At 41.1% G+C, this 144,179-nt stretch overlaps 3 protein-coding genes and 1 pseudogene across 4 annotated transcripts; 3 read left to right on the top strand and 1 right to left on the bottom strand.

Annotated features, from left to right (window-relative positions):
• Positions 1 to 655: 655 nt before the first annotated feature.
• Ccnb3 (cyclin B3) lies at positions 656 to 55,054 on the bottom strand. Its single transcript, XM_042695266.1, has 12 exons — positions 55,031 to 55,054; positions 37,347 to 37,479; positions 34,112 to 34,195; positions 31,864 to 31,982; positions 20,688 to 23,298; positions 18,370 to 18,465; positions 14,069 to 14,161; positions 8,288 to 8,425; positions 6,438 to 6,593; positions 5,364 to 5,513; positions 1,119 to 1,249; positions 656 to 901 (listed from the first exon to the last, which is right to left on the bottom strand). The coding sequence occupies exons 2-12, from the start codon at positions 37,440 to 37,442 to the stop codon at positions 829 to 831; spliced, it is 3,747 nt and encodes a 1,248-aa protein (XP_042551200.1). The 5' UTR covers positions 37,443 to 37,479; positions 55,031 to 55,054; the 3' UTR covers positions 656 to 828.
• A 17,846-nt stretch (positions 55,055 to 72,900) lies between these two features.
• Akap4 (A-kinase anchoring protein 4) lies at positions 72,901 to 86,984 on the top strand. The gene is made up of 6 exons (XM_042695271.1): positions 72,901 to 72,927; positions 75,648 to 75,743; positions 80,098 to 80,148; positions 81,194 to 81,295; positions 84,253 to 86,340; positions 86,829 to 86,984. The coding sequence occupies exons 1-6, from the start codon at positions 72,901 to 72,903 to the stop codon at positions 86,982 to 86,984; spliced, it is 2,520 nt and encodes an 839-aa protein (XP_042551205.1).
• A 19,664-nt stretch (positions 86,985 to 106,648) lies between these two features.
• Positions 106,649 to 107,851, top strand: LOC122121053 (annotated as a pseudogene).
• A 9,331-nt stretch (positions 107,852 to 117,182) lies between these two features.
• LOC122121043 (casein kinase I-like) lies at positions 117,183 to 138,292 on the top strand. Of its 2 annotated transcripts, XM_042695268.1 has the most exons (3): positions 117,183 to 118,147; positions 137,058 to 137,065; positions 138,282 to 138,292. In XM_042695268.1, exons 1-2 carry the CDS (start codon positions 117,183 to 117,185, stop codon positions 137,062 to 137,064), a joined length of 972 nt encoding a protein of 323 aa, XP_042551202.1. In that variant the 3' UTR covers position 137,065; positions 138,282 to 138,292. The 2 variants fall into 2 exon arrangements, with proteins under 2 accessions (XP_042551202.1, XP_042551201.1); XM_042695267.1 differs by lacking the exons at positions 137,058 to 137,065; positions 138,282 to 138,292 and having other exon boundaries at positions 117,183 to 117,646; positions 117,722 to 118,253.
• Positions 138,293 to 144,179: the final 5,887 nt, after the last annotated feature.

Consider the following 144,179-nt stretch of genomic DNA (forward strand, 5'->3'; position numbering starts at 1 on the left):
CAAGAGATTCCTTAGGTTTTATGAATGAAATATTGGACAAGTAGTTGATACTTGCATTTGTGGGACATCTTGCTCATTTCACAGCTAGATATTCCTTGTCTTAGCAGAAGAGCAAAAAAAAAATTTTTAACTCTAGAGCTTCAGACTTTAAAAAAGCTGCCTAATTATGAATGTGGGGCTACATGTGGATTCAAATCCTTACCCTACTTTTCATTATCAAAGAATTAAAGAAATTTAGCAACTAGAGATTAGGACCAACTAGTATTTGCCCTATAACACTATCAGCCACTTTAGCTCTGAACACTGAGGACTACTTTGTGCATGGGGGACAGCGAGGTAGAGAGGGAGATGCTTTCTTTTCAAACTGAGCACCATTCATAGGATCTTCCTTCTATAGACCCATCTAGCAATTTGTACTTAGTGTGATTTCTCTTCCCACGGCAGGAAAACTTTCAAAGAACTGAGAAAACTAGTTAAGCTAGTCCTTGAAACATAGCCTTTACAGGGCAGGAAAATTAAGTGCTTTAGTTATACATGTTATTAATTGCTTTAGTTATACATGTTATTCCTGAGCAATAAGAGGGGGAGTGAGATACTTTAATAAACAGTGTTTTTATTGAATTTCTAGACAAATATGACAGCAATGTCTTCTTTTCATAAAACATTTAGATACAACATTGGAAATTTGGGAAAATATAAAACAAACTAGGAAAACGAGGAAAGGTAAACAAATGACAAATTCAAGCACAGAATAAATCCAATATATTTGCTTTTTTTTTTTTTTTTCTGGTAACAGGCTACTGCCAGAGTGCCAAGACCTCATTCTTATCAGTCAGTGTGTAAAATTTCCTCCAGGTCCGCCATTTCCAAGGGGCCTATTTTAGCAACTTCATAATATACCCTGCAAAAAGAAAGGGGGCTTGGTTCAGTGTATAACAGGCCAAACAGACTTCACTGACAAAACATAGTGCACTTGGTTTCCTATCTTGTTTTATCTCTAGAGTTGAAAGAAGGTTGAAAAGTGTCTGGATCCTCAAGTGAGATACCTCTTACCCTAAAGTTTTAAAGCTTTCCCATAAATGAGCACAAATACAACGTGGATAGAGCTTGGTACTTACTGGCTACAGTACTTGTTATACACAGTCTTGAACTCGCTGTACGGTTGTAAAGTCACCAGTACATTCAATTTCCTGACCAGACAGCGAAGGTCAGAGACCTTATAGCCACTGTGATGTTCCAGAGAACGAATCTAGAAGAAGCAAAAACAGTTACTTCTACTATAGTAAGTATACCTTACCTCTATCTATGCTGTTTCAAGTTCAAACTCCCCACCTGTGGTTTAGGCAGGGATGATATTCAAAATATTGCAAAAATTTATACAGTATAGACACTAACCCATAATTTAGGGTAAAGGGAAAGGAAGCCTTTTTCTGCCAAGTGTCATTTGGATATTTATAATACTATTTGCAGACCATACCAAAGTTATCAATACAGGCTCCAGGAAGACAAGCCATAAAAAGCGTACATGTTAGGCTGGGAATGTGGCTTAGTGGCAGTGTGCTTGCCTAGCATGCATGAAGCCCTGGGTTCGATTCCTCAGTACCACATACATAGAAAAAGCTCTGGCGCTGTTGCTCAAGTGGTAGAGTGCTAGCCTTGAGCAAAAAAGAAGTTTAGAGACAGTGCTCAGGCCCTGAGGAGTTCAAGCCCCAGAACTAGCCAAAAACAAAAGGCGTACATGTCTATCCCATACTTGTGCCCAATAATTTCTGAGGCTGTACATAGCTGCAGGACAGATATTCTCCACCCTTCAATTCTAGGGAATTTCTGGGATGACTATATGCACACATACCATTTATAGGATAGCCCTGGTTGCAAATGTTCATAATGAACTAAAATCCACTAAAGTCATAAAGAAATAAACTGATCTTATTTCATTTCATTTCATTTTTGTGGGTCCTGAGGGTGGGGGTAATCCCTGACCACTTTTGCACAAGGCTAGCATTCTGTCATTTGATCCACAGCTCCATTTCTGGCTTTTTGGTGGTTACTTGGAGATAAGAGTCTCCTTGACTTTCCTGCCCAGGCTGGCTTCAGACCATGATACTCAGATCTCAGCCTCCTGAATAGCTAGGATTACATATGTGAGCCATTGGCACCTGGCTCTGGTATTATTTAGTCACTCTTAGACCTAAAGCCAATGACCAAGCAAACTGCAGAACAAATTCAGAGTCCCAACTTAATTGGAGACTATTCCTCATCTCTAATTCTGACATCCATCATTCCATACATTCACTTTCTTACTTAACCATAAGACTGACTTATATGAGATTGACAATTTAATTAAAGATTCCTAAGTAGGGCATTAAAAGCCTGGTACTGATCCAAGCATTGTATGTTTTCTAGTTAATGTAATTGCCACAACAACTCTAGAGATATATACCATTTATACTCCCTATTTTACAGATGAGGGAACTAGAACAGGATAGTTTAAGAACCTTAAAAATAATAAAATAAAATAAAAAAAGAAAAAGAATGTCTTATATGGCAATGCTTAAGAGGAAAGGTTCTAGAGGCAATCTGCTTCAGTTTAAATTCAAACTCTAACAGCATGGACTGGAGCCAGTTATTTAACCTCATAGTGCTTCAGGTTGCAAATCTGCCAAATGAGGATCATTATAGTAATTATACCATGATTAAACAAATATGTATTAAATTTATTCAATCCTATCATATAATATGCTTGATGGGCAGAGATAGGAAGAGGCTTTATCTATAAGCCAGTGATTTTTTTCCCCTAAACTGTCTTATTTTTCCTTAACTCTTTTTTCTCTAAGTATCTTATGTAGAAGTAGTGATGAGGATTAAGAAGCCCATCAATTTGGAACCCTTTACCTTTTGTCTGAGACACTGCTATAAAAAACAAAAAATAAGGTTCTCCTAAATACAATTTTAAAAATACTACCATCTACAAAGGGAAGTCACTAGCATGCTGATCAGATGACTAACACAGTATGGTGGGCATGTTAATTATATAGCTCCCTTCCATGGTCACTTAGGCCCACAATGCTTCATCTTGCCTATAATAGCCTAATCCCTAGTGTTTCCACTTTAGTCTCCCTCATCCCTTCTATTCTGCCATAGCAGTACTGTTTTCAAATCCCAAAACATGAACATGTTACTTCCTTTCCTAAAAGAATGCCTTAATATAGAGTGGGTGTCTTGATGTTGGAGTATATATAATTCAGTGGTAAAATGCTTGCTTAGTATGCATGAGGCTCAGGGTTTGATCCCTACCACCATTTTTTAAGTTAAAATGAGTACTCTTAGCATAACATACAAGATCCCATCAAATTCCATACCCTCACATTCTGGTGTCATCATTCATCCTTATTAATGGACCCTTTGTTCTAATAATAGAAAAAGTGCTATTCTGCCACAAACATCACAGTCCTTCTTCAGTGCCTTCTGTCTTTTTAATTATTACTCCCTCCACCTCAGTTGTCTTATCTCATAAGTTCCTACTCATCTTTCAAGATCCTGCTCACAGTCACCTTATTTGTTTAGTCTTTCTTATCTGGAAAAGAGAGTGTAATAATACAAAGGGCTGTGTATGTGAACTATCTGAGTTCAGATTAGGGCCAGCATTCAGCTGATACTCTCAGGTTTATCCAGAAATTATGAGAAAATTGGATTGGGGTAGAGGAAAAATCACAGAAGACAGGAGTCTGATCAAGATGCATTGTACACATAAATGGATATGTTAAATTGAAATGCCCTTGTAACAACTATTTAATGATACTAAAAATTATTTTTGAAACACTGAGATATTTCTATCTTAGTTGGCACAGTGGCTGCCCTAAGCCACACATCCATCCCCTTTAGAGCCCACTAAGAGTCCAAGGGTCAAAACTTGGTTCAACATGGGACCTCTAAGACCAAAACTTCAGAGTTAGGGACACACAATTTTCATTATATAGATTTTTGAGTTCTAAATTTAGTTCCATCTCTCATTAGTTGTATAAACATAGAAGTTATTTCTTATCTATAGATTAATTGTAATAGTACTAATCTTGTGGGGCCGATGCAAGGAGTTTAATATATAATGTGCTTAGATCATTCTCAAATACTCCATAAGTGCTAATAACCGTTATGACTTTACTTTTCAACAAAATCATTGCCATTTATTAAATGCTCCCTCTGTTCTCAAAAATTTCAATATGACTTGTTCAGGCTCACACAACTTTTTTCATGGTTCTTTTTCAGCATGCAGAGGTTTTTCCCATCAGCCATGGCTCAGGGCTTCTAGACAAGATGGATTTAACAATGGTTGGATAGGAGCTGCTAAATTTGTGAGCATAATCTTTTTACTCAAATTGCATGTTGTGTAGCCATAAGAATTTAAGGTTCTTTAAAATTTCTTTAACTTTTTTTATAAAATTACAAAAGCAGCAAATATGAGTTTCACTTGTAGGTGGCTACAGGGTTTTCAAGGAATTCCTCTTCAGAAAACAACAATAATAGGTATGCCTCTGAGCACATTGCTATATACATGGACAGTTACTTTCACTATTTTATATTCTTTGGGCCAATTCTTTCCAAATCTGGCTCCACCAAAGTCTACTTTCCATCATACAGGATAAATTATACATGACTTTAGGCATTCATACACAGTGAGATCAAAGGAGGATATTCTTAGAGGAGGAACACAAAGATGCCTGTGTATCTCTGATCATATAAAGTATTTAGCGAAACAAGAGGTTTTTTATTGTTGTTTCTGTTTATTTTCTTTTTGTCTTGTTTGTTCATTTATTTGTCTTGTCGAGAGGAGGAGAGGGCACAGAAGTGGAGAGACAAAGGCTGTACAAATGCAACAGTGGTACTCATTAGACACTATATTGGAAATGAACCATACAAATTGCAGGTAGAGACAGGAGAGAAAAACTAGGATATATCAAGGGAAGGGGTGATATTTTCCAAAAAGAAATGTATTCATTACCTGACCTATGTAATTGTAAATAAAAATGAAAGAGGCCTATTTTTCTCAGAGACCTGCAAGGGACAGGGGTAAAAGGGCTCACCTCAACCTCATGAAAAACACATTAACTTCACATTAGTCTGTTTTACAATATTAGGTTTTCAGAGAGGGACATTTTTCAGAGAAGGATATTTCTTCTGAAACGAAGAATACTGTGACTTAGAAAAATATAATAAAATATTTCAATACCACTGCTGCAGAAACTTATGTCCATAAGTTGTCCAGGTGTTAAAGAATTCCTGAGAATACATGGCAGATTTGTCACTATGAACTTCCCCATAGCCTTAATTTACACCCTACCCTTCTTCCTATCAAACCTATTTACCAAGTGTCCAAGATTCTTCATGCAGAGGGCCAGGAGGAAAGATCCAGCTGCTAGCTTGGAAGCCCTCTCAGGGATGTAGTGACTTTCTTGCAGGGTTATCTCACAGATGTAGCGGGACAGTGTCAGTGTTGTCATGCTGGACTGGAGACACTAAAGGCAGAAATAAGACTGGTTCAACAATCTATTTAGAAGAACAGCATCAGGCAAAAGACCTCTTCTCCAATTATCCTACCTCAGGCTCTCTGCTCAAGCAATATATCTCTCCTGCCAGAGCCAAAGCACAGATTCTGAAATTGGCATTGGGATTTGCAAACTTTTAGGGGATTTTGTTTGGGAAGGAAGGCTATTACTGGGTTTTGAACTCAGGACCTTGTACTTGCTTAGCTTGCTGGGTCAGCTGGTGCTTCATCACTTGATCCACTCTTTCAGCCTTGCTTTTTGCTTGTTATTTTGGAGTTGCAATTGCATGGACTTTTCTGCCTAGGCAGGATTCAAACCACAATCCTCTAGATCTTGGCCTCCTGAGCAGCTAGGATTATAGGAATGAACCACCAGCACCTTGCCAATTTTAAGGTTTTTAACCAAATTGTCACATGTATACCCTCTCTTCTGTAGGAGTTATCTACTGAATAATCAAAGTCTCCTAACTTTGATTTTGCCACTGATTCCTTGTTCCCTGCTCCAGAACAGCTCTTTCCCCTTTTCTTGTTTGAAAAAAAATTAATCTATAACACAAACAGATACAAGTACACAACATATACTTGTAGGATACAATGAGTAATTATGAAGTGATAGTCCTTGTAACCAATAATCAAGTAAGGAAAGAGAATATTGCCCATATTCCCCTAAAACTTTTCATGTGTCCTTTTCTGATCAAAGGCTGTTTTCTTCTTTCCTTACTCTGCCCTTATCTCAAAACTTCACAGACACACCATACTAATGCTGCATAAAGATTGCTAACACCATACCAATGCTTTCATAAAGACTACTAACTTTTAACCAAAAGGGTTGGCAGCTATTCTGGATATAAAGAAAACCTAGAAGTAGAATAACAATGTGTTTTTGTCCTCTTACCATAGCATATCTTCGCAGAAAATGATAGGCAACGGGAATATTGATGTCATAGTCAAGGTTTGTTAGAATGCTGGCTTCCATAGCAAGCATATCTTCTCGTTGATAAAGGTCTTCACAGATGTACAGGAATTCCTTCAAAGAAGGTGGATAGGGTTCCTATAGATGGAGAGGAAAGGCAGTTACAACCAAGAAGACAGTTTTAGATAAAAGGCCAAGGAGGACAAAGGTAAAGTATATGAGGTAACCATTATTTTGGATCTTTGGAGCATCTCTGAGGGCTGACTTCTGGTTGCTCTGGGTTGCCTTACAGAAATAGAAAGCCAGAGAAATGAGAGGAAGGCCTGTCCAAAGACTGAACTACCACCAGAGGAATGACAAGTCCTGTTGGGGTGGTCTCTTACAGTGTGAGAGTAATATAAGAGGTCTTGAAGTAGTGATCTGTCATCCTGGTCAGAACAAGGAATGAAATAACTAAGGACTGTTGGAGGAGAAGAAAGTAAGAAAGACATAGAAAACTGAGGTAGTGATGGAGAGATTGCTTGGGGTGGAACAGGTAGGGGCTAAGTATTGGAAGAACCACTGTTCTGGGAGCCCTGGCCTATGCCTTGTTCTCTGAAGGTTAAATATTGGTTTGGGAGAGATCAGGAGGAGGCAAGAAGACCACTGACCCTTTTCCTTATTTGGAGCTCACTGACAAACTCAGTTTTCTTTCCCCATCTCTGTTTCTTCTCCTCCCCTGCCCTCTTGGAAATGACTTGATCAGGTTCATAACTACTTCTTCCTTTCTTCTCTTTCCATCTCCACACCTCCACTTGTGAAAGTCTTTCAGTATTTCTCAGCCCTATAAGAGGAAGTCATCCTTTTGACATAGAACTTAGTAGGTGCCCTCTGTCATGGCTACCAGAGGAAGGGTGATCCTGGTGCCAAGATTTGCCTAAAAAGGGCTCCTCTTTCTCTTCCTCCTACTCCCTTCCTTTTTCTGTTGAACAGGGCTGAACTCAGAGGCTGAAGTATAGGATATATCTTCAAGTGAAAATAGGGCAGCAGCATAAAGAGGGAAAGAATAAAGAGGAAAGAGGGGGAGGGAACAAGTAGAGCAGGAGGAGTCAGCAAAGGAGAGAGTAAAGGTGCCAGAATAAAAATAAAGAAATCTGGCTGTAAAGTTCTTCAAACTCAACAGAAATTGCTCCCTTCCTGCTCCTAAACCTTAAAGTTTCATACAATTTCATAGTATAAGTGAAGGAAAAAATGAGAGTTAAACAAGATTACTAGCACCCAGGGAAGAGGAAGAATCAGACAGGTTAGGAGGATAGACTATGGTCATGAATAAAAGGCCAGCTGCCCACTTTTATAATACTACTTCAAAAATAATTATTGCACATGAACCGTTTAGACTCACTACCATCTACACCAAACCATTTACCATTAAATATCTCCTGCATTCTGATTTGGAAATGTTTTGTTATATATGTAGATGAAGATTCTACTAGTTGAGAAATAGAGTTGGTGAAGCAAGAAAGTCAAGGGCAGAGAATCATGGACCAAAGGAAAATTTTAAATACTCATTTAATTAGGCTCATCCATATAAGACACCTTTGAAGATGAAATAAAAAAACTTTGCTGATGCCTGGAAACAAATAAACCACTATTAACAGCCAGCATCAACTTTTCTGCTTTGAGGAAATAGAAAAAATACAGAAAAATATTTGTATAATTGAATACTCAGGTAGATACAAGTATATACAAATACATGCACATATGTGTATGTATACATAAATACATGTATTCATTCTCTGTTTTAAATAGACATACGATGAGTTCTTTCCAGAGCCTTAGGGACTGAGGCTTACCTCAAATTTTGTTGCAATAAAAAAGGCAGTAGAACCAAGAAGTTGTAAATTCTCCTTCTTGCACAATGACGTTGTTAAGTAGTGATCCACCAGCTTTATTGCCAAATACAAGGTCTCATGACTCATCTCAAAGTTCATCTGGAAGCATATACAAACAGGACACAAATCTGCACATTGTCTAGCTCCCTGTCTATGGTATCAAGGACAGTCTTAAGCAGCTGTGATTCTGTCAAGAATGTAAAAGCCTCCCCAGCTAATTATCTGCATGTATCCCTAATACTTTTGAGGACCATGACACTATCTGTCTTTACACATTTGGGCAGGTGATCACTCACAAACCAGAGAGATTCTCTGCCTTCTCTGTGAGTAATCTGAGTGAACATGCCCTCTCTTCTTCATCTCTTATACTCAGATTTCTGCTTTCTCCATTTGTTAGTAATTTATATAGTAAACTCTCCCCTGAGAAATGTATTTCTTTAGTTCTGAAATCCAGAGGCTTGTTTGCTTGCTTTTGTCCAATCTAGATATACTACTAGAATCGCTCAATTGGGTACAAGTACTGATAGTACAGCTTGGAAGATAAGTATAGGATAGGAGAAGTCAGAGTGGGGTTAAAGCATTAACAATATACTCTCTTCTTTCCTTTTCTTATTGTCTTGTCTTCCTTGTCTTGCCTCTAGCAACTATAAGAGCCCTTTTCCTGTAACCATAGTTCCAGGCTTTATGCTGGCTCCAACGCCTTTGTGTGAATCAGAAAAATAAAACTGTCTAAATTGGGTGAATGAAGCTTTTCAAGCTCATATCTGATTAAATAGATAATATCTTTATAGAAATTAGTAAAAGGTGTCTCAGGGTACACAGCCATTACAATGGGAATATACAGGTGGGGAAAAACAAAGCCATTAAATTTGTTTCTACTCAATCACACTGGCTATTTTTGTCTGTGTACACAGGAGTCACATCAGTCCTTAGTGATACTTCTCACTTATAACCAATCAAATTCTTAGGCTTCAAGAACTTATAAAAGCTGTCTTCATCTAACATCTCAATTGACGTGTTAATGCTCTTAACATTTCCACAAAATATGTAAATTACTAGCCCCTGCCTTAAAAACCTCCAGATACAGCCTACTCGCTCTTTCAATGGCTTTAATGGAAAATTCTTCCATATGTTGAGTGAATTCACTCTCCTTGCAATCTCTGCTTCACTGGACCTTCATTTGTATACCATACCGTGAGTGCCAGTACTGGGGCTTGATCTCAGGGCCAGGGAATTATCTATTAGCTTTATTCATTCAAGGCTGCCACTTGAGCCACAACTCCACCTCTGATTTTTGATGGTTAGTTGGAGATAAGAATCTAATGGACTTTCTTGCTAGGCTGCCTTTGAACTGCAATCCTCAGATCTCAGCCTACTGAGTAGCTAGAATTACAGGTGTGAGCCACTGGCTTCTGGCTTAAGCCCTTCTTATTCACTATCACCTAGATGACCCCAAAAAAAGGGTTATTGAGAAGCACTAGAGAAACAGATGTATGTTTGCATAAGCAAATGAGAAGAGAAGATGGCTGGATAAAATTTAATAATATACATATTAAATTTCTGATCAAATATTAAAAAGGAATTCTGTCATGGGATATGGTTTTAGATTTTTTCAGAAATTTGTATGCTTCTTATTACTACTTTAGTAAATTAGCATGCATCCAATGGCATAAAGCAACACAAATTCATTACACTATAGCTCTGAAAATCAGAAGTCCAAAATGGGTCTCCCTGTGATGAAAATCAAAATGTCAAACAGATCTGTATTAACAACTTTCTAGAAGTTGTAGTAGAGAACCTATTGTTCTCTAGCTTCTGAAGGCAGCCTACATTCCTTAATTTGTGGGCTCCTTCCATTTTCAAAACAGTCATAGCCAGATTTCTTAAATAACACCATGTTCTCTCTCCCTTTTCTATAGTTAAGGACCATTATGATTATATTGAGCCTATTCAAATGATCTAGGATAACTATTCTATCTCAATTTCAGCTGATTAGTGACTTTAAGTCCCCTTTCTTATGTAAAGAAAAAGTTTCACAGGTTCTGAGAATTAGGACATAGACACTTTATTTTCCATACTATCCAAAGGAATGTCTTAAGAAAAGGACAAGAAAGGGGGAACCAATTCAACAGCAATACTCATAAGACAATATGTTGGAAATGATCTGTACAACTTGGGGTAGACCAGGGGAAAGGAAAGAGGGAGAAAAATGAGGGAAGGGGTAACAAGTTAGACAAGAAATATACTTACTACCTTACACATGTAACTGTAACCCTTCTGTACATCACCTTGACAATAAAATTAAAATAAAAAAGAAAGGGATAGACATTGTTCAAGAAGGCAGTAAAAGCTACTATCTTAAGTACCAAAAAATGATGTTGGGTAATTACAAAAACTGGAAATTAAAGATAGTAGGAAAGGAAAATAGAGGGTCATGACTCTGCAAATAAATGGCACAGTCAGTATTTATATAGCTTCCTTCTAGTATCCCCACATAAGAACATGGCCACTCATAACACTATTTTCAGTATTAACATCAAAATATGTGGGTAATATCTGAATGTGCTTATAATATATTGACTTTTTTAAGGGTACTGGGGCTCGAATTCAAGGCTTCATACTTGCTAGGCAGGAACTCTACTATTTGAGCCATGTCCCTAGTCCTTTTTGATCTAGTTATTATTCAGCTTAGGTCTTACATTTTTGCTTGAGCCATCCTCAGATTGTGATCCTTCTACATATACCTCCTGCTTAGCTGGGACCACAGACAAAATCCACAACATCTAGCCTAATTGTTGAAATAGTGTCTCACTAACTTTTTGCCTGAGATTGCCTTGACCCTCCTTCCTCCCAATTTCTATCTCCTAAGTAGTTGAAATTTTTCCAATAGTTACAGTAATTTTCCCTCCTTGAATGTAAAATAATACCCTTCTAAAATAATTATACAAATTGGAATTACCTGAGAGTAGTGTAATCCTTCTGGTGGCAGCTCTTCAGTTATGAAGATAGTTACTATAGCTCCTATAAATCTTCCTCACCTCAGACCACATAACTTGACTTTCACTGTGTATTATATAATATGGTTTCCATTGTTCTCAGCACTAGCCTTCACATTAGAATCTTTGTGCCAATTTGAAAAAAGAAGTAGTGATCCAGGTAATTACAAGCATCCAAAGGACAAACAGTATTATAGCAATATTCTCTCCCTCTCTTACAACTGCTTCTACCAAAAGCATTCTTCCCAGTCCTTCATTAATAACTGTTTCCCTATCTGGAGAAAGATCTGAAGAAACAAAGGGGAAGTCATAAAACTATAGAACATATAAAAAAGTGCTCAGTCTTGGACTGACTTTAAAAATCTGATTAAAACATCTAATCTAACTCAAAGAGCATCTTCTATGAAGATGAATAAAATGGGTAAATCAACCAGCTATATGAAAAATGTTAATTTTTATGGAGAAAAATTTTTAGAAATCAGCAAGTATCTATACCTATATAACCTTTCCATTCTCAAGAACTGGAATAAACTTCTCAAATTGTATATTTTCAAGATCTAAAAAAACATAAATCTATGAAAACAGAATCCTTTGGAATAAAGGAAGACTAGTTCTGATAAAAATTAGTCATTTAATTTTTTTTTAATGTGAGATAAATGGGCAATGATGGCTCATGCCTATAAACCTAACTACTCTAAGGATACTGAGATCTGAGAATCAAGGTTCAAAGCCAGCCTTGTCAGTAAAGTCCATAAGACTCTTATCTCTAATTAACTACAAAAAAGCAGAGTGGCAGAACACCAGCCTTGAACAAAAAAGCTAAGGTACATTGCTCAGAAACCAAGTTCAAGCCCCAGTATAAGCACCAAAAAAAGTGTAATACAGTGGACTTCATATTAGATAATGCCACAAACCAAATAAATAATGCCACAAACCAAATAAATAATCCCAAAAGCTACCTCTAGAAATTCTCCCAAAACAGAAATTTAAGATGGTGAATAAAAACTTGAGAGATGCCTGGAGCCAGTGGCTCATGTCTGTACTCCTAGCTACTCAGGAAGCTGAGATCTGAGGATCACGTTTGAAGCCACCCTGGGCAAGAAAGTTCATGAGACCCTTAACTGCAATTAACCACCAGAAAACCAGAAGTGATGTTGTGGCTGTGATAGAGCACTAGTCTTGAGCAAAAAATCTCAGGGACAACACCTGATTTAAAGCCCCAGTACTAATAACAAAGTAAACATTTTTTTAAAAACCTAGAGAGACAGTGCACAGAATATGAAGACATGTTCTCCTCCTTTTCTGAAGTAGAAAATGGTCAAGATTCTACCCAGGCAAATTTCAGCAGCCCTGAAGGAGCCTTGGAACAGTCAGACCCTGCCTTGCTGATGGCTACATATCTGCATGTGGCAAACTCATCACCTGATGGTACCTGGGACCAGTGTAGAGAGCCCTTTACCTGGGAAAATGGGGTATGGCCAGAAAGGGCTTTGTCGTGAACCATTTGTAAAAAATCTGTTTGGAGTTAGGGAGGAATTTATAGCACAGAGAGGAGATCAGATCCCTCTCTGAAATCTACTGAAAGTTAGCCATAGTCACAGTATTTGTAGGAAAAATTAACAGAAAAGAATAACAGAGAAAAGATAGAGGGGTAATAGTATCAGAGAAATAACTGATAAAATTCCACAAAGATCGAGCCTTTAGATTAAAGGAACTCACACTACACCAGTCAAAATTAAAGAAAACAGATCCACATGTGGGAATGTCACACGTGATAAAATAGACTACTTATAATCACATATAATAAAATACATGAAACTACATATTAATGTAAATTAACATAGCATACAGAACTTTATTAAATATGTGTGCCTGGCTAAAGATACCAGCAAACCATGTTCACTGCAGCTTGTTTACCATAGCCAAGATATGCAATCAACCCGGATGCCCTCCAGTGGAAGAATGGATTAAAAAAAATGTGTTATGTATACACAATGGAATTCTATGCTTCCATCATGAAGAATGACATTGTCCCATTTGTAAGGAAATGTAAAGACTTAGGATAATTATATTAAGCGAAGCCAGACCCAAAGAAATATAGGGTGCATGGTTTCCCTCACTTATAGTAATTAGACTGTACCTATAAATCAACAAGTAAACACAATGGATAATAAAAGACAAAAAATTACACTTGGACATATTAAATTAAACAGGACTCTAAACATTCACACAGTGAGACCAAAGGAGGATACAGGACAGGATCACAAAGGATCAATAGTTATTTGCATATGATCATATAAAATGTTGTTTATCAAAATGAACTTCAAGAAATGGAAACAAGAGGTTTTTCCCTTTACTTTTTGTGTTTTTTTTCCTCTTCTGTCATTGTTGTTGACTTCTATATTTTTTGTCTTGTATGTAAGTTTAACTGTTTGGAGGAGAGTATGGGGAAACACAGAAATGTGGGACAAAGGGTGAACTAATTCAGCAGTGAGACTGAATAGATACTATGCTGAAAATGAACTATACAACTTGGGGGAGAGGGAGTTTAGGAGGAAAACATTGGGATAAAATGAGGGAAGTGGTGACACTGTTCAAAAAGAAATGTACTTATTACCAGATCTATGTAACTGCAATCCCTCTGTACATCACCATTACAAAAAATAAATTTAAAAAATATGTGTGCCTGGGCCACATCCCATGAAAGAGAACAAAAGTTCCTTATTGCAGCTATTGTCAGGCTTACCTGTACCTCCACTAACCAGTCCACAAGAAGGGCCCTCATATCACTGGTGAGATCCGTCTGTTTGTCCATGTAATTTGTAAGTATGAAATTTTCCTGGTGTCAATGAGAAAGAAATGTTGCAGTTCAAATAGTTTAAATTTAACAATAAACTTCTCTTTCACAGTTCTAACCCATTATTTTCAACTGATAACAGATATGAACAGCTCCAAGTATCTATTTCTAGATAATTTCTAGTTATGCTTGAGAAATGAACACACAAAATATTCATGTGTCCAGTCAAGCACTAGTGGTTCATGCCCGTAGTCCTAGTTACTCAATAGCCTAAATATGAGGATCTTGGTTTGAAGCCAGCCCAGTCAAGAAGTTTGTGAGGCTTTTATTTCCAATTAACCACCAAAAAGTTGAAAGTGGAGGTGGACTCAAGTGGTGGATTTCCAGTCTCGAATGAAAAAAGCTAAGAGATAGTGCCTAGTCAGTCCCTGAGTTTAAGTCCCTCTACTAGCCCCCAAAAGAAATCTTGCTTTCAAGTGTCAGAATGGAAAGTGACAAATCCAGGAGGAATGAGAGCAAGAATAAACTGTGTTTAAAGACAAACACCATACAAGTTCTGGGCCTTACATGCAATTTAGTTTAAAGCACAATGCCATACTGTGCTCAGACTGCCTATTATAAAGCAATTCCTCTCAAACTTTAACATACCTATACACTATTTGGAAATCTTGTAATACCAGATTTTGATGTAGAAGGTGTGAAGTGGGGTTATGTTTCTGCATTGCTAACAAGATCCCAAGTGAAACTGATATTTCTGAGCCAAGGCTTACATGTTTAGAAAAATAGAATTATCTCTAAGATACAGGTAGTTCCAATTTACCATATTTAAACATTTTTAAAATTTTATGATTGGAAAGGAAATGCAAATCAAAACAACTATGAGATTCCATCTCATCCCAGTTAGAATGGCCAACATTGTGAATTTGGGCAACAACAAATGTTGGCAGAGATGTGGGGAGAAAAGGAACCCTATTGCACTTGTGGTGGGAATGTAAACTAGTACAACCACTCTGGACAGCAGTTTGGAGGTTCCTCAAAAAACTAAACATAAACCATCTTATGACCCAGTCATACTATTCCTGAGCATCTACCTAGAATATCACAAGCCAGAACACCATAAAAACACTTGCACATGCATGTTTATTGCTGCACTATTCACAACAGCCAAGTTGTGGGAACAGCCCAGATGCCCTACAATAGATGAATGGATGCAAAAAATGTGGTACCTATACACAATGGAATTTTATACAGCCACTAGAAAGAATATTATGTCATTTGCAGGAAAAAGGGTAGAACTAAAACAAATGTTAAGTGATATAAGCCAAGCTCAGAGAGACAAACAGTCCATGTTTTCTCTCATATGCAGAAGCTAGATGTAAAATATCAAGACATAATAAATTATACATGTCTTTAGGCATTCACACACAGTGAGACCAAAGGAGGATACTCGTAGAAGATGAAAAGAAAGGCACAATGTCTATGTGCATCTGACCATACAAAATAATATTTATCAAAATGAACGCCAGAAAGAAAAACAAGAGGTTTTCTTTTTTCCTGTTTTTGTTTTCTTTCCTTTTTGTTCTGTTTGTTCACTCTCATCTTTGAGAGTGTAAGGGGAGACACAGAAATACAGGGTGAACAAATTCAACAATGGTACTCACTGGACTCTATGTTGAAAATGAACTCTACAACTTGTAGGTGAGGATAGGAGGAAAAAAACTGGGAGAGAATGAGGGAAGGGGTAACATTGTCCAAAAAGTAATGTACTCCTTACCTGACTTGTATAACTGTAACCCCTCTGTACATCACCTTTATAATAACAATAAAAACAAATACATAAAATTTTATGATGGGGCAAAAGTAAGGCATATTCAATAGAAACTGTACCTCAGGATTTTAAATGACATTTGGTACAATCCTTTCTCTCAGTGCTGGATACGAGCAGCAGTCAGCCATGCATCATAAAGAGAAACCAGCCTATATTCTACTGTGAACTGTGTAGCTCAGCTATGATATTTCAACCTATGATATAAGTTTAGCTGCTTATAACTTCCTTCATAAATTGAGAAATATCTGTATATCAGGAGAAACATGGACTCTAAAGTCAATTGTCTATACAGGATGAGATACTCATACATCATTTTATACATGGCTAAAAAAAAATAGTTGGTAAATATCTAGCTCTTATCTGTTTCACTAACAAAGAAGAAAATGTGAAGTTGATAAATACAATTGGTAAAAGCAACTGGCAGATTTCAAAGGAAAAAGAAATCTCCAGGTTGGAGGACTGAAACAAAGAATGTGATTTTACATATGATGCCAGAAACACACACAAAGGAGAAACATAGCTATTTAGAAAAATACTGCTGGGTGCTGGTGGCTCACGCCTGTAATCCTACCTACTCAGGAGGCTGAGATCTGAGGATCGCTGTTCAAAGCCAACTCAGACAGGAAAGTTCATGAGACTCTTATCTCCAATTAACCACCAGAAAGCCGGAAGTGGTGTTGAGGCTCAAGTGATAGAGCACTAGCCTTGAGCTGAAGAGCTCAGGGACAGCATCCAGGCCCACAGTTCAAGCTCCATGACCAACCAAAAATAAAAGAAGAAGAAAAGAAAACATACTACTTGATGACTAATCTGTCTAAGACTTTGTTATTGTTGTTATTATTGTTTTGTTTGGGGCAGTACTAGGGAAGAACTCAGGGTTTCCTGCTTGTTAAGCAGGTGCTCTGTCACTGAGTCATGCCTCCATCATTTTTGAGAATAGTTGTTTTCTAAGATAGAGTCTTACAGCTCCAGATTGCAACATATTTTGGGCCTTCCATCATAGCTGGGATTATAGGTTCAAACATCACATTCAACTCCTTCTGTTAAGATGGAATCATGCAGATATTTCTGCCTGTGGCTAGCCAGATATAATCCATCTGATCTAATCCTTAATGAAGCTGACTACTGTGTGCCATTGCACTCAGCTATGGATTGAGAAGGACGTCTCACTAACTTTTTGTCCTTGAATCACAATCCTTCAATGCTTAGCTTCCCAAGTAGTTAGGATTACAGGCTTGAGTCACCAGTAACCAGCTGTCTGAAACTATTTTTTTTATTTTTTAAAAAGTTTTTTTATTGTGAAAATACTGTACAGAGGGGTTACAATTACATGAGCAAGGTAATAAATACATTTCTTATCAAGCATTGTTGCCTCCTCTTTTTTTCCTCTACCATTCCTGCCTTCCCATCTCCACGACTACACTCCCCCCACCCCCGCCAAAGTTGTAAAGTTCATTTTTCAACATAGCATTTCATACATCTCATTGTTGCAATGGGTCCAATTGTATCCCTATTTAAACAATTTGTTTTTTTTCCTTCCCCTCCCCAAATTATACCAACATCAAATACAGTAAAAACAGGGGTTATACCGTGGGGGAGGGACATACAAAGCAACAAAATAGTCACCTTATAAATATATTAGAAACAATAGCAAGAAAGAAAAAAACCACTTGTGTCCTTATCTTGCGGTTCATTTCGCCTAACATCATCTTATCAGAGCTTTTCCACTTGTCTCAGACATATACTAGTTATTGCAAATAAGGAAAACCATGGAACCTGTGTTTCTTTGGGCCTGGCTTACTTCACTTAATATAATTTTATTAAGCAACTCTACATGTTGATATATAGTCCTTAAGATAATCAGACTTCAATCCTACTAGGTCGACCACATATACTAGTTGTGTTATTCTGGGAAGTTTCCACCATTATGTAAAAGAGAGGTAATAAACACTTATCATCATGAAATTATTGGAGAATTAGGTAAGATAATGTCTGTATATCCCTTAATACAATATCTCACTCATAGTAAGCTATAAGTGCTAGTTGTCGCTATTATTATGATTTTTCTGTATCATCATTACTTCCCCCCTTTTTTGTTTTTTGGTCAGCCATGGGCCTTGAACTCTGGGCATGGGTGCTATCCCTCATCTCTTCAGTCAAGGCGAGCCCTCTACCACTTGAGCCACAGCGCCACTTCTGGTTTTTTAGTGGTTTATTGAAGATAAGAGTCTCATGAACTTTCCTGCCCAAGCTGGTTTTGAACAGTGATCCTCAGATCTCAGCCTCCGAGGAGTAGCTAGAATTACGGGCATGAGTCACTAGTGCCTGGCTAACCTCCCTTTGAAATTTCATGTATAAAGGTAGAATGGTGAGAAAATAGAAGCAGAAATCATTGTCCACGCCGAGCTACCTACATACATACCTCTCTTTCCTTCAAGTAAGCAAAGATATCCTTAGCATATTCTAAGTTGAAAAATAAATCATTATTATCATTTTCAATAGCTTCCAGTTCACTTTTCTGCCAAAAAATGTCAACAAAAAGACATATTAGGAGGAGGCCAAGGAAAGCTTAGCTTATACATATGAAGAATGACTCTTTTCTCCCCAGTCTTATTCTACTAAGACTCCTTAAGCCTCATGTATCAGAGAGCACCCCATGACCCTCCATTCATTATATTGCTGAGTGATCAAGAAATACCTAGTATTTGAGCACCAGTGGCTCAGACCTATAATATACTAGCTATATTCAGGAGGCTAAGATCTGAGGATCATGGTTCAAATTCACCCCAATCAGGAAAGCCCATGAGACTCTTATCTTGAATTAGCCAGCAAAAAGCCAGAAGTTGAGCTATGGCTCAAGTAGTTGGGTTCTAGACTTGAACAAAAAAGCTAGGGGACACTGATCAGGCTCTGAGTTCAAGCCCCAGTACTGGCATGCACAAAAATGCCTAATATATGACTGTTCTTCCCCAAGAATGAGGCACCCTATTTATATGCAGGCTCAAGCCTAAAAAAAGACATTTTATTATTTCAGATATACTGTACTACCTGGCTGCTTGTGTTTCTTGTTATATTTCATTCAATTCTTTGATTTTAGTAGCCCTTTCTTCTATTCTACAATTTGACCCAGGCTGTTTTGCCTGTAAGAAGAGTATTTATCCTCCTGTTGTTAATTTTCAACCCTTCTTTTTTGTAATTTACAACCTGGAGACCACTTTCTTTAGGAGTTGCCACTGTGACCTTTGCTCATCTTTATTTGGGGTGCAACACTACTGGGGTTTGAACTCAAAGACTCATGCTTGCTATGTAGGGACACCCTCACTTAAGCCACTCTGCTAGTCCCTTTATGTGTTCGTTATTTTCAACATTAAGTTGTCTCTGTATGCACAGGCTAGCCCAGACTGCAATCCTGCTTATGTTTCACCTTGTCACTGAAATGACAGTTGAATGCCACTGTGCCAAGCTACTGGTTGAAAAAGGAGTCTCAATAACTTTTATGTTTGGGGTAGCCTCAAACCATGATCCTCCAATCTCTAAGTGGCTAGGATTACTTGTTTGAGCCACCATGTCCAACAACTTTGCCCATCTTTGACAGAATCCCACTCCAATTCTGATGAAATAACAAAGATATAATATCCCAAATGAAACTAATAACTGATGCAAAATCCAAGTAAACAGCACAATATTCTAGATCATTATAGGTATAAATACTTCATGATTGCTTTAGGTCTATGACTATGCTAATCAAAAAGTCAAAATATTCTCTAAGGCCAGCTTGATATAAGAGAAAAATGCCAAAGAGCCTGGTAAAGTATCCGATATTGTAGGTTAACCTCAGGCTATGAAAGATGAGAAGAGATGATTCTGTATTATCACCACTTACTAAATAAAACTAGAAGTAAACCCCTTAAATAATTATCTTCTCATTATATGGCGGGATCTCTCTTAACTTAATATACACAGCTCAATTGCATAAACAAAACAGCTCAGTAATAGAGCATGTATTTTGCATGTATAAGGCCCTGAGTTCAACACTCAGCACCAAAAACACTATCTCTACTAATGGATATCACCAAGAACACAATTACATTTATATAATTTTGTGGGGGAAGGGGAATAACAAAATGCTGAAACAAGGACACAGGATGACTCATTGCAACAATAATACTCACTTGACACTATGTTGGAAATGAACTTTACAACTTCTGGGGGTAGGGGAGGAGTGAGGGAGGTGGGAGAGGGAAGGGATAGTAGGAGAAAAACAAAGGAGGGTATAACAATGTTCGACAAGAAATGTACTCATTACCTTATTCATGTAACCCCTCTGTACAGCATCTTTACAATAAAATAAAATTTAAAAAATTAAGTTAAAAAATAATAAGTTGATGTTTAACAACAAGTAATAAACAGTACTTTAAAAGAAACTCAAACCATGTGCTGGTGGCTCACGCCTATAATCCTAGCTACTCAGGAGGCTAAATTCTGAGGATCGCAGTTCAAAGCCAGCCTGGGCAGGAAAGTCCACGAGACTCTTATCTCCAACAAACCACCAGAAAACTGGAAGTGGTGCTGTGGCTCAAGTGGTAGAGCACTCGCCTTGAGCTGTAGAGCTGAGGGACAGAGCCCAGCCCAGAGTTCAAGCCCCGCAACCAACAAAAAAAAAAAAAGAAGAAGATGCTCAAGTAGTACCTGTGGCAGAAAATATATATATTAGGATAAAAAAAGAAGACAGATAATTACCTTTTGTGATATTTTCTTGTTCTGAAACGAGAAAGGTTGTTTTGAATTCAATTCACAGGCACTAGTGTTGCTAGTGGTGCTTGGCTTGGCTGCATTGTCCAGCATGCTTGCTTTAGATGAGAAGTCATTGCTCAATGTACATGAGCTATTCTCAACTTCAGGGATCAATTTTTTTAAAAAAGTGTTCTCTTTATGTGTAGAATCATTTTCCAAAGCCAATGGTTGCCTAAGGAATGACTGTTTCTGAGTGACCAATTTTTTACTCATGGCTAATGCCTTTTGAAATAAAACTCTTTTATCACTGATGGCCTTCTGAAAGATTAAGGGCCTTTTGAGGATGTCTTTGTTCTCAAGAATGGGATTCTTATCTAAGGCCAAGGGCTCTTTTAGGGGAGCCCCCTTTTCATTGTTGGATTTGACTTCCAAGGTCAAAGGTTTCTTGAGCTGAGCCTCTGTGTCAGTAATGTGTTCCACAACATCATGCTTCGTAATAGCAAAATGCTTCCTCAGAATCAATGGTTTCTGGAAGGAAAGCTTCTTCTTAGCGCTGGGCTTCTGTAAGGAACAGGGCTTCATCTGGGTAGCCAGCTTGTCAATGCTACCAGAGATACTCAAGTCCAGTGGTTCATTAGGGTACTCATCATTGGTGTTCTCACAGAAAGCTAGCTGCTTCTTTAAGATCTCCTGTTCTTGGTAAGTGGGCTTCTTTAAAGATAATTGCCCCTCTAAGTTTGTTGCTGTTTCAGCAGAGGGCACTTTTTTCCAAAGTAAAAGCTTATTTAAAGGTAAATCATCTTTGATGGTAGAGTTCTCATGAAAAGCCAGCTGCTTTTTCAGGAAGTCATTTTTTGTATCAGTCTTCTCTTGAAAGTTGAATGCCTTCAGAAAACAAGACTCTTCTTTATCAAGATTATGATCGAAAGAAAATGGTTCCTGAACAAAAAGTTTTTCAATTATAGGATTCTCCAGAAAAACCATGGGTTTCTTACTATATGATTCTTCTTCAGTGGTGGTGGTCTGTAACACTGATGGCTTCTTTGAGTGGGACATGCCCTGTAGAGTAGTATTCTCTTTAAATGCAACTGAATCCTGGAAGAGGACTTCCTCTTCAGTTTTAGGCTTCTTCCTAAGTGGTGGCTTCATAAAAAAGGAATGAATTTCTTCAGTAATCATCTCTTTGCAATCTGATGGTCCTTGACAGAAATGCATGTTCTGAGTGGTATACATTTTTGTCTTTGAAGGCATGGTTTCTTTTTGAAAGGAAAATGGTTCCTGAGTATGTGAATTCTCTACAAAGGTGGTAGTCGGCAAAAATAATGGTTTCATGTAGGACACTATCTTTTGAGTGGAGGGTTGTGGTTTCTTAAAAGGTACAGGCTTCTTGATAGGGGCGGCCTCCTCCAGCACACATTTCTTGGTCAGATCCAAAGCCTCCTGTTGATATGAGTTCTCAGTGGGAAACTTCTGTGGACATAAAGTTTTCTCAGAGGTGACTTTATCTTCCTGGTTGGTGTAATTCCCTGGGAATACAAATGACTTTTGGAAAAGGGCATTCTTCTCAGTGTTAGGCCTCCAGAACATTGGCTCCTTAGTGGGTAACTCATCTTCATGGGTGACTTCCCGCATTTCTAGTGGCCTATAGTAGCGCATCTTCCTCCAAGTGTTACGTTTCTTCCTTTTTACAAGTGGTAATGTCTTCATGTGAGTTGTCCTCATGGTAGTATGCTTTTTTTTATAGGTAGTTTGTTTCAGACAAGTGTTGGATTTGTCACTCAAATCTGTTTCTAATGACCATGGCCTCTTAAAGATGCCCACCTGCCCTTGAATGGGTTGTTTCTTCTGCATGAGAGGTGGCTTCTGGAACTCCTCAGTGGTAAGAGGACTTCCTATCTCCTGACATACTAATGATGTATTCGAACAGGATCTCTCCCTCTCAATAGTGTTCTTCTTTTCAGGAGTATAGTTCGTCTTTAAAAATGGCTCTGAGATGAGGGCTGTCTCCTTAATTGTAGATTTCATCTCAAAAGCTGATGATACTGTACAGATGGGATCCTCTTCTAGGCTTATCTTCTGCAAAGCCAGTGATTTCTGCAAGATGGATCCCTGTTGCTCAGTGCTGTGCTCCTCTTGCAATGAAGGTGGTTTCCCAGGAAGGTATTGCTCAATAGGATCCATACTGGAGGCCTTCTCCTTAGAAATGGTATTCTGTAACATCAGTGGAGTCGTTGAATGGACATTTTTATCAGTGGTATTCGTCTTCTTATTTAAAGATAATGACTTCTTAGTGGAAAGTGACTCTTCAATTTTAGCCTCCTTCCCAAAAGTCATTGTTTTTGTCCCAAACTCATTGTCAGTCTCCTCCTTCAAGGATAGTAATTTCTCTAATAGGGACATCTCTGCATCATTTGTGCACTTCTCCACTGCCTTCTTGATAAGGGTTGGTTCCTTGATAGCACATTCCTCTTTAGAAAGGAATGCGTTTTTAATGAGAAATGCTTCTTCAGTGGGTGGTGTTTCAGACTTGCTGGGTATATCCAGACTAAGTGGTTTCTCCATTATGCTTGACATCAAGGTACTAGAATGTACCACTGGTACAGCTTCCAACTTACACCTGTGAATGCAACAATGCCTTTATAAGAAGAATAGAGTTTCTAAGTTCTTACCTACCATACATTATGCTATTATATTAAGTAAAATCATGGAAGGGAAAAGAGACAGAATAGAGTGGAAGAAGGGGAAGGGGTGGGGGAAGGAACCATAACACATCAAGTAAGAAGTGTGCTGCATAGTTTCTATGTCTAAGTTCCAAAAATTTTCTACAATATTTCTCCTGAAATCTATATTATGATTTCTCACATGTGATTATCATCTACATACAAGGGCTTCTATTATAATACTTATCACAATATATGAGCATCTACTTAAGTATCAGTCTTCCTCACTAGTTGCATTTACTCATCTTTATCAGTATCAAGTATATGGTAAAATGTAGATTGAAATTGAATATTGTTTAAAGAGTAATCAGAGAGGCAGCCTGGTAACTAACTTTGGTGACATCTAATCACATTCTCTATAGACTGGACTCTTCAAGACATGTTTCCCAAAGAAGGAAATAAAAATACCAAAATAAAAATCTGTCATATAAGTCAAATACCAGGCTTCATCCTGAAGAGAATTCTATAGCCAATCAAGATTGCCTGCCTAACACATCTGAGGCCCTGAGTTCAAATACTAGTACCATCAAATATTTGATATATATATACATATATACATACACATACATATACACATAATAATTAAATGTGGCCAAATCATTGGAAGACTCTAAGTCAGCATGAGAAGAGAATGAAAGGCAAACAAAATCATAAGTTTGAGCAGCAGCAGCCACAAACAGCATTGAATCATGTGGTTCAGTTTACCCAAATCATCCCAAATTGGTGACAGTACACAGGAGGACTGAGAAGGCAAAGCATTCATTATAAATATATAAATGTGTCTTATAAATACATAAATATGAGTTTTCTTTTTTTTGAAAGTGTCTTGTTATAACACAAAATAAACTTGCAAAGGGAAGGGGTGACATTTTCCAGAAAGAAATTTACTCATTACCTGACTTATTGTAACACCTCTATACAAAAAAGAGTAACAAAGAAACAAAGAAAAAAAATAAAGTTGCACTCATTTTATAACTCAGGCTGTCCTTGAATTTGTGATCCTCCTGCCTCACAACCTCCTAAATGCTAGAATTATAGGCATGTGCTACTGGGCCCAGTAATACACAGTTGCTGTTGAGGATGTTTAAAACATTCTGAAATTAATCACAATATGTGAATGAAATTGTTTTGCAGGAACCAGGTCTTGAACTGTCCAGGTACACTTCCACCTACCAGTCATGCATGACTATATTAGCTGGAGGTAAAAGTCTGCTCTCAGCCCTAGATGGCTGCTTCTCCATCCTTGCTGGGCTTGCAATCTTTCACAAGTTACTGGTGAAGTTTTTTGCTTTGTTGCAAATGTATTATTTTGATTTTTGTTTGTTTTGTTTTGGTTTTTGGTCTTGTTTTTTGTTTTTGTTTTTTTGTTTTTTTTTTGGTCTGGTCATGGGGCCTGAACTCTGGGCCTGGGCGCTGTCCCTCAGCTCTTCAGCTCAAGGCTAGCACTCTACCACTTGAGCCATATCACCACTTCCAGCTTTTTTTTCTGCTTATGTTGTGCTGAGGAATCGAACCCAGGGCCTCATGCATGCAAGGCAAGCGCTCTACCACTGAGCCAACTTCCCAGCCCCGCCAATGTACTATTTTGTAGGTTTTATTTTTTCTCCTGCTGACAGGCCTTCATAGGAATGATTCTATTATTAAATACTCAGTGCAAAGCAAGTATTAATGTGAAATACTTGGACTTGCACTTTCTTGCTCCTCCCTGCATGCACACATGCATAAAGTGTGCTCTCAGTCCAGTCATTTAACTTGCCCTGCTAACTCTCATCCACCTTCTAGAGTGTAAGATAATCTCTTTCAATAAATGGTGCTGAGAAAGCTGATTATCCACTTGCAGGAGGCTGAAACTTGACTCCTATCTCTCACCTTATACAAAAATCACCTGTAAGCCCTGCATTGGTGGTTTACACCTATAATCCTGGCTGATTGGGAGGCTGAAATATGAGGATCATTGTTCAAAGTCAACCAGAGAAGGAAAGTGAATAAGACTTGTATCTCCAATTAACCACCAAAAAGCCAGAGGTGGCTCAAGTGGTAGAGTACTAACCTTAACCGAAAAAGCTAAGGTTCCGCTCCAAGTGAATCAAAGAACTCAAAACTGTAAATGTTTTTTCCCCTAAATTTTATTTATTTATTTTTTTTTTTTTTTGGGTCCGGTCGTGGGGCCTGAACTCTGGGCCTGGGCGCTGTCCCTCAGCTCTTCAGCTCAAGGCTAGCGCTCTACCACTTGAGCCACAGCTCCACTTCCGGCTTTTCTCTTTCTGCTTATGTGGTGCTGAGGAATCGAACCCAGGGCCTCAGGTATGCAAGGCAAGCGCTCTACCACTGAGCCACCTTCCCAGCCCTCCCCTAAATTTTAATCTAAAGGTTTTTTTTTTTAAATTTAAAGTATTTAAAGTCACAGGCAAAGGAAATTAGTTACTAAACAGAGCCCCAATTGCCTCAAAATATGAATAAGAATAGAGAAATGAAAGTACATAAAATTAAAAAGATTCTTTACTGAAAGAGAAACAATTATCAAAACTATGAGACAACCCACAGAATGAGATTCAATAGATAAGGGATTAAGAAAGAAAGTAAATAAACAGCAAAAAGCAGGACTGTAGTGTGGCTCAAATGGTAAATTATCAGCCTAGCAAGTGCAATGTCTTAAGGTCAAACTCTAGTACTAAAAAAAAATGGTGCTCAGTAGTAGTGTTTGCCTAAGATATGCAAGACCTGAGATTCCCTCCCTACCACCAAAAAGAAAAGAAAAATAAGTCTTTTTAATTTGGAATGGCTTTGGTATTACAGAAAACTTGCAAAGATAATAGAATTTCTGTCTACCTGAATAAAGGACCATCTTCATTTTTACAAAATGCTTTAATAGACTCTCATCTGTCACAGAAATCTAGAATTTTGACTGGCTTCTGTTAGAGTGGCATACGGAATATGTAGTATGACACTAAAACTCTTCAAAAAGAGCAATTTCTTGAGACAAATTAAAGAGTGGAGGTGGCAAAAGAGGGGAGAAGCTTGTGGAGCTAATCAGAAATGACCAAGAGAATGCTCTGAGAATAAACAATTAGGCAGAAATGTGGGAGGCAGGTATTAGTGCCCAGCATATTGACAAACTTGGGATTTCTAGGAGGTTGGCATTTGTGTAATGAAGGAAAATATATATAAAATAAAGAAGTGAAATAGCTATTACATGAATGGAAAGTGACTTAGGATTTCAAATGGAATTCATATTTATTGATTTATTGCATGATAACAAATTAGATAATTTAGATTTCTAGGAAGATTCAAATTACTGACACTTATTCAAGAGCAATATAAGCCAGGTGCTACCATGTCTGTCAGCTACATAGGAGGCTAAGATCATGGTTTGAAGTCATCCCCAGTCAGAAAAGTCCATAGGACTCCATCTCCAATTAACCAGCATAAAAAGAAAAGGCTGGACTTGAGGTGTGGCTCAAGTGATAAAGTATCAGCTGTGACTAAAACGGCTAAGTAAACCCCAATACAGGTGGAAGATAAGAAGAGGAGGGAGGAGGAAGATGTAAAATAGGCTAAGGGGGGAAGAGAATGAAGAGGAGGAAGAGAAGGAAGAGAGAAGGAAGAGGAGGCGGAACAAGAGGAGGAGAAAGAAGAGGAAAAGGAGATGGAGAAGGGGAGAGGAGGAAGGAGAAAGGAGAGGGGAAAAGGAGGGAAGAGGTGAAGGGGGAGGGGGAGAAGGAGAAAGAGGAGAGAAGGAGGGGGAGAGGAGAGAGAGGAGAGAAGGAAAAGGGGGAAGAAGCAGAAGGAAGAAAGAGAGAAAGGAAAGAAGGAAGGAAGGATGGAAGGAAGGAAGGAAGGAAGGAAGGAAGGAAGGAAGGAAGCAAGGAAGGAAGGAAGGAAGGGAGGGAGGGAGGGAGAGAGGGAGGGAGGGAGGGAGGGAGGGAAAAGAAAGAAATCCAAACAGACTTATAACATATAGAGGAATTCAGTAAACTATCCACAACGAGCCAGATGAGGTGGCTAAAGCCTGTAATCTTAGCTACAAAGTGATCAAGAGATTGTTGTTTTAGGCCAAGTGAAAGGACATTCTTGATACTTTATCTCAACCAATGGCTAGATACCAGGTACAGTAGTGTGCCTGTGTTTTCAGATATAGGAGAGGCACAAAGACTGGGCACAGTGATACACCCCTGTCAGCTCCAGTGACATAGGAAACCAAGAAAAATGATCATGACCTAGGCTGGCATGGGCATAAAGCATAACTCTACCTCAAAAAGAGACCAATGCAAAAAGGGACTAGAGGCTTGGCTCAAGGGGTAGAGTACCTACCTAGCAAGTGCAAGACCCTTAGTTCAATCCCCAGTACTGCAAAATAAAACTCCAAAAACTATCCACAAAGAAAACTACAGGCTCCTCTGGCTTTGCTATTGAATTTTAACAACATTTAAAGAAGAATTAATTTGAGTTCTTCATGAACTCTCTCAAGAAATAGAAAAGGTGGGAACACTTTCCAATTCATTTTTTGTATTATTCTGGTATCAAAACAACACTGATATTGCAAGATAACAAAAAACAGAGCAATACCTCTTGTATAGATGCAAACATTCTCAACAAAATAGTAGCAAACCAAATCCAGAAACATATATAAAGGATTAACCATCATAACCAACTGGGATTTATCCAGAAATGCAACTTACTTTAACATCCAAAACAATTCGTATTCTATACTATACTATATTAAAAGAATAATTTTAAGATCATTATCAATAGATCCAGAAAAGTAATTTGACAAAATTGAATGTGCCCCAGGTGCTGATAGCTCATGCCTGTAATCCTAGCTATTCAGGAGGCTGAAATCTGAAGATCATCAGTTCAAAGCCAGCCCAGGCAGGAATGTCTGTGAGACCCTTATCTCTACTTAACTACCAGAAAAGCAGAAGTGGTGCTGTGGCTTAAAGCAGTAGAGTGCTTTGAGTTTTGCCTTGAGCAAAAAGAGCTCAGAGACAGCACCCAAGCCCCGAGTTCAAGCCCCATGACTGACAAAAAAAATAAAAATAAATCTAATGCTCTTTCATGATAGAAATCACTCAGAAGTGAGGAATTGAAATAGATGCCCATTATCCTCAACCTGATAAGGGGCATCTCAAAACAAAAACCCAGAAGCTAATATCATACTGTGACAGAATGATGTCTTCTCCTGAAGATCATGGGGAAAAAAAAGTACAGCCAACTCTAGGTATTTCTAACTGAACATAAGGTTCTAGCTAGGGCAATTAGGCAAAAAAAAACATCTCTATGAAAAGTGACAAAATTGTATTAGCAGACAACATCTTATATAGAAAGTTCTACACAAAACTGTTAGGACTAATAGATAACAACAGAATCAGCATGATTCTAAGATACAAGATCAATTTACAAAAATCAAATTTGTTTCTACATACCTGTAACAGACAATCTGCAAATGAAATCGAGAAAACAATTCTATTACCAATAGCATCAAAACAAAATGTTAGAAAAAATTAGATGAAACACATGTAAAATTTATACTCTGCAAAGTACAAAATTTTAAAAGAAATTGAAGATTTTAAGCAACAGAAAGGCATTATATGTTCATAGATTGGAAGATGTAGTATAGTTAGAATGGAAATGCTTCCTAAGTTGACTTACAGATTCAAGATAATTTCTACAAAAACCTAAACTGGTTTATTAGTAAAATTTGACAAGCTGGTTCCAAAATTCATTTCTAAAGTGAAATTGCAAGGAACTCAAAATAGCCAAAACAATCTTGAAAAAGAACTAGAACCAGTTTGTCAGGTCTTTCCCTATTTCAAAACATACTACATACCAGTGCCAGTGGCTCATACCTACAATCCTAGCTACTCAGGAGGCTAAGATCTGAGGATTTCAGTTCAAAGCCAGCTGGAGTGGGAAAGTCCACACGTAGCTTATCTCCAATAAACTACCAAAAAGCTAGAAGTGATGCTGTGTCTCAAAAGACAGAGAACTAGCCATGAGCCAATAAAAGCTCCTGGACAACACCCAGACCCTAAGTTCAGTCCCTAGCACCACACACACACACACACACACACACACACACACACACACACACACACACACACACACACACACACACACACACACACACACACTATAAAACTACAATAGCCAAGACAGAATGGTCCTGCCTTAATGATTATAACTTTTTTTTTTTTGCGGTAGGGGAGTTTGAACTCAAAGTCACATGCATGCTACTGCTCAAGTGGTACAGCAGGCACCCTGTAACTTAAGTCAGACCCCTAGTCCTATAGGCAAAATGATAATGACCTAGAGATAGAAAGAAGAAAAATGAGTCCAGATATAAACTCTTACATTTACAGTGAATTGATTTTTGACATGAATGCCAAGACATTTAATTAATGAGAGAAAAATTAAGCTTCTCTTGAACCATGCCTTTTGTAGGGTGTAGAGGAGAGGCAGACAGACAAATGTAGAAGGAAGAAAGGAGAATATAGTCAAAATATTTTATAAATATGTGTGACAATGGAACAAGGAAGCTTGGTGAGACTGGTTTGAGATTGGGGGTGAGGAAGAGGGAGAATGATAGAAGGAATGATTATGATCATGACATACTATATATATAAATGAACATATTAAAATGAAAACTCTTTAAAATATGTAAAATAAACTCCCTCGTATGACTAATTGACATTAACTTTTAAAAATTGGCAAAAAGAAAAGGAAAAAAACTGAAAGAGAAAAGAAAAAGGAAAAGATCTGAGGACCAAGGTTCCAAGCCAGCTTAGGCAGGAAAGTACATAAGACTCTTATCTCCAATTAACCACTGAAAAGGTAGAAATGGAAATATGGCTCAAATAGTAAAGCACCAACTTTGGGTAAAAAAGCTAAGGAACAGTGCCCTGGCCCTGAGTTCAAGACCCTAATACCTGTGTGGGTATGTGCGCAAACACACACATACACATACACACACACACACACACACACACACACACACACACACACACACATGAGAATAATAATATAAACTGTGATTTCAGCATAATTATGAACAAATTTAAATCTGTGTGTTGTACATTTTATACATTTAAAATGTACATTTTTGAAATGTTTTAAAATTTTAGAGCTGTGAATTGTATGGCATATGAATTATATATCGGTAAACAAGATATAGAACGATTCATGATTATAGCGAGTTCTCAAATGGATAATTTACTAGTTCTAGTACTATCATTACTATCCCCACTAAACCCTAAGTAAAAGGAAGAATGTAACATTAGTGATGGTTTCTCTGGTAAAACTGGAGTAGTAAAATAAATTCAAAGGAAAATAATGTAGAGAATTAAGATCATATATGTATGCAAACCTCAGGCATTCCATTTCAGGAGGAAATCACTTAAGGATACATGCTAACCTTCTGTTTGTTTTCTTTCTGTTGGGTAATTAGTAGGGTATCCTATGGACCTTGCAGCTTTCTTTTCTGGAGTTTCCAACATTGTACTTGACTCTTTGGAAGTCATACTTACCCTGCTATAACCATGTATTTAATCAATTCAAATGCAGATTGCTTAGTCCCTGAAAAATAATTCCTATTAGAATAAGGAAAGAATATATAAAGGTCTCATTCCATTTTCGAATTATTCTTCCAGTAAAAGTTTTCCTAGGGGTAAATTATTTTTCCAATTCTAGATGAAAATACTCAACTCTACTTGCAGAACTTGTGACATTACCTGTAAAGAAGACACATGTTTCTGGCTCATGGAAACAGTAAATTCTCTCCAGTATCAAGAGGCTAAGCTCCCCCAAAGCTTCTAATGGTATAAATAGATTCATACTATCAGTTAGATGCCGAGTTTGTGAAAAGTTAAGCTGCTTCCACACTCCCATGCACAGGCCAACTCAAACAGGGACTGAATTATTAAACAAGAAAAAAAGCTGTTCTTGATGACAACAGTTCTTCCAATATGCACACATATAATAGAATAAGAGAGGACAAGAGAGAGAGCCCTGTAACTACACTTTAACCACACATGTAGGCCCATCCCAGCACCCAGAGTTAATGAAATAGTTACAACTAAGGCTAAGAATACGTAGGAGGAATCCAATGGTGGAAATCCTCTGAACTGCTAATAACTGTTTAACAAAATGAATACCAGGAAGCTGAAACATGTTCTGTCTGGGAAAGGTGGCCAGTGAAATGGGAGGCACACAATGGAGGGAGGAAGAGTAGACAAATACAGTCATTATGTTCAATATACATTATGTAAACATTGAACTTGTAATAAGGGGACAGGGAAAATGGGAGAGAACAGTAGAAGGGGTGATATTGATCAAGTTGCATTATATTTATAAATTACCTTGTAAAACTGAAACTCCTTTGTTCAACTATTTAACAAAATAATAACAAAGAATAAATATATTCTTAATGGGGACCAAATGGTGCCATCTGAGAACTTCTTACTCACCATTTTCTTTTTTTCTTCTTGTCTTTTGCTACCCCAAGAGCCTGTGTGTTCTTAGAACAGTATTTTACAAACTCCTTATTGGCTTTTTTCTTTGACTGAACAGATTGATCTTGAAAAGCCTAGAAAAGAGGGAGGAGATTTGAGGCAAGAAAATGAAGAGAAGCATATAACCCCAATAAGTGGTTCTTACAAGAAAGCTCTAACCCACATCTCCATGCTGGACAGCTTATTTCAGTTTTCCTATGAGTGAAAATCCAAACATCTCATAACCAATGAACAATCAGTACATATTAGATAAACAGCAGCTCTATGTGTTTTCAAGGAATGTAGTTCTGATATCCATGCCAGGCAACTGGCTGGCAAATTCAAAATATGTTCTGATAACTATACATTCTACTTTGACTTTAGAATATATGCAGGGGAGGGGTGCAGAAGGTAATTGCTATCTGAATATACTAAATCAACAAGCTTTTCAAGGCAGAACTCTAGTACAATTCTACCTATGATAAAACCATTCTGTCTCAGGAGCATTTAAACATGAGACTTTAGGGAATTCTACCACAGACTCTAATCATAACTCATTAAATAGTAGGAAAAATCATGGAACTGTGAATAATGTTACTAAAAATAAATTTAAGTTATGCCTTTAAATGAAACAAATGGACCTAACTACATTCCAAATAAATATTATAATCACACTAAATAAAGAAAAGGAAAACAAGGTAAAGGCAAGAAACAACAAATCCAAGTAACTTTTAAACATAGTATTTTACCATATTGCTTCACTCAGGATAGATTTGTAAGAGAGTGGACATAAAATTAAACCTAGAACTACTTTTGTTAGGTTTGTTTAGGATACAAGTATGGATATGGCAATTTTCAAACTCTTAGTTATATGATAGCACCAAGTTAATGTGTTGATATTCTTGGGAATCCAAGTTCTTTCTTGCTGGAATTGAATGAATATACTAATATGAAGTAGGAAATGCAAGAAATATTCTTTAGAACTAACTAGAGCTGTGGAATTCACAAATTCTTCAATAGGGCTGTGTGTGTGTGTGTGTGTGTGTGTGTGTGTGTGTGTGTGTATGTGTGTGTGTGTGTACATATGTGTTATCTCTGTATATAGGTAGAGAGATAAATGATAGACATAAATTTGGACTTAAGTACAAATGTGTATATCTCTATACTTGGTAGTGATATTTAATGTCTGGGAAACAGAGGTACTGACTGAGATCAATCCTACACAATCAAAAAATCTGCCTTGCCCATATTAAGCAACAGCTTGAACTGATAAACATAGTCCTAGACTACAATGATTCCACCAAAGTACTTACCTCCAAAGCAGAGCCACATCTGGAATTTAGCTAAATACAATGTTTCATAGTTTTCATAGTGATCTACAATTTCTTATCTGTTGATCAATCTGCCATCCCAAGAAAACTCCACCAATTGATTCAAATGATAAAGGCAAGAGGAAGAGCACCTCTAGTTTCTGAAATCAGGTCACTGAATGCAAATAAATTCTGCTCTCCACAATCCAGAGAGGGTAAGAGTACAGAAAACTAGGAAGATTCCTCAAGGAAAAGACTGTCAACTTATCTGACCGTTCCTGCTTGTCTCAGATATATACTAGTAATTGCAAATAAGGGAAACCATGGGACCTATGTTTCTTTGGACCTGGCTTACTTCACTTAATATAATCTTTTCCAAGTCTTTCCATTTCCTAACAAATGGGGCAATGTCATTCTTTCTGATGGAGGCATAGAATTCCATTGTGTATATATACCAGATGTTAGGTGAAATGAACCCCAAGATAAGGACTCAAATGTTTTTTCTTTCTTATGATTGTTTCTAATATATTTATAACATGATTTCTTTGTTGCTTTGTATGTCCCTACCCCACAGTATAACCCTTGTTTTCACTGTATTTGATGTTGGTATAATTTGTGGAGGGGAAGGGAAAAAAACAAAATTTTTAAAGAGGGATACAGGTGGACCCATTGCAACAATGAGATGTACAAGATGTTATGTCGAAAAACGAACTTTACAACTTTGGCAGGGCAGGGTCGGAGATGGGAAGGGATGGGAAGGGGAAACAAAGGAGGAGGCAAAAATGCTTGATAAGAAAAGTACTCAGTACCTTGCCCATGTAATTGTAACCTCTCTGTACAATATTTTCACAATAAAAAAAGACTGTCAAAAGCTTGTGCAAAACCATAGTAAATAATTAACCTAGCATACTCACGTTAGTGAGATCCTCAAAAGCTGATCTCTTTTTGATTGTCCTCTGAGGTGAAGAAGATATTTTTGCTTGGCAATTCTCTTCCCTCTGAAAAAGTAAAAGCTATAAATGAATATATTCAATTGTGAACAGCCTTTTTAGGAATTTCTGGTCATCTTCAGAGCTTGGAGAAATGACACAAATCCCAAGTAAGAGGATATATATCATAAACTCCATAAGTTACAACAAAATGATAGTTTAGCACTCAGGGTTCTTATAGATCCCCAGAGGAGACAAAGACTGATGATGGAGATAAGATAATAGCAGAGAATGGAGAGAGAAAGGTCAGCAAATACAGTCATAATATTCAATGTACATATGTGAAATTGGAACTAAGTAACTTAAAGGGATGCACTGGGTTGAGATCAATAGGGGGAAGAATGATGAGAGGAGTGACACTGATCAAGATGCATTGTACTCATAAACTGACAAGCTGAATTGAATCTCCTTTGTACAACTACTTTAAAATGACCTTAAAAGTGAAAAGGCAAGATAAACTTCAGTATAATTCTCAGAAACAAATTCCAAAGATATGGAAACAAAGGACTTTTTTAAGTGTTTCTTACATTAAAGTAGCTTATTTGAGGCATTTCCAATAAAACAATAGTGTCAAGCCTAGATAGGGCTTCAGAATCAGCTATTTACTAGTTGTTGATTATGAACAAGTCACTTAAACTCTGAGCCACAATTTTCTCATCAGTAAAATTGAAACAATAACCTACTTTCCAGTGTACTTAAGGATGAACAAGCAATACTGTTTTTACTGGCACCAGGGGTTTGAACTCAGAGGCCTTAAGGTCATTTGACCTTTTTGTTCATCGTTGGTACTATACCACTTTCTGATAGTTAATCGTAGATGCCTCTCACCCAGCCCAGACTGGCTTCAAAAAGTGGTAGAAAGGCTGCTTAGTAAGCCCAGGGCCTGGAGTTCAAACCCCGTTACTACCAAAAAATGAGTCTGTATAATCTGTAACTGGAGCTGGGTGCCGGTGGTTCATGCCTGTAATCCTAGCTATTCAGGAGGATCCCAGCTTAAAGCCAACTTAGGCAGGAAAGTCAGCGAGACACTTATCTCCAATTAACCACCAGAAAACTGGAAGAGAGCACTAGACTTGAGCGAAAAAGCTCATTGACATTTATCAGGCCATGAGTTCAAGCTTCACAACCGGAAAAGAAAAAAAAAACTATAAATGGGAAGAAATAGGGTTGGGTTTGTTTTTGGCAGTACTGGGGTTTGAATTCAGGGCCTCACCTTTGCTAGGCAAATGATTTATCATTTGAGCCATATCCCTAAGCCTCAGAAATAATTATTTTTAAAAGTATACAATCTGATACGATTATAAACCTCACAGGAAAAAAAATCTGACCCTTCCATGAAGATCATTTTAGTACAACTAAAGTCAAAGTCATTAAAATGTTTATCTTCACTGAGAGAAAACTGACAAGCATTTTTTTTTCTGAGGAGGATGTTGCTAGGTATTGAAGTAGGTAAGTTATAGTGTTAGGCAGTTCTTACATATTCAGTCCAACCAAAGAAATTAGACTGGCCTAATGAAGTTTGCTCTAGGAAATACTGTCTTGATGCTAATTCATCAGTGTTAGCCTAATTCTTATTTTAAAACATATGATGACAAACAGAACATACTGTGAGCTGGGCACCAGTGTCTCATGCTGATAATCCTAGCTACTCAAGAGGCTGAGATCTGAGGATCACGGTTCAAAGCCAGCCCAGGCAAGAAAGTCCATGAGCCTCTTATCTCCAGTGAACCATAGAAAAAGCCAGAAGTGGCGCTGTGGCTTCAGTAATGGAGTGCTAGCCTTGAGCAAAAGGACCTCAGGGACAGCACCCAGGCCCAGAGTTGAAGCCTCAGCACTGGCAAAACAAAAAACAAACAAAACAAGTAAAGCAAACAAATTAAAACAATACTATGGACAGAATGGCAGTGCCAAACTATACTCAAGGTGAAATCAGAAGAGTTAATATGTACTCATGGTATCACTTTATCACCCATCCAGATGCTGATATTTTCAGATTCTTTCACAGTTTGAGTATACTTATAATGAGACAGTTATCTTTGGGTTGAGACCAAAGTTTTAATACTAAATTTATTATTTACATCTCAAATATTCCTTATGAACATATCCTGAAAGTATTTTATGCAGTATCTTTAGTGTGTCTACGTTTTGACTACACTCCATCATAGATCAGATGTAGTATTTTCTACTTATAGAGTAATATTGGCACTCAAAAAGTTCCAGACTAAAGCATTTCAGATTTGGGATTTTTCAAATTAGGGATGTACAACAACCTGCTTTTCAAAAATAATATATTTGCTGATATAATCTTTACATTCCCCCTCAAAATGTACTACAGCCTCCTGTAGTACAGCTTCTCAGAGAAACTGTATAGACGTGATCATCAATGAGAATGAGTTCTGTTTCATTTTAAAAGATGTGGAAGGTGGGGCTGGGAAGGTGGCTCAGTGGTAGAGTGCTTGCCTTGCATGCCTGAGGCCCTGGGTTCGATTCCTCAGCACCACATAAGCAAAAAGAAAAAAGCCGGAAGTGGTGCTGTGGCTCCAGTGGTAGAGCGCTAGCCTTGAGCTGAAGAGCTGAGGGACAGCGCCCAGGCCCAGAGTTCAGGCCCCACCACTGGACCCAAAAAAAAAAAAAAAAAAAAAGAGAAAAAAAAAGAAGAAAAAAAAGAAAAGATGTGGAAGGTAACCTTCATTTGAGGCATATATTTATGGGAAGAATTCATTTCCCTTTTTATTTTCATGGTGCTAGAGATAGAACCCAGGGCTTTATACATGCTAGCTCTCTGGGAGGCTGAGATTGGGAAAGTCACAATTCATGGTGAAACTGAGAGAAAAGTTCTTAAAATATCATCTTAATTAATAAAGTTGGGCACGGTAGTACATATCTGTCATCCTAGCTATACAGGAAGCCTAAATAGGAAGATTACAATCCTGGCCAGCCTGGGCAAAATGTGACACCCTATCTGAAAAATAACAGAAGCATAAAGGGCTGGGGTTTAGCTCAAGTAGTACAGAACCTGCCTAGCAAGTGTTGGGTCCTGACTTCAAACTCTGGTATTTAAAAAGAAAAAAAAGGATTCAGTGATGAGAATAGGTATTAGTAGGTAGTCCAACACAGGAGACTACACAAGACATGGATGTGGAAGACAGCTTTCTCTAACCTTGTTAAATTGGTCATGGTCACTGGGCATAATTTTGCTGGACTGAATGTTCTCAGCTTCTGGTTTGGAAGTTTGGGGTGATAATGGCAGTGGCATCTCCTAGAGATTCAGTTGTGTCTTGTCCAAGGCAGGGCTGCAATCAGAAAGGAATGCTTTCAAAAACCATTTACCGCAAACAAGACAGAAACACTTGACCAAACTCAATCTCTCTGCAGCATTCCTAGGAAATTTATATATAGAGAGGGGGGGGGGGGAGGTTGAGTAGATCTGGGTTCAAATCTTGATTCTATCACAATTAACTTTAAGCAAATGATTTCAATTTCCTAGGCTTCAACTAGCTGGCAGAGTTAATGATTTTTAAAAGAAATTTCATCCTGGCCACTGAAATTATAATGACACTATACACAATACAAGAGAATGTCTGCACACATATATATGCATAATATGACAAGCAATTAGAAGATACTGTCACATAATTCTGGACACCTAGTAGGGGAAACATTCAAAAGACATCAACAAAAGAAATTAAATCATTGAAAATCATCTGTCATAAGAATTTAACAGTTATTATAAATCTTAGGAGAGTTCTACCTTTAGTCATCTCAGTGTGGGACTTCAGTTTACATTCCTGAAAGTTTCATTAGTTGGTGAGTCTTCAATAATCACCATATATATATATATATATATATATATATATATATATATATATCAAGCAAAAACATTATTATGAAAAGTAGTTATTACAAGATACACAAGAGAGCCTTTTCAATCCTACCTATATTCAATCTGACAAACAAGACTCTAAGGGTAATACAACAAACTTACCATTATGTAATGGTTATTTTAGGAAAAAGACACAAACATGAATCCTATCACAGAAGTGTTTACATGTACAGTTACAACATTACCATAAAAACGTGATAAATTATTTATTAAAGGTAGAATACTTGTTGTGGATGCAGTTGTTAGTATCTCCCCACCATCAAATTCACCTGTTGACATTCTAACCTCCAATGTGATGGTATTAGTAGAAGTGGCATTTGGGGGGTGATTAAGTGATAAGGTAGAGCTCTCATGCATTAGTGCCCTTGTAAATAACCTCAGATAGGGCTGGGATATGGTTCAAATAGTAGGTGTTCTCCGGTCCCTTTCTACCACTTGAAGCTACAAGAAAATGACAGCCATCTATGAACCAAGAGGTAGAGTCTCACCAGTTATAAAATGTATTGGTATCTTGATCTTGGACTTTCCAGACTGCAAAACTGAAAAATAAATATTTATTGTTTAATCCATCCAGTCTGTAGCCACTTTATCATAGTAGCCTGAACTAAAACAGTACTATAGATAGATAATGAAAAGTCAGGGTTGGATGACAGCTTCACAGAAGAAGTAATATTCAATCTGGATTTAAATGACAAAGAAGTTCCCAAATAGACTAAAGGTAAAGAAAGGCCCAAACTGGGAGAGAGAAAGGGAAGGGGTGACATTGCCCATAAAGAAATGCACTCATTACCTGACTTAAGAAACAGTAATCCTTCTACATATCACCTTTGTAATGACAATAAAAAATAATTTGTTACTTTGCCAAATCTTTGTAAAATAGAAGAATGCATACATATGTCCATTTCTACTACCATCAGCACTTCGATTGTATATGTTACAACACTGTGTTTGTATTAATTTTAAGATGAAAACATTACAAAAGAATACAATGTTAACAAGTTTACTGAAAGCAAATAAGAACAATATTTAATTTTGAGGTAAAAAGGCCAGGTCCAGAAAAGAGAAGAGGTATGAACATACAGAGATTAGGAACATCCCAGATGTCTAGAATATGGACCATAAGGAATAGTTCTGAAAGCAGTTAAAATAGAGCTGAAAGGTTAGACTGATGCTAGGCTGATTAGAAAGGGAAGCAGAGGAGATTGTAGCTTGAGAATAAATCTTACAAAAGGAAAAGCATAATTTGGTATTGTTTTGGATGAAGATGTCTGAAACATGTTATAGAGTGAGGAAAGGCCAATATACATATGCGCCAGAACACTTATCATTTGCTGAATCTCATTACACAATTGTGAGGGTAAGGAGGCCAAGTATAATACTGTCCATTTTATAGTCCCAGATAAGTTAAGTGACTTACTATCTAAAACAAACTATTAAGTATCATGAATAACTTAGCTCTTTGTAAGCATTCTGAGTGTCTCAGATCACATTGAACACTTCAAAAAAAGTCCATTAGGTTCTTATCTCCTATCAATCACCAAAAAAGCTGCACGTGGAGCTATAGCTCAAGTGGCAGAGTGCTCGCATTGAGCAAAAGAGTCAGAGACAGACCTGAATTCAAGCCCTAGGACCAGCACACACAAAAAAAAGCAAAACGAAGAGAAAGGCTATCGTGTTGATAGGTAAAATGGGCACACATTTTAGAATCTGAGGAATTACACTTCTAAATCATCTTAATTTTTGATCCTCACTTTCCTCATTTGCAAAATAGTTATCCCACTACCTACACATGAGTCATACAGCTCAAGTATAAATCTATGCACCAAGCACACATAGTAGGCACTCAGTAAATGATACACACTATCACTTCCCTCAAGTCTAAATCTATTTTCCATCTCATTCTTTAAAACTCATCTAAGCAACAATAAAGCTACATTAGGTGCACCTGCCCTTAATTACACTGTATGGAAACTACTTACACCACTATTATTGGTCATGCCTCTTACAAGGTTTTAATTGCTGAGCAGGTTCATGCTTAGAAATTTTTACTGTAGAATCAACAGCCTTCCAGCAAATGACATTATGTACTAACTAAACTTCAGAGAAAATCAAGTTATTCCAATGATTACAATATACCATATTTATCATCCAGAATACTAACTACTTGCTTGGAGAGGGGCATATGCTAACTTGGGTAAGCTAATTTCCCTGTCACTAGATTGGGGAGTAGAGGACTGACACTGTCAAACACATTCTTTCCTAAAAGGACACTTTTTTACCACCTACACATTGATAATTGTCAGAGGCTTACACTTAGCATCCTAGGATTAGTGCTCAAACTCACATATGGATAACAGAATGAAACTGGCCAAAACAGTCTATCAAAGTGTAGCAACTTCATTTTAAGCATAAAGATAGGTTATATACATAGTAAGGCACTGGAGAGAGAACATAATATAGTGTCAACAAACACATGAAACACATAATGTGAACTTAACACTGGACAATCTGGGCTTACATTTCCCTATAAAATGAAGCAATTGGACCACAGGCCCCTCCATACTCAAAATGTGGCAAATGTATTTGCAATATTAGCATCACCTGGGAGCTTGTTAGCAATTTAAAATCGCAGGCCTACCAAATCCAGATATGCAAATTATCAATATCAGGTGATCTGTATGCACCTTAAAGTGTATCTTAGACTCTGGAATCCTTTTGATCCATGAACTTCTACAAGTCTAAATGGATCTTAGCAGAAGCCAGTGGGAAAACCAGAGCTGAAGAGGGTTGAACAGTATAGATGAAAGGGAATCAAAGGAGAATGGAAGATTCCATTTTCCAATTTGTAATTTAAAATATGCCCTTTGAAAACATTCTCTAATGTAAAGATACATCAGATCCCACACTACTTGTGAATTAAATCGATCCTGCACATTTTCACTTGTAAAAGACATTTGTAAACATACCCACATTCAGGCACCTGTACTGGTAGCACCATTAAAGCTAGGATAGACGTTACTTTTCCATCTCACCTCCTACTGCACTCCTCCTTCCCAATCTTGTGCAGGTTTAGCTCTGTACACAGTACTGAATGACAGAAGGAAGTGAGAAATATGTTGTTGCAAGGACATTGTGCATCCCATCAAGTGGAGAGAGGATGTAATAAGGGGCTGCTGTATTGGTCACGAATCAATTAACTGTTTTGTGACAGAGCCAGAAACTAGAGTCTACAGGACAAGGCCAAAGGCACTTACCTCACACCGATATTAAGGACTGGGAAGACTGAGGACTTGCCCCGAGACTAGGGGAGATCAGGAAATAAAATGTAGAGGTATTTCATATGGGCCTGTTCTGTATTTTCCCGAACAGGTCCAGCAGATTTTGAAAACAACAGCCCCACTAGGAAGTAAAATCGTGATTGGCCAGCAAGGGGCCAATCAGCTTGCACTGATACTATACTACCTAACAAGGAGATGGAGCATAACGAGTGGAGAAGCTTGGGTCTTAAGAGGGAGAGCAAGAAGGAAGTAGCTGGAAAGTGCTGTCCCAATGGGAGATTAGTACTTTTTAAATTGATATCTTTTGCTAATTGACTTTGTGTTAGAGAAGAATTTTGAGTATACGCCTTCGAAGCAGATTTGAGTGATAGGAGAAAAATATAAGTCTCTCAAAAGAGTCTATTTCAGTTAAATAATCCTGCTAGAAGATGGGGAGGAAACACAGGTGAATGATGTAATGTCATAGCAATTAAAACATTAATATATCCCTTCAAAAATCAAAAACTAATTCCTGTAAGATTTCATAAATGTTCTCATGAAGGAAACAGGGCAGAAGTTATCCTTATTTTATGAATGAGCACTCAGGTGCCGGAGAGCTAATAGAAGTTAAAATTGGGTCAACACACTATATTTTCTTGGCGGGGGGGTGGGGGGGGGACGGTCGTGGGGCTTGAACTCTAGGCCTGGATGCTCATCCCTCAGCTCTTCAGCTCAAGGCTAGCGCTCTACCACTGGAGCCACAGGGCCACTTCCAGCTTTTTCTGCTTATGTGGTGTTGAGGAATGGAACCCAGGGCCTCATGCATGTGAGGCAAGCACTCTATCACTGAGCCACCTTCCTAGCCCCCACACGATTTTTTTTAAAGTGCATTAAATCCTGCAGATTCCAATTCCAAGAGAGCCCAGGCAAAACCAGAGACAAAGTCAACCAATAAAACTTGGGCATAGTGAAGCCCAGATATTGAGGAAATGTGACCCCAGATATTAAGGAAATATAAAGAGGATGATGCTGGTCCAGGGCAGTCCAGGCATAAACGGTAGACCCTATTCATAGAAATAAGCCATAAAGGTCTGGGGGAATGGCTTAAGTGGTAGAGCACCTGCCTAGCAAACTCAAAATATTGAGTTGAAATCCCAGTACTCCTCAAAAAACGGATATGGCCACACAATGATGGCTCAAGACTGTAATCCTAGCTACTCAGGAGTCTGAGTTCAGAGGATCAAGATTCTAAGGCAGCTTCTTATGTTCAAGTAAATAGCAAAGATCCAGAAGTGGAGGTGTAGCTCCAGTAGTAGAGTGCTAGCCTTGAGAAAAAAAGTCATGTGATAGTGCAAAAGACCTAGTTCAAGCCAAGTCCCCAGTATAAGGGTGGGGGAGAAGGGGAGAAGAAAAGGAGGGGGAAGGAGGAGGGGGAAGGAGGAGGGGGAGGAGGGGGGAGGAGGAGGGGAGGGAGGAGGAGGAGGAGGGGGAATAGGAGGGGGAAGAAGAAGAAGACGACGACCACGACGAAGACAATGACAGTGAAATTCCCATCAAGGGGAAATCATGACATTTTCAGATAAAGGAAAATTAAGAGAATTAAGGAAACCTAGCCCAAGAGAATAGGATAGGTTTGCTTAATTCAGAAAATATGGGGAAAACCTTGGAAAGTGGAGAGGGCAAAATTATAGCTAAATACAATATACTTTCCTTCTGATCCTGAGTTTGATCAATGTCCTAAGACATTGATTTCTGTTGGACAGAAATCAATAGAAAAAAACATAGAAGCCAATATTGAAAATTCAATGCAAATAAGAAGTACTTTTTTAAAGAAATCACCTGAGAAACCTCTAGGAAGCATGATGAAGAAAACTAAACACACAAACAAACAATATACACAGATGATTAACTTATAGAGATTTGATGTTCAACACAGGAATGGTTAACACTATGATATTGTGAGTCTCAAATTTAAGATGGCAAATTTCATGTTAAATGTTCTTACAAAAACTAAAAAGTATAACAACAATCCTATCTTTATATAGTAGCAGTTAACTGTAATCCTAGCACTCAGGAGGTTGAGGTAAGAGGTTGAGGTCACCCTGGATGCACACCACACACAAACACACACACACACACACACACACACACACACACACACACACACACACACACACCTGTCCCCCAAAGAAAAAAGGTGAGTGAGGAAAAGGGTACCATTGTTCAAAAAGAAATGTACTCATTACCTAACTACATAACTAAAACCCCTCTGTACATCAACTTTATAATAACAATTAAAAATTTAAAGACCTTGGGCTGGGAAGGTGGCTCAGTGGTAGAGCGCTTGCCTTGCATGCCTGAGGCCCTGGGTTCGATTCCTCAGCACCACATAAACAAAAAGAAAAAAGCCAGAAGTGGCACTGGCTCAAGTGGTAGAGCACTAGCCTTGAGCTGAAGAGCTGAGGGACAGCACCCAGGCCCAGAGTTCAGGCCCCATGACCGGACCGCCCCCCCCAAAAAAAAATTTAAAGACCACTTTGGAAGGCAGTATGGAGGTTCCTCAAATTACTCCACATAGAGCTCCCTTATAACCCAGCAATCCCACTTTTAAGCATTTACCCAAACAATCACAAACAAGGCTATACTAAAGCTACCAGCACAACTATGTTTATCACAGCATTATTTACCATAGCTAAGATATGGAACCAACCCAGATGCCCCTCAGTAAATAAATGGATCAAGAAAATGTGATATATATATATATACATATATATATATGTATATATATATATATCTTAGAATTCGATGCCTCCATCAGAAAGAATGACACTACCCCATTTGTTAGGAAATGGAAAGATGTGGAAAAAATTATATTAAGTGGAGTAAGCCAGGCCCAAAAAACATAGGTCCCATGGTTTCCCTTACTTGCAATAACTAGTATATGTCTAGGACAAGCAGAAAAGGTCAAAAGCTATGTACATATGACCATATAAGATGAGGTTAAAGTGAAATAAACCCCAAAATAGGGACACAAGTGGTTACTTTCTTGCTATTGTTTTGAATGTATTTATAATGTACTATTTGGGTTTTTTTGTTTCTTTGGTATGTTCTTACCCCTGTTTTCACTGTATTTGATTCCAGTGCCCTGTATCTTGTATATACAATTTTCTAAATTGGGGAGGAGAAGGGAAATAACAAAATGCTGAAATAAGGATACAGGTTGACCCATTGTAACAATGAGATGTACAAGACACTATGTTGAAAATGAACTTTACCACTTGGTGGGGGGAGGGAGGAGTTGGGGAGGTGTGGAGGGAAGGGATGGTAAGGGAAAAACAAAGGAGGAAGTAACAATGCTCAATAGGAAATGTATTCATTACCTTACTCATGTAACTGTAACCCCTCTGTACAGTATTTGTACAATAAAAACATATTAAAAAAGAAAAAATAAAGAAAAGAATAAGAAAAAAATCCAGGTGAGAAGCTTAAGTGGTAAAGAGCCTCCTGCCTTAGCCTGAGGCATTAACTTCAAACTCCAGTACCAACAAAGGAAAAGGAATATGAATCCTTGATTTAAAAAAATACAGGCAATTTTATTATTCCCATTTTACAGGAACAAAAGTATAGCTTGCTAACTAACCCATATCATAAAGTTAACCTGCATAAGAAAAGCACTACAATCCAAACATCCTCATTAATTATATTTATGCATTAATCCATTTATTTAGCAAATACTAGCCAGGAACCTATATAGGTCACACTATAATCCTTGATACTCAGGAAGCCAACCAAGGTAAAAAAGGATTCTAGACTTCATCTCTAAAATAACCAGCAAAAAGCAGAGCTGGAGGTGTGGCTCAAGTAGTAGGCCAGCTGCAAAGCAGACAATCAGACTGAGTACTGCCTAGTACTGCCAAAAACATAGGCAAAATTTTTCAGAGAAATCATAGATCTCTCTCTGTGTGTCTTGCTCTCGCTCTCACTCTCTGCTTCCATCCCTCCCTTACAGCCAAAATGATAGAATACATACAAGGCCTTGAGTTCAAACTAGTGAACTGTCAAAAACAAAAGGATTGTTAAAATATGCCAAGCACTGGGAGCTCACATACCTGTGCTCCTAGCTACTCAGATGGCTGAGAATCACACTGAAGCAAGCCAAGGCATAAATGCCTGTGAGACTACAATGCACGACAAGAAGTGCACTTATTACCTTACTGGTGTAACTGTAACCACTCTGTGCCTCATCTTTACAAGAAAATTTAAAAAAAGGAAGAAAAAGCAAGGCTGGAAGCATAACTCAAGGGGTAGAGCACCAACAAAATGAGCAAGCCTAGAATGTGTGGAAAGCTCTGAGTTCCCATTTCAGTACTACAAAAAAAAAGAAAAAAAATCTCTTTCTGTTTCTGTCTGCCTTCCTTCCTTCCTCCCTCCCTCCATCCATCCCAAGAGGCATAGTTCAAGGGGAAGAACATCAGCCAGTAAGAAAGCCTAGTAAGTTCCAAGCCTTGAGTTCAAACACTAGTATCAATAGAGAGACATCAAAAAAGAGAAAAACATGGCACATAGATTTCATTAATTCTTTCCCTGCCGCATACACCCTCCCTCCCTACTTTTTTCCCTCCCTCTCATGGTATGGTAAATGTAAGGCCCTGAGTTCAAACTCCAGTAAAAACAAATATATATATTTTTAAATTTGCATGTGTGTGTGTGTGCTTGTCCTGGGGCTTAAACTCATGTCCACTGTCCCTGAGCTCTTTTGTTCAAGGCTTCCTGTCTTCCACTTAAGCCATAGCTCTATTTCCAGCTATTTTTGGAAGTTAACTGGAGATAAGATTCTCACAGGCTTGTCTGCCTGTGATGGCTTTTGAACTGTGATCTTCAGATCTCGGCTTCCAGCTTCCCGAGTATGGAGGATTACAGGCATGAGCTCCTTGTATCTGGTATATATATATATATATATATGTATATATATATATATATATATGTATATATATATACATATATATATATATATGTATATATATACATATATATATATATATATATATATAGCTGGGCACAGGTGGTGCATGCCTATAATCCTATCTACTCAGGAGTGTGAGATCACAGTTCCAAGCCAGACCACACAGACATGTAAGTGAGAATAAGTGAGAATCTGAGTGCAAGGTAAGCAGCATAAAGCAGGGCTGGAGGCCTGAATCTACTCATAGAGCATCAGCCTAATTGGCAAGCAGTTGTATGTGGTATTAATTCAAACTCTACAAACTCCAGAACTAACAAGAGAAACAACAGAAATTTCATTTTCATTGTTGATCTGCCTACCTGCTCCTTCCCTCACTTCCCTCTCTCACTCCCTTCAAATAGCTGCCTCGCTATAGGTATGGCTCAAGTTGTAGAATGTCAAGAATTGAGGAAGCGCATAGTGAGATGACCAAAGTTCAAAAACAGTAACACCATTTTTTTTTAAAAAAGGAAAAATAGCACAGAGTTCCTTTTCTCTTTGTTGCCATTCCTTCCTGCCTTCCACCCTCTCTCCATCCCTGGAGGCATTTCTCAAGTGAAAGAGCACATACATGGTAAATGCAACACTCTAATTCAAATTCCAGTACTGCCAAAAATGAAGGGAATTTAATAACTGCCAGGTGTTGGGGTTCATGCCATTAATTCTAGCTACTGAGGTGGCAGAGACCTAGAGAATACCAGTTCAAAGCCAAAACAGGAAGGAAAGTCAGTGGGACTCTCTTCAAAAGAAACAAAAAAATCAGTTCTGGAGGCACAGCTCAAGTAGTACAATACCAGATTCTCAGGCAAGCATGTGAGACATGAAGTCCAAAGTTCTAACAAGTATCACCAAAAGTAGAAAAATAAAGAGAAACCAGAAAATTTTCATTCTCTCTCTCTCTCTCTCTCCTTTCCTCTCTCCTTCCATACCTCTCTCCCTCTTTCCTTTTCCCTCTGTGTCTCCCTCTCCCTGTCCTCATTCCTTCTTCAATTGTGATATGAGTCAAATGATTACAATACCTAAATGGCTAATGCAGGACCCTGAGTGCAGACTAAGTAACATCAAATAAAATATTTTTTTGAAAAATGATAGGCACTAGGGTTGATGCCTATAATCATAGTTACTCAGAGGGCTGAGAACCAGAGAATCACATTGGAAACCAAATCAGGCAGAATATTTTTTGGGAACTCTGTGTCCAAAAGAACCAAAAAAAAAAAAAAGTAAAACTGGAGAAAAGACTGAAATGGTAGAAATAAGCCTAGGTGGAAAGCCTAGAGATTGCAAAACCTGAGTTCACATCCCTGTGTGACCAAAAAAGAAAAAAGAAATACCACATAGATTTTCAATCTCTTTCTGTCTCCCTCTGTCTCTCTGTCTCTATCTATCTCTTTCCTGGTAATTATGACTCAAGTTTTACAACAGTCAAGTTCCATGCCCTGAGTTCAAATTCCAGTATCACAAAAAAAGAATATAAAGAAAAATTCCACAGAGATTTCATTACATTTTTCTATCTCTCCTGCCCCTTATTTTCTGCTTCCCTTTCTCCCTTCCTCTCTCACACACTCCTATCCTATGATCTTCCTTTTCTCCCTTCCTAGAGAGCTCAAATGGTAAAACACCTGCAAATCATATGGAAGGCCTTATATTCAAACCTTAGCACAGCCAAAAGTAAATTACTTTTTTGTGTATGTGCTGGTCCTAGGGCTTAAACTCAGGGCCTGCCACTGTCCCTGAGTGTCTTCTTTTTTATGCATTAATATTTTATTATTATTAAAAAGGGGTTACAGTTACATAAGTCAGGTAAAGAGTACATTTCTTTTTGGACAATGTCACCCATTCCCTTGATCTTTCCCAGTATTTCCCTCCTGTTTCTACCCACAAGTTGTACAGTTTATGTCAACATAATGAACAATTTTTGCTCAAATCTAGTGCTCTATCACTTGAGCCACAGCTCCACTTCTGGCCTTTTTTGTAGTTTATTGGAGATCAGAGTCTCACAGATTTTCCTACTCCAGCTGGCTTTGAACTGCAATCCTTAGATCTTAACCTCCTGAGTAGCTAGGATTGCAGGCATGAGCCACCAGCACCCGGCTAAAGAGTTTTTTTCATTATATGTACTGGGGACTCATGCCTCTATTCCAGACTATTCAGAAGGGTGAGAACTGGGGGATTCTAGTTCAAAACTAGCAGAGTCCAAAAAAAGTCTTTAAGACTGTCTACAGAATAACCAGCCAAAAAGCTAGGCTGGAGCACTAAGAAAACAATGGCTCAGAGATTTAATTAATACTCCCTCCTTCTCTCTTTCCATTCTGCCCAGGAAGCATGTCTCAAGTTGTACATCAGACAAGTGAGCAAGCTTAACCAAGTTCCATGCCCTGAATTCAAACCCCTTCATCACCAAACAAAAAATATTTTAAAATGCCAAAAAGATTTTCATTAATTATTTTTGCTTCTTCCCCCTCCTTCCTGCTTTCTCTTTGTCCCTTTCTTCCTCTCTAGCCCCATCACTTTCTGGAAGGTTAGTCCAAATATTAAAACTCTTGGGGCTGGAAATGTGGCTTAGTGGTAGTGTGCTTGTCTAGCATGCATGAAGCCCTGGGTACTCAATTCCTGAGTACCACATAAATAGAAAAAGCAAGAAGTGACGCTGTGGCTCAAGTGATAGAGTGCCAGCCTTGAGCAAAAGATGCTCAGGGAGGGGCTGGGAAGGTGGCTCAGTGGTAGAGTGCTTGTCTTGCATGCGTGAGGCCCTGGTTTTGATTCCTCAGCAATACATATGCAGAAAAAGCCAGCGCTAGCATTCAGCTGAAGAGCTGAGGGACAGTGCCCAGGCCCAGAGTTCAGGCCCCACAACCAACACACACAAAAAAAGAAGCAGAAACTCAGGGAGAGTACCCAGACCCTGAGTTCAAGATCCAGGGCTGGCAAAAAAAAAAAAAAACCAGCCTCCTATAAAGCAGACATTGTGATACTGGGCCCTAAATTCTCTCTCTCCTCTCTCCCCCTCTCCTTTCTTCCTTTCCTCTCTCTCTTCCAGGAGGTTCAAGTAGAACAACATCACCAAGTGAGCAAACCTAGCAAGTTCTAAGTCCTGAATTCAAACTCTAATGTCCATTTTAAAATGTAAACAGTAACAAGAAGATGTTATTAATTCTTTCTCCCTCTCTCTACTTCTCTACATCCTTTGAAGCATAGCTCTAATGAGATAGTACCTATATTTCAAAGGCAAAGAAAGACCTGATTCAAAATCTAGTACTATCAAAACTAAATTGTAAAAATGCCAGGTGCTGTGGCTCTTGCCTCTAATACTAGCTACTATGTGGGGTATGCCAGTTCAATGCCAGAGCAGCCAGAAAGACAGTAGAACTTGCTTCAAAAGTAGCAGCAAAAATCAGTGCTGGAGGCATGGCTCAAGTGGTAGAGCACCAGCCTATCAAGAATGCAAATGAGATATTACATCCTGATTATACCAACAGCATTGCCAGATAATACAAAAAGGCTAGGTGACTGTTACTCATAGCTATATACCTAGCTACTCAGGAAGCTTAGATCTGAGGATCTTAGTTCAAAGAAAACCCTTGTAGGAAAGACCTAGGAATGTCATCTCCAGATAACCACCAAAACTTGAAGTGGAGCTGTGGTTCTGGGTTCAGTGGTAAAGCACTAGCCTTCAGGGAAAAAAAAAACACTAAATATCAGCACCCAGGCCCTGAGTTCAAGCCCCAGGACCAGTACAGAAAAAAGATAAAAACTTAAGAGAAACCAGAGATTTCTTTCCTCTTCCTCCCTCCCTCTCCTAGCTACCTTCAAGTAATACTGACTCAAGCAGTAAAATATAAGCCAAGTGAAAAAGCCTAGCAATTGCCAGTCTCTGAGTTTAAACCCCAGTGTCACAAAAAAGAAAACAATGCCACAAAGAACCCATTATATCTTTCTGTCTCTCCATCATTTTCTCCCTCCCTTTCTGCCTCCACCACTCTTGATTGCCTTGTTTCCTCCATCTCTTCCTGGAAGAAAAACTACAAGGCAAATGCTAGGCTCTAAGTTCACACACTAGTACTGCCAAAATTAAAGATTGGTTTTATATTAAAGTGTGGGGACTCATGTCTATATTCCTGGATATTCAGATGGGTGTGAAATGTAGGACAACACTTCTAAACCAATACAGGCAGAAATGTCAGTGAGACTCTATCTCCAAAATAACCAGGAAAAATCTAGGCTTGAGCATCAAAGAAACAAAACCAAACCAAAACTATAAAAAAAAAATCAGAGAATTAATTTTCTCCCCCCCCCCCCACTTCCTTCCTCTCTTTTTCTCTTCCTCTTTTCTCCCTGCAGGTGAAGCTCAAATGATTAAACTCTTTCAGGGTACATGCAAAGTTCCGATTCAAACTAAGTAACTGCAGTCCAAAAAGAAAATTCTTTTTAAACAAAGCTAGGCACTTAGGTTCTTGTCTGTAACCCTAATTACTCAAAATGTGGAGATCCAGGGGAATCACAGTTCTAAGTCATCCCAGGCAAAAAAGACTTTCAGAGTCTGTCTCCAAAATAGCCAGAAGAAAGCAGGGCTGGGGCCAGGTCTACATTGGTAAAGCCCTGGATAAATACAATTTTCAGCCTCTTTCAGTCTCACTCTTCCTTTCTCCCTCACTCCCTTTCTCTTTCTTTTTGTGCAGGAAGCATGCCTCAAGTAGTACAATATCTGCTAATTGAGCAAACTAGCTAGCAAGTGCTGTGCCCTCACTTCAAATCCCTGTATCACAAAACAAAGAATATAAACCAGAAAAGCCAGAGATTTCACTAGTTTCCTTGTCTCTTCCAATTTTCTCCCTTTTCTTTGTCCCTTCTTCACTCATTAGTCTCTCCTTCTACTCATTTTTTGCAAGTTTAGTTCAAATATTAAAACTCCTTCAGGGAAGTTGCTTGGCTCTAAGTTGAAACTTTACTACAGCCAAAAATAAAGGAATGCAGGTCTGTTATCCTGGCTGCTTTGGATGTGATCTGGAGGATCCTAGTTCAAAGCCAGCACAAGCATAAAAGTTTGTGTGACTCTGTCTCCAAATCAGCTGGAAAAAGCCACATTGAAGGTATAAGATATACCATAGAAACTTATTTTCTCTCTCTCCCTCTTCTCTCTGTCTCTGTCTTACTCTACATCTTTCTGTTGTTTCTATATCTCTCTGCATGACTCTGCCTTGCTTTGTCTCTCTCTGTTTCACTCTTCATCTCTCCATTTGTCTGTGTCTATTTCTCTCTCCATCAATCCCTTTCTCTCTTCCTGGAGTGGAACAATACCAGCCAAGTTAGCAAGCCTAGAAAATTCTAAATCCTGAGCCTTGAGTTCAAACCTCTGTATCACTAAAGAAACAAAAAAGTGGCAAGAAGATTTCATTAATGCTCTCTCTTTCCCTCTCCCTCTCCCTCCCTCCTTCATTAGAGGACTGGCTCTAGTGGCATAGCACCTACATGGCAAATGCAGATTACTGATTCAAATTCTGGTAGTTCCAAAAATAAAGAAAATTCTAAAAATGCCAGGTGCTAGGGGCCCACACCTCTAATCCTAGTTACTGAGGTGTCTGAAACCTAGAGTATCCCAGTTCAGAGCTAGCCCAGATAGAAAAGAGTTGCTTCAAAATTAGTAGCAAAAATCAGTGCTAGGCCCATGGCTCAGATGGTAGAGTACTGGTTTATCAGGCAAGCACATGAGACATGAGGCCCTGAGTTTTGCAACCAGGATTGCAAAAAAAGTAAAACAAAAAATGTTCATTCTCTACTCCTTGTCTCTCCTTCATATTCTCCTCTGCCCCTACTCTTTTCTTCCTTTGAGGTGTGGATCAAATTGTGTAATACTAGAATGGTTAATGCAAGGCCCTGCGTTCAAATGATATATTTCTCACCAAATAAAACTCTTTTATCTGAAAAATGATATGCACTAGGATTGATGCCTATAATCATAGTTACTCAAAGGGCTGAGAACTGGAGAATCATAGTTGGAAGACAACTCTGGCAGAAAAAGTTCTGGGGATTCTGCCTCTAAAATAAACAGGAAAAAGCAAAGCAAAATTGTAGGAAAGGCTCACATGGTAGAAACCAGCCCAGTGAGAAAACCTGGATATTGTGAGGCCCTCAGTTCACACCTCAGTACCACCAAAAAAAAAGAAAGAAAAAGAAATACCATTTATAGGTTGTTTTGGGGTTTTTTTTTGGTCATCTGTGGGGCTTGAACTCTGGGCCTGGGCACTGTCCCTGAGCTCTTCAGCTCAAGGCCAGTGCTCTAACACTTGAGCAAGAGTGCTACTTCCAGTTTTCTGGTGGTTAATTGAACATGAGTCTCATGGACTTTCCTGTCTGGGCTGGCTTTGAACCGCGATCCTCAGATCACAGCCTCCTGAGTAGCTAGAATTACAGGCATGAGCCACCATTGCCTAGTTACCATATAGATTTTCAATAACTTTCTGTCTCTCCCTGTCTCTCTTTCTCCTTCCTTCCCCTTCCCCTTCCCCTCCCCTTCTTCCCCCCCCAGGAATCGGGACTCAAGTGTTATAAAACAAACCATATTAGTCAGCTTAACAAGTTTCATGTCCTGAGTTCAAATCCCAGTATCACAAATAAAGAAAATAAATGTACAGAGATTTAATTATATCTTTCTATCTATCACCTCCCTCATTCCATCTCTCATTTTCTGCCTCCCTTCCATCCTGCCTTCTTCCCTACCTCCATCCCTTCTTCTCTCCCTCTCCTCTCCTTTTTTCCCCAACCTCTCTCACCCTGCTCCTTTCTGGAAATCAAGGCTCAAGCAGTAAAATATTAGTCAAGTTAAAAAAAAGAAAACTAACAACTTAGGGGAATTGAAGACCTAAGGAATACCAGAGATTTTCTTCTGTGTCTCTCTGGAGTGTGCTTTCTTTCTCTGTCTTACTCTCCTACTCTTCATCTGTCTGTGTCTCTGTCTATCTCTCTGTATTTCTCTCTCTCTTTCTCTCTTCCTTCAAACTTTCCTCTTTTCAAGGAGGCATAGGTAAAGTAGAACAGCAGCAGCCAAGTGAGCATTTCTAGCAACTTCTAAGCCCTGATTTCAAATCCCAGTATCACTTTGTTTTTCTTGTCAGTCGTGGGGCTTGAATGCTGGGCCGAGGCACTGTCCTTCAGCTCTTCAGCTCACAGCAAGCACTCTACCACTTGAGCCACAGAACCACTTCTAGTTTTCTGGTGGTTTATTGAAAGTCTCACAGATTTCCCTGCCCAGGCTGGCTTTTAACCATGATCCTCAGATCTCAGCCTCCCTCATAGGTAGCATTACAGGTGTGAGCCACCAGTACCCGGCCCGGTATCATTTTTTTAAAAAGGCAAAAAAGGTACAATTTCATTCATTTATTCTCCCCCCCCCCCCCCATTCCTTCTCTCCCTCTTTGGAAACCTGGATGTAGTGATATGGCACCTACATGGCAAATACAAACTCCTGATTCAAATTCTGGTACTGTCAAAAATAAAGAAATTACTGGGCACCAATGGCTCACTTCTGTAATCTTAGCTACTCAAGAGACTGAGATCTGAGGATTGTGGTTCAAAACCAGCCCAAACAGGAATGTCCATGAGACTCTTATCTCCAATTAATTACCAGAAAACCCGAAGTGGCCCTGTGGCTCAAGTGGTAGAGTGCTAGCCTTGAGCTGAAAAGCACAGGGACAGCATCCAGGTCCAGAGTTCAAGACCTAAGACAGATAAAAAAAAACTTTTTTTAAAATGCCAAATATTCAGGGCTCATGCTTCTAATCCTAGCTACTGAGATATCTGAGATCTGGAGTATCCCAGTTCAAAGCCAAACCAGGTAGAAAAGTACGTTTTTCTTCAAAATTAGCAGAAAAAAATCAATACTAGAGGCAGTTCAAATGATAGTGTACAAGCTTATCAGGCAAGCACAATAAATATGAGGCCCTGAGTTGTACCACCAATACTACCATAAAATACAAAAATTATGGGAAACTAGATAAATTATATTCTTTCTCTGCCTCTCCATCTGTCTCTCCCTTTCACGGACTTCCTCCTTTCTCCTTTTAGTGAGACAAATGATACAACACTACAATGGCTAATGCAACACCCTGAGTTCAAATTAAGCAACTGGCACCAAATAAAACTTTTTTCTGAAAAATGATATGCACTAGGTTTGATATCTGAAATTATAGTTACTCAGTGGGCTAAGAACCAAAAAATCACAGTTGGAAGCCAACTCAGGCTGAGAAGTTTTCTAGAACTCTGTCTTCAAAATTGCCAGGAAAAAGCAAAACTGGAAAGAAGATTCTAATAGCAGAACCCAGCCCAGTAGGAAAGCCTAGAGATTCTGAGGCCCTGAGCTCACACTCTAGTACCATCTAAAAGAAAATTAAGGCCAGGTCCCAGTAGCTCATTCCTGTAATCTTAGCTACTCAGGAGACTGAGATCTGAGAATCATGGTTTGAAACCAGCAGACATGAAGAGTCCTTGAGAATCTTATCTCCAATCAACTAATAAAAAGCTGGAAGTGAAGCTGTGGTTCAATTGGTAAAGTGTGAGCCTTGAGCAAAAAAGCTCAGGGACAGTGCCCAGGCCCAGAGTTCAAGCCTTAGGACTAGCAAAAAAAAAAAAAAAGAAAGAAAGAAAAGAAAACTAGGAAATAACATTGCTGGGCACTGGAGGCGCTCATACCTGTGATCCTAGCTACTCACAGGATGAGATCTGAGGATGACAGTTCAAAGTCAGCCTGGGCAGGAAAGTCTGTGGAGACTCTTATCTCCAATTAACCACAAAAGAAGCCAGAAGTGGTGCTGTGCTTAAGTGGGTAGAGTGCCACCCTTGAGCAAAAGGAGCTTGTGGACAGCACCCAGGCTCAGAGTTGAAGGCCCAGGACCCACAGAAAGAAGGGAAGGAGGGAGGGAGGGAAGGAGGGAGGGGAGGGGAGGAGGGAAGGAGGGAAGGAGAGAGGGAATAAAACAGAGATTTTCAATCTTTTTGTCTCTCCCTCTCCTTCTCTTTGTCCACGCCCCCTCCCAGAAATCATGACTCAATAGTTACTTCACCAGCCAAGTGAGCAAGCCTAACAAATTCCATGCCCTGAGTTCAAACTCCAGGATCACAAAAAAGAAAATAAAAATTGCCAGAGATTTTATTATAGTTTTCTATCTCTCATTCCCTCCTTCCCTTCCTTCTTCTTCCCTCCCTCCCTCCCTCCATCCCTACCAGGTTACTTCCTTCTCTCTACTTTCCTGGAAGTTTAGCTCACAGTAGAACTACTGCAAGGCAAATGTGAGGACCTACATTCAAACTCTACTACAGCAAAAAATAAAAACTTTAAAAAAATGACATGTTGAGGGACTCACGTTTGAACTATTCTAGTTCAAAAGTAGCACAAGCAGAAAAGTTTTTGGGACTCTGTCTCCAAAATAACCAGCAAAAATAGGCTGGAAAACTAAAGAAATAAAAAAACCAGAAAAATGAAAAAAATGACAGGTTTGACTCTCTCTGTCTCTCTCTGTCGCTCTGTCTCTGTCTCTCTGTCTCTCTCTCTCTCTCCCCCTCTTCTCTTACTAGTACTGAGGCTTGGACTTACATCTAGGCATTTCCCCTGAGCTTATTTGCTTAAGGATAGCACTCTACCACTTGAGCCACAGCTCCACTTCTGACTTTTGGGGTACTTAATTGGAGATAAGAATCTTAAGGAGTTTCCTGCCTGGGCTGGCTTCAAACCAGGATCCTCAGATCTCAGCATACTAAGTAGCTAGGACTACAAAGCATGAGCCACTAGTGCCTGGCTTCCCTTCTTCTTTATCCCTTCCTACCTCCCATTCCCTCCTTATATCACTTACTGGAAGCTTAGTTCAACTATTAAACTCCTGCAAGGCAAATGATGGGCTCTAAGTTTTAACTACTACAGCCAAAAAACTTTTTAATAAAATAAGAGAAAAAATGGGAGAAAAATGTAAATGCAGAATGTGCTGGAGGCACATGTCTGTTATCCTAGCTACTCTGGATGTGAACTAGAGGATTCAAGGTCAAAGCCAGAAAAGGTATAAAAGTCTGTGAGACTATTCCATCAAAATAACCAACACAAAGCTGGATTGGACACTTAAGAAATACCACAGAGATTTTTTTCCATTCTCATTCATTCATTCATTCATTCTCTCTCTCTCTCTCTCTCTCTCTCTCTCTCTCTCTCTCTCTCTCATGATGACTAAATTGTTATACCAGCGAAGTAATCAAGTCAGTTTCCCAGCCCCAAGTTCAAATCCCAATATCACAAAAAAGAAACTAAAGATATTTCATTATATCTTTCTGTCTCTACCCAATTGCCTTCCTCCTTGTCTACCTCTTTCCCTCCCATCCTGCCTTCTTCCTTCTCTTCCTTCTTGGAAACTTAGCTCAAATAGTAGAATACCTGCAAGGCAAATGCTAGGCCCAAAGTTCAAACTCTAATAGAAACAAAAGTAGTTTTTTAAAAGATGACATGTACTGGAGAACTCATGCTACTCAGGAAGATGTGAGGTGGATGCTAGTCAGGAGGATGTGAGCTGGAAGATCCTAGCTCAAAGCCAGCACAGGTAGAATGTTTTTGGGATAGTACCTCCAAAGTAACCAGCAAAAAGCCGAGCTGGCCAAGTGTCGGTGCCTCACATTTTTAATTCTAGCTACTCAGCCTGAGTAAATAGAAGGCTGAGATGGAAGGAATGCAGTTCAAAGTTAGCCAGGGCAGGAAAGTCCATGAGACTCTTATCTCCAATTAACTATTAAAAAGTCAGAAATGGTGCTATGGTTCAAAGTAGTACAGCCTTGAACACAAAGCTTAGGGACAGAGCCCAAGACTAGCACACATAAAAGCTGGGCTAGAGCTCTAAAAAACATAATAATAATAATAGTCTAAAATGATGCCAAGATTTAATTCTCTTCCTCTCATCCTTTTTTCTTCCCTCTCTGAAGGGGAAGCTCAAATAATTGAACTCCTACAGAGCAAATGCAAGGCCCTGAGCTCAAATTAATGGCTGCCACCAAAAAAAGAATGTTTTTGAAGATACCAAGTGCTGTGGTTGTGGTCTATAATCTTAACTGTTAAGGAAGCTGAGATCCAGAGGATCACAGTTCCAAACCAGCCCAGGCAGAAAAATCTTTGGGATTCTATCTTCAAAACAATCATGAAAAGGTCAGGATGGAGCCATTTCTCAATTGGTAGTTATCAGTTCAGCTGGCAAGAGTAGAAAGTGTAAGGCACTGAGTTAAAACTCCAGAAAAAAGTGAAATATCAAAGATTTTCTCATTCTCTCTTTCCTCTCCTCCTTTGGTCCCTCTCTTCTCTTTCTTCCTCCCCCTCTTCCAGCAGCATGGCTCAAGTGGAACAAAACCAGCCAAGTAAGCCTAGCATTCTAAGCCCATAGTTCAAACCCCAGTGTCACTAAAGAAGTTTTTAATGGCCAGGAAATTCTAGTGCTAACAAAAATAAAGAAAAAAAATAAATGCCAAAGTGCTGAAGGCTCATACCTAATCCTGATGCTCGGGTTATAAGGTGGCTGAGATCTGGAGGATCCTAGTTCAACATCACACCAGGCAGAAAACTCAGTAAAATTCTTTTCAAAAGTAGCAGCTAAAATCAGTACTGGAGGCATGGCTCAACTGGTAGATTTACAGCTTATCAGGCAATCACATGAGACCAGTACTGCCATTAAAAATAAAAAGTCCAGATGAGAGTGGTTTATTCCTGTATTCCTAGTTACTCAGGAGACTGAGATCTTAGGATGGTTGGTTGGAAGCCAACCTGGGTAGAAAAGACTCTTATCTCCAATTATCCACAAAAAACTGAATGTGGATCTGTGGCTCAAGTGGTAGAATTCCAGCCCTTTGTACAAAAGCTAAGGCTCTGAATACACATCTGAGTACAAGCACACACACACACATACACAGACACAAGGAAAAAAGCTTGAGAAACCAAATCTCAATCTCTCTCTCTCCTCCCCAGTCCTCCTTCCTTCCTTCCTTCCTTTACTTTCCTTCTCTTCCTGGAGGTTTGGCTTAAATGGTTGAGGACAGGGTCAGGGCTAGAAATGTGGCTTAGGAGTAGGGTGCTTGCCTAGCATGCATAAAGCCCTGGATTCAACTCCTCAGTACCACATAAACAGAAAAAGCTGGAAGTGATGCTGTGGCTCAAGTGGTAGAGTGCCCAGGCCCTGAGTCCAAGCCCCAGAACTGGCAAAAAAATTGTTGAGCACCATCAGTGAGCAAGTCTAGCAAGTTCCAGGCTCTGAGGTCAGACCAAATACCACCGAAAAAAGACAAAACAAAGAAATGCCACAGAGATTTCTTATTTCCTTTTCTTTCTCTCCATCTTGCCATCTCTTCTTTCCTCCCTTTCTCTCTGAAGGTATTTCTTAAGTAGTAAAATGCCTACAAGGCCTATATGATAGGTCCTGAGTTCAAACTCTAGTACTGGCAAAAATTCATGTATTTCTTTATTTATTTCTTTATGCATGCCAGTCCTGGAGCCTAAACTCAGTGTCTGGACATTGTTCTTCAATATTTTTGCTAAAGGTTAGGATTCCAGCACTTGAGCCACAGCTCCACTTCCTGATTTGGGGTAGTTAATTTGAGATTAAGAGTCTCACAGACTGACTTTGAACCATGATGCTTAGCTCTCAGCCTCCTGTGTAGCTAGGATTACAGGCATGAGCCACCAGTGCACAGCTAATATTTTTAAACATGTTAGGCAATAAGGGCTCACACCTGTAACCCTATCTACACAGGACTGGGAGATTTAGAGGATTATAATGAGTTGGGGTAAGATAGCTAAAGGGCATGTGGTTTTACTTTTTTTTTTTTTTTTTTTTGCCAGTCCTGGGCACTGTCCCTAAACGTCTTTTGCTCAAGGCTAGCACTCTACCACTTGAGCCACAACGCCACTTTCAGCTTTTTCTGTTTATGTGAAGGAATTGAACCCAGGGCTTCATGCATGCTAGGCAAGCACTCTACCACTAAGCCACATCCTTAGCCCCTCTTGAGGGAGGATACTTTTTGAGTAATAAAAAGTTATAAATTGGTTGTGATTATGATTTCAGTTAATTGTACACTCTTAAATAAGCAACTTAACCTGGGTTGTTAATTACTTGTAATAAGGCTATTATAAAAGTAATAGCAGTTAATAAATACATAAATTATGTTTTAAAATATTATGCTGGACATTGGCAAGAAAAGCCTCACTGGTTCCAGTTGAGAAGATATTACAAGGTACTACCTACCTTACCAAGCTACTCAGGAGGCTGAGATCAAAATGATCACAGTTTGAAGCAAGCCCAGGCCAAGAGAAATCTGCAAGACTCTGTCTTGAAAATAACCAAGAAAAACAGGGCTGGAAGTATGGATCAAATGATAATGTGCCAGTAGAACAAACAAGCCCAAAGGAGCTCAAGGCCCTGAGTTCAAACCCCAATACCTCAAAAGAAAAGACAAAAAATTGAGAGAAATCACATGATTTCATTCTCTTTCCCTTCATCCTTTTCCTACCTCCCTTCCTCCTTTCTTCCCTTCCTCTCTCCTCCTCTCTCCCTTCCTCTCTCTCCTTCTCCTCTTTTCCTCCCCATCCCTGCCTCTCTCCTTTCCTCTCTCCCCCCTCCTCCATTTCTTGGAGGTAAGGCTCAAGTAGAAGAAAACTACCCTACCCAGCAAGTGGAGGGAATGCAGATTAGTTACAAAAAACTGCAGTTTTTTAGAATGGGTTATGCTTCTTTCAGGAAGGAATCACTAATTTGCACTTTGAGGAATGACTTCTCATATGGGCTTTTTCCTCACTCCTTTTTATTTAGTTAGTTATTTTGGTCAGTCATGGGGCTTGAACTCAGGGCCTTGGCACTCTCCCTGAGCTGTTTTTGTTGTTGTTGTTTTGGTTTGGTTTGGTTTGGGTTTTGGGGTTTTTGTTTTTGTTATTTTTGCTTAAGTCTAGTGCTCTACCACTTTGAACCACAACTTCACACTTTTTTTCCCTTTTTTGGGGGGGGGGGTAACTGGAGATAAGAGTCTCATGGACTTTCCTGCCCAAGCTGGCTTTGAACTACAATCCTCCAATTTCAACTTCTCAAGCAGCTAAGACTATAGGCATGAGCCACAAGTGCCCTGCACCTCCTTTTTCTTAATTAGCATATATTAATTGTATACAGGTGTTTCACTGTGATATTTTCATGTGTGTATAGAGAGCACTTTAATCAAACTCACCTTATAATTTATTCCCTTTCTCTTTTTATTTTCATATATGGACATGAAATACTCCACATTCACACACACACCACCCCCTTCACCTTCTACTTTAGTCTTCCCCTTTTTACTTGATCCTCTAGCCCCACATTCTGCCAACAGTGCAAGCTTTTTCTTATTTTTTTGTGGGGGGGTTTGTCAGCCATGAGACCTGAACTTAAGGCCTGGGCAGTGTCTCTAAGCTCTTTTGATCAAGGCTAGCACTCAACCACTTTGAGCCACAGCTCCACTTCTGGCTTTTCTAGTTGGTAATTGGACATAAGAATCTCATGGTCTTAGAGGTTCCTCAAAAGACTCCACATAGAGCTCCCCTATGACCCAGCAATCCCACTTTTGGGCATTTACCGCAATGACCACAAACAAGGCTATACTAAAGCTACTAGCACAACTATGTTTATCTCAGCATTATTTACCATAGCTAAGATATGGAACCAACCTAGATGTCCCTCAGTAGATGAATGGATCAGGAAAATGTGGTGTGTGTGTGTGTGTGTGTGTGTGTGTGTACATATATATATATAATGGAATTGTATGTCTCCATCAGAATGAATGACATTATCCCATTTGTTAGGAAATGGAAAGATTTGGAAAAAGTATATTAAGTAAGCCAGGCCCAAAGAAACATAGGTCCCATGGTTTCCCTTATTTGCAATAACTAGTATATGTCTAAGACAAGCAGAAAAGGTCAAAAGCTACATACACATGACCATATAAGATGAGGTTAAAGTGAAATGAACTCCAAGATAGGGACACAAATGTGTTTTTTTTCTTTCTGGATATTGTTTTTAATGTGCTTATAATGTACTATGTGATTTTTTTTTGTTTCTTTGGTATGTTCTTCCCCCACGGTATGACCCCTGTTTTCACTGTATTTGATTCCGGTGCCCTGTATCTTGTATATACACTTTTCTAATTTGGGGAGGGGAAGGGAAAAAATAAAATGCTTAAATGGGGATACAAGTTTACCCATTGTAACAATGAGGGGTATAAAACACTATGTTTAAAACGAACTTTACAACTTGGGGGGGGGGGGTGGAGTCGTTGGGGAGATGGGGAAGGAAGGGATGGTAGGGGAAAAACAAAGGAGGAGACAACAGTGCTTGGTAGGAAATGTACTCATTACCTTACTCATGTAACTGTAACCACTCTGTAAAGTATTTTTACAATAAAAAACGTAAAAAAAAAAACATGAGGGAAGGGGTGACACTGTTCAAAAAGAGATGTCCTCATTTACCTAATTTATGTAACTGTAACTCCTGTGTACATCACCTTTACAATAACAATATTTAAAAAAGACTTCTTGAATTATCTATTAAATATCTATGGGCATTGTCTTATCCAAAAAAAAAAAAAGAAAAGAAAAGAAAGAATCTATTGGCAACCTCAATCCCCAGATCTCAGCTTCCTGAGTAGCTAGGATTTACAGGCCTGAGCCATCAGCGTCCAGCCAGAGCAGGTTTGTTTTTAACAGTTAGGACTTTGTGGTACCTGATCGCCCCCTAGTGGCCAAAGTCTTTACTTGCTTCGTCAGCGAGCGAACTGTCGCCGGCCTTCCAGAGCCCCGCGCGAATCCCCGCAGCTCCACAGGGCGATTTCGGAACAGAGCTGGAATAGGCTACTCTTCCCGGTGTTTTAAAGTTCGGCTTCGCTCGAATCTCCACGGCTCTATAGAGCGACTTCGCGCCCAAATACTAACTGGCTATACTTTTCCCCCTGTTAAAGTTCGGCCCCAAGAGAATCTCCACAGTTCTACAGTGCGACTTTGCGCAAGAGCCGGGATAGACTACTCTTCACCTTATTTTAAAGTTCCTAAAACCAGGGAAATGCCCAAGAATATATTTTGTGAAAAAGATTCCTTACAAATGACAAATGCTATGAGGGAACCCGAAAGCTTCAAGGCTTCCAAATCCCCTTCACGCTTTCCCGTAACTCTTCATTCACTGTTATCTTATCCCCCAAGAACGGCTAAGCCCCCTCAGCCCACCCAACCACCCCCCCCCAAAAAAAACCTTTCTTACCAATTACTACCATACCTCGGTACTTTTTTAGTCAGAAGTTCCCGGTTGTCTGACAGAAAAAAAAATTCTGATTAAACGGCTTTTCCCCTCAACCACTTCTCCCCCGTCCCTAGCCCTCTCGCAAAATGCATTTATATATTTATAAAATCCTAAACATGTGAGGAAAAGCCCTTGTAATGGCTAGTAAAACAAGCTGCGCCTTTACCAAGCCACTGATTAAAACAAAAATTCCACGCTGGATAAAAAGCCGAGACAGGAAAAGGGCAAAAATTAATGAGAAATAACGGTGAGGAATCGAGAAGCAGAGACAAACCACCTCAGCGACACGTTCCCGCCGGCAAAGCTTCTCCAAATGGAAACACACATACACACACACATACACACACACATACACACACATACACACCACACACGCGCGCTCGCGCATGCACAACCGCCTCAAACTGACGACTCAGCCCACGGGCCGACGCTACCACTTTTACCAGTAAGGGGAGGGGGGATAACAAATCAGTGCTCTCTTCAGTCAGACTTAAAGCCACCAGGTGGGGTTAGAAGATTGCAAGAGATGTTCTTCATTTTTCTTATTCTCAGACAATTTCTTTCTGGATTCTCAGGCTCTGCAGGCAAAAAACAAAGGTGTAATCTCTGTAAGCACATACTCGTACACGCCCCCCCCTTATCACCAAGACAATGGATGTGACCAATGCTTGAGCTACCCTGCCGCCAGGGGGCAAGCTGGAGGATTATGGGGGATGGGGGAATTCTTTAAGGTGGTACCTCTTTCGAAAAACTTTAGTGTTCTATTTCCAAGTACTGTGACTATAGTTAACAATGCTATATTTCTCAAAAACGTTAGATTTAATTTTTTAAAAATATTTTTAAAATTTTATTTTGAAGATAGATTTTTTTTAAATACTCCCTTTAGCTGCACACAGTGGCTTGCACTGGTGGCTCCATGCCTGTAATCCTAGCTATTCACGGAGCTGAGATCTGAGGATGGCAGTTTGAAGCCAGCCGGGGCAAGAAAATCCGTGAGACTCTTATTTCCAAGTAACCACCAGAAAACCGGACATAGAGCTGTGAGTCAAAGTGGGAGACTGCTACCCTTGAGTGAAAAAGCTCAGAGACAACGTCCAGTTCCCAAGTTCAAGCTACATACATGACAGACAAAAAAAATACTTCCTTTATAAGTAAATAACAAGTGTTTGAAGAGATAGGTATTATTTACCTATATTTGATCACTATATTATATATATATATGTAAGCATTAATTGTACCCATTAAGTTATTACAATTACATGTAAATAAAAAATTAAAAAGTTCCCTTTTCATAAGGCTATATAAGGAATAAAATAATGCATGTAATACAGTACCAAGAAAATTCTCAGGCCCAGCTCCAGGCCTAAAATATTAAAAACTCTGGGGTTGGGCCCAAATATCTTGTTCTAACAGAGCCTTCTGGGTGATTCTGATGCTCTTTAAAGAATGAAATTTATCACTGTGGGGAAAAATCCTACCCTCTCATAAATAAGTTCTCCTTTATCATTATTACAGGATTCCTTGACTCCATAGCTTCTGAATTATGTTTACTGCCTGGAATGTCAAAACTATTGATTTTTATAGTTTCTTATTTTGATTTTTTGTTTGTTTTATGAAGTATCACGGGTTTGAACTCGGGGCCTGGCCCTTTTTGAGTGTGGCGGTCTACCACTTGAGTCACACCTCTAGCCTAGTTTTGCTGGATTATTTTAGGGATGGAGTCTAGTGTGCCCTTTTCTGCCCAGGCAGGCCTCTAACCACAGATTCTCCAGATCTCTGCCTCCTGGATAGCTAGAGTTAAAAATTATGAGCCACTGTTGCTAGCTTATAAGCCCAACTCTGTGCCCAGTATTCTGGCAGATACATTGAAAAAGGAGACAGAAAACCCACCCCCTTGGCTTACAATGTAGGTGATCCAGGAATGGGAAAACTTACTTAACTCTACAAGGCCAGATCTACTAACTGTCAGATGAATTATCCTGACAAGAAACAAATGTTCTAGGAAACCAAAGGAGGAAAGTTTCACAATTATAAGGAGAATCCTGAGTAGAAATAGCCATGGCTAGATCAAGTCTGCCTCTCAAAATTAGCTGTAAGTCATTTTCTAAAAGTTAATAGAGCAGTCCTTACCTACCTAATTAAGCCTCTGCCTATAAAGGAACTGCCATTTACCTTTAACAGCTGCTCCCTGAAGTTTAAACAATGAGAATATTTATAGTTTTTAAAAGCCCTTTATTTCCCCCCCTTACTCCTCAATCCTTCATAGGAAAAGACAGATATACACAAAACAGACATAACATAAATACCTGACACAAATAATTATGCAGCACAATTACAGATCTGTTTTGAATCGTCATCTATTTTTTTTTTCACTTTAGCTTGGCTACAGGAAACTGCTCTAAATGACACTGTGCATCCACACAACTGGAAAGACAAGAGAAAAAGAAGTAGTATTCCCAAATGTTATTGGTTTACAATGAGCCATGTCGGATAATCATTGGCATCATTACCTGACTTCCAGATAGTCACACAGTGTCATCACATAAACCAAATTAGGTAGGCTATATCTGAGGCTGAAAGATACCCGAAGGAATAAGGCAGACAGTGATTTCATGAAGTCTGATGGCTCATTTTATTTCATTTCCTTTTGCATTATTCAGAATAACTGTATTACAGACACAGGTCCCATTTATATTATCTTATTAGAGTTTTCAAACCAAATGCAAACTGAAAGTATATTTCAGGTGTTGATATGTACTATTATGTACTATTATTCACAACAGAAAAGAAGAGAAGATGGATGGGTAAAGTTAGAAACTGATGGTGGTTTGGGAAAAAAAATGATGGTCATGGATTGGGGGGAGGGGGTTGTTACTGTTTTAGGGATAGACCTCAAACCTGCTACATAGCCCAATCTGGCTTCTAATTCATGATATCTTGCCTTAGCCTCCTGAGTGCTGGGATTACAGGCAGGTGCTACCATGCCTAGTTAAGCTAGCATTTGTGTTTAGCATCTCTCTCTCTCTCTCTCTCTCTCTCTCTCTCTCTCTCTCTCTCTCTCTCTCTCTCACACACACACATGTATTCTCTCTCTCACACATATACACATGTACACACACCTATATGATATATAGATATAGATATGGATATATTGCCAGTCCTAGGGCTTGAACTCAAGGCCTGGACACTGTCCCTGAGCTTCTTTTGTTCAAGGCTAGCACTCTACCACTGAGCCACATCACCACTTACAGCTTTTTCTGTTTATGTGGTACTGAGGAATTGAACCCAGGGATTCGTGCATGCTAAGCAAGCACTCCACTGCTAAGCCATATTCCAAGCCCCATTTATAATTTTATTGTTATTAAGGTGTTGTTCAGAGGGGCTACCATTTCATAAATCAGTTAATGAGTACATTTTTTCAGACAATGTCACCCTTTACTTTCCCCCTCCCATCTCTGCCCATGAGTTATAAAGGTCATTTTCCACATAGTATATACTGAATAGCATGATTACATTTGTTCACCCTCCCCTTTTATATATCCTTCTTTAAAATATAAAATTTAAAATTCAGTATATTTGTCTCTTAAACACTAACCCAAGTGCAAACCATCCACATAGATTTCTTTATTCACACAGCATTTTGACTCTAGGAACATCCCTTTTCTCTCCTTTGTCTCCCATACTCTGTATAGGCTAGCCTGACAGTCTCAACACCTTAAGAGGACAAAGGGACAGTAGATATACTGTGTGACCTATGACTGAGCCATATCTGCCTTGATCCTTTCCTTACACTTTCCTCCATGGTTTTACATCCAAATGCTGCTCTGGTTTCTTCCTGACTAGCCTCCAGCATGACAGGATTGGGGTGCCATGGGACAGCACTCTAATCACCCACAATTCTCTCTCTTATCACTTCTGGATTTTGTAAGATATTTTCCAGGCATGGATCACAGCTATTCTATTCTGTCCTGGGAAACTGAGTTGGCCTTTAAAAAATCTCTTAGGGACATGTGTTCTGTGCCTGGAGAATATATAAACATTTTCTTTCTCTGCATCTTATTCCACAGAGAAGAGCCAGACATAAGAACTCCAACTTTGTAATCATCAAATTTCTCCATTTGGAGTCTGTTATATATTTGGATATTAACCTCTTGTTAGATGACTAGTTCTGCAAATATTTTCTTCTATTATGTAGATTGCCTCTTCACTTTTGATTATTTCCTGGTGGTGCTATAGCTTTAAAGCCCCAGTATTGGGACTTTAACTCAAGGCCTGAGTGCTGTCCCTGAGCTACTTTTGCTTAATTCTAATGCTGTACCACTTGAGCCACAGATCTGCTTTGGCTTTTTTTTGGGGGGGAGGGGTCCGGGCCTGAACTCTGGGCCAGGGCACTGTCCCTCAGCTCTTCAGCTCAAGGCTAGCACTCTACCACTTGAGCCACAGAGTCACTTCCGGCTTTTTTCTTTTTGCTTATGTGGTGCTGAGGAATCGAACCCAAGGCCTCATGCATGCAAGGCAAGCACTCTACCACTGAGCCAGCTTCCCAGCCCCTGCTTTGGCTTTTTTAGTAGTTTTTATTAGAGGTAAGAGTCTCATGGACTTTCCCACCCTGGCTAGCTTTGAACTGTGATCTTCACATCTCAGCCTCTGAATAGCTAGGATTACAGGAATAAGCCACCAGCATCCAGCTGTGCTGTATAGCTTCTAAGTTTGACACAATCCAGTTGTGTGGGTTCTTTTTTTGTTTGTTTCCAAGTGTTTAAGGTCGTGTTCAAAACATCCTTGCCCATTCCAAATATCCTGAAAGTTTCATTATTTTAGGTCTGAGATTTAATTCTTTGTATGTGTATGTATGTGTGTGACTCTGTGTGTGAATGTGAGTACTGGGGCTTGAACTTGGGCATAGGTGCCCTCCCTTAACTTTTCCACTCGAAGCTGCACTATACAACTTAAGCCACATTTTCACCTCTGAATTTCTGCTTATTAATTGGAGATCAGCGTCTCAGCCTTCTGAGTAGCTAGAATTGAAGGTGTGAGACACTGATGCCTGGTCTTTAATTCATTTTAATTGATTTTTATAACTGGAAAATGGGTAGTATTATATTTCATTTTTTACCTGAATAGCCATTTTTTTCCCAGCATCATTTAATGAAACAAACATTTCTCAAAAGAAGACATATAAATGGCCATTTTTAATACTCAGTATCACTAATTATCAAATACAAATCAAAACCACAAAATGTAACTTCACACCTGTTAGGATAGCTATTATAAAAAAACTGATAAAAATTGTTTATAAGGATGTGAAGAAAAGGGAGTCCTTGCACGTTCTTTGTGGCAATATAAATTAATAATTCAATATGGAAAACCATATAAAGATTCACATTAGCTAGGCACTGGTAGCTCAAACCTGTAATCCTAGCAACTGAGAAGGCTGAGATCTGAGGATCACTGTTCAAAGCCAGCCCAAGAAGGAAAGCTCATAAGACTCTTATCTCTAAATCATACAAACAAAAATAAAGTCCAGAAATGGAGCTGTGAATCGAGTGGTAAACCACTAGCCTTGAGCACAAAAGCTCAGGGACAGTGCCCATGATCTAAGTTTAAGTTGCAGGTCCAGCACACACACAGAAAAAGATTCAAGCTAAGCCAGGCATCAGGGCTCATATTTGTTATCCTAGCTACTCCAGGAGCACTGCAGTTCACAGTGAGCCTAGGCAAATAATTAACAAGACCCTATCTCAACTAATAAAAAGGGGGGTATTCCAGGCACCAGTGGCTGACACCTGTAATCCTAGCTATTCAGGAGCCTGAGATCTGAGGATTGAGGTTTGAAGCCAGCCTGGGCTGGAAAGTCTGTGAGACTGTTATTTCCAATAAAGTACTAAGAAAAAGCCAGAAGTGACACTGTGGTTCAAGTGGTAGAGCACTAGCCTCAAGTAAACAATAAGTTCAAAGACAGTGCCTGGCCCAGAGCAAAGCCCCCAGATGGGCAAAAAAAGGAAAAGAAAAATCTGGGTACAATGATGTCTACCTTTTATCTAAGAAACATGAGAAGTATAAATAGGAGGACCACACTCTAGGCAAGCCCAGAAAAAAATATGAAAACCCTATTTGAAAAATAATGAAAGCAAAGAGGATAAGGGGTATGGATCAAGCAGCAGAACATCTGTCTAGCAAATGGAAGGCCCTAAGTTCAAAACTGTGCCACAAAAAAATTAAAGCTAGAAGCCAGATGCCAGTGGCTCACATCTATAATCCTAGCTACTCAAGAGGTTGATTATGAGAATTAAAGTTCAAAGCCAGCTTAGGTAGACATATCTGAGAGATTCCCAGCTCCAATTAATAAGAAAAATGCTGAAACTAGAGGTGTGGCTCAAGTGGTAGAAGTGCCAGTCATGAGTGAAAAAATAGAACCAGAGCATGAGGCCCTGAGTTCAAGCCCCAGTAGCAGCACAAAATAAATAAAAAGAAAGATGGCTGGGAATGTAGCTTATTGGTAAAGTGCTTGCCTAGCATGCATGAAGTCCTGGGTTCGATTCCTCAGTACCACATAAACAGAAAAAGCTGGAAGTGGCACTGTGACTTAAATTGTAGATTGCTAGCCTTGAGCAAAAGAAGCTCAGGGACAGTGCCCAGGCCTTGAGTTTGAGTCCCAGGATTGGCAAAAAGAAAGAGAAAGAAGGAAAGAAAGAAGGAAAGAAAGAAAGAAAGAAAGAAAGAAAGAAGAAGAAAGAAAGAAAGAAAGAAAGAAAGAAAGAAAGAAAGAAAGAAAGAAAGAAAGAAAGAAAGAAAGAAAGGAAGGAAGGAAGGAAGGAAGGAAGGAAGGAAGGAAAGAAAGAAAGAAAGATAGATTACCTTTATTACCTTTATCCAAAGGTAATAAAATCAGTATGTCAAAGAGATACGCTAACTCGCATGTTCACCACAGCACTATTTACAATAGCCCCCAAATGGAAACAACCTGAGAGGCTATCAGCTGATGGATGGATGGATTATAAAATGTGGTACACTTGCAGAATAGAATACTATTCAGGTATAAGGAGAATGAAATCTTGTCATCTGGATAATATAGGTAGACCTAGAGATCATTATAATAAGTGAAGTAAGCCAAGCACAGAAAAACAAGTACCATATGATTTCACTCATGTATAGAATTTCAAACAGTTGATCACACAGAAAAAAAAAACTATCACAGAATGATAGTTACCAGAAACAGGGGAATCTAGGGGAAGTTAAGAGTGTGAAAGACTGGTGAATGGGTACTGTTCCAGTTAGAGAGGGACAAGAACTTCTGATGTGCTATTGAACAGTAAGATAACTAGAGATAACAATATTGTGCTTGCTCATTTAAAAAAAAAACTAGAAGATGCCTGGTGCCAGTGGCTTGTGTCTATAATTCTAGCTACTCAGGGGGCTAGGATCTGAGGATCGGGGTTCAAAGCCAGCCCAACTGGGAAGCCTTGAGTGAATAAAACTAAGGGGCAGTACTCTTCTCAGGCTTTGAGTTCAAGCCACAGTACCGGGGGAAAAAAACCTAGAATAAATGATTTTTTGTGTTTCACTATGAAAATGATAAATCTAGCCTGGTGCTAGTGATTCACACCTCAGAAGGCTGAGATCTGAAGACCAGATTCAAAGGCAGCCCCAGAAGAAGTTTATAGACTCTCATCTCCAATTAACCACTGAAAAGCCGAAAATAGATCTGTGGTTCAAGTGGTAGAGCTCTAGCCTTGAGCAAAAAACCAAGAGTGTGAAGACCTGAGTTTAAGCCCCAGTATCAACACATACAAAAAAGGTAAGCTTGAGGAAATAGTTATGTTTAACTTGATTTAAAATTATGTAATATATAAACATAATTAAACTCCACATGATACCCTATAAATATGTATGATTTTCATGTTTTATATATCAACTACTGTATATGTGTATTTTTAAATCTTTGGGGGAAAAGGGTGACAAAGAGAAAAATTAGGTCTTGTACTGAGGATTAGCTATCACCATTTGTAAATATGTGTCAAACCTTAGACTCCGTTGAGCCTTTCTTTCAACTAGGCCTCAAAATTAGCCTGTAAGACCTTTGATATCCAGCATAAATGATTTCATCTACCACCTCTCATACATATACAAGCACTCAGAGACTTGAACAAATACTAGCACAAGTTTTATAAGCTTATGGCCATGTCCTCACTATGACAAACATACCAACCTCTTTAGGATGCTTGCCTAAGCCAGGTATCAGTAGCGCACACATATAATCCTAGTTACTCAGTAAGTTAAGATCTAAGGATTGTAGTTCAAAGCCAGCCTAGGCAAGAAAGTCCATTAGACTCTTATTTCCAATTAACCACCAAAAATCTGGAAGTGGAGCTAAGGTTCAAATGGTAGGGCACTACCGTTGAGCAAGACAGCTCAAGGCCAGTGCTCAGGCCCTGAGTTCAAGCCCCAGGACTGGCACACACACACACACACACACACACACACACACACACACACAAACTATGCCTAGAGGCTGGGAAGGTGGCTCAGTGGTAGAGCGCTTGCCTTGCATGCATGAGGCCCTGGGTTTGATTCCTCAGCACCACATAAGCAGAAAAAGCCAGAAGTGGCGCTGTGGCTCAAGTGGTAGAGCACTAGCCTTGAGCTGAAGAGCTGAGGGACAGCACCCAGGTCCAGAGTTCAAGCCCCACAAACAGAAAAAAAGAAAACAAACCTTGCCTAAGAAAGTTCAACATTGACAAAAACAATTTACTGTCTGTTCCAGCCAAGATCTGACTACAAGCACTGAGTCCTTTTCCCCAGATCATATACTTTAGAAAACTCAAAATTATAAATCCTTTCTCTGTCTCTTTGAGATATTATCATCTATAACCTGGGAATATATTTTTCAAGGACCTGGAAACCATCCCTTTGAAGGGTAATCATTAAGAAAGATTAGGTCCATGTGTCCTAAACCTAACCTCTATTGGAGAGTAAGAATACAATAGCAAACACACAGATACCGTAATCACTTTGACTGAATACCCTAATCACTTTCTCCCAAATGCCTTGATATTTTTCTATCAGCACATCCTGCCTTTTATTTCAATGGTGTTAAGCTCTGGTTATATGAAGAGTCTCTCTGTTTCTCTCTGTCTCTCTGTGTGTCTGTCTGTCTCTGTGTGTCTCTGTGTGTGTCTGTGTGTGTCTGTGTCTGTGTGTGTGTGTCTGTGTCTGTGTGTCTGTGTGTGTCTGTGTGCGTGTGTGTGTGTGTGTGTCTGTCTGTCTGTCTGTCTGCCTATCTGTCTGTCTGCCTATCTGTCTGTCTGTCTGTCTGTCTCTCTCTCTCTCTCTCTCGTTTATCTGGTAGCCTGAACAGAATCTATCTTACTACCTTTAACAAATGTTCAGCTATGTTTCTCTCTGACAACATGAACTAGCAGTATTAAAAGATGAAATCTCGGGCTGGGAAGGTGGCTCAGTGGTAGAGCACTTGCATTGCATGCATGAGGCCCTGGGTTTGATTCCTCAGCACCACATAAGAAAAAAGAAAAAAGCCAGAAGTGGCTCTGTGACTCAAGTGGTAGAGAGCTAGCCTTGAGCTGAAGAGCTGAGGGACAGCACCCAGGCCCAGAGTTCAGGCCCCATGACCGGACCCCCCCCCAAAAAAAAAAACCGATGAAATCTCAAGAGCAGTAGGGAATTAAAGATAGAACCAAGAATATGAATCTCTTGTTATTTAGGGGATCATCTTGATTTTGAGTACAGATGTATTCATTCACATACATAGATGAAAGTGGAAACGTAGAGAAAGGATGAGGAGAGAAAAGGTGTGACCTAACACAGAGAAGAACCATTTGATGTGGAATAATATTTTTAATATTAAATAGAGGACATCTCAAAGTGAATGGATAATTCTCCAAAAAATACTGTAACCAACCATCAGCATTAACGAGAGTGGAAAACAGTAAAAGGGGCTTAAGTTTTCTCATGACCTTGGCCCAACAGGATTAGCCTTTTTCTGGGATACATAAATCTGGTGAAGGTCAGAGCTTGCTAGACCACTTAAATCAACTAGAAGATTAAAGCCCATGACTTTATGCTGTCACTATCCTCTATGGAGACAGTGATGTCATGAAGCTGAAAATCTAGTACCAGCTTGCAGTTAAGCCTTTAGGAGAATATGGAGAGTTGAAGAAAGATCTAACTAACATCTTGAGGCAAACTGGAAGGGTCATCGCAGCATCCAAATCATCAGAAAATACCATCTAAAGATCATGATTTCTCTCTGTGATACTACAAAGGTAGGGACATCTCATGACTTCTTTTTACCAGTTAAAGGGGTATCATGGGCTGGGAAGGTGGCTCAGTGGTAGAGCGCTTGCCTTGCATGCTTGAGGCCCTGGGTTCTATTCCTCAGCACCACATAAGCAAAAAGAAAAAAGCCACAAGTGGTGCTGTGGCTTAAGTGGTAGAGTGCTAGCCTTGAGCTGAAGAGCTGAGGGACAGCACCCAGGCCCACAGTTCAGGCCCCACGACCAGACCCAAAAAAAAATAAAATAAAAATAAAGGGGTATCTTTTGGGGGAATAGATACTGGGAAATGAATTCTAGGCCTCATACTCTTCTGTACCACTTGGACCATGCCCCAGCCCTTTTATTTTTCGTTTGTTTTTCAGGTAAGTTCTCACACTTTTGCCTAGGCCATCATCAGGCTATGATCATCCACCTCCCGAGTAGCTAAATCCTAGGCAAGCACCACCACACTCAACTTGTTTTTGAGATATTCTCTCACTAACCTTTTCCCAGGCTGGCCTTGAGCCATGATCCTCTTGTGTCTGCCTCCAGAAAAACAGATTACAGGCATGTGGCATCATGCCTGGTCAAAGCAGGTATCTTAATGATGAGGTGAAATCACAAAAGTTGCTAAGGCAGCTTCCAACTTTCAGTTTTCATTTGATTTGTGATATCTAGACTAGACTTGGATCAACATTTCTATTCCAATATAAAAGTAAAATCTCTTTTGTCAACTCTGAGAAATTAAAAGAGAAATAATCTAAACTGTAAAAATACTTTCATTGATAAAGGACTGGTAGAAAGTATGTGAAAAATATATAATTGATGCAATTAGATTTTCCTTGAGGCTAGAAATAAAGGAAAGGGATGAGTGATCTTATAACATTCTGAACTGTAGAATGTTTGTACTCTTCTAGACATGGTGGGAAAAAGTGTGTCCTAAGCAGGCAGCCTGGTGTGATTTAGATTTGAAAAGGTTACTGAATTTGCCAGCATGCCACACCTTGGCTCAGGTTGCTATAGCATCAACATTGTGACCCAACAAACCTCATGACATACCCCAGGGTTAAAGCCAGCAGAGATCAGGCTGGGCCCTCAGTCTGGCCCAACAGCTGACGGGGGTGGAAGCCAGCTACAGGTGCCCAAGAACTTGGCACAGCCCAGTTCCATCTAAAGGGGCTCATCTCCCTTCTGGGTGGCACAATTTCAGCCAAAAGTCCTAAAGAACTTCATTATCAAGGTAATGAGTTGATACATTTTACATTTTATAGGGTTTTTTTTTAAGATTTGAAATTGACTTCAAATCACATGAGGGACCTCTTTGCTCCCTCTTTCTCTAGTCCAGTGTTCACTTGCTCTTTAAAAAATAACACTAGATAATTCCTTCACCGGAAGGAATGGGAAGCCTTTTTGTATAACTTTCTCAAGATTGATTTCGTAGAATTTCTAGAAGGGAAATCCCAAAACATCTTGGGGTTAGCCAAGTAGTAAGGGCATGTAGCATTTTCATGAGAAAAAAAAAAAGGTCATTAGGGGATAACTGTTATAAAAGTGTAACAGAAGTGAGAAAATAAGGAAAAGGATGAGTGAAGGAAAAGGAAAAGAAGAGAAGGGAGAGAGGACTAGAAAAAGAACAGAGGCAGGGGGAGGAAAGAAGGGAGGGAGGGAAAGGCAACTGAGGGAGAGAAGAGGAAAGGAAGAAGAAAACATGAGACCATTTTGAAAACTAAAAGAAAATGAAATTTAAATTTTGAGGGAAGTTAGGGGGAATGGAATATATAGGGGATGGGATTCAACAGCTCTGATACTTGGGGGGAAGGGTTTTTCTTGTTAATTTCTACAAAGAAATTCAAGCCCCAGATACTAAAACTTGTTTTAGTATCTGGGGATTGAATTTCTTTGTAGAATTTCTTTGTTGAATTTCTTTGTTGAATTTCTTAATTGGTCTTGCATAATAAAATTCTATTTCTGGCTTCTTTTTACTTTTAGCTCCAGACCAAGTTAGGAGGAAGCGGAAGGAAGTTGGCAGATATTTTTTTTTCTTTCTACAATTTAACTTGATTCTTGGGAATCAAGGTTTGATCTTCCTTAAGCTAATTATTTCTTGGTGGTACACTTATGACTATTAGATTAAATTTTCTTGGTATTCAGAACCTCATTCTGTGCTGGGAAAGAATTCATTAATTAACCTTAGTCTTTCCAATGGTCCTGATTGATTTCTTATAGATATTTGCCCTAATTTCACTTACTGTAATGAGACTGGTTGAGCGGCAATTAACCACAATTAAAGGGGTAAAATGAGCTCTTTACCCTTTGAAGGTACTCAAATGAGTGAAGAAAGGTAGGCTGTTGAGATTTCATTATAGAATTGGGTAGAAGTGAATTACTAAATATAATCTCCAAAGTCTTTTTAATTTCTTCCCAGTCTACCACTTTTCCTAACTGGTGTTCTCTCAAGTCAGTGAGATACCCTCATGGCTCAAAATGCTTGGTGTGGTAAGTCTACACAAAAAGAAGCCACAAATTTTGGTAAAAGTTTTAATGATTAGGTGCCTCAACTTCAAATGTTTGTGTCTTTCCCTACTGCTCACACCCTTCCCTATAGTTCTTAGATCAAGCCTATATAAAACAGAGGTGGAACTTAGGAGCCTTTTCAAAGAGCTTTATCCACACTGACCCCATTTCCATAAACCATATATAACTATTTCAATTTTTTTTCCTCTTTGCAGATGTCTGATGATATCGATTGGTTACATAGCCGCAGGGGCGTTTGCAAGGTAGATCTTTACAGCCCAAAAGGACAACAAGATCAGGAACGAAAAGTGGTAAGTACTATACAAACCAATGCCTACCAAGGAGTAGAAAAAATTGGTTTATTGATACAGCAATACTGGAGTTCAAGAAATTCATAGAGGCCAATACAGTGATTTCTTCAAGCAACTAAGCTCAGTAAAATCTTCCAGGGACCAGCATGCATATACATCACACAGGGATGAATCAGGGGAGGGGCAGAATGAGGAGTGATGTAATGGAGTTGGGGAGGGGACTCTCAGGAGGGGCCTGAAGGGGAGGGGTCAAGGGGGGAAGGGGAGATGGCAGGGAGGGTGCATTAGGAGGGTGGAGGCTGAAGGGAGGGGCAAGAGAGGAGAGAGGAGGGGCCTGAGGGAGGGGGGGCCTGAGGGGAGAGGGGCTTGAGAGGAAGGAGGGACCATAGGGATGGGAGGGGCCTGAGGAGAAAGGAGCGTTCGGAGGGAAAGGAGGGGCCTGAGGGAAGGGACCTGAGGGGGCGGGGCTTAAAAGGAGGGAGGAGCCTAAGGGAAGAGAGGGACCAGAGGAAAGGGAGGGGCCTGAGGATAAAAGAGGGGTATGAGGGAAAGGGAGGGGCTTGAAGGGAGGGAGGAGCTTAAGAGATGGAAGAGGCCTGAGGAAATGGAGGGGCCTGAAGGAAGGGGGCTTGAGGGAAGGAAGGAGGGGCTGAATGGAGGGAGGAGCCTAAGGGAAGGGAGGAGTCTAAGGAGTGGGAGGGGCTTGAAGGGAGGGAGGACCCTAAGGGAAGGGATGGGCCTGAGGAAAAGGGGTATGAGTGAAAGGGAGGGGCTTGAAGGGAGGGAGGAGCCTAAGGGAAGGGATGGGCCTGAGGAAAAGGAGGGGTATGAGTGAAAGGGAGGGGCTTGAAGGGAGGGAGGAGCCTAAAAGGTGGGAGGGGCTTGAAGGGAGGGAAGGAACCTAAGGGAAGGGAGGGGCCTGAGGAAAAGGAGGAGTATGAGTGAAAGGGAGGGGCTTGAAAGGAGGGAGGAGCCTAAGGGAAGGGAGGAGCCTGAGTCTAAGGGGTGGAGGGGCTTGAAGGGAAGGAGGAACCTAAGGGAAGGGAGGGGCCTGAGGATAAAGGAGAGGTATGAGGGAAAGGGAGGGGCTTGAAGGGAGGGAGGAGCTTATGAGATGGAAGGGGCCTGAGGAAATGGAGGGGCCTGAAGGAAGAGGGCCTGAGGGAAGAAAGGAGGGGCTGAATGGAGGGAGGAGCCTAAGGGAAGGGAGGAGCCTAAGGAGTGGGAGGGGCTTGAAGGGAAGGAGGAACCTAAGGGAAGGGATGGGCCTGAGGAAAAGGGGTATGAGTGAAAGGGAGGGGCTGAAGGGAGGGAGGAGCCTAAGGGAAGGGATGGGCCTGAGGAAAAGGAAGGGGTATGAGTGAAAGGGAGGGGCTTGAAGGGAGGGAGGAGCCTAAGAGGTGGGAGGGGCTTGAAGGGAGGGAAGGAACCTAAGGGAAGGGAGGGGCCTGAGGAAAAGGAGTATGAGTGAAAGGGAGGGGCTTGAAGGGAGGGAAGGAACCTAAGGGAAGGGAGGGGCCTGAGGAAAAGGAGGAGTATGAGTGAAAGGGAGGGGCTTGAAGGGAGGGAGGAACCTAAGGGAAGGGAGGAGCCTAAGCCTAAGGGGTGGAGGGGCTTGAAGGGAAGGAGGAACCTAAGGGAAGGGAGGGGCCTGAGGATAAAGGAGAGGTATGAGGGAAAGGGAGGGGCTTGAAGGGAAGGAGGAGCCTAAAGAAAGGGGAGGAGCCTAAGGGGTGGGAGGGACTTGAGGAAAGGGAAGACCCTGAGGAAAGGGAGCCTGAGGAAGGGAAGGAGCCTAAGCGAAGTAGAGGTCTGAGGGAAGGGAAGGGCCTAAGGAAGGGAGGGGCCTAAAAGGAGGGAGGGGCAGGGGTGGGAGGGGCAGGGGTGGGAGGGACTTGAGAAAAGGGAAGGCCCTGAGGGAAGGGAGCCTGAAGAAGGGAGGAGCCTAAGGAAAGTAAAGGTCTGAGGGAAGGGCCTAAGGAATAGAGGAGCCTGAGGGAAGGGAGGGGCCTGATGAGAGTTGCCTAAGGTAAGAGGGGCCTGGGGAGAGGGAGGGGCCTGAGTGAAGGGGGCCTGGGGGAAAGGGCTCCTGAGGGAAGGGGCATGAGGGGAGGGAGGGTCCTAATACAAGGAGGGGCCTGAAGAGAGGGAGGGGCCGAGGAAGGGAAGGGGCTTAAGGTAAGGAGGGGCCTGAGGAGAAGGGAGGGTTCTGAGGGAAGGGAGGGGTCTGAGGGAGGCAAGAGCCAGAGGGATGGAGGGTCCTAAAGAAAAGGAACTCAAGGGGAGGGAAGGGGCCTAAGGTAAGAAGGGGCCTGAGGAGAGGGAGGGGCCTGAAGGGAGGCAGCAGTTTGAGATAAGGAAGAGCTTAGAAGGTTGGGGCCTGAGGAAAGAGAGGCACCAGAGGGAAGGGAAGGGCTTGAGAAAGGATTTGTCTGAGGGAAGAAAGGGTCCTGAGTGAAGGAAGCAGCTTGAGATAAGGAGGGGGGGGCTAAGGAAAATGGAGGAGGGGTCTAGGGGAGGTAGGGGCCTGAAGGAAAGAAGGAACTTGAGGGGAGTGGGGGTTAAGAGAAGGGAAGGAGAAGCTTGAGAAAGGTGGGCCTGAGGAGAAAGGAGAGTCTGAAGGGAGGTCCTAAGGTGGAAGGGATGGGAGGGGCTTAAGGATGAGGGAAGGAAGTGCTTAAGGGGAACCAAGGGACTTGAGGGAAAAGGAAGGGCTGAGTAAAGGGAGGGGCTTGAGAAAGAGGAGGGGTCTGAAAGAAGGGAGGGGCCTGAAGGGGAGGTAACAGTTTGAGGCCAGAGGAGAAGGCAGGACCTGAGGGGAGGAAGGGGACAGAGGGGAAAGTGCTGAAGAGGGGGAGAGAGGCCTGAAAAGGGGAGCTTGAAGAGAAAGGAAGGGGAGGTCTAAGTGAAGGCTGGAGCCTTGAGGGGAGGGGGGGCGGCCTGAGAAGAGGGAAAGGCCTGAGAAGGAGAGGCCTGCGAGGTGGGCCTGGGGAGAAAGGAAGGGGTCTAAGGGGAAAGAGGGGCCTAAGGGGAGGGAGGGGAGGGAGTGAGAGAAGGGAAGGGACCTGAGGGGTGAAGAAGGCCTGATGGAATTGAGAGTCCTGAGGAAAAGGAGAGGTTTTAGGGGAGAGGGAGCTGAGCCAAGTGGAGGTTGCCTAGTAATTGGCTTAAACAGTATGTCATAATGCCTAGCTACCAGTAAGTTATACTAGGACCCCTGAGGATGGCAAAGTACTTCACAAGCTTCATACTTCTAGTTCCCAAAGTTCATGATTTACTTAGTGCTTCACAATTTTAGCATGTTAAAGAACCATCCATACTACTAATTCATGGATGTTTTTTCAATGTTTTTAAAATTGATTTACATCTTAAAAATAGCCATCACCCTTAGCAATATTATCCATAATACCAGTCTTGATATTCTAGGAAAATGTACCTATTAAGCACAGATATTAATATAGTACCAAAAAAAAACATTTTTTGGTAGTACTGGGATTAGAACTTAGGGCTTCACATTTATTAGGCAGGCACTCTACCACTTGAGCCACACCCCTATGGCCAGAAATCCTCTCTATTTTCATATTACATATTATTGGGGTACTGGTGGCTACTCAGGAACCTGACATCTGAGGATCATGGTTTGAAGCTAATCCAGGCAGAAAAACCTCTTATCTCCAGTATACTACTCAGAAAAAGCCAGAAGTGGCATTGTGGCTCAAGTGGTAGAGTGCTAGCCTTGATAAAAGAATCTCAGGGATAACGCCCAGGTCCTGGGTTCAAGCCCCAAGACTGGCACAAGAAAAATAAAAGTCCTGGGGGCTGGAAGGTGGCTCAGTAGTAGAGCGCTTGCCTTGCATGCCTGAGGCCCTGAGTTCGATTCCACAGCACCACATAAGCAAAAAGAAAAAAGCCGGAAGTGGCGCTGTGGCTCAAGTGGTAGAGCGCTAGCCTTGAGCTCAAGAGCTGAGGGACAGTGCCCAGGCCCAGAGTTCAGGCCCCACAACCAGACCAAAAAAAAAAAAAAAGAAAAGTACTACATATTGTTTCTCAGTAAGTCAAGCTCTAATACAAGCTGGGTTTGTTTCTTAGGCAAGGCACTTCACTTCTCAGGGTTCACAACATGTGGATATTGTGTTTTGGACCTTTCTACATCAAGTTGGTGTTCACATTTAGGAAATGCTAGGATTCTGTTTGTCTATTAATACTCCCAATATTAATGTTCATTAAGTACTTGCATTTGTCATATTCTGCGAAAAGAATTCCAAGAGGTAAGCAGCATTATCACCTCCAAAACGGAGAAATTATGGACTTTCTCTAGAGTTTAATATAAATTGATCCTCCTAATTTGATGCAGATATGCTTCGTGGATGTGTCCACCTTGAATGTGGAAGATAAAGACTCCAAGGTGGGTATTTTCTGCTCAATGTTGAAGGGGAGTGGGAAACTTCTGAGGAAGTATGAGGAAAGGGGAAAGTTGTATCAGAGGACAGAAGGATGGTGGAAACTCAGGAAGAAGGCCACTTTTTTCTATGAGTTTAGAGTCCCTGGTTCTGTGTGTGTGTGTGTGTGTGTGTGTGTGTGTGTATGTGTATGTGTGTGTGTGTGTGAATTCAGGGCCTGGGCAATGTCCCTTGGCTTTTTCACTCAGGGCTGGTGCACTACTACTGGAGCCACAACTCTATGTCTGGCTTTTTGGTGGTTAATTGGAGATAAAAGTCTCATGTACTTTCCTGCCTGGGCTGCCCTGGAACCATAATCCTCAGATCTCAGCCTCCTGAGTAGCTAGGATTATAGGCATGAGCCAACAGTACCCAGACTTTTGTCACTCTTGATACCAAATCTCATTTCAGAATCGACTTAAATAGCTGGTAAGGTATTTTGTAAAGGCATGGAAGATAGCATGTGAGAAAAAACATTTAAAAATACAACCTAGCCAAGAATGGTTGACTAAGGGAATATGGGTCTTGGGGGAGTGATGATTTTGTTTTGTAGAAGGAATTTCTCATTTTTCAAAGACTAGCTAGCATTTAGAAGCCTACCACCTTGTGCAGAAAAAAATGGTAATAGGCATGACATTCATGATCTAAAGTCTCAAAGAGCAACTAAAAATCTCACCATTAACTGGGCATCACACCTGTAATCCTAGCTACTTAGGAGGCTGAGATCTGAAGATAGAGGTTCAAAGTCAGCCCAAGCAGTAAAGTCCATGAGACACACTTATCTCCAATTCATCACCAAAAAATAAAGCCAGAAGCAGAGCTGTGGCTAGAGCACTAGCCTGAGCTGGAAAAGGTCAGGGACAATGCCTAGGATCAGAAAACAAAAAACAAAAACCTCACCTTTAACATAAGTGCTTAGAATGTCAAAAGTGCTTGTCTTGCTAGTGCAAGGACCCTCCTTCGATCCCCAGTACAACCAAAGAGTAACAAATTAACTCTTTAATCTCATAGGGTGCTGCTGGTTCCAGGTCAGAAGGTGACTTAAATTTAGAAAACCTAGAGGAAAAAGAAATTATCGTGATCAAGGATACTGACAAACAAGATCGATCTAAGGTAGATTTAGCTTCTGCAATTCTACAACTCCTAATTCCTAGGATCCAATATTGAGTCTGAGAACTCTGGTTCAGAGATAGTAAGAAAGCTACTGTTCAATAGACCATCCATTTGTATATTATGACATTCTAGACAACGTAGGACTAAGTTCAACATTCAGGTACCTAAATGTATACAGTAAGTTAAACGCCTAGGTACTTAAAATATGGCATGTATCAATCACAGGGTCTCACTGCCCTCTCCTCATCTCTAGGTACTTACTCCAAACATAATCTTGCCACTCTTTATCCTAACAAGGATATAATCTTATAAGAGAGCTGTGTGTCCTACATTGCCCAAAATCCAGAAAAGGAAGAGGAACATAGAGCACAGTGGACCCATAACAATGAAAAAATGTAATGCCTAGTTTCCAGAGAACCCATAACAATGAAAAATTTAAGGATCTAGTTCCCATCCTCTTGTCCAAGGGATCACTCAGGCTGTAAAGCAGCTTTGAGTTAGAAGCAAACAGATTTGCCTGCCACGGACACGCCAAATACATTAGTTTCTATATAAGTTTCAAATTGTCTTTTAGCCTTTTGGTTTAAGGATGGCACTAGTACACACAAGAAAGAAGACTTACATTCCCACAAGCCTAGAGTGGCTGGCATTGGCACATATTCAGCTTCAGTGCAAAGGAGTCAATTTTTTCCTGTTCTCTGTCTAAATGTCCATATGCTATAACTGAAACATTTCTGGTCCCAAACACCTTTAAAGTGAGGATAGTAGCCCTTCCCAAGGAAGAAAACAAGTTATACAACATTAATTCAAAAAGAGTTTGGTTCAGGGCTGGGAAGGTGGCTCAGTGGTAGAGCGCTTGCCTTGCATGCATGAGCCCCTGGGTTTGATTCCTCAGCACCACATAAGCAAAAAGAAAAAAGCCAGAAGTGGCACTGTGGCTCAAGTGGTAGAGCACTAGCCTTGAGCTGAAGAGCTGAGGGACAGCACCCAGGCCCAGAGTTCAGGCCCCACAACCGGACCCCCCCCCAAAAAAAAAAAAAAAAAGTTTGGTTCAGATCTCCATTTTAGTACTGCTGCCCTTGGTAATGTTTTGAAGATATGTACATAATACATCTATCCGACATGAATATACAGTCACAAAGCACAGAAATAAATGTAATATAAATGTACATAAAGTTAAAACACATAATACATTTACACTATTTAAAAATGATCTAGTGCCACGACGCCGGTGGCTCACACTTAATATTCCCACCCACTAAAAAAGGCTGAAATCTGAGGATCATGGTTGGAAACCAGCCTGAGCAGGAAAGCCTGTGAGATTTTATCACACATGAGACTCTTATCTCCAATTAACCACCAAGAAGCCAGAAGTAGAGCTGTGGCTCAAGTGGTAAAGTGCTAGCTTTAAGCCAAAAAAGCTCAGGAACAGTACTCAGGCCCTGAGTTCAAGTCCTCAATGAAAAATAGTGATCCAGCTAAGTGTAGTGGCACAAGAAGGTCATGAGTGAGAGGCCAGCCTGGGCTGCCTAGCCAGTTTCAGGCTAGCCTGGGCTACATAGTGGGACTTTTCTTAATTAAAAAAACACACAAAAATGCTTGACTACATGTGACATTTACAAACACACATATGCACGGACAAAATAAATCTAAATACAATGACCATTCATACACAAAGACATACAGAGTGACATGCTCACATATGACACACATAAATACTCAGTCATATTCATGCACACAATGCATAAATCTACACACATATTAACACATATAAGCCTTAATGAAAACACTGTAACCATACAAATTCAGGTATATATCAGCAAGTTCGTATGGTCATACACAATAATGCTGAAATGCATATACACAAGCTTACCTAAAGTCATAGACTCACTAACACACCTGCATACTTGTTTGATAGATTGATGCACATTGACACAAAATAACATTCATTTATTCATATACACATTTAAAGGCCCTGGAACATTCAACAGTGACATACAAATCATTAACCCCTGACATAATCTGTAGCATAAACTGACATACAATTTAATGATACACATATTCATTATACAATCACCAATTTCCATATACCCACAACACATTCATGAAGACATTGTCATGATGGATAATCCACACTTCCTTATTTACATACTCAGACACATACATAATCAAATTTTGACGTTCACAGACATGTACAAAGGTACACATTAACATAAACATGTTAGCCTATACAGTAGACATGAACAAAGTATAATGATATCACCACATTATTCCACCTGATTAGACATGGTCAAACATATGCACATGCATACACAGAATGGCTCTCTTTCACACACCAGCAATACAGATGGACTCATTTACAAATCTATTATGTTCACACACAAATTGCTATATTGATATGCACATGTACACACAACTGACACTTTTTTATATAGGAACTTGGGCTTGAACTTAAGGCCTGGGCACTATCCTTTAGCTCTACAATTTAGCCACACCTCCATTTGTAGTTTTTTGGTAGTTCAATGGAAGTTATGAGTCTTACAGACTTTGCTGCCTGTGCTGGCTTTAAACCTCAAGTTTTAGATCTCAGCTTCCTGAGTAGTCAAGATTATAGTCATGAGCTACCAGCATGTAGCTAATTTAGTGCATTTTTGCCACATAGTGACAAACACATACATGAACTCAACCCACTGATAACACTTGTATACAGTTAAGTAAACAACCATATATACTCCTTTTTTTGTTGGTAGTAGGGCTTGAACTCAGGGCCGGGTGCTGAGTTCATTTTGAGCCATTTTGAGTCACAGCTCCACTTCCAACAACTGTACATTCATGTATAAAATTGGATGTTATATCCCATGCAAATTCCCTAAAGTCAAATCTGTCTTTTAAATAAAATAAGGGAAAGAAGGAACCTACCCAAACCCTTATGTATAGGTATTCTTCTCATTTTTTAGACGGAGGGTTCAGTATGCCTATTCAAACAAGCTCCCTCTGATCCACTCTGTGTCCTGAATTGGCTTCTCAATGATCTCCAGAAGTATGCCTTGGGTTTTCAACATGCTCTAAGTCCCTCAGCCTCTAGCTGTAAACATAAAATAGGAGACACAGAAGGAGAATATTCTCATATAAACCCTGAGAACTGCTACAGTGTATATGCTGATCAACTGAATATGGATTATATAGGCAATGGACCTCAAAACCTACGTCTAGAAATGACAGCAGCCAAAAACACGAATAATAACCAAAGTCCCTCTAATCCTGCAAATAAATCTCCTAGCAGCCAGAGGACAGGTAATGCCTCTGAAGGGGAATGCTCTATGGATGACCTTTCCTTTTATGTCAACCGGTTGTCTTCTCTGGTGATCCAGATGGCCCGTAAAGAAATCAAGGACAAATTAGAAGGTGGGAATAAATGCCTTCATCATTCAGTATTTCCACCCCCTGGAGATAAAGGGAAAATCAGTCCTAGAAGTGCTGTTAGCAAGATTGCTTCTGAAATGGCCCACGAGGCTGTAGAATTGACATCCGCAGAAATGCGAGGACCTGGAGAGGAGGGACGGGATTGTGGCCGTAAAACCTTTCTGTACAGCGAATTATCCAACAAGAATAAAAGTGGAGAAAAGCAGATGTGCCCGAGAGATAGTAAAGAATTTGCAGATTCCATCAGTAAAGGGCTTATGGTTTATGCAAATCAAGTGGCATCAGACATGATGGTCTCTGTTATGAAAACTCTGAAGGTACACAGCTGTGGAAAACCAATTCCAGCTTGTGTAGTCCTAAAGAGGGTATTGTTAAAGCACACCAAGGACATTGTGTCTGATCTGATTGATTCTTGCATGAAGAACCTGCATAACATAACTGGTGTCCTCATGACTGATTCAGACTTTGTTTCTGCTGTCAAGAGGAATCTTTTCAATCATGGCAAACAGAATGCTGCTGATATCATGGAAGCAATGCTGAAGCGTCTCGTCAGCGCCCTGCTTGGTGAGAAAAAAGAGACAAAATCTCAGAGTCTGGCATACGCAACTTTAAAAGCTGGGACAAATGATCCGAAGTGCAAGAATCAGAGCCTTGAATTCTCAGCTATGAAAGCTGAGATGAAAGGGAAAGATAAATGTAGAACAAAACCAGACCCATGCAAGTCGTTGACCAGTGCTGAGAGAGTCAGCGAACATATCCTCAAGGAAAGCCTGAATATGTGGAATCAGAAACAAGGATGCCCCATCAAGATGCCTCCCAAAATATGCCCTAGTAAAGAGGACAAAAGAGAGAAGATCAGCCCTTCCACGGATTCACTGGCTAAAGACCTGATTGTATCTGCCCTTATGCTGATTCAGTACCATCTGACCCATCAGGCTAAGGGAAAAGATCCATGTGAGGAAGATTGCCCTAGCTCCTCATACATGGCCCAGAGTGCCCAGTATGAAAAGTGTGGAAGTAACCAAAGTGCAAAAGCACTCTCAATGAAACATCTTGAAACTCGTGGCAATTGTGGACCATCTACATCTGCAAAAGAGAATCAACAGTTAGATTCGCAGAAGATGGACATGTCAAACATCGTTCTGTCACTGATTCAGAAACTTCTTAACGAGAGCACCTTAAACTGTGATGAACTATGTGAAGGTGAGAGTAAGCGTTGTGAACCCAAACCAAGCAAAGCTTGTACCTCCAAGAAACCAGAGAAAGAGGAATGCCCGGACAATCTAGATATAGATTTCGCCAGTGGGATGAAACAAATGAACCGCCAATTTATAGATCAACTGGTAGAATCAGTGATGAAACTTTGCTTGATCATGGCTAAGTATAGCAACAATGGGGCTCTCGCTGAGCTAGAAGAACAAGCCTGCAGTTCCAGATGTCAAGAAGGTGGGGTGCCACAGAACTGTCAAAATGCTTGTGGGCCAGAAGTCATCGTCAATAATCAGTGTTCAACAAGCAACTTGCAGAAACAACTCCAAGCTGTACTGCAATGGATTGCAGCTTCTCAGTTTAATGTGCCCATGCTCTACTTCATGGGAGATGAAGATGGACAACTGGAGAAGGTAAGCAATGGATCAAGGCACAAGAAAGAACAAAAGAATAGAATGAGAGGGGTAGGAGGGGTAGGAAGGTCAGCGCAGCACACACACATCCCACAGCTGCCTTCTGCATTAGATGGACTCCATAAAAATCACTTTGCCACATTATTTTCAGTCCAGGAGCCAAATCCTCCCTACCATCAATCTCATGCTTTGTTAAGGGAAGCAGAATAACAGTAACCCCTAAACCTTGACATGGCAATCAGCACAGACTAAAGGACATAACGCCTGGTAAACACAAGAATTAATGACACATGTCACTAGAGAAGGCTCAAGGGAAAAGAACAGGGATGCCATCCATTCTTGGATCTGTGACACACTTTAATCCTTTAGAATCATGGGTGACTATGGGGGAACTGAGACAAGGGTAACTAGAAAGGGGGACAGGCAAGGGATAGGTTCTTCTTCCAAAAAGCTTGAAGACTCAAGCTATAACTCTGCTCTCTCCACAGCTGCCTGAAGTTTCAGCCAAAGCTGCAGAGAAAGGTTATAGTGTAGGAGATCTTCTTCAAGAGGTCATGAAATTTGCTAAGGAACGCCAACTAGATGAAGCCGTGGGCAACATGGCTAGAAAACAACTCCTAGATTGGCTGCTGGCCAACCTGTAAGCTGAGAACTCCAACTCCTCTCCATCTTACTCCTCCCCACCCCACACCCTTAGCAGCATTTCACCCCAGCTGGAGCCACTGCTACCATCAAGCAAACTGCAATTGTATTGCCCAATACATCTGAGCAGTTGCACTGCTCGAATATCGGGTGCCCTGCTGGGCAAGATAGTGAATAAAAAAAGAAAAAGAATTCTGTCATCTCTCTCTCTCTCTCTCTCTCTCTCTCTCTCTCTCTCTCACACACACACACACACACACACACACACACACACACACACGGCTTCTCTCTCACATGGGGCTTGAACTCTATGCCTGAGCCATGTCCTTGAGCACTTTTTGCTCAAGGCTAGTGCTCTACCATTTGAGCCACAGCACCACTTGCAACTTTTTCTGAGTAGTTTATTGGAGATACGAGTCTCATGGACTTTCCTGCCTGTGTTGGCTTTGAACCATGATCCTCCTATCAGCTTCCTGAGTAGCTGGGATTACAGGTAAGCCACCAGCATCCAGCCTGTCATTTTCTTGAACAAACATCTATCTGAGGCAAGAGAGGGAGATAACTTCACTTTCCATGCCTGGTGGTGATGGACTTTTTTTGCCAGTCCTGGGGCTTGTACTCAAGGCCTGGGTACTGTCCTTGAGCTTTTACTCAAGGCTAGCACTCTACCACTTAAGCCATGGTGCCACTTCTGGATTTTTCTGTTTGTGTGGTACTGAGGAATCAAACCCAGGGCTTCATGCATGCTAGGCAAGCACTCTACCACTGAGCCACATTCCCAACCCAATGTTGGACTTAAATTAAGGGTTCAAGACACAGGTTATAACACAGGTACAGGGGCCGGGAAGGTGGCTCAGTGGTAGAGTGCTTGCATTGTATGAATGAAGCCCTGGGTTCAATTCCTCAGCACCACATGAGCAGATAAAGCCAGAAGTGGTGCTGTGGCTCAAGTGATAGAGTGCTAGCCTTGATCTGAAGAGCTGAGGGACAGCACCCAGGCCCAGAGTTCAGGCCCCACAACTCACAAAAAACAACAACACAGGTACAAGTCCCTAAGTAATCAGGTTTGTAGAGATAATCTCAATTCTTAATCAATTTAGGGTTTTTGCCATCTGTGGCAGAAGGACACACTCAACCTGATAATTCTCTTTCCAACTACATGAATATCAAAACTTAGTATGGATTACAGACTCACACCTATAATCCTAACTATGCAGAAAGGAGGCTGAGATCTGAGGATCACAGTTTGAAGCCAGCCTGAGCAGGAAAGTCCATGAAACTCCTTTCTCCAATTAAACATCAAAAAAGCCAGAAGTGAAGCTGTGAATCAAGTAGGGATAGGGACCAAAAATGCAACAAAGATCAGGGACAGTGGATAGGCCCTGAGTTCAAGCCCCAGGACTAGCACAAAAAGAAACAAAAATGGGGTTGGAAGTGTGGCTCAGTTGGCAGACCACTAGCCAGTGAGTGAAAGCATCAGGTACCAAGTCTGAGACAAGAATGTATGGATGACCTATCTTACACTACAAACAAGTTGAAGTGTGTTACCCATAGACATTTCCTGCCTTACCATGTCACACACACACACACACACACACACACACACACGCATGCACGCACACGCACGCACACGCACACACACACGCGCACGCACACGTGTTCCTGGCACATGGCTAAATGCTACCCATTGCCACTGTGGAATCTGTCCTACCCCAAAGTGTGAATAAAGCCACCTTAAAGTACTTCAAGCCATATCAAGTCATTTCCTTCAATTAATAAAATTCCCTTTTCTAATCCCCTTTGGAACTAGTACTAAGTTACTAACTCTGGGATGGGAAGGTGGCTCAGTGGTAGAGTACTTGCCTTGAATGCATGAGGCCCTGGGTTCAATTCCTCAGCACCACATAAGCAGAAAAAGCCAGAAGTGGCTCTGTGGCTCAAGTGGTAGAGTGCTAGTCTTGAGCTGAAAAGCTGAGGGACAGTGCCCAGGTCCGGAATTCAGGCCCCACCACCCACAAATAATTAGATTTGTTCTAGGCTTTTAGTTTCCTTCTTACTAGTCACAAGGACTTGGCAGACTTAGATACTGTTTTTTGTTGTTTGTAAAATCTAGTTTAAAATTATACTGTTTTAGCCAAGCACTGATGGCTCATACCTGTAATCCTAGCTACTCAGGAGGCTAAGAATCTGAGAAGCAGGGTTTGAAGTCAGCTCAGTAGGTCCTGGGACTTGAATTCTGGGCCTGGGCACTGTCCCTCAGCTCTTCAGCTAAAGGTGAGCACTCTTATCACTTGAGCCACAGTGCCACTTACAGTTTTCTGGTGGTTTAGTGGAGATGAGAGTCTAGTAGACTTTCCTGCCCAGGCTGGCTTTGAACCGCATTCCTCAGATCTCAGCCTCCTGAGTAGCTAGGATTACAGGCATGGGCCACTGGTGCCCTGCTTTCCAATTACTTTTTAAAAACTAGAAGTAAAGCTGTGGCTCAAGTGGTAGAGTTCCAGCCTTGAGCAAAATAGCTCAGGGACAGCACCCAGGCCCGGAATTCTAGCCCCATTCCCATCTTAAAACAACAAAACCCCATTGTTTTAGAGATTAATCTGGAAGAATGGATCTGATGGTATTTTGCATGGGATAGATTGTGTTACAAGTATAAATATGTGACAGAAGCTTTATCTCTGAAAACTGTCTTAACACAGTTGGGAGAATTCTCTTGATTTCAGAACTAAAAGATCGGACTGGGAATGTAGCTTAGTGATAGAGTGCTTGCCTACCATGTATGAGGCTGTGGGTTTGATTCCTCATTACCACATAAACAGAAAAAGCCAGAAGTGGCACTGTGGCTCAAGTGGTAGAGCGCTAGCCTTGAGCACCGAGAGGCTCAGGGCAGGAATCCAGGCCCTGAGTTTGTCCCAGGACTAGCAAAAAAAAGAAAAAGAAAAAAAAAAGATCCTGAGTAGAGGAGCCATGCAGCACATTTTAGAGGAGGTTAAAGACACACAAAGTTTTGTCACTCCCCATAATGCCTGGACCAGTCAGAAGGAAACGCAGGCCCCTTCGAAATAGGATCTTTCAAACTCTCTAGCTCCATGAAAGCTAATCAAACCACCTCCAGTCTCATCCCTCCCCAAGTTAAGCCACCACAGATCCATCTGTTTGTCCTTGAAGAAAATCCCCGATAAACATATCTGGAGATCAAGACTACGTTTCTAAAGACTCAGTCCTCCTTGAACACAGCTGGGTTCCATAGTAGTTTATTTACTTGATTAACTTGGCGCTTACCTTACTCCTGATTTTTATTATGAGGCGACCTTGGGGATTTCTTGGAATGTAGAAATTGAGCAAAGGAAGTTATACATTCTTTTAAATGAGATTTGGAGCAAGATGGTCTCCAAGGGCCCTTTAGCTCTGACATTTGAGGATTAAAAGGACAAGTCCTTTTCCATAGTTTCTCTGGGAAACTTGCATGGATGAAGTAAGAATGATCTGGGTGAGGAAATTTGATTTTTGCCAGAGCTAACTGACAGACTCCAGAGGAGAAAGGAATGCTTTGGGCCACAAGGTCCCCTGACAAGGTCTGGAGTAACTCAACAGTCCTTGGGGTTTACTCCTGGAGAGTAAGACACTGACCTTTGACATTTGAAAATTAGAAGTGATCTCAGGCATCCCAGTGAGCAACATGTACATGCTCAGTGCCAGCAATTGAAAGTGGACAAAGACTTAATACTAAGCTGTGAGCCCTGCATGTACTAGAGAAGGGATGAGAGGAGCAGCCACAGAGGGAAACAGGATCCTCCTCTGGCAGGCAGAACAGGCTTGATGTCTCTTGATAGTCTCCATCTCTTTGAGATCAGGCCTCCATTTCTAAAAGAATTGTGGGAACTGTTTCCATCAACAATTCAGGATTGCCTTCCTAAGGCAGAGGTAGACTGGCTAATACCACAGAGGATGGGGATGGGGATGCTGCTGTCGAGTAGAAAAGCCACTTCTAGTAAAGCCAATCGATCAGAAATCAAGAGTCCCTTGTTACAAGACTTATCCAGAGACCCCCAATATCTCTAGCCAAATTTATTGCAACCTATTTCCTAAGCAATGCCCTCACTTTAAAAAAATTAGTTATTATAGATATGATGTACAGAGTGGTTACAGTTATAGATGACAGGTAAAAACTACAATTCTTCTTGGACAATGTCATCCCTTCCCTCACTGTCTCCCACTTTTTCCATCCCATCTCACCCACAAGTTGTAAAGTTCATTTTCAACATAGTGTCTAGTGAGTACCATTGCTGTATTTGTTCACCCTTTATCCCTCCATTTCTGTGTCTCCCCTTACACTCCCAAAGACATATAAATAAAAATACAGAATAAAAAGGAAAGCAAACATAAAGAGCAAAAAGGGGGAAAACTCATTTTCATTTCCTGCAGTTCATTTTCATAAATATCTTGTATGAGCAGATGCACACAGGCATTGTATATTTCTGTTCGTCTCCTAAGAGTATCCTCTCTTGGTCCCATTATGTGTGAATGCCTAGAGTCCTTTACAATTTATTATATCCTAGTATTTTAGATCTAGCTTGTGCCCTTTTTAACTTTAGACTCTCTCCCAATGCAAAGTTATATTTGCATTGTAGTTCAGCAACTTTAGCTCTATAGCTACAAGAGAGAAGATTTTTCTTTAAGAAACACCTACAATTCTTTAGTTTATTACTGCACATCTGGTGCTGGGAACTGGAATCCCTGAGCTAATTCTTTTCCATTATTACTTTGTCCATGGAGCAATCCAGCCAACATCACTGTATTCCTTAGTTTTCCACAAATGTCCAAAAGTATTGTGTATAGAAATACTACATTCATTGGATCTCATGAGTGATGAATTCAGAATATTAAATACATTTCCATTGTATATGTTTTTAAACAATTTATGACATGAACTATGAGTGCTATCTATACTAGCAGGATAATCTTTAGCAGCTTTAGGTTTAATCAAATTAGCCAACTACAGAAACCACAAAAACAATTATGGAAATTTATCCTTAAAAAAACTGCTTCTCTAGAACGCTCCTGCTATCAAGATCAAAATTTGTATCAGTTAGGGATCTCTAAATTTTTTTTTAATGGTTGTGTGGACACTGGTAGCTCATACTTGTCATTCCAGCTACTTAAGAGGATGAGACCTGAATATCATGTTTCAAAGCAAACCTGAACAGCATAGCATGTAAGACTCTAATTAACCAGCTAACTGAAAGTGGAGGTTTGGCTCAAATAGTCCAACCTTGAGTGAAAAAGCCAAGCAAAAGTAGAAAGCCCTAAGTTTAAACCCCAATACTAGTCTGTGTATGTGTGTGTGTGTGTGTGTGTGTGTATGGGCACACATGTGCACACACACACACACACACACACACACACACACACACACACGTTATATAACATAACTATAAAGGAGGTTTCTAGATTGGCTTGTTGGCAGATAGGACGACTTGGACAGGAATTGGGAAAATGCCCCAGGCTAGGAGATCACATCCTGAAAAGCTCCCAGAAGGCCCACACATAGATTAACAATTGACATCATGGCCTACACCCTGGGTCCATGATTAAGATTATGTACCTTACAAACAGAAAGGGCAAATAGACTCAAATGAGAAAAGCAGAGAGGAATCAAATAGAAAAAGCAAGTCAAATTCCAAATTGGAAATGGATGCCTTCCAACATCTGGGCAGCCTCTGCTCAGTGGTCAAACCGTTTTGACCTTAGTGTCTGAAAACTTAATAGCTCTATCCTCTTCGACAAAATCCCAAACACCAAAAGATTCTGAGGGCTGTTTTGGCACTTACCCAACCACCTCCCTCACCTTTGAAGTGTACTATTTCTGTTTATGTGGTTGACTTTTAACTGCCTACTTCAAACCCGGTAGTGTGCATTTTGCTTCCCTAGTAAATCACTCTTTACTAGCAAAAAAAAGAAAAACAGAGAATTGGGACCAGAAGTTTTCTGGGAGGTTATTTAAATGTTGGTAAGGCAAGAGAGGTAATTGCCTAAGGGGTCAAAAATAGTAATCAAGATTAATATTTTAATACAATGTTTTAAAAATCAAAATTAATGTTCAAACCCCACAATAAACAAACTACCAACAGTTTTGATACAGAAGATCAGTAATGGTGCCATATCAAGCCATAATATGGAGCATATGAAGCAAAAGGAAACATTGGTAGGGGTGATTCTGTGAGAGTAAAATTTCATAGGAAATAGCCACATAGAAAAAGTGTTGTCCTATCCAGGTACTCATGACTGATGCCTGTATTCTTCACTAGGTGACTGAGTTCTAAGATTCATGGTTCAAAACCAGCCTGGGTAGGAAAGTCCTGTAGCTCAAGTGGTAGAGCAGTGGACTTAAGGAAAAAAAGTTCAAGGACAGCACCCAGGCCCTGAGTTCAAGCTCCAGGTCCAGCATAAAAAAAAGAGAAAAATAAAAATAGATCATGTTGAGGAATGCTTCAGTGCTTTCTCTCTCTTTTTTTTTTTTTGGTCGGTTGTGGGGCTTGAACTCTGGGCCTGGGCGCTATCCCTCAGCTCTTCAGCTCAAGGCTAGCGCTCTACCGCTTGTGCTTGAGCCACAGCACCACTTCCTGTTTTCTAGTGGTTTATTGGAGATAAGAGTCTCACGGACTTTCCTTACCCGGGCTGGCTTTGAACCATGATCCTCAGATCTCAGCCTCCGGAGTAGCTAGGATTACAGGCGTGAGCCACCAGCGCCTGGCTTCAGTGCTTTCTCTTTTATGATGATAAGAGTATATATTTCCTAACAGAAGCTCTTAGTAGATAAATTCCAATTCAAAGCAGGAACCACACAAGATTTCTCCTGTTAAAAATACTACCTTAAGATAGTCCCAATAAGAAAAGTTAAAAAAAATATATGAGAGGTAAAAAATGAATTTTTGCAAATGATGTGTTTATACATCCATAAAAATCAAATCCCCAAATACCAGAGTTAATGAATGAGTTTTGCAGAGGGATCAGACAGATGATATTGGTGAGCCACAAGAATTTATCACCAACTAAAATAATCCCAGCTGCTTTCTCCCCAGTGAGTCAGACATGCAAAAAAAATACCAGCGGTTCTCCCACACTAAAGTTGTAGTGTCAGAACATAAAATAAATCTAAAATAATCTACTGAATTCCTATATCTTAGAGCCACTCAGACAGAAAGAAGAAAATCTAACAGTGATGAAAGGAGGAGTGCCAGACACTTGTGCTAGGTGTTTTAATTCTTTCAAGAACCCTTGTGAGGGGTTGGGAAGGTGGCTCAGTGGTACAATGCTTGCCTTGCATGCATGAGGTCCTGGGTTTGATTCCTTAGCAGCACATAAACAGAAAAAGCCGGAAGTGGTGCTGTGGCTCAAATGTTAGAGTGCTGCCTTGAGCTGAAGAGCTGAGGGACAGTGCCCAGGCCTTGAATTCAAGCCCCAGAACTGACAAAAAACAAACAAACTTCAATGTGAGCAGGGCACCAGTGACTCATGCCTGTAATCCTAGCTACTCAGGAGGCTGAGATCTGAGTACCACAGTTCGAAGCCAGCCTGGAAAGAAACTGGGATCACAGTTTGAAGCCAGCCTGGGACAGTGCCCAGTCCCTGAGTTCAAGCTCCAGGACTGGCAAAAAAAATTCAATGTGCAAGCCAGGCACCAGTGGCTCATTCCTATAATCCTAGCTACTCAGGAAGCTGAGATCTGAGGAACCTTAAATCCAATTAACTACCAAAAAAGCCAGAAGTGGAGCTGTGGCTCCTGCGGTAGAATGCTAACTTTAAGCAAAGTAGCTCACTAACAATTTCCAGACTCTGTGTTCAAGCCCCAGGACCAGAACACACACACACACACACACACACACACACACACACACACACACACACACACACACACACACACTCACACACACACACACACACACACCTAAAGATAAAACAAAAAATGTCAAACTTCATTACAAAATAAAGATAACATTGGCAGAGATTTCACTATAGGTTATGCTTTCTGAGTACCATTAAATCCTTCCAGTAACCCTATGAAGAAGGTGCTGGCACCCTTAATTTTGCAGACGAGGTAACAGGTACAGAAAGGCTAAGGAACTTTGCCCTCAATCACATCTAGAAGTGGTAGAGCTGAGATACAAAGCTTTCGCTCTATATTGTTCTATAGAATATCATGACCTTGTCCATAATGTCACATGTCAGGATGAATCCTAGCATAGTGCTGGATTCTGACAGAATGAAGTGGACACATCTAGGAGGTAATAAAGTTCCAGAGCAGAATGGATGACTGGGTAGAAAGAATCCAGCCTAGTGGACAGACATAAGTTTTCAAAAGCTATTGTAAACTTCGGGAAAGTGAAAGAAGAGGTGATATGCTGTCCACAAGAGAAATGTACGCATTGCCTGAATTGTGAAATAGTAACCCCTCTGTACAACATCTTAATAATAACAATAAAATAGTATTTAAAATATAAAAGCTAGCTGGGCACTGGTGGCTCACGCCTGTAATCCTAGCTACTTGGGAGGCTGAGGTCTAAGGATTGTGGTTTGTAGCCAGCTGGGACTGGGACAGGAAAGTCTATGAGACTCTTTTTTTTTTTTTCTATTTTCTTTTTTTTAATATTTTATTTTATTTGTGAACATACTGTACAGAGGGGTTACAATTACATGGGCAGGATAATGTGTACATTTTTTACCAAGCATTGCAGCCTCCTCCTTTGTTTACCCTTCACATCCCTTCCCAGCCTCCCCCCTCCCCCCTCCCCACCGACGATGTAAAGCTCATTTTGGACATGACAACTTGTACTTCTCATTGTTGCAACAGGTCCACCTGTATCCTTAAACGACTTGTTTTTCCCCATCTCCTCCACAAGTTATACTGACATCAAATATAGTGAAAGCAGGGGTTATACTGTGGGGGAAGGACATACAAAGCAACAAAGAAATCATCTTATAAATGCGTTAGAAACACATGCATGAAAGAAAAAAAACATTAAAATACATATCTAAGGGTTCATTTTCCTAACATCACATTATCTGACCTTTTCCGCTTGACTCATACATATACTAGATATTGCAAATAAGGGAAACCATGGGGCCTATGTTTCTTTGGGCCTGGCTTACTTCGCTTAATATAATTTTTTCCAAGTTTTTCCATTTCCTAACAAATGGGGCAATGTCATTCTTTCTGATGGAGGCATAGAATTCCATTGTGTATATATACCACATTTTCTTGATCCATTCATCTACTGAGGGGCATCTGGGTTGGTTCCATATCTTAGCTATGGTAAATAATGCTGCAATAAACTTAGTTGTGCTGTTAGCTTTAGTGTGGTCTTGTTTGTAAACATTAGGGTAAATGCCCAAAAGTGGGATTGCTGGGTCATAGGGGAGCTCTATGTGGAGTCTTTTGAGGAACCTCCATACTGCTTTCCAAAGTGGTTGAACAAGTTTACATTCCCACCAACAATGAAGTAAGGTTCCCTTCTGTCCACATCCCCTCCAGCATCTGTTGTTGTTAGAGTTCTTGATTTTGGCCATTCTAACTGGAGTGAGGTGGTATCTCAATGTTGTTTTGATTTGCATTTCTTTTATGGCTAGGGATGTTGAGCATTTCTTCATGTGTCTATTGGCCATCCTTCTTTCTTCTTCAGAGAAGTTTCTCTTTAAGTCTTTCGCCCACTTGTTTATTGGGCAGTTGTTTCTTTGAGGATTTGTTGTTGGGGGATTTAATTTTTTGAGTTCCAAGTATATTTTAGATATGAGACCCTTGTCCGTTGTATGGCTAGTAAAGATCTTCTCCCAATCCGTGGGCTTTCTATTGATCTTGCTAGCTATGCCCTTTGCCCTGCAGAAGCTCTGCAACTTTATGCAATCCTATTTGTTCAACCTTTCTTTGATTTGTTGTGTTTCTGGGTCTCTATTCAGAAAATTTCAGCCTGAGCCAAGGAGACCTAGGGTTTCTCCTATTCCATCCTGTAATGTTTTCAGAGTGTCTGCTTTGACTTCGAGGTCTTTGATCCATTTGGAGTTGATTCTGGTGCAGGGTGATATATAAGGATCTAGCTTTAGTTTTCTACAAGTAGTTAACCAATTTTGCCAGCACCATTTACTGAAGAGGCTGTCTTTGTTCCATTCTATTGTTTTAGCTCCCTTATCGAAGATTAGATGGCTATAGGTCTGTAGGTTAATTTCTGGGTTTTCAATTCTATTCCATTGGTCCTGAGGTCTGTTCTTATGCCAATACCAAGCTGTTTTGATTACTATGGCTTTAAAGTAGAGTTTGAAATTTGGTATTGATATTCCTCCAGCAGTGTTCTTTCCGTTGAGGAGCGTTTTTGCTATTCGGGGTCTTTTATTGTTCCAGGACCAGATGGTTTTACAGCGGAATTCTACAAGGCCTTCAAAGCAGAGCTCACACCAATACTCCTCCAACTCTTCAATGAAATTGAAAGAGAAAGTTCACTACCGAACACATTCTATGAAGCCATCATAACCCTCATCCCAAAACCAGGCAGGGACTCATCAAAGAAAGAGAACTATAGACCCATTTCTTTGATGAACATTGATGCAAAACTTCTCAACAAAATATTGGCCAACCAACTTCAACAATTCATCCAAAAAAATCATACACCATGATCAAACAGGATTCATTTCAGGGATGCAAAGCTGGTTCAATATACGCAAATCAATTAATATTATTCATCACTCAGAGGCAAGTTTATAGCTCTGAGCTCCTACATCAACAAATTGGAGAGATCTGAAACTAACAATTTAATGACACATCTAAACCTCCCTGAAAAAGAGCAGCAAGATAAACCCCAGTCCAGTAGATGGAAAGAAATAATCAAAATTAAATCAGAATTAAATGAATTAGAATCCAAAAAAACTATAGAAAGAATCAACAAAACAAAGAGTTGGTTCTTCGAAAAACTTAACAAAATTGACAGACCCTTAGCAAATCTTATCAGAAAAAGAAGAGAACACACCCAAATTAATAAACTCAGAGATGAGAATGGAAACATCACCACGGAAACAACCAAGATTCAGAACATTATAAGGGAATACTTCTCAAAACTTTATGCTAATAAGTTTGAGAACTTGACAGAAATGGACCTCTTCCTAGCAAATATTGACATGCCAAAGCTAAACCAAGATAAGTTAAACTATCTTAACAGGCCCATATCAAGCATTGAAATAGAAACAGCAATAAGAGACCTCCCAGCTAAGAAAAGTCCAGGACCAGATGGTTTTACAGCAGAATTTTACAAGGCCTTCAAAGCAGAGCTCACACCAATTCTCCTCCAACTCTTCAATGAAATTGAAAGAGAAAGCTCACTACCGAACACATTGTATGAAGCCATCATAACCCTCATCCCAAAACCAGGCAGGGACTCATCAAAGAAAGAGAACTATAGACCCATTTCTTTGATGAACATTGATGCAAAACTTCTCAACAAAATTTTGGCCAACCGACTTCAACAATTCATCCAAAAAATCATACACCACGATCAAACAGGATTCATTTCAGGGATGCAAAGCTGGTTCAATATACGCAAATCAATTAATATTATTCATCACATCAACAGGAGCAAGAATAAGAACCACATGGTTATCTCAATAGATGCAGAAAAAGCATTCGACAAGATCCAACACCCCTTCATGATGAAGGTTTTGGAAAAATTAGGAATCCATGGAACATTCCTCAATACAATAAAGGCTGTATATGACAAACCTACAACCAGCATTATACTCAATGGTGAAAAACTAAAGCCATTTCCTCTTAACTCAGGAACAAGACAAGGATGCCCACTCTCTCCACTTCTCTTCAATCTAGTATTAGAATGCCTAGCTACAGCAATAAGACAAGATGCAGACATAAAGGGGATCCAAATAGGGAAAGAAGAAATAAAACTCTCCCTCTTTGCAGATGACATGATCTTGTATTTAAAGAATCCCATAGACTCCACTCCCAAATTACTGAAGCTGATTCAAAACTTTGGCAAAGTAGCAGGATATAAAATTAACCCCCAAAAAGCAATGGCTTTTCTGTATGCCAACAATGAGAAAAGTGTGGCTGAAATTAGGAAAGCAACTCCATTTGTAATAGCCCCACAAAAAATAAAATACCTAGGAATTAACTTAACTAAAGAAGTGAAGGACCTCTATGATGAAAACTTTAAAATCTTGAAAAAGGAAATCAACACAGAACTTAAAAAATGGCAAAACCTCCCATGCTCCTGGATTGGAAAGATTAACATCGTGAAAATGGCAATACTTCCCAAGGCTATCTACAAATTCAACGCAATACCTATCAAAATTCCACCCTCATTCTTCAAGGAACTAGAAGAGGCAATCCAAAAATTCATATGGAACAATAAAAGACCCCGAATAGCAAAAACGCTCCTCAACGGAAAGAACACTGCTGGAGGAATATCAATACCAAATTTCAAACTCTACTATAAAGCCGTAGTAATCAAAACAGCTTGGTATTGGCATAAGAACAGACCTCAGGACCAATGGAATAGAATTGAAAACCCAGAAATGAACCCACAGACCTATAGCCATCTAATCTTCGATAAGGGAGCTAAAACAATAGAATGGAAGACAGACAGCCTCTTCAGTAAATGGTGCTGGCAAAACTGGTTAACTACATGTAGAAAACTAAAGCTAGATCCTTATATATCACCCTGCACCAGAATCAACTCCAAATGGATCAAAGACCTTGAACTCAAAGCAGACACTCTGAAAACATTACAGGATGGAATAGGAGAAACCCTGGGTCTCCTTGGCTCAGGCCGAAATTTTCTGAATAGAGACCCGGAAACACAACAAATCAAAGAAAGGTTGGACAAATGGGATTGCATAAGGTTGCAGAGCTTCTGCAGGGCAAAGGGCATAGCTAGCAAGATCAATAGAAAGCCCACGGATTGGGAGAAGATCTTTACTAGCCATACAACAGACAAGGGTCTCATATCTAAAATATACTTGGAACTCAAAAAATTAAACCACCCAACAACAAAACCTCAAAGAAACAACTGCCCAATAAGTAAGTGGGCGAAAGACTTAAAGAGAAGCTTCTCTGAAGAAGAAAGAAGGATGGCCAATAGACACATGAAGAAATGTTCAACATCCCTAGCCATAAAAGAAATGCAAATCAAAACAACATTGAGATATCACCTCACTCCAGTTAGAACAGCAAAAATCAAGAACTCTAACAACAACAGATGCTGGAGAGGATGTGGACAGAAAGGAACCTTACTTCATTGTTGGTGGGAATGTAAACTTGTTCAACCACTTTGGAAAGCAGTATGGAGGTTCCTCAAAAGACTTCACATAGAACTCCCCTATGACCCAGCAATCCCACTTTTGGGCATTTACCCTAATGTTTACAAAAAAGACCACACTAAAGCTACCAGCACAACTATGTTTATTGCAGCATTATTTACCATAGCTAAGATATGGAACCAACCCAGATGCCCCTCAGTAGATGAATGGATCAAGAAAATGTGGTATATATACACAATGGAATTCTATGCCTCCATCAGAAAGAATGACATTGCCCCATTTGTTAGGAAATGGAAAGGCTTGGAAAAAATTATATTAAGTGAAGTAAGCCAGGCCCAAAGAAACACAGGTCCCATGGTTTCCCTTATTTGCAATATCTAGTATAGGTATGAGTCAAGCGGAAAAAGTCAGAGAATGTGATGTTAGGAAAACGAGCCCTCAAATATGTATTTTAATGTTTTTGTTTCTTTCATGCATGTGTTTCTAACGCATTTATAAGATTATTTCTTTGTTGCTTTGTATTTCCCTCCCCCACAGTGTAACCCCCGCTTTTACTATATTTGATGTCAGTATAACATGTGGAGGAGACGGGGACAAACAAGTCGTTTAAGGATTCAGGTGGACCTGTTGTAACAATGAGAAGTACAAAATGTCATGTCAAAACCAGCTTTACAATGTCGGTGTGGGGGGGGGAGGGGGGTATGATTGGGTGGGGGGGAGGGGGGAGGCTGGGAAGGGAGGTGAAGGGTAAACAAAGGAGGAGGCTGCAATGCTTGGTAAGAAATGTATGCATTATCCTGCCCATGTAATTGTAACCCCTCTGTACAGTATGTTCTCAAATAAAATAAAATAAAATTAAAAAAAAATATTATTCATCACATCAACAGGAGCAAGAATAAGAACCACATGGTTATCTCAATAGATGCAGAAAAAGCATTCGACAAGATCTATGAGACTCTTATCTCTAATAAACTACCAAAACAAAACAAAACAGAAGTATAGCTGTGGCTCAAGTGGAACCAGCCTTGATTAAAAGAAGCTCTGTGCTGGGTGCTGGTGGCTCATGCCTATAATCCTAGCTACTCAGGAGACTGAGATCTGAGGGTTCAAAGCCAGCCTTTGCAGGAAAATCCATGAGACTCTTCTAATAAACCACTAGAAAACTGGAAGTGGCGCTGTGGCTCAAGCATTGGAGTGCTCGCCTTGATCTGGAGAGCAGGGACAGCACCCAGGCCCAGAGTTCAAGCCCCATGACAGAAGAAGAAGAGGAAGAAGAGATAGAAGAAGAAGAAGAAGAAGAAGAAGAAGAAGAGGAGGAGGAGGAGGAGGAGGAGGAGGAGGAGGAGGAGGAGGAGGAGGAGGAGGAGGAGGAGGAGGAGGAGGAGGAGGAGGAGGAGGAGGAGGAGGAGAAGGAGGAGGAGAAGAAGAAGAAGAAGAAGAAGAAGAAGAAGAAGAAGAAGAAGAAGAAGAAGAAGAAGAAGAAGAAGAAGAAGAAGAAGAAGAAGAAGAAGAAGAAGAAGAAGAAGAGGAAGAGGAAGAGGAAGAAAGGAGGAGGAGGAGGAGGAGGAGGAAGAAGCCGCAGCAGCTCCTCTGGGACAGCACCCAGGCCCTGAGTTCAAGCCCCCGGACTGGCCAAAAATAAAAAATAAAAACTTATTACCAGCCAAGACAATGGCCCAGAAGGCTGAAAGAGCTGGTTCAAGACATCAGGAGGCATCCCCTAAAGCAGGCATAATTCCTGGGGGCTCACAGAGCAGGCAATATTCCTAAATACAAGTAGAGATTGTGTTCAAATTTCAGCCTCACAGAACTGATGGGAAGTTCACATTTATTTACAAGATTGCTTACCATGAGTGTAAGGGAGATCCAGAGTAAAAGAGTAGCTGGAGAGAGGCTAACATACATGCACCCTAGTGCACCCAAGAGCTAGAATGTGACAGATAGAAGGGATGGTGATGTTATAAAACACTTAGGATACTTGAGGTATTTGCTAGTTAGTACAAAAGTACTTCAATATTTTATTTAGTTACTTACTTATTTGTCAGCCATGGGGCTTGAACTCAGAACCTGAACTCTTTTGCTTAAGGCTAATGCTCTACCACTTTGAGCTACACACACAACACCACTTCCAGTTTTCTGGTGGTTAACTAGAGATAAGTGTCTCATAGCTCTCCTGTCAGGGTTGGCTTTGAACTGTGATCCTCAGATTTCAGCCTCCTGAATAGCTAGGATTACAGGCATGAGCCACTAGAGCTCATTGGAAATTATTATCTCTTATTTTTCCCAAGTTTTGGGGCTGACAAAGGAATGGATTAGTGGTAATGCCTAAATGAATCTGATTGAGAAACATGGGGAAGAAAAAAACCCAGAGTTGCTTCTTCTGGCTCATACAGCCCTATTCTTTTTTTTTTAATTTATTTAATTATAGTTAGTCATGGGGCTTGAACTCTGGGCCTGGGCGTTGTTCCTGAATGCTTCAGCTCAAGGTGAATGCTCTACCACTTGAGCCACAGCACCACTTCTGGTTTTCTGGTGATTAATTGAAGAGTCTCACAGAGTTTCCCGCCCAGGCTGGCTTTGAACCACGATCCTCAGATCTCAGCCTCCTGAGTAGCAAGGATTACAGGCATGAGCAACTGGCACCCAGCCATACAGCTCTATTCTTATTTCAACTGTCTTTAGAAGTCCTGGTTTTATACTTATCTTTTCACTAAATGGTAAACAGCTGGTAATAAATGGACATAAAAGGCCTCCCACTGACCAGGCAGCCAGTCATTCAATGTTAATGGGATAATAGCAAATTGACCTGTGTGCTGACTTTACCAATCCCTGTGCTAACTTCTTTTCACAAATTCTCTCATCTGTTCTTCATAGCATTCCCATTGGTAGCACCATTTTGTAAGCAAAAAATGAAGGCAAGCAGGTGCTGGTGGTTCATGCCTTGTATCCTAGCTACTCAGGAAGCTGAGATCTGAGGAGCATTGTTCCAAGCCACTGGGCAGAAACATCCAAGAGATTTTTTTGTGTGTGCTGGTCCTGGGGCTAGATCCCAGGGCCTGGGCACTGTCCTTAGGCTTTTTTGCTCAAGGTTGAGCCACAGCTCCACTTCTGGCTCTTTTAGAGATTGAGATAAGAGTCTCACAGACATTCTCTTCTGGGCTAGCTTAGAACCATGATCCACAGAACTCATCCTCTTGAGTTGCTAGGATTACAGAAGTGAGACATCTACCCCGAGCCAAGAGACTTTTATCTCAAGTTAATCACAAAAAAATTGGAAGTGGAACTATAGCTCAGGTAGTAGAGGGCCAGCCTTGAGTGAAAATGTTAAGAGACAGTGCCCTGGCCCTGAGTTTGAGCTCTAGTACCAGCACAAATTTTTTTTTAAGAATTGAAGGCAGAGAGCATGAGCAGTTTGTCCCTGTCTGAGCTTAAACGCCGGAAAAAATGATTGTGAAGTTGAACTCTTAACTCCATGCTGCACTTGAATGGCTGCTTGGTGGCCATACAATGTGCAGACATTCAGAGAGAATGGTAGATGGCTTGTTTAGGAACTGGGTAGGTACAGGCTAGCCAGAGATAATGGTGTGTGCAGGGACAGTGATGGGTGATGAAACTAGGGAAAGTAAGGTGTCATCAAACTGTGAAGTCTTATAGCTTATGTTTTAAAATTTGGAATGATTCCTGAGGTCAAGAGGAAAACATTTGAAGGATTGAATCCCCACCATTTCCAAGTGAGATTTGTGCTCTAGTATGGACTCTTAGTCCACTCTGAGACTGATGGATTGGAAGGATCAGTATAATGATTTTCTTTCTTTCTTTCTCTTTCTCTCTTTTCTTTCTTTCTTTCTTTCTTTCTTTCTTTCTTTCTTTCTTTCTTTCTTTCTTTCTTTCTTCCTTCCTTCCTTCCTTCCTTCCCTTCCTTCCTTCCTTCCCTCCCTCCCTTCCTTCCTCCCTCTTTCCTTCCTTCCTTCCTTCCTTCTTTCCTTCCTATCTTCCTTCCTTCCTTCCATCCTTTCCTTCATCTGTTTATTTCTATTTTTATTTCATTCCTTTTTTCCTTTTAAAATTAATTCCCAGCCTCTCTGGACTTTACTGAAGTTTGAATGGAGTTCTCCATGCCTGGGCCAAAACACAGTTTATGAGGCAGATGAAGAAGGTGAAGGAAATAAACTACAACTCCTAGCTATAATGGAGTCAATTGGTGACGGGGAGGATGGCAGATTTTTCACTTTTCTTCCCTAAGGCTTCACTTTGTCTCATGGTCTGTATTTCCACTCTCCCACCAGATGCCAGGAACAGCTGCCAGACTCTAGCCCCTCCCCTATTCCAGTTTATAAATAGATGTATTTTTTTCTGACCCTGAAGTGGCTTCACAAAACACCTCCTAGAAACTATAAATCCAATCTGTGGACTCAGCAGGAGAGAGGATGCAAAGACAAACACTTTGACCTGCTAACCTTCCTCTTTGGGCTTTAGTAGCATCTGGATCACAGAGATCTTATGTTTAGATAAGGAAATTCTCCTCCTAGAGATTTCAAATTCTTTTGTCAGCCATCCTCATGGCACAGACTATCTGCTGCTAGGAATGGGGTGGGGAGCAGAGATGTCAGGAAAATCTCGGGCACCAAATGGTCTCTGGGTGTGAAATGCTCCAAACTAATGGAGCAAGTTAGATTTCCTTATCCCAGTGCAATTACCTCCAGTAATTTGTGTTCTCTTATTATCCTCCTTTAAGTCCACTCGGGGTTTTCTTCCTACTTCTCAGGGCCTTCCTTCCTTTACAGTGTCTTTCATAGTGTTGACTTTTTCTGATATGGGTTAGAAGGTCTCAGGATCTGGCCTCAGCTTGCTGCTCTTCTTGATACTCTTACTTCCTAACTGCATCTGCTTTACAGGGGGTCATGTATAGCCTCAGCTGGGACATTACTTAAGAGAACTAGTCCTGAGGTTTGGTCCTAAAGGATTGTAAGAGTTGTAGAAGAGAAAGTGAGTAGAACTAATCTAATTGTGTTTTTCTGTTGCAGTCCTGGATGATGGTGATGAAGAAGAAGAGGGGGAGGAGGAGGAGGAGGAAAAGGAGGAGGAGGAGATGATGATGATTTGACAGTACTGAGACCTGAACTTAGCTTTGAGTTTTCCAGGCAGCCACAATACCACTTGACCCATGCCCTCCAGCCAGGATCCTGACATTTTAAAAATGCAAAGTCCCAAGCCAGGTGCCAGTAGCTCACACCTGTAATCCTAGGTACTCAACAGGCTGAGATCTGAGGATCACAGGAAGTCCATGAGACTCCCATTTCCAATGAAAGTCTATGAGACTCTTATTTCCAATGAACCACTGAAAAGCTGGAAGTAGAGCTGTGAGCACTAGCCTTGAGCAAAACAAGCTCAGGGACAGTGCCTAGGACCTGAGTCCAAGCCCCAGGATTGCTATACACACACACACACACAAAATACTGTCCTAGCCTGCCACAACCAGAGGAAATTCTTAATTCATTAGTTTGGGTCTATAACATAGCCATGTATGTTTCGAAAATTCTTCTCCAAATAATATTCTGTACCCTCCAACTTGTTAATTTTTTTAAATTTTGCTATATCTAACAGGAGTGACTAGAATTATGTATATAAATAGTAAATATATAATATATATGAGATAAGAACTTATTATGTAGCTTAGACTGACCATGAACTTGAAATTCTCCTGCCTCAAGTCTCTTAAATTACCATAGTTATAGATAAGCACTACTATGTCTCTCCTAATAATATGATTTTGCTGAACCCTGAAAGTTAGTGTATACATCATGATAATCCCTATATCTGCCAATGTGTACTTCCTAAGCATAAGAACATTCTTCCAATACAATTAACATGCACGTTCCTTACATATTCCAATAATAAATATTGAATAATAAATTTTTCTTAAATATTCCAATAATGAATGATCCAAGGGCTCACACCTGTAATCCTAGATACTCAAGAGGCTGAGTTCTGAGGATAGTCTCAAAGCCAGCCCAGACAGGAAAGGCCATGAGACTCTTAGCTCCAATTAACCACCAAAAAGCCAGATATGGAGCTGTGGCTCAAGTGATAGAGCACTAGCCTTAAGCAGGAAAAAAAAAGTAAAAAAAAATCAGGGGGAAGAAAGGAAAAGTGAGAGAAGGGGTGGATTAGGAGTGATGGGTGAAAATGTTATCAGACATTTTGTATTCATATACTGTTTTGTACAATGGGAACTTCCTTGTACAACCACTTAAAGATAATAAAATTTTTTTCTTTAAAAATCAGGGGAAGAAAAGAGGGGGGCAAGGGAAGAAGTTGGCAGGTGCCTTGGTGGAGAAACAGAGGCCATAGAAGGATGGAGAAGAGATGGCTCCTGGGTGGCATGGTGCTCCTTCTCCTCCAGGTACTGCTCTGCCCCCTGTCAACTAGGTCTGAACCCCTGCAGGATAAGGAAGCCTGTGTGTACCAACAATCAAAGCTACATCTGTGACACAGGACAAAGCTGTGGACAGTCCCAGTACTTCAACTGCTACTATGAACTTCAGTGGTTCTTTCTAGTGTGGACCATCATCATCATCTTGAGCTGCTACTGTATCTGCCATCACCACTGAGCCAAGCACTGCCTTCAGGCTCAGCAGCAGGAACATGAAATCAAACTGATGGCTTACCAGGAAGCCCACAATTACTCAGTGCTGCCATTTTATTTCAGGTTTTGCCGAACTATTTACTACCTCCTTATGAGGAAGTTGTGAACTGACTCCCAACTCCTCCTCCACCATACATTGCCTTCCAACTACAGCAGCAGCAGCTCCAGTAGCCACTGTCTTCTCAGTGTGCCCCCCCCAGGGGCAGATCCTACCTGGAGCTCACAGGGGGCACACAGTAGCCCCTTGTCTCAGTGCAGCAGAAGCAAATCAAGGTCCCCAAGAACCTCTGATCCTCAGCCTTCAAAGACATGTCAGCTGATCATACAGCTAATAAAACCCCAGGAATGGAGCCTAGTGGCTCAATAGCTCAGGAACTGGACTCCTGAGCCTTCCTGGACGAGGATTCAGAATGTAAGGAGCCAGATACAAAAAGATTCTAGCTCAGAGCATAGTACTACACTCACTGACAGCAAAGACAAGATGCCTGGCAGATATAACCCCTTTACAGGTGCCTCAGGCATTGAGGTGTGTGTGTGTGTGTGTGTGTGTGTGTGTCTGTGTGTGTTTGTGTGTGTCTGTGTGTGTCTGTGTGTATGTGTGTGTGGGCATGCACACCCATGCATTCATGCACACATGTGTGCATGCAACAAGGCTACCATGACGATGACCTCAAAGACTTTAGCACATCCTGGATGATCCTCTGGACTTCTGTGACAGTTGCCAGGTGTGACCTCCTAACTATGAGAAGGAAGGGCTCTGCCAAGCCCTTTGAAGAGGAGGCTTGAGAGCCTGGGCACCCCCACCAACCATGGCCAGCAGAACACCTGCTGTTGAACACCATCAATGAGCAGGATTCCCCAAACTCCCAGAGCAGCAGCTCCCCATCTAGAGCAGGCCCTGCCTATACCTGAGAATTTGGCAAGCAATCAAGGTGGAAAAGACCCACAAAAGAAGCATTAAGTGACTTTCAGAAGTGATACAGCTACTCTGTTGTCTTTTTGTTTGTTTTTCTCTCCTTACCTACATTTCCTATCTCTCTAGGAACATTTTGTAGATAGGATACCTTCACCCCACAAAAGCTCAGTGTTGTGGAGGGCTGAGTTCTATCACTCATTCCTCATACCCCTTTCTCATTCCCTTTCTCATTTTCAAATCGTAGCTCATCCACCTGCTTGGGTCAGGGAGATGTTTGTTTTAAAAAGCCTCCAAGGAGTTGGGGCTGGAACTGTACTCTGAGAGGATTCTTGGTGATGGAGTGGATTTATGCTTGGTTTTAGTTTAAGAGAACTTTACTGTACCTTAGTCCAGGAGAGGTAATTTATCTTGGCTCTGGAGGAAGAAGGAAGCCCTCAGAGGCTTGGGAATTGTCATTTGTGGCTGCCAGAGTCTACAGCTGGCATTGAGCTAATCCTGTAGAAGGATGAAAGCTGATAGGCAGGTTAGCAGGTGGATTGTTGAGCTCTAAATCCCAGATGACAAGTTCATAGTACCACTGTGGATCCTTGAAGAGCCCTTTCTTAATAGGTTCTACTGGCTAGAACAGATGCAGGTTATGCTGCCCTTGACTTCTTTTAAAAACAAATAAAATCCAGTTGGAACAAGAACATTACCAGTGGTCAGGTTCCCTTCTTGACAAGATGCCTTCAAAGAGCCTGGTTGCAGTTGATTCAGAAGAGAAGGTGGGCAGGCCTGATTGGTGGTAGCTCTGGGCTTTCTGTGAGCAGGAGGCCCTAGACTTGGGGTGGACACAGGTGTAGCTTTCTGCATCTCTGCCCTTTGGTCTGTGCCCACAGATGAGTGGTGACCTCATTCATCCCAAGCATCCTAAGTCTGTAGGCCATTGTGTCTTTCTGTCCTTTGTGAACAGATAGACTACAGAAGCTGTGTGTCTTGGGAAAGGCAGCCCCTTAACCTGGCTCTCTGTATTTTCTCTTTGATTCTGAGTAGGTCTTGCTGGTTGTTTTTTTGTTTTGTCGGTCATGGGGCCTGAACTCTGGGCCTGGGTGCTGTCCCTCAGCTCTTCAGCTCAAGGTTAGTGCTCTACCACTTGAGCCACAACGCCACTTTCCGGCTTTTTTCTTTTTGCTTATGTGGTGCTAAGAAATCGAACCCAGGGCTTCATGCATGCAAGGCAAGCACTCTACCACTAAGCCACCTTCCCAGCCCTTGTTTGTTTGAAACTGACCACTAGGAAGAGATATCTTGATTATCTGTGGTTCTCATGGCCTGTTTCTGCCCCTTGCCTGTTAGAGTGGGATACCTTACTTTCCTGTAGCCTGTATAGAGTTCCATGGGCCTGAAAAGGAATCAAGGGCTGCGTCCAGCAGGACCACAGATTTTTGTTATTGTTTGGCTTCAGAGAACCAGTAGAGCCATGATAGGAAAACTCATAAAGAAGCAAGCTGCCAAAATGAATATTCCCTGTCCAACCACGCTCATATAAGTTTGGTTCTTAGTCCACTCTTGAACAATGATATTCAGACTATGCCTTAGCATTATGGTAAGAAATGGAAAACAAACATATATATAAAACCAGACAAATCCAAGACTGTGAGGTGAATGAGTATCTGCATTTGGATCCCACAAAACCAAAATCTATGTTGAACAAAGTGAAGTCTGTACACAACTTTGAGTAATGTGTGTGTTCATGTGTGTATATGTCTCTATATGTCTATGTTGTTGGCATACGCTGTGTGAGAACTCTAAGCCCTGTGTTTCTGTGAAGCTACTTGGAACGGCAGCCATTCTGCTCATGTTTAGCACATCCGGAGCAGGTATGGCCCTCTCAAGGTAATTTCTTTTTTATTTTTTTATTTTTTATTGTGTCAAGGTAATTTCTTTTACACATTTACTGTTTTGTTTACAAATGTCTGCCTGTATAATTGGGTGTATTCAGCAGCATGTCTATGGCAGCTGCCAGTTTGCCAGAGACACCACATTCTAGGAGAAGCTTCACCCTAATCACTTCAATTTGCACATTGTTCCATGGACACTCAGAGGCCCATGTTCTCTTCCCTGTACATGGAAAGATCTCTAAACTTACCTTCCTCCCCATCCATGACATCCCTCAGTGGTATCCACAACCATCAGGTGGTGAAGTGTTAGGTCTGCCTGGGACAAATGGCCCTATCCCCTTTCACTTTCCCTCCATGCACATGTGGCCCCTTCCCTAGAAGTCTCTGCCCAGCATCTGTAACCCAGGTAACTGGCGTACCTGGGGGCAGTGGGAGGTCTCCTAGGCTCTAAGGTCACTTTTGCTTTTGCTGTGGCCACACTTCCTCCTGCCCTCTCCCTATATAACCAGTCCCCCTGCCATAAGTCACTCCCTTCTCTCTGCACACCTCCATCTGGTGTATCCCTCTGCATACCTCCATCTTGTGCAGGGCAGGCAGTTCAGTTCTGCTAATAAACTCTCCTCTGCCTGAACAACTACCTGGAGGTCTCCTTTACACAAACAATACATATGGTGCATTGGCCAGGAAAAGACAGTGTCAGGAGTTGCTGTACTCTCTCCTCCCTCAAAAGTTCACCTCCTGGCCCCGCTCTGCCAACTCAAACTGCAAAAGGAGGCCCACGCTGGATTTCTTGCCTTTACCATTGCTGGCCATTCATTCACTACACCATCTCCTGTCACCTATCTATGTCTGTTGAGTGACTCCTGTCTACCAGTTCCTCTATTTTCCCTGCCCTCTCACCATTCCAGAGGGATCCCCCCCATGCCTTTTGGCCTGCTTTCTACATCCCTAGGGACTATGTCCTCACCATATTCCTCCTAAAAGACTCCATAAAGTCAAAATGCCTTATTTTTATTGCAACAATTTCCGCCAACACAATGGTAAATGGTCAGAGGATATGTTCAGGTTTTCTTTGTTCTCTATGCTCATCATTCTCTCTGCCTCTCTCCTGTCTCCTAAGCTTCCCAGCTATCTCCTCTAGAAAGGTCCCTGTCTCTCCCTCTCTCCCTCTCTCTCTTTCTTTCTCTCGCTTTCTGCTTGTATCCTTGAGAGTGAAATGCAGGCTGGGTCCCAGGGACCCCCTCTAAGTTCTCTCTTGAAGGCTAGCATTCCCTTCCTTTCTGTTTGTCTGCTTTTTGTCTGTCTACTTGTTTGCTTAATAAAGCTCTGCCAAGTTTTCTTAGTATTATGACTTGTCCAGAAATTCACAATCTTGGCCACATGATGGGTTTTCATGATACCCCCACCTTCTAGAAAGTGTTCAAAGTTCTATTTGTATGCTAATGTGTCTCTTTACCTATTTAATTTTTATTTTTTTGCTGATCCTGGGGCTTGAACTCAGGGCACTGTCTCTGAGCTTCTTTTTCCTCAAGGTTAGTGCTCTACCACTTGGGCCACAGCACCACTTCTGGCTTTTTGGGTTTATGTGGTATTGAGGAATCAAACACAGGGCTTCATGCATGTTAAGCAAGCACTCTACTACTAAGCCACATTCTTAGCCCTACCTAAATTGTTTTGAAGGTTTTCTGGTAACTATTTAACTGGCTCCACAGGTCAAAAAGAAAAAATGGGTATTTTTAAACTCAAATCATGTGCAGTTGTAAGGTAACCAAGACTTAACTGGTTCCACAGGCCAAAAGAAAAAAATGGGCAGTTTTAAACTCAAGCTGCAAAGAAACTTATCAGATTTATGTGTGAACAAATGTGTCTAATGTTTGTTTCCCAAGTATGTAAGCCACTTTGGATACAGAGCTGAGAATGGTTTCAATCTTAATATCCTAAGGGCTATATTCAGTCAAAAATTAACTGGATTGTTTAATCAATTTCTGCTTCAAAATTCTCATCATGTCTACTATTGAGTTTTGTCATAGTAGATTTTACCCTCTGCAGCATTTAGTTAGACCCACAGAGGGATAAATAACTCAGAAGTATGTATTGGTCAAACCTCTATTGTTAACAAGTCCCAGGTAAGCCCTGCTTAAAAACATTCCTATTGATCTCTTTGTTGTTTCTGTTGAAAATAAAAAGTGTCTAGTTGCAAAAAAATCACTTGCTTGATCTGCCACCCTGCCTCACCAACATGGGACATGCCATCAGCCAATTGGGACATGCCATCCCATCTACTAGCAAACACATCAACTGGGACATTATATGCCAGAAATTAGTAAAAATGCCAAATGGGCAAGCCATCCCAGCACCAAGCACCCAGACCCCCTGGACAAAGGTAATCCTATCAATAAGGGATCATGGAGAGGGGTAAGAGTGAATGGTGTCAGACTTTAAATGGAGTCACCTTGAGCTTGCCCTTTCAAATATAACCAGAGTCAGGAGATCAAAAGAAAATAGTTAACTAGCATGTCTATCTAATGTTCTACTTTCTAACTGGACAGGAACTTATATCTATTGAATGTTATTTCTATTTATAGTAGGTCTCCCATCCATATTCTATAGTCCAGACTTCTATAGTTCAAAAAATAATCAAGGCCTCCCACTTGGGTCTTAACAACTACAGTCCAGCCCCAGCTTCAGACTGGTTATTCTTTTTTTCTTTTTTCTTTTTGTTGGTCGTAGAGCTTGAACTCCAGGCCTGGACCCTGTCACTGAGCTCTTCAGCTCAAAGCTAGCACTCTACCACTTGATCCACAGTGCTGGTTATCTGTTGGTTAAATGGAGATAAGAGTCTTTCCTGCCTGGGCTGGCTTTGAACCATGATCCTCAGATCTCAGCCTCCTGAGTAGCTAGGATTACAGGTGTGAGCCACCAGTGCCCAGCCAGACTGGTTATTCTTTTTTTTTTTTTGGTCAGCTGTGGGGCTGAACTCTGGGTCTTGGCGCTGTCCCTTAGCTCTTCAGCTCAAGGCTAGAGCTCTACCACTTGAGCCACAGCACCACTTCCGGCTTTTTCTGCTCATGTGGTGCTGAGGAACTGAACCCACGGCCTCATGCATGTGAGGCAAGCACTCTACCACTTAGCCACCTTCCCAGCCCTAGAGTGGTTATTCTTAACTAGTCCACTATGCTCTTCTACCCAGTCACCTGATGTTAATCAGTCAGAAGTAGCTAGAGACATGCTCTACTAACTCCAGGACTACCTGGAACACAGGAGACAGGAACTAGCCAAGTCATCTTCCTTTTTTTTCCTTTTCTACCCTGAATGGATGGCTGCCTTCTTTCTGCCATTTTCATGCCCTCTAATATTATTTTTTCTTATTCAGCCCCCCTACCTCATAAGACTTCTTTCAGATTTCATCCAAAGGCAAACAGGCTTACCACCAAGGAACTCTTAATGCTGCCTCCTCCTGGACTGAACAACATCTCCACCTTCTACCCCTAATGTTGATGCCCCTTGCCAGAAGGAAGTAACCAAAGAGAATCAGTGCCACTTTATAACTATCAAAGGCTGGAATGTGCCAGGTGGTAGTGGCTCACACCGCTACTCAAGAGGCTGAGATCTGAGGATCATAATTCAAAGCCAGCCCAGGCAGGAAAGTCCATGAGACTCTTATCTTAAATAACTACTCAGAAAAAAAAAAAAAAAAAAAAAAAAAAAAAAAACAGGAAATGGCACTACGGCTCAAGTAGAAGAGCACTAGCCTTGAGAACAAAGAGGCTCGGGGACAGCACCTAGGTCCTGAATTTAAGTCCTAGAACCAGCAAAAAAAGGAAAAGAAAAGACTGTAATGTTAGGTCCATCCAAGAAAAGCAACAAGTCCCTTCCCAGCATTGGCACACCTGGGAGCAGGCTCTTGAGATCACTTTTGCTTTCACTGCAATCACACCTCCTCCTGCCTCTCATTATATAACCAGTCCCCCTTTCCCTCTGTACACCTCCATCTTGTGCAGCCCTCTGTACACTTCTATCTTGTGTGAGACAGGTAGTTCATTTCTGCTAATAAACTCTCCTCTGCCTAAACAACAACATGGAGGTGTCCTTTACCCAAACCTTACATGAAGGTGGAATTTCATGCAGAAGCTTGGTTGCATCTTCAGTGATGAACATGGGCTGGCTGTGGCCCAGAGCTTGGCTGTCCAGCGTTGCTAGGAGATGTTGGCAGACATCCCAGCGCCACCATCCACACCATTCTCCACTGACACCTGACATGATTCAACAAGTGGATAAACCTGCAGCAGTAGCCCTTACCAGTCCTGCTACCTTCTTTAAATCCCAAACAATTCACTGAAGTAGCTCAGAGGAGGAGAAGTTTTACCAAAACAAATCTTCTTCATTTAACTAATCAGATGGTGAGCTCTGACCCTCCCAAACATCACTCCCCAGTCACCATTGGTCTGACTGATTACTGTTGGCTTCATTGCAGCATCCCGTCGTGAAGGTCTGAAAAGAAGAAAATTCAATGGCTGAGCCAACCTTGATGGTCACATCACAGTCTGGTTACTGCTGATGAGAGACCGCAAGTAGGACCAGAGGAACTTGGACTGAGTTTGGTTTGCATCTTGATTCAGTTAGGTGAATGAAGGTGTTGGTAGAGGGTTTAGTACTACAGATGGAAGATTTGCAAATGTTAACATATTCCTATAGGAGGCACATTCCCATTTATTAGTTACTGTGAATATGTGTATTTTAAACAATAAGATTCAGCTGGTTGGTCAGACTTTTCTGGGCAGTCTTGGTGATGCATTTCCTATGATTGCTCTGAAGACAGAGTGGCTCTAGCTACCGTGAGAAGCAAAAATACAAATCAATCTGAATCAGCTACCCAATAAAAATCAGGAATAGTACCTAAGCTCTGAGTTCAAGCCCAAGGACACCCCCCACCCACACAATCCAATAATAGTCCCTGTAGATATTTCCCTGTACCCCAGTCCATATGCAAGCATTGTCTTATCTCTTTAATCCAGGATACTTACCTGACCATTTTTTTCTGGTCACTCAGGACATTACATTTTTAAGAGTTATAGTCATTTTGCAGAATTTTTCAGAGGTTTTGATCCACAGCCAAGGTTGAGAAGTTTAAACCCTAGTTTGGAGGTCATGACCAGTCAGTGAACTAAGGACCAAAGTAGAGATAGCATCACCAGTTAGGAACTATGTGAAAATCAGCAGGTATTCCAGAGTGAAGTGAGGAAAGATGGTAGCTGAATGGGTTAGACTTGGTTACAAATATAAACACTGCATTCAAACTCCTTTCTTCTATTTTGAGCTATACAGTGCACAATTATATATATATATATATATATATATATATATATATATATATATATATATATATATACACCTGTGAGTTGACCATTACCCAAGATACCACACTGGCTTCATGCTGGTGGCTCATATATATAATCCTAGCTACTTAGGAGACTGAGATCTGAGAACCACGTTCAAATCCAGCCTGGGAAGACGAATCTGAGAGAAAGTGGAAGTGTGCTTTAAGCGGTTTAAGCGGTAGACTGCCAGCCTTGAACAAAAAAGCCAAGGAAGAATGCAAGACCCTGAATCCAGTGCCCACATGAATGCGCATAGGCTTGCGTGCTCACATGCACATATCCAGACACCACACTGTACCCCAGATATGTACAAATATTATGTGTCCATCAAAACTAAAATTAATATAACTGTATAAATTCACACCAAGTATCTCACTATGGCTCAAATGTAATTCACAGGATGATTGTTTTGGTCCTCTCACTCACCTCCCACACCCCAGGCCCTTACATTGAACATCTATCTAATGTTGACTTATACTCATATACATTACATATATTATCTCCCTTAACCTTCACCCCAAGGCAACCTCTGGAGGCAGGAACTAGGCTTATCCATGCTTGATGGGTGAAGAAACTGAAGCCAAGATGGTAAGTCATGTGTTAGGTGTCACATTGGTAGTGCTGGTACCAGAATTTGAAGCCAGGCAATCTCAAAGGCTCCATAGCCCTCACAATAATATACATATATAATTATATAATATGTTACATAATATGTAATATATAATTATATAATATAAAATGTATATTATCTAATAGATTATAATAGGTAGTATTATATAATATATTGCACATTATATACTATATATTATATAGCATTAGATAGTATTATATAATATATTGCATATTATATGCTATATAATATATTTTGTTATAATATATGATATATTTATAATATATAATAATATACAATAATATATATGATATATTTATATATTATATAGTATATAACAGTATTATACAATGTATGCTATTATATAATATAAAGTGTACCTTATATATGAGTAAGTATATAAGTATTATATATACCATAAATAAAATATATAATTATATATCATAAAATGTATATAATATATTATATATAGTATAATATCATATAAATTCCTTATTATTCTCCCAAATTGGCTTTTCTTTCTTTGGTTTATATTTCTATGACCTTTTTTTTAAAAATTAGCTTGAAATGGTAACCCCTCTGGTACTGCCCCTGTATAATAGTAAAAAAAGAATAAAAATAAAAATTGGTTTGCATTAGTTATAAAGAGCGAGATTTTATTACCTTTCCATACTTGTTTATAATATATTCCAATCAATGCTACCCACTCTGTCAATCTCTGCTTCCTTTCCCCTATTTGTACGAATTTTAACACATATAGATTGATGGAACTACTGTCACAATCAAGTACAGAAAAGTTCCATGAGTCAGAAACCAGAACTGCCTCTGCGCCCCTCCCCCAACAGTGGAGACAGTTCCTCCTCAGCAACTGCCCCACCTTGCCTGCGTTTCAACCAATAGCAGTTCAGCTTTCAAAAGCCTTGCACAGGGAATAGAATCTTTACCACACACGTGACTCACCTCAGAAGTTCCTGGGTGCGCGAGCTCGGTTGACGAAACTTGAGTTCCCGCGCTCTGAACGAGCGGCTCCCAGGGCCTGGGAGCGTTTTGTGGTGGCTGGAGCCAGACAAAAAGATGATGGCGTGGGTGGAGTGACTCGGGGCCCTTGGGGCCCAAGCCGGGCAGCAGTGGTGGCCGCGTTACCGCCACCGAAACTGACCCTGCCTGGTTTCAGCCCGCGACTTCGCGGTGAGATCAAGCCAGCGGCAGCGGCCTAGACAGAGACCAAGCCCTAGCGACTGCGACCACCCCTCACAGACTGTGGCCTGACTGAACAAGACCAAACGAAACCTGACTGAGCAGCAGTGACCAGGTTCTCCTTGTCCCTGTGAAGCCAGCAAAGACCTCCATTCTCTTGCTGCCTGCCTCAGCTTTACCGGACGGACAAAGCCCCAGAAACTTCCATCATCCCCTGAAAGGTATCGTTGCTTAGTCCCAGCCTCCATCTTTGTGTCTCAGTATGGCGAGCAGCAGCAGCAACATCATCACCAAGACCAAATTTATAGCAGGCGGGAAATACAAACTAGTGCGGAAGATAGGGGCTGGCTCCTTTGGGGACATTTATCTGGCTATTAATATCACCAATGGGGAGGAAGTTGCGGTGAAATTAGAATCTCAGAAAGCCAAACACCCCCTGCTACTCTATGAAAGTAAACTGTATAAGATTCTTCAAGGTGGCGTTGGTATCCCCCACATACGCTGGTATGGCCAGGAAAAGGAATATAATGTGCTAGTCATGGATCTTCTGGGACCCAACCTTGAAGATCTTTTCAATTTCTGTTCACGGCGATTCACCATGAAAACTGTACTTCTGTTAGCTGACCAAATGATTAGTAGAATTGAGTATTTGCATACAAAAAATTTTATCCACAGAGACATTAAGCCAGGCAACTTCCTCATGGGTATTGGGCGTCACCACCGAAAGTGTTTAGAATCATCCCCAGTGAGCAAGAAGAAAAGCACAACACAGGCTACTTCTCAATACCAATCTTTCTCGAGATTAAACCAGTTGTTCCTTATTGATTTTGGTTTGGCCAAAAAGTACAGAGACAACAAGACAAGACAACACATACCATACAGAGAAGATAAAAACCTCACGGGTACTGCCCAGTATGCTAGCATCAATGCACATCTTGGTATTGAGCAGAGTCGCCGAGATGATATGGAATCATTAGGATATGTCTTGATGTATTTTAATAGAACCAGCCTCCCATGGCAGGGACTAAAAGCTACAACAAAGAAACAGAAATACGAGAAGATCAGTGAAAAGAAGATGTCCACTCCAGTTGAAGTTTTATGTAAGGGGTTCCCTGTAGAATTTGCCATGTACTTAAACTATTGTCGTGGTCTGCGCTTTGAGGAAGCTCCGGATTACATGTACCTGAGGCAGCTATTTCGTATCCTCTTCAGGACCCTGAATCTGCAGTATGACTACTCATTTGATTGGACAATGATGAAGCAGAAAGCAGCACAACCAGCAGCCTCTTCGAGTGGACAGGGGCAAAAGGCCCAAACTCCTAATGGTTTCTAAGCATAAACTGATAAACACAAGCAGCAGAGTACAAGATCAGAGCAGCAAGTGTTTATTCCCAAATCTTGAAATTTTGGTTCGCATGTACACTACCCAGTGGACAACCATTTCCTTCGTTTAAAGAACTTACTATCAATATAAACTGGTTCTGGGAAGCTTTGGTAATGCTGCATCCTGAGTTGTAGCTGCTGTCAAGTTGAATGTTAACTGTGGTGTTAAAAAAAAAAATAAAAGCAAGTTTGTGAGGTTTACCTTTATTTCAGTGTTCAGAGTCTTTGTTTTGCTACTTAAGATTATAAAACTAATGCAATGGTCAAGGGTAAACCATAGAGTTTATATTTATAGCTTTATGAGTCCATTTTCCTGAGCTTATTTCGCATTATGTTCCCAGAACTTTCTGATTCCCTGGCCTTCAGTTTATGTTGAACTGGAGCCAGAAATGACCCATGTCAGAAAATAGGCTGACTGACCTGTGTCTGAGCTATTAGGGAAGGTTTAGGTTGGGGGTAGGAAGAAATAGAAACTTTAAATAGTGAAAACAAAACCCACAAAGCCTTGAGTTTGGGTTCTCCTTGTAGAGTTGCAACACTACTGAATAAGAAAAAAAAAAGATTCTGCAGATTTTTGGTTTCTGAAGTTTTCCATTCCAGGTTGCTCCACTGTCACACCACCCTAATTGGAGAACTACCTGGTAACCAGAGGACAAGAGAATGGTAAGAGGTGGGACAGGTGGCAGGATCCTGGGTGGCAGGATCTCATGCCTGTAATCCTGGATACTCAGGAGGCTGAGATATAAGGATCACGATTCAAACCAGCTGGGGCAGGAAAGTCTGTGAAACCCTTATCTCCAGTAAACTACTCAGAAAAAGCCAGAAGTGGTGCTGTGGCTCAAGTGGTAGAGCAATAGCCTTGAGCACAAAATAGGCTCTCAGAGAAATCGCAGGCCCTGAAAAAGGAAGGAAGGGAGGGAGGGAGGGAAGGAAGGAAGGAAGGAAGGAAGGAAGGAAGGAAGGAAGGAAGGAAGGAAGTAGGTACCTGCAAATCTTCCACTCTCCTTTGCTTCTCCTATTTCAAAAATTGATTTCTTCAATTGGATCCATTTATAGAAGTTTTCATTTTTTTGTCAGTTGTGGGGCTTGAACTTGGGTCCTAGGCACTGTACCTGAGCTCTTTTTGCTCAAGTCTAGTGCTCTACCACTTTGAGCCACAGCACCACTTCTAGTTTTCTGATGGCTAATTGGAGATAAGAGTCTCACGGACTTTCCTGCCCCTGGCTGACTTTGACCCTGTGATCCTCAGATCTCAGCCTCCTGGGTAGCTAGGATTATAGGCGTGAGCCAGTGGCACCAGGATTGAAAGCTTACTTTTTTCCTGATTTGTCAATGTGGTGTGGGCTGATTTTCATCAGCTGAACTCTACAGTGTGAATATATCTAGCAATCCTGAGTAATAGATTGACCACCACCCTATTTTCCCAGGTGGATACTGACTTCAGGCAAGCCACCAAAGATATGCACAGACTTCCTGACACAGGCAGGACAATCCAACCAGAGCCTGGCTGTAAACATTCAGTTGTCGGCCTAGCATGTATGGCTCAGAGGCTGAGCTGTAAGGCAGAACTGTATCCTGTTAAGGTCAAACAGTCTGGGCAAGACAGATGTAGAGCTGTTTGAACATTAAAACACCTTGAGACCTTGGATAAGGGAATACCTACCCTAGTCTCTGCCCACACCTGAAGTTACCCCCCTCCATATTAAACTCAAGTAACCCTGTCTCCTTACACATACTCCAAAAAAGCCCTAAGTCTAACCCCACTCCCCTGGACACAGCCTCCAAGCCAGCAGGAAGGCTGTATCTCTCATTCCTCAATAAACAGTCAACCTGTGAAAGAGAGAGTCTGGCCTGTTTCCATCCTGTCTCCTCCATTTTCCTAACATTTGGTGCCTAAACCTGGGAGAGGTAAAGTGCCAGGAGTAACTAGGTCCCCTCTGCCAAGGGGCCACCTGCCTCCTGGCCACCTCTCATTGAACTTTTTCCTATCCTCCTCTTTCCAAGGCCTCTCTCCACCCTGGGCTTACTATACCCTCTCTTCTGTCCCCGGACTCTTAATCTCCAGGCAGGAGGACCTCTGCTGTTAGACCGATTCCATCCACCACCCAGAAGACTTCAGGACAAGGTAACCAGCCTTAGTCAATGGCAGAGGTGCCCCAACATGGACCAGAGGACTCCAAGAAGTCCCCTACAGATCTGGGGGGAAATCCCCTGCTCCCTGTCTGTGGGGTCCCCAAAGACTTGAGTCTCTCACATTTTGCTGACCCCCTGGCACCCTTTAAGACTTTGGGGATTCCCTCTCCTAATTATTTAACTTCCCAAAGCATCAGGGACATCTGAATCAGTGGGACAGGTCACTCCATAGTCCTACCAAATTTTTCAAAATAGGCTCCAAATTGTCTGTTCCAAGAGATATCCCATTGGTTTGCCTGTGGCCTAACCTTAGGACTCTTGGGCTGACTGAGTTACAGTCAAAAATATTGACTTGTTTATCTACTGAAATCTAGCCTTACTATCCTTTAGACAATGTCCACCATTGGCTTGAATTCGGAACCTTTGATTTTAGTTTTCTTACTGATGTAAAGAGTTTTCTCCAATGAAATGGCAGAGTCTGAGGTTCCATATGCTTGAGGTTGCTACATTGTAAACCTTCCCTCTGTTCATCCTGTCCTGCCTCACAAATTCTCCTTTGCTGCTCACCTTCCTCAAACTCTAAAACACCCCCGCAAACAGCCTCTTTCTTCACTTAGTCTCCTGAACTTCGACCACAGCAATGAGCCTCGTCCTTACCCACCCCATCCTTCCCCTCCCACTCCTTCCACTCCCACTCCTGAAACTGCCAACCTCCAGAACCTCCAGCCTGTACTTCCCAATTACCTTCTGCTTCAGATCCTCCCTCTACCCCATTCCACCTGCCGGTTCCCCTTTTCATTCAGTCTCCACTTGTCAGTGGCTCTAAAACAGCTTGTATGCTTCTCCTTTGTGAGGTAGCAGGACAGGACCGACCCACCCAAGTTCACGTTCCTTTCACCCTAAATGAGGTGGATTATATTGAACAAAGATTGGACTCATTTTCAAGCAGTCCTCTCCATTATATATATTTTTTAAAAAGTCTACCAGGATTTTCCAATTGTACTCTCTAACCTGGCATGATCTCCAGCACCTTCTTAATTTGACTCTAACGCCAGATGAAAAAGAGCACATTTTAAAGTCATCCAGGGATTACACTGATAGGCTAAATGAACAAAATGCCCACTTCCCCCTGGGAACAGTGGCTGTCCCTGCAAGCGACTCCCACTGAAATTATCAAAACAACGCCAGTGGTTCTGAGTACTTTCAGTTCATGGTAACCTGCCTGGCAGAGGGCATGCATCAAAACACCCACTTGAAGCCAGGCGCTAGTGGCTCATGCCTGTAATCCTAGCTACTCTGGAGGCTGAGATCTGAGGATCATTGCTCAAAGCCAGCCCAGGCAGGAAAGTCTGTGAGACTCTTATCTCCAATAAACCACCAGAAAACCAGAAGTGACACTGTGGATCAAGTGGTAGAGTGCTCGCCTTGAGCTGAAGAGTTTAGGGACAGTGCCCAGGCCCAGAGTTCAAGCCCCACGACCAAGAGAAAAAAAAAAAAGAAAACATCCACTTGAGAGTCAATTATGAAAAACTTAAGGTAGTCACCCAAGGCACCCATGAAAACCTCATCCTCTTCCTTAACTGCATCTCAGAGGCCATTACTTAGCATACTAATGTTAATGTTGATTCCACAGAGGGTACCCTACTCCTTCATGTTCACATTATGAGCCAGTGCACACCTGACATAAGGAAAAAGTTACAGTGCCTGGAAAAGGAGCCTTCCACTTCAAAAAATGAGCCTCTAGACTTGGCTTTTAAGGTTTTAAATGGCAGGGAGGAGGAAGCTAAAAAGGAATGAGAACAAGAGAGACAACAGGACAGGAAGGAGCACCAAGCTGACTTTCAGCTGCTAGCAGACGCCTTCCAAAACGCCCAGTCCACCACCCCCAGGGCTGCTAGTTCAGGGCCCTCCCTCTCAGCCACAAGGAGGTGAGGTCAGTCCCCCCCATCCTTGCTTCAGATGCAGTCAATTGGGATATTGGGCTAAGGAGTATCAGTATCTGAAACCCCCTAGCAAGGCCTGCCCTAGCTATGGACAACGGGAACACAGAAATGTGAGTGCCTAGCAACTTGCCCCACCCTGGGCCAACCACCTGTCCTCCATACTTCCCCTCCCACAGTGAGGAAGCCTGGGTTCCTCACCCAAAGCCAAACCTTCTCACAGCTCTGTGGAACTTAGGGTCAAAGTGTGGTGACAGGAGAAAATGTTTCTTTGCTTTAGGACACTGGGGCGTTGCTATCATTTCTAACCTCCCGAAGAGGCCCCTCCACTCCCTCAGTTTTAACAATTGTGGGGGTTACAGGGACTCCTTTTAAGCCCCTCCACACTCATGCCATTCCCTGCTGGTTTGGATACTTAACTCTCAGCCATTCCTTTCTTATTATGCTTCAATGTTCTCTACCTTTATTAGAAAGGGATTTTATTTCTAAACTTGAAAGTTTCCCTATATATACTCCCCTTACAATCCACCACTATTTTCTTCTTGCAGATGAAACTAGACTCAAGTGAGCCCCCTCACCAAACCCAGTCCTCTGCCTTCCAAGCCTCCTCCCTGAAGTAAACCCCCTAATTTGCGACACTTCACATCTTCTACTGTGGCCTCCCACCACCAACCTGTCCTTATTGAGAGATTAAAGACCCCACACCCTTCGTAACCCAAGACCAATACCCATTTTCCTCCACTACCTGCAAGGAATAAAACCCATTATCCTCTGTCTAATTCCCATTCATTCTCTCCATAACACCCCAGTCCTGGGAGTCAGAAAGCCGAATGGCTCCTATTGCTTAGTTCAAGACCTCCATAAAATTAACCAAACAATAATCCCCACATGCTCCATTGTGTCTAATCCCTATACCCTCCTTTCCCATATACCCCCTAATTCCCTTTTCAGTCTTTGACCTTTTAGGACACCTTCTTTACTATCCCGATATACCCCACCTCAAGGCCACTTTTTGCTTTTACCTGGGAAAACCCAGAAACCCTCCAGGCCCAGCAGCTCCCCTGGACAGTGTTTCCTAAGGGGTTCTGAGATAGCCCCCATTAGTTTGGCCAAGCCTTACAAGATTTGGCCTCATTAAATTTCTCCTTCAATATGTGCACAACTTTCTTCTCTGCAGCCCTTCCACTGACCTAAGTGTCAAACACTCTACTCTCCTTCTTAACTCGCTTCTTGGGGTTATAGGACCTCCAAAGACAAAGCCCAGATATGCCAAAATTCAGGTACATATTTGGAACTAACCCTTTCCCAACAGGGATGAACGATACCTCTCCATAGGGTTCAGGAACTCCTCAACTATCCTCCATCTCAATCCAAATGAGACCTCGTGGCCCTCCTTGGCCTCTTTAACTTCTTCTGCATCTAGATCCCCAACTTTTCTCTCATAGCCCACCTCTGTACTCCACTAGCAAGTGGCCCCTCAAGGAGCTTCTTCTGTTCCCCCAATTTGCTCTATTCCTGTCTGCTAACTTAAGTGCACTCTGCTCAAGGCTTCTACCCTCTCCCTCCCCAACCTTAACAAAACATTCTTTCACTTATTACATAGAAACAAAAGAAGGCATTAGCTATTCTCTGTCAAAAGGGAGGAGACACCTAACCCCCCCCAGCATACCCCCAGCCAAACAACTAGACTTGGTGACATGGGGGTGGCCCCCTTGTATCCAAGCTCTAGTATCTGTGGCACTTATAATCCCTGAGGCCCAAAATATTTCCCTCCACAGCCCTCTCCACTTTCTCTCACTCCCTTAAGGACCTCCTCAGCCATAAAGCTTTTCTTTCCTTGCCCCCCCTCCCAAATCCAAACTCTTCATGCATTTCTCCTTGACTCTATCCTATTCTTTGAACAAACTTCCCCTCCAAATCCTGATACCCTCTTGCCCATCTCAGCCCAGTAACTGGAACCTCCAATACATACCTGCTCTGAAACCTTAGATCTCTCTTTAAATCCATTCTCCTATATCTCAGACCTACCCACCCTGAAAGCCCTGAATGGTTTATTAATGGCAGCTCCCTTAGATGCTCCCCCTATACAGCAGGATATGCCATTATTCAATGTAACCCAGAGGAACCAAGCCATCCTGTACACATAGAAGTAAAATCTTTGCCTGCCCATACCACCTCACGGCAGGTGGAGCTGGTTGCTCTAATATGTACCCTCCACCATGCTGCCTGTTGGCAAGGTAACATTTACGCCAACTCAAAATATGCATATAACATCATTCATTCCAACATCCTAATTTGGAGGGAGAGAGGATATTTATTTATTTATTTATAGTTTGTCAGTCGTGGGGCTTGAACTCTGGGCTTGGGTGCTGTCCCTGCGCTCTTCAGCTCAAGGTAAGCGCTCTACCGCTTGAGCCACAGTGCTACTTCTGGTATTCTGTTTTTTTTTTTTTTATTATTATTATTGGAGATAAGAGTCTCACGGACTTTCCTGCCCCAGTTGGTTTTGAACCGTGATCCTCAGATCTCAGCCTCCTGTGTAGCTAAGATTACTGGTGTGAGCCACCATCACCCAGCCGGAGAGGATTTTTAACTCTAAAAGGATCTCCTATTATTAATGCCACCCTAACCCAAGACCACTTGGATTCTGCACAGCTCCCTGAGCAGGCAGCCATTATACATTGCTGTGGCAACCAAAACATAAAAGATTACATTTCCCTCCTTAACAACCTTGCAGACATCCTAGCAGCAGCCACTGCTCCCCAGCAAGAGACCTTCCTTGAGCTGCTTCTCCTTAACACCCAGCCTTCTACAAAACCTTCCCTAATGGATGAGGCCTTACACTATTTACACTGCTTTTTCCATCCCTCTAATCAAGCTCTTCTCTCTTTCTTACGAACTACTCACTCTTCAACTCCACAGAACAGACAATACCTTAAAGAACTTTTGGCCTCCAGTGACATCTGTCAGAAAACAAACCCTAACTCAAATCTCCATCCATCCCAGTTCCTCACACATCAGGTGGGGTTCCTTACCTGCCATGGACTGGCAGGTGGACTTGACCTATCTACATCCACACACCCTCTCCCCCACTCCCCCATCAGACAATACCTTCTCATGTTTTTGGACATTTTTTCAGGGTGGATTGAGGGATTTCCCACCACCTATAAAAGAGCCTCTATTGCAGCCCGATTAATTCTCACTGAATTGTTTCCCTGCTTTGGCCTACCCTCTTCCCTACAATCAGATAATGGGCCCCAGTTTGTTTCTGCCATTACCCAACAAGTTGCCTCTAACTTCCAAATCCCCAGGAAGTTTCATAGTCCCTATCACCCTCAATCCTAGGGAAAGACAGAGAGAGATAACAGAACCCTTAAGGAAATTTTAACCAATCTAACCCTGGAGTTCAAACAAGACTGAGTTAAACTTTAGCCCCTAGTGATTAACTGAATATGCATCCTGCCAAATAAGGCTCTTTGAACTTATATGGCAGGCCCTCTTTACCCCCTGGTTTCTCTTCTGATGCTTTCTCCCTTCACTCTGAACCCTGGAAATACATTAACTCCAAACTTTCCACTCCCTTTCCTAATGCTGCTCCTCCCCAACTCCAGATAGAAGATCTTGTGTACATTTCCCAACCTCCTCCTTTGACTAATATACCTTCTTCCTTTCTAGATACTAAATGGATGGGCCTTCTTAAAAGTATACTTCTTACTCCCACCGCAGCCAAACATCACACCATGGGTACACCTTTCTCACCTTAAAAAAAAAAAAAAAACTAACCCCTAATATACTTCTACAAGTTTGGAACCTACAAAACTCAGACTTTCCAAACTTCCTCCAGTCCCAGAAAACACTAATATAATCAACTCCACTTTACTTTTTTCAGATTATCCGCATGGCCCTGACTCTTCTTCACTTCAGGACTTTCCTCACCCACCTGCTGGATGCTGGCATCCCAACATATTTCAACTTCTCAACTTCTGGTGAACTTACAGAAGCCATTGGCATACTCTGGCTACAAAGAACTTTTGCTTATTTTACACCTGAACAAATTACCTTCTATGTCTTGGCTCTATTGTAGTGGGGAGGGGCAGTGAGACCACTCAGTCTGCAGTGAAAATGCAAAAGATTTTATTGAGTGAAAAGTGCTGATGGGCCAGGACTACACCTGGAGTTGGGATCCCAGGAAACAGCCCAAGTGCCAGCCCACATGGGCTTTTAAGCACATTGGGCTAGGGCAGGGAAAGGGGGAGGTTGGGTGTTGGTTTTAGCCAATGACTATTACGAGAAATACGCACCTTAAGTTTAAATTTCCTGCCAAGGTTTTGCTGGTGGGAAGCAGGGGAATAGAACAAAGGGTGGTGATGGTTCTGCTCAGTTAGGGCTTGCATTTCTCAGAAAACAGCAGCAGAGTTACAGAGTTACAGGGTTACAGAGTTACAGAGTTACAATTACAGTTACTACTAAAGTAACAAGTTACCAGGGAAGTCTTGTCCACAGCACACTTACATTTATATCTCAAAATCATTCATTATCCATTTTACACAATCCAAGTCAAATATGATATTCCATCTTTACATCCTCCACCATATCACTATACTTCCTCCTAAATCCTTTCAGGTGTTTTGCGCCCCCTTGATTCCTCATACCAGCAACTCCCCTTACCTTCCTCCTTGAACTAATCTCAACTACTCTTATAGACTGATCTGAGGGGGAACAAGTTTCTCACACCTTTCCAGCATTTTCCTAAAGCTCTCCGTAAAGCTTTCTGCCTCTAAGGCTCCCTGCCCCTAAGCCTTCTCAGGAAGACCTTGTTACAGCCTTTCTGTTCTTTGGATATCACACCCTAACCACAGCCTATCTTCAACAGAAACTCAACAGCCACTCTGACCTCAGGATCCACCATCCTGGATTAGAAGGAATGCCCTCCCCTCAAAGGACCCTGTACTCTTTCCTTCTGACACTGCAGGTCATACACATGAGACCCTCGAGAAAAAAAGGTTTAGACTCATCTCTGTCTCTCAATCATGTTGCAAATCTTCAGGGACCAGGGAGCCACAACCTTGTCTCACACCAGACGGAATGCACCTTGGTGAAGATGATCCAAAAAAACATAGCAGCCTATGGACATGTGCCACAACTTTGGAATAAATATGGGGACCTTTCCCGGGCATGTCTCAAACACTGGTCTATGGGGGCTTCACTTCTAGAGGAGTCTAGCCTTCTCTACAACAATGGGAGGTATACTGTGGGAACTAACCATTTCCTCCTCAGAATCATGGGAGAGAGTGGAGCTTCGGGATTGTCTGGTGATTTGGTATTTCTATCTCCCATCCCCTTCACTGCAAATCTTTTGACTAACTATTGTTCCTACTAATGTTTCCTACCTTAATAAGTAAGAGTCACCATTTAGATCCTTGGAACCCACAAGCAAAGCTTCCAGATCCCCACCCTCAACAGACTACCTTATCCCCTACTTGTCTTTGCTCCAGCTCCTAGAGCTAGCAAATTCCAGCCATGAGCTTTTTAAACAGGCAAATCCAGACTTAGCCAAAGACTGCTGGATATGCATATGGGCAAGTCAGCAATCTTATGTGAGGGTAGGACTGAACCAAATCACACTTTCCAATGCTACCTACCACAAGTAACCCATGTACCTCAGAGTCTACAGTTCAAGTAATTGGGGAATCTCAATGTGTGGGGCAATGGCTCAATTGCATCCTCCTGTCCCCTGGGCCTTGGCCCCCAATAGCACATAATTTGCCTGCCCTAAAGGAGTCCATACTTGTTATGCAGGGAAACAGTGTAACATGGGTTTTCTAGACCTGGATCTGAATGTCCTGTGTGGCCCTGAGATTGGTGATTATCTCACGCAATGCCCAAGATGAAAAAGGATCTCAGTCCTTTTGCTTGTACTCTTAGGCATGGCCTCGATAACCTCCTGAGGTCTGGGGTGGGGAGCATAGCCATAGGATTACAACAGATCCAACATAGTCACTGATCAGCTGAGATAAACAGGGCCCTCTCCCTAATCCAATAAACCCTTGACATCTTATGTTGTAAGGTAAATTATCAGAGAAGCCACATTTTGAAGGATGGAATCTTGGAGTCTTTATTACAGCACTAGCAGTCTGCAGACTGCCTGTTGTAACAAAAGTCTGAAACCCACAAATACACTTAACACAGCTAGGAAACAGACCAGAAAGCAAAAATAGAACAAAAACAACCAGTTCAGCTCTGATGGAGAGCTGCATTGGGATGCCATGATGACCAGAGATGAGCCAGAGGACAGAGCATAGGACATGAATACAGAGACATGTGGCATGGTATCCTGGCACCTATGCTTGTCCTGGTCTAAATAGGGTCTTATCCTGGTCTAAATAGGGTCTGGGCAGCGGACAGGGTCACAGGAAATTCCTAATCCCAGGCACTGGACTGACAGGTCCAGCAACCTATCAGCCAAGTGTTCGCCCCCATCTCCAGGGATCCAAGTATGCCTATCACCTGAAGGGAGTGGGGCATCACACTTCCCCACCATAAAAACAAGATGACATCTGCATTTCTCTGAAGCAGAGCCCTTCTAGCTCACCTTGAGCTAGGCATCTGCATTCAGTGAATAGCCTCTCACCTCTAGGCCTTTCAGGTGAATGGCCCATCTCCTGCCTAGGCATCAGAATGGCTGCAAGAAATTATTTAGGCTCAGCCTCCTTACTTCACTTACAAAAGCAATTAGACTCACTGGCTGAAATGGTCCTCCAAAGCCCTATGTTTCTAGAGGGCTAGATCTAATAGTAGCCAAAAAGAGAGGGATCTGTGCTTTCCTGGGGGAAGAGTGATGTTTTTATGCTAACGAATTGGGCATTGCAAGAAAAAACAACAAACAACTATTAGAAAAATATAAAGACCCAGTATGAGGCATCCTGTTTGTTAGCATTATGCCCACCTTTGGGCCTCAGCTCTACCCATACCTGAGCTCCTCCCTGCCTTGGAATTGCCGCCCTACAGCTGGCCACTCCCTCTCTCTGCCCAGACCCAACTGAGCACCCACCTCTAGCTTCCTGTCCCCAGACCTTCCCACTACCTGGATAGTGCTCCCTCTTGGGGGAAATATGCCTCCTCTAATAAACCTTATAATAATATTTCTCCTGTGCCTGCCTGCATCTGCATGGTCCCCTGGGATAGATGTTCCTCCTCTTCCTCAGTAGAAGGACTCCTGGATGTCCCGGAGTCTCTGGCTTGCTCCCTTCCTGGGCCCAGTTGTCATGATTTTACTAGTGATGTTAGTCTTGTCAACTGTCTTTCTGATTTTCTCCAGGAACATATCCAGACTTTCACATCCCAGAGGGTGACCAAGTTCTTCATGGCCACAGTATACAAACTCTTTAAAGAAGGTAAAATGCCCACAGAACTCCAGTTCCTCAACAGAGAAGAGGCCCTGACCCTGACCCACACGCATCCTAATGGGAGACTGACACCTAAAATGACGCCCGTATATCAGCAGGAAAGACAACCACTAACCTCTTTCTCTGGTCTCTCCTCTTTACCCAATCTTTTTATGTATCCAAAGACCCTATACGAAAGACTTACCTCTCCCCTCTTTGGCCCAATTGTTCTATGTATCCAAAGTCAGACTATGAAGGACTGACCCCCATCTAGTTTTCCCAGGGTCATACAGACTTCAGGCGAGCCACCAAAGATATGCCCAGACTGCCTGACACAGGCAGGGCAACCAGATCTGAGCCCAGCTGTAAACATTTTGATGTGGGCCTAGCCTGTAAGGCTCAGAGGCTGAGCTGTGAGGCCAGGAAAGGTTTAAGAGGTTGGAAGACTGAGAATTGTATCCTGTGAAGATCAAACAATCTAGGCAAGACAGATGTGGAGCTGTTTGAACATTAAAACACCTTGAGATCTTGGATAAGGGAATACTTACCCTATTCTCTGCCCACACCTGCAGTCACCCCCCCCCCCCCCGCCTCCATACTAAACTCAAGTAAGCCCTCTCTCCTTACTCAGATTCCATAAAAGCCCTAAATCCAACCCCACCCACTGGACACAGCCTCCAAGCTCATGGGAAGTCTGTGCCCCTCATTGTTCTTCAATAAATACCCCTAGCCTGTGAAACATTGAGACTGGCCTGTTTCATTCCTTTCTCCTTTATTTTCCTAACACTAAGCAATTGGCTCCTTTTTTGATCCACCAGAGTTCTTGTTCCAATGCATAAATAGGTCCACACAAAAACTAGCCCCCTAGTCACATGTGCCTCTTGAGCACTTAAAGGGTCCCAACTGAGACATGCTATCATTGTAAATACACTCCAGATTTTTTCATAATACAGTGTCCAAAAAATAAATGTAAATTGTCATTGATAATTGTTTATATTGATGACATGCTGCAGTCCAACTGGATCAGGATATCTCTGAGGGAAGACGGTAGGAGATTGAGGAAAACACACACACACACACACAGAGAGAATAGAGAAAGCTGGGACTGTGTGGGCTGTCAGCATCCAAAGTTCTGAGAGACTGAAGCAGCACACAACATATTTCAATGCATTTATTTATATAGGCATTTGCACAAAGTAAAGGCAAGGAGAGAACTTGAGCTATTGACAGGAGGTTGCCAGCTCACAATTTACATGAAGATGTATGATTTGCAAATGAAGCTCTCTGAGCGCTTTGTTCTAGCTTCAAAGTCTAAAATAAGTAACTATGCCTTACCACAAGACTGTTGCTGCCTTAAGGTCTTCAGGCAGAGGTGACAAGTTCTAAACTGTTGCTCAAGGAACTCATGTCTCCCAACAGATGATATATTGAAATGATATTTTGGATATATTAAAATCAATCTCTTTCTTTTTGCATTTTTGTGCTTCTAGGGATGAAAAATACATTTAAGTGTGTGCTATACCACTGAGCAATGCCCTAGCCTCTGTCTTTTGTTTTTATTGTGGCTATTAGAATATTTTAGGCTACATACATGGCTCACATATTCCTCTTTTCTTGTGTTCCAGTACCAGAGCTTGAATTCAGGGCCTTGCACTCTTGTTTGGCTTTTTTCACTCAGGGCTAATGCTCTACCACTTGAGCCACATCTCTACTTCTAGCTTTTTGCTGGTTAACTGAAAATAAGAGTCTCATGGTCTTTTCTGCTCAGGCTGGCTTCAAACTATAATCCTCATAGCCTACTGAGTAGCAAGGATTATAGGCATTTGCTACTAGTCCCTGGCTCACATATATTTTTTAGTTTATTTTTATTATCTTTAAGTAGTTATATAAGGGGGTTTCAATTCATATATCAGTTTATCACATTAGATTCTCAATGGACCATGGTGGCTAGTATTAGCCTGACATGTTCCTTTCCCCAGATTGGCTGACAAAGGACCTTTTTGGTGCTGGCAGCTGATGATCTGCCTCCTTTCTCACACCTTGACATTCCAACAGTAGGCCCCCTTACCTATTCAGGTAGCTGCCATAAATCTTAGCCCACCATAATGGAATCCTCTGCTCTCACATCCACATGAAATCCTGCCCTTAGCCCCTCTGATTGTAAGAAGCTCCCTAGACAATGACAAATGCTTTTTCTGTCCCTCCTTCTCTGTACATGACTATGTGTCCACATGGTTTCCTGGGATGGTGCTTTCAGTCAACATAAAGCCCAAACTTCTGACTTTGAAATTAAAGACCATGACATAAAGATCTTTCCTTATTTATTGCACCATCTCCTATCCCATCTTTCTCCTATCTCCCTACCCCTCCAACAAGGGCATATGGGTGCTCACTCATTTGAAACTGCAGCCACTTTAAATTCCTTATCATTTCCTTTCACACCTTTTGCTTTGGCACAAGCTTTTGCCTTTTCCTCAAATGTACATCTTTTCCCTTGGTTCTGGTGTTATTCATGCATCAAATTAAGTGAAAGTATCAGATCTTTAACATTCTTTCCAGCCCAGAGGTTTTATAATTTAGCCTCAAAGAAATATATGTGGCCCAGGTAACCCAACATTCATTTGCATTTGCACTTAATGGGAGAAAATAATAATAGACACTGCTATGCACTGGTAGCCTACTGTGTGTGCCAAGCTAGATTCCCATTGCATTACAAATGAGTTAAATCTCATCAGCAATCCTATATGGCATGTACTATCACTATTTTGTTTTATAAATAGGCAAACCCAGACTCATAGAATTTAAATGATTTGCCAAGGTTTCTAGTTACTGCAGAGTTCATCTTCTGATCTCTATGCCATGTTTAAAAAGCTGAACGCACACAACACACACACACACACACACACACACACACACACACACACACACACACTAAACATTTTGCTGGGCACTGGTAATTCATGCTTGTAATCTTAGTTAGTCAGGAGAGTGAGTGATGTCTGAGGATCATGGTTCGAAGCCAGCCTGAGAACTTTATTTCCAATTAACCACCAAAAAAACTGAAAGTGGAGCTGTGGCTCAAGTTGTAGAGCTAGAGCACTAGACTTGTTTGAAAAAAAACTGAGCTAGAGTGTAGGCTCTGAGTTCAAGCCCTGGTACACACACACACACGCACACACAAGCACAAACATTTTTTTAAAGAAAGATATGCCAGATGCCAGTGGCTCACGGCTGTAATCCCGCTACTCAGGAGACTGAGAGCTAAGGATTGCAGTTTGAAGCCAATTGGGGCAGAAGTCCATGAGACTCTTGTTTACAATTAACCACCCAAAAAAGCTGGAAGTGGAGCTGTGGCTTAAGTAGTAGAGTGAATGCTAGCTTTGAGTAAAAAAAAAAAAAAAAAAAAACGCTCAGGAACAGCACCTAAGATCTAAGTTCTAGCACTAGGACTAGTACAAATTTTTTTTTAAATAAAATAAAAACAACATCAAAGTGTTGTGAGGAATTGTGCTGGGAGATTGTGTGTGTGTGTGTGTGTGTGTGTGTGTGTGTGTGTGTGTGTGTGTGTAAGTGCTGTCTCTGAGCTTCTTTGTTCAAGGCTAGTACTCTACCTCTTGAGCCACAGTTCCACTTCTGACATTTTCGGCTGGTTATTTGGAGTTAAGAGTTTCAAGGACTGTCTTTGAACCTTGATCCTTAGATCTCAGCCTCCTGAGTAAATAGGATTAGAGGCGTGAGCCACTAGTGCTTGGCTGTATTGTTTGATTATTATAGTTTGAATATAAAATGTCCCCCACAGGCTCATGTGTGGAAGGCTTGGTCCCCAGCTGCTGGTACCATTTTTGGGAGGTGATGGAAGCTTTCAGATGTAGGTTCTAAATGCCCTCTCTCTTTCCTCTCCTCCTCCTCCTCCTCCTCTTCCTCTTCCTCATCCTTTTCCTACTCTCTCTCTCTCTCTCTCTCTCTCTCTCTCTCTCTCTCTCTCTCTCTCCCTTCCCCCTCTGGCTGTCAAGAAGTGAGCATCTCTGCTCCACTACCCCTTCTCTTCCATTATTCTCTGCTTTGCACAGACCCACAATAATGGGGACAAGCTACCAAAGACAGAAACTTCTGAAACCATGAACCAAAACAAAACATTGTTCCTTTTAAATAGCTTCTCTCAGGTATTTGTCATAGTAACAAAAAGTCTAGCTAGCATAGTTATTTAATAAAAAGACTGTGGAACCTGTCAGGTAAGGGCTCTACTGCTGGTTTGGCTCTATGTTGTTATCTAGGAGATCCATGTGGCTTTCTCTTATTTGTTTGTTTGTTTGTTTGTTTGTTTATGTGCCAGTATGAGGGCTTGAACTCAGGGCCTTGACCTCTTATCCTTAGTTTTTTTGCTCAAGACTGGCACTCTACCACTTGAGCCACAGCTCCACTTCTCTAACTGCCTTTCTGATAAACTCTAAAGCCTTCTCTATGCTTTTAATTTCTTTCAATGTTTCCAACCATAGTTTTCTCTCCCTCTCTCTCTCTCTCTCTCTTTCTCTCTCTCTCTCTCTCTCTCTCTCACACACACACACACACACACACACACACACACACAAACACACACCTATTTGGATTCTTCCACAAACTCAAGCCCTGAGTTTGTAGTGATGAGTTTCAGATCAATTCCTGCCTGGACTGTCTTTGAACCTTGATCTTTAGCTCAAGTATTCAGCCTGGTTTTCACACCTTTAGGAGTTGTCATCCCTCACCCTACCTCCACTTCAGTTTTCTCAAGATGGACTGAGGTGTGAGACTCAGGCAGTTATGTTCTCCTTCTTGGCTGCCTGCAAAGACAAGCACCCAAGGCCTCACATATGTGAAGTTCTTACTAATCTGGCACTTGTCAAGTTTTCAGACAAAGGTTTTACTGACTTTCAACTTTGTCAGGTAAACAACAGGATTAACAAACATTTGTAATACTGGAATATTCACAAAAATTCCAAAATACTAGAAAGTTCTCAAAATACTAGGCCTTAAAATTATTTAAAAAGTAAATACATGTATTTGAAAGAAAGTTCCAAGTCCAAGTCACTATCTCTGTTGTTTTATCCCCACTTCCCTTGCTAGATGCTACCTGAAAGCTCTAGAAACCTTATGCTCAATTTTGGGATGGAGCTCATTAATTTTTGAATTTGTCACTGATAACTTATATACCCCTGAAACAGGTCATTTAAACTGAAACACACTGGGCATAATATTTCTTTTCTCTTTTTTGGGTCCGGTTGAGGGGCCTGTACTCTGGGCCTGGGCGCTGTCCCTCAGCTCTTCAGCTCAAGGCTAGCGCTCTACCACTTGAGCCACAGCGCCACTTCCGGCTTTTTTCTTTTTGCTTATGTGGTGCTGAGGAATCGAACCCAGGGCCTCATGCACGCAAGGCAAGCACTCGACCACTGAGCCACCTTGCCAGCCCTGGACATAATATTTCTTACTGCCTCTTTCCACTCATATTTTCTATTTTGAAATGTTTTGGGTGGGAGGCATGGCTCAAGTGGTAGAGTGCCTGCATAGCACCCAGTACCAACAAAAAGAAAGAAAAAGGAAAATGTTCCACAGGGTTGAGAGCAACTGTCATGCCTAAAATCCTAGCTAGCAGGGATCAAGATTGTTTGTAGGGAACTCCGAAGCTGAGCTGAAAAGTTTTGATAGGTTGGAACACAATTTTGATAGCACTTGGAACATTGAGATCTGATCATGGAAAGGTTCAAACAGACAGCTCTGAAGAGGGTAAGAGACTGGAATGCCGACAACCCTCTCCCCACCCGCTTAGTGGTGGAAAGGCTAGGAGCTGGATCTTGTGTGCTAGGGACCTTGAAGGCTAGATAAAGTGGAATACGTGTCTGGATGTTCCCTGGGCAGTTTCCTGTCTCAAAAGAATAAGAGAACCAATGTCTCTCACAAAAACTCTGTTTTGGCTCTGCTTGTAATATTAATATAGATGCTTTATTTTTTGCATGTATCCATGGTAACCTTCCCTGTGTGAATCAAATAAATATGCTTGTTTGTGCGAACTCAGGGCCCAAGTGCCCGTGAGCCTTGGTTCCCTGGTCCTCACTAATATTCTCTTTCTGTCTCTTTCTGTCTCTTTCTGTCTCTCTCTGTCTCTCTCCCTCCTTCCCTCCTGTCTCTGCATTTTCTAAACTGTCTTTTTTTGTCAGTTATGGGGCTTGAACTCAGGGCCTGGGCACTAACCCTGAGCCTCTTTGTGCTCAAGGTTAGTGCTCTGCCACTTGAGCCACAGCATCACTTCCGTTTTTGAGTGGTAAATTGGAGATAAGAGTCTCACGAAGACTTTTCTGCTAAGGCTGGCTTCAAATTGTGAACTACAGGCTTGAGTGCCTGGCGCCTGGCTTCAGTCTCATCTTAAATATCCCTTCCCCAGAGAAGCCACATTCACATGGCAATTATAATTCCCTGATCAGTCTAGGCTACATTCTTCTCTTCTCTTCTCTTCTCTTCTCCCTTCTCTTTCTTTCTTTTTGTACATTTTTATTGTAAAAATGCTATACAGAGGGGTTTCAGTTCCATGAGCAAGGTAGTAAGTACATTTCTTATTGAACATTGTTGCCTCCTCCTTTGTTTTCCCCTACCATCCCTTCCCACCCACCTCCACAACTACCCTCCCCCCCCCACCAAAGTTGTAAAGTTCATTTTCAACATAGTGTTTTGTACACTTCATTCTTACAATGGGTCAACCTGTATCCTTATTTAAGCGCTTTGTTTTTTCCCTTTCTCTTCCCGAATTAGAGAAGTGTATATACAAGATGGAGGGCACCGACATCAAATACAGTGAAAATAGGGGTTATACCGTGCAGGAGGAACCCCAAGATAAAGACACAAATATTCTTTTTCTTTCTTGCTATTTTTTCCAATGTATTTATAATGTACCATGTGATTTTGTTGCTGCTTTGTATGTTCCTCTTTCTTTCTTTCTGTTTGTTATTCCTAACAGCTAACCAATCTGAAATTATGTCTTTAACTGTTTGTTCACTAATTATCTGTCTCATCCCTAGACTGTGAATTTCAGGCAAGCCAATGACATATGCACTGTTGTCTGGCTCATCCAGGTCCAGCACCTTGCTCACTGAGGAGCAACTTTATGTAGATGGCAGTCATTTGTTCAAATATTTGGTGGCAGAGTTCTGGAGACAGGGGCTTTTGTTTTGTAGTATATCTCTTTCTCTGGATTCCATGAATAATAAATGACTGCTAAGCATTTACTGAAAAACATAGGTTTGGCTGCAGTGGATGCACAAGTGACCTCAGAGGATGAGGTCCTTTTGCTGACTCACAATCAGGTGATTGACAGTTACAGGTGATTAAAGGTTTCAGATGGGTGATTTCTGGTGAGACTACATGCAGTCCTTTGTGAAGGTGGGTTGTATGTGTGTGTGGGTTCTCCCATTCAGAACTAATAAGCCAGGCATAAATAACCCACACCTGTAATGCTAACTATTCAGGAGATTCAGAATTGATGATTGTGGTTTGAAGCCAGCCCGGGCAGGAAAGTCTGTGAGTCTTATTTCCAATTAACTACCAAAAAGCCAGAAGTAGAGGTATGATTCAAGTCACAGAGCACCAGCCTTGTATAAAAAAAGCTAAAGAGGGGCTGGGAAGGTAGCTCAGTGGTAGAGCGCTTGCCTTGCATCATGAGGCCCTCGGTTCGATTCCTCAGCACCACATATACAGAAAAAGCTGAAGTGGTAGAGTGCTAGCCTTGAGCTGAAGAGCTCAGAACAGTGCCCAGGCCCAGAGTTCAAGCTCCACAACCAGCAAAAAATATATATATATATAAAGAACAGTGCCCAGGCCCTGAGTTCAAGTTCAAGCCCTAGCACCAGCACCAAAACTAAAACCAATCCCTACTTGCCTCTGAGAGAACCAAGGACTCAAAAATGTAGGGGATATGAGGATGGGCCATTCTCCTTTGCTTATGATCGCTTCCCTTGGAATAATATTTCTCCTGTTTGGGGGTTGCTACATTTTTATTTGACATGAGATGAGATATAGTCTAGCGGGAGGTGAGAGACTTATTTTTGTGTGCTGGTCCTAGGGCTTGTACTCAGGGCCTGAGCACTGCCCCTAAGCTTTTATGCTCAAGCCTAGTGTTCTACCACTTTAGCCATAGTTGTACTTCTGCTTTGTGCTGGTAATAGAGATCAGAGTCTCACAGACTTTTCTGTCCAGGCTGGCTTTGAACTTCAATCCTTAGATCTCAGGTTCCTGATTAGCTAGGATTACAGGTGAGATGAGAAACTTTTACTGCTGAGAAATTAAAGTTCTCATTGTATGAGGATTCAAGTGTTTGGAAAGGTTTGTCTGCAGTAAGTTGCAGAGCTTCTGCATGGCAAAGGACATAGCTAGCAAGATCAATAGAAAGCCCACGGATTGGGAAAAGATATTTACTAGCCATACAACGGACAAGGGTCTCATATCTAAAATATAATTGGAACTCAAAAAATTAAACCCCCCAACAACAAATCCTCAAAGAAACAACTGCCCAATAAACAAGTGGGTGAAAGCCGGGCGCTGGTGGCTCACGCCTGTAATCCTAGCTACTCAGGAGGCTGAGATCTGAGGATCACGGTTCAAAGCCAGCCCGGGCAGGAGAGACCCTGAGACTCCTATCTCCAATAAACCACCAGAAAACCGGAAGTGGCGCTGTAGCCCAAGTGGTAGAGCGCTCGCCTTGAGCTGAAGAGCTGAGGGACAGCGCCCAGGCCCAGAGTTCAAGCCCCACGACCGACCAAAAAAAAAAAAACAAAACAAGTGGGCGAAAGACTTAAAGAGAAACTTCTCTGAAGAAGAAAGAAGGATGGCCAATAGACACATGAAGAAATGCTCAACATTCCTAGCCATAAAAGAAATGCAAATCAAAACAACATTGAGATACCACCTCACTCCAGTTAGAATGGCAAAAATCAAGAACTCTAACAACAACAGATGCTGGAGGGGATGTGGACAGAAGGGAACCTTACTTCATTGTTGGTGGGAATGTAAACTTGTTCAACCACTTTGGAAAGCAGTATGGAGGTTCCTCAAAAGACTCCACATAGAACTCCCCTATGACCCAGCAATCCCACTTTGGGGCATTTACCCAAATGTTTACAAACAAGACCACACTAAAGCTACCAGCACAACTATGTTTATTGCAGCATTATTCACCATAGCTAAGATCTGGAACCAACCCAGATGCCCCTCAGTAGATGAATGGATCAAGAAAATGTGGTATATATACACAATGGAATTCTATGCCTCCATCAGAAAGAATGACATTGCCCCATTTGTTAGGAAATGGAAAGGCTTGGAAAAACTTATATTAAGTGAAGTAAGCCAGGCCCAAAGAAACATAGGCCCCATGGTTTCCCTTATTTGCAATATCTAGTATATGTATGAGTCAAGCGGAAAAGGTCAGATAATGTGATGTTAGGAAAATGAACCCTTAGATATGTATTTTAATGTTTTTTTATTTCATGCATGTGTTTCTAACTCATTTATAAGATTATTTCTTTGTTGCTTTGTATGTCTCTCCCCCACAGTATAACCCTGCTTTCATTATATTTGATGTCAGTATAACTTGTGGAGGAGATGGGGAAAAACAAGTCGTTTAAGGATACAGGTGGACCTGTTACAACAATGAGAAGTACAAGTTGTCATGTCCATAACGAGCTTTACAATGTCTGTGCGGGGGGGGGGGGGGGGGGGGGGGAGGAGGATTGGGACTGGGGGGGAGGCTGGGAAGGGATGTGAAGGATAAACAAAGGAGGAGGCTGCAATGCTTGGTAAGAAATGTGCGCATTATCCTGCCCATGTAATTGTAACCCCTCTGTACAGTATGTTCACAAATTAAAAAAAAAAAAAAAAAAAGGTTTGTCTGCAGAAGGTGGGAGGAACAAGTTGGAGGAAGTTGGTAATTAATGAAGATCTAATTCCTTCCTGCCAAGAAGACTTGGGTTAGTGTGGCTTAGTTTCCTGAGTTTCAGATGCATTTTAACTTCCAAGAACAAACCACAATGCCATAAAATGCCATGGCCCTCGCTCAAGTGGCAGATTGTTTGCCTTCTTGTAAGTGGGAGATCCTGAGTTCAAAACCTAGGACAGCCACACATACACTAAAAGAAATCCACAATGCCTTAGAACCAGAAGCCAAAACACGGCTGCAGGTCCAATCAGGAGGCCTGTTGGCAGTTATTCCCCCCAAGCTGCGTACTTCTATTTCATAGAAAGGGGGACATGATGTTCTGCCACCTAGGAATTGTTTGTTCTTCAGTTCTCTGGCAGACTGTGAAATGCCGAGAGCATTGGCAGCAGGGAATCCAAGAGATTGAGCATTTCACTCACAATGTACTGATGTACAAGAGGGCAAAATTTCAAAATGGGGCTGTAATATATACCACACTGGTTGTGGAGGGAATTCTGTTAGAGTGTATTAGACTTTGCCAGAAAACCACTCAGACATCCAGATACAAAGAACAAAGAAAAGGTTTATTGCCAGTAAAGGGACTGACTGGAAAGACCCCTTCTCACAAGAGAGGAGTGAGAAGAAGCACCAGCTATCGTCTGAGATGACCTATATAACCTACTGTGGCTAGGAGGGGCTAGAAGGGGCTAGGAGGTAGAGACCCTGGTGTGGATGTTAGGACCAGGGGCTTCATCATGGCAGACTATGATTTATGGCTGCTGTCCAAGGAGTAGATAAGGGGTCCTGCAGCTACCCAGAACTGAAGGTCACTCTAAGGGGCTCTTGCTGCCTTATATGGTGGTAGCTGCCCCAGAGGAGTGCCATCTCAAGATAAAGGAGGGTTGAAGGCTGATTATTTACTGCCTTTACTAAATGGGCCTAGTGTTGCCTAGGAAGGGAGCATGCCAAGCTGTGGAAAGGGGAAGGAGAGTGCTAAGTTATGGGACAAGAGCTCATTGGGCTAACAGATTCACTATAAATATACACTATAAATATACACTATAAATATACACTATAAATATACACTATAAATTAGCCACATGCCACATGCACAATCCCTCTTGGCTCCATGGGAATACATAGCTGCTAAGCCCTTGATCCCCAAGATCTTTGCCCTCTTTCCATCCTCAAGTAACATAACAGTTAATAGTTATCATTTTTCTTTTTGTGCCACTCCTGGGGCTTGAACTCAGTGCCTGGGTGCTATACCTTAGTTGTTGGTTTTTTTTTTTTGAGGCTGGTACTCTACCACTTGAGCCACATCTCTACTTCCAGCTTTTTTGAGGCTGGTACTCTACCACTTGAGCCACATCTCTACTTCCAGCTTTTTTGTGGTTAATTGGAGATAAGAGTCTCATGGACTTTTCTGCCTGGGCTAGCTTTGAACCACAATCCTCAGATCTCAGCCTCTTGAGTAGCTAGGATTACATGTGTAAACCACTAGCACCCAACAACACTTTACCATTTATATTAACACATCTAAACTTTTTTTTTTTGTCAGTCATAGAGATTAAACTCAGGACTGGTGCATTGTCCTGAGCCCATTTTGCTCAAGGTTAGTGCACTACCACTTTTAGCCACAGCTCTACTTCCAGTTTTCTGGTGGTTAATTAGAGGTAAGAGTCTCATGGACTTTCTTGCCTGAGCTGACTTTGAACCACGATCTTCAGATCTCAGCCTCCTGAGTAGCTAGGATTACAGGTGTGAGCTACCAGTGCCTGGATCATCAGAACTTTCTTAAAATTTAGGAAGTATTGTTCCCAAATTATAGGGAACCCTCTAATGTGGAATCTGAGATACAGGCAAATAACCATCCTGAAGCCACACAAATAGTAAGTGATAGAATTTCTGTCTGAACCTCATGAGATTGGCGGCTAAATTGTACTCCCAGCCCTTGTTGACTGGCAATTGGGTCATATAGGAATGGAGTCCACAGAGATTCAAAGACTTAGCTCACATGGAGAGTAGCAAAATACAAAGTTATAAATATTGATTTCCAGTTCTCTGTTTTCCCCCTTATAAGTAGGACAGAGGATTGTAGACATAGGATTGGTTAGATTTGTTTCCTGATATTATCACCTAGACAAATTTCAATATACACTTCCTCTCTACCTACTCATAGGTGAAAGTCAAATTAAGAGCATACATTAAGATTATAATGTAGGAGCATTTGTATTTTGAATGAACAACTTTTCTACAGATCCAACCTGACATAATCATACCAGAATCCCCATAAACCCCATAATGATATATGTAGAAGTATTCTATATTATTCTGTATCCTTTTCTTTTATTGGTCATGAGGCTTGAACTCAGGGTCTGGGCACTCTCCTTGAGCTCTTCTGCTCAAGGCTAGTACTCTACCACTTTGAGCCACAGCGCCACTTCCAGGTTTTTGAGTGGTTAATTGTAGATAAGAGTTTCACAGGGATGTTTCCTCCTGGGCTGGCTTCAAACATTGATCCTCAGATCTCAGCCTCCTCAGTAGCTAGGATTGCAGGTGTAAGCCACCAGCGCCTGGCTCTATATTCTTTTTATAAGGGGTTTCATGATATTTCCACACATACATATAATATACTTTAACCAAAGTCACTATTATTCTTTCTTTTTAAGACATTTTTCCCTTCCTTTTAAAACATTTTTTTCTCTTGGTGTGACTCTGAGGTTTGAACTTAGGGCCTATGCACTTGTTAGGCAGGCCCTCTGTCACTTGTGTCCCTCTACCAGCACACTTTTTGCTTGTTGTTTTTCCTTTTTAAATATGTTTTAATTTTCTTCAAGTACTTGTACACAGGAGTTGCCATTCAACAAAGCAGTTTATGATACAGTGCCTCTTGACCAATGTCAACCCATTTAACGTTCTCACATTCTAACCCCTCCTATCCCACCACTTCCTTCACTTTTCTTAATTTTAATTGAATTTTTTGTTGAATTATTGTCATTTATCAAAGCTATTTATGTAACTGCTTTCTCTTCTTTTCTTTCTTTCTTTTTTCTCAGTGCCAGTCCTGGGTCTTGAACTCAGGGCCTAGACACTGTCCCTGAGCTTCTGCTCAAGGAGCTACAGCTCCACATCCAACTTTTTTGGTGGTTTAGTAGAGATAAGTGTCTCATAGACTTTCCTGTCTAAACTCACTTTGAACCATGATCCTCAGAGCTCAGCCTGCTAAGTAACTTATGTTGTTTGTTTTGAGAAAGTGTGCTGCTTTATGCCTAGGTCAGTCTGGAGACTGAGATCTACCTATTTGTTCTTCTCCAAACTTAAATGTTAACTGATCTTATTTTATTTTTGTTTTATTTTTCTTTAGGGCAGTCCTAGGGTTTAAGCTCAAAACCTGACAGTTGCCAGACACTGGTGGTTCATGCCTGTAATTCTAGTTACTCAGGAGGCTGAGATTTGAGGATCATAGTTCAAAGCCAGCCCAGGCAAAAAAGCCCATGAGACTCTTATCTCTAATAAACCACCAGAAAACCAGAAGTGGCACTCTGACTCAAGTGGTAGAGCACTAGCTTTGAGCTGAAGAGCTGAGGGATATCACCCAAGCCCAGAGTTCAAGCCCTACAACCAACAAAACACACACACACACACACACAAACCTAGCATTTGCCAGACAATTGTTCTACCAGTTAAACCATACCCCCAAGCCCTTTTCACTTTAGATATTTTTAAAATATTTTTTCTGCACTTTTTGTCTAAACCAGCTTCCGACTACAATCCTATGCTTTCCACATAGCTGGGATTATTAACAATGTTCACCTCTGAACCCAACTTTTGATTGAGATAGAGGGCTCCTTATCTCAGGAGCCCAGGGTAGCCTCAAAAAACATGATTCTTCTGATCTCAGCCTCTTGATTAGGTAAGATTATAGGCGTTAATCATTGTGCCAACTCAAATAAATTAATTTTATTGCAGAAATTGAGAACATCCTGTTTACTGTTGCTGCTTTTTCCTGGTATCTTTTCTTAGTATCTGGTTTTTACTTCTGAAGCAGTCCTATTTCCCCAAAGGAAATATTTTGCACAATGTTTTGGTGGGGACCTGCACATAACATGGAACAACATGCACAATCCTGTTCATTTTCTACATGCCATCTCCCTCTGTCTCTCTATTGTCTCTGTCTCTGTATGTCTGTCTCTCTTTGCTGGTCCTAGGGTTTGAACTCAAGGCCTGGGCACTGGCCCTGGGCACTCTACCACTTGAGCCACAGCTTCATTTCCAGCTTTTTAGTAGTTAATTGGAGATAAGAGACTCACCGACTTACCTGCCTGGGATGGTTTTGAATTATGATCCTCAGGTCTCACTCTCCTGAGTAGCTAGGATTATATGTGTAAGTCACGAGTGCCCAGCCTTATCACCATTTTAAAGGTCTTCAGTTTTAGAGGATTAAATAACACATTTCTGCTTTATTGTAACCCTTTTTTCATTCC

Source organism: Dipodomys spectabilis, unplaced genomic scaffold (assembly GCF_019054845.1).
Source record: "Dipodomys spectabilis isolate Male_0828 unplaced genomic scaffold, ASM1905484v1 ptg000180l, whole genome shotgun sequence".
NCBI lineage: Eukaryota > Metazoa > Chordata > Mammalia > Rodentia > Heteromyidae > Dipodomys > Dipodomys spectabilis.

Coding starts and splice junctions, on each gene's coding strand:
- Ccnb3 (XM_042695266.1), bottom strand. CDS start 37,442: ATGCCACTGCCATTATCACCCCAAACTTCCAAACCAGAAGCTGAGAAC. Junction 23,299..31,863: donor AAGAAGAAAAAAAGAAAATG/GTGAGTAAGAAG, acceptor TTGCATTCACAG/GTGTAAGTTGGAAGCTGTAC. Junction 18,466..20,687: donor ACAAGAAAATATCACAAAAG/GTAATTATCTGT, acceptor ATTTTTTGGCAG/AAAAGTGAACTGGAAGCTAT.
- Akap4 (XM_042695271.1), top strand. CDS start 72,901: ATGATTTCTCTCTGTGATACTACAAAG. Junction 72,928..75,647: donor CTCTCTGTGATACTACAAAG/GTAGGGACATCT, acceptor TCCTCTTTGCAG/ATGTCTGATGATATCGATTG. Junction 86,341..86,828: donor AAGATGGACAACTGGAGAAG/GTAAGCAATGGA, acceptor CTCTCTCCACAG/CTGCCTGAAGTTTCAGCCAA.
- LOC122121043 (XM_042695267.1), top strand. CDS start 117,183: ATGGCGAGCAGCAGCAGCAACATCATCACCAAGACCAAATTTATAGCA. Junction 117,647..117,721: donor ATTGGGCGTCACCACCGAAA/GTGTTTAGAATC, acceptor ATCTTTCTCGAG/ATTAAACCAGTTGTTCCTTA.